This window comes from Ictidomys tridecemlineatus, chromosome 1, assembly GCF_052094955.1.
Source record: "Ictidomys tridecemlineatus isolate mIctTri1 chromosome 1, mIctTri1.hap1, whole genome shotgun sequence".
NCBI lineage: Eukaryota > Metazoa > Chordata > Mammalia > Rodentia > Sciuridae > Ictidomys > Ictidomys tridecemlineatus.
This window is the reverse complement of record NC_135477.1, coordinates 151,257,995-151,370,799: the sequence shown is the minus strand read 5'-3', so window position 1 is coordinate 151,370,799 and position 112,805 is coordinate 151,257,995. Positions and strand designations below refer to the sequence as shown.

Here is a 112,805-nt window from a genome sequence, read left to right as displayed (position 1 = left end):
AGAGGCATGTGGAACTGTGCTCAGTTTGAAGTTTCCTTTAAAAGAAGGTTTTAAATATGATTTAACTTTTTTTTAATGGACATAGGGCTACTTAGCTTTTAAATTTTCTATTTCAGTCAATTTGGAAATTTATGCTATTCGTGCAATTTGTCCATCAAATAGTAGTTTAAATTTATTGGAGGGGGGAGGGGGGATAGTAGAGGATAGGAAAGGTAGCAGAATAAAACAGTTACTAGTATGGCATTATGTAAAAATGTGGATGTGTAACCGATGTGATTCTGCAATCTGTATTTGGGGTAAAAATGAGAGTTCATAATTCACTTGAAACTAATGTTTGAAATATGATATGTCAAGAGCTTTGTAATGTTTTGAACAACCAATTAAAAAAAAAAAAAAAAAAGAAGGTCTCTCTAAGGAGGTGCATTTCACCATGAATCAAATGAAATAAGAGAAAGCAAGAAGACTTTTTTTTTTGGTGTTCTGGGGATTAGAACCCAGGGCCTTGTGCATGTGAGGCAAGCACTCTACCCACTGAGATTAGAAAGAAGACTTCTTAAAAACAGTAAGTGGAGAAGAAAGAAAGAGGCTGCAGAACAGGCCCGGGGGCTTTAAAGGCCATATCAACAAGTCTGCATTTGACTCTATGTGATGAGAAGCCATAGGACAACTTCAGGCAGTGAAATCTCACACTCTGATCACATCTGGACCAGGACGGCGGCAGGCTAAAGATCAGATTTCAGGGAGACCAAAGTGGGGATGAAAATGGAGTTGGGGTGTAAATGACAAGATGCCAGAGATGCCTGATAGGACAGCTGCTCTGCCTGCCTCAGTCCGGGAGAGTGGGAGACAGACAGGGCATAACATCAAGAAAAAGGGGGAAAATAAGGGAAGTGCAGATGTGAAACTTAAAATGATCTGCTAAGTTGGGGCATGGAAAGTTCTGCCGCTCTGAGGGGTTCCGGAAAGATGCTGGAAGAGAACGGAGCCACTCCCTAGGAACACACAGCAATTGAGAGCGCCAGGCCTCCCAGGTCCCCTGGCTCCCTGTCTTGGCTCACTGTGTCCTGTGTCGCTGGGGAGTGGAGATGACCGGTCGAGGTGCAAATCTGCAAAAAGATGACCCAACTTCCACCTGTCTTCTGCCACGCCCACCTGAAATGATGGACTTTTTCCTTTAAGCCACATGGAAATATTTAAAAACTGGATTATGGGTGTGGTGGTACAAATTTACCAAAAGTTACCAAACTATACTCCTGCCTCCATAAAGTTGCTTTAAAAGGAAAAAAAAATTTATTGGAAAAAATTTTTTCATAATATCTCATTTTTCTTTAGAAAATGTATTATTTTTATTGTGAGAAAAACACATGTGGCAGAAAGTTTACTATCTTAACCTTTTTCTTCCCCCCAGTACTGATGATTAAACCGAGGGAGGGGGCTTTTTCATTGAGCTAAATCCCTACCCCTTTTGATCATTTTCTTTTGAAACAGAGGCTCACAACTTGTTGCCTAGGTTGGCCTTGAACTTGTGATCCTTCTGCCTCAGATTTTTGTTTGTTTGTTCTCAGTGCTGATGGGTGAACTGAGGGCCTCAAGCATGCTAGGCAAGCACTCTACCACTGAGCTACACCCCCAGCCCCTGCCTTGGCCATCTTAACCAGTTTTAAGCATACAGTTCAGTGGTATTAAATACTTTCATCATTTTATACAGGCATTACCACTGTTGTGGGAAGCAGACTGGACAAGAAGCAGCAAGAGCACTGGGACAGGAGGAGAATTCCAAAATTTATTTCACACCGGCAGGTCCAGAGGAAAACAATGCCAGATTAGATTCGGAGCCCTGATCCACAGTTTCTCACAACATTTATAGATTACTTGGCATCATCTTAGACCCATCCTATCATTGGGGCTTTTTTCCTCTCTTAAAAAAATTCCTTGGGCTGGGGATGTGGCTCAGGCGGTAGCGCGCTCATCTGGCATGCGTGCGGCCGGGGTTCGATCCTCAGCACCACATACCAACAAAGATGTTGTGTCCGCCGAGAACTCAAAAATAAATATTAAAAATTCTCTCTCTCCTCTCTCACTCTCTCTTTTAAAAAAATTAAATTAAATTAAATTAAAAAATTCCTAATCTACTCAGCTAAAGGCCTTGCACAGGGTCTCCAATATAAAGTATGCTTACAGAAACAGGGAAGGAGAAAGGGCTCAGGCTCTGGGCTGGGGTTGTGGCTCACCTAGCATGGGTGAGGCACTGGGTACCATCCTCAGCACCACATAAAGATAAATGAATAAAGGTATTGTGTCCATCTACAACTAAAACATATTTTTTAAAAAAAGAAAAAAAGAAAGGGCTCTTTTCACAGGCATCTGTTAAATCTCTAGCCCTGAAAGCCTGGCACAGGGGTGTTTGAATATCAAGAGGGAGCAGTCAGACTCCTACAGAAGTTGTTTACAATCCAAAAAGTAAGGACCCTTGGTTAATTAGGCTTCCTAAAGAAAAGCAGAGAGAGGAGAGGGGAACTGACTCTTTCCCCAGGTATTGGTTTCTTAACATAATGCCTGTATGATTTCATTTCACAACCAGGTTTGGTTTTGCCATCACAATCACCATACATTTATTTCTCTTATCAATACTAAGGATTGAACCCAGGGGTACTCTACCATTAAGCTACATTTCTCCAGCCCTTTTTACTTTTTATTTTGAGACAGGGTCTTGCTAAATTGCTCTGGCTGGCCTTGAACTTAGGATCCTCCTGCTTTAACCTCCTGAGTATCTGGGATTCAGGTAAACTCCCCTGTACCTGCTGTCTCTATAATTTTGTTTTTGTTTTTGGTACTGGTGAGACAGGGGCAAAGGACAGATAGTCCATCCAAGCACTAGAGGATCAGAAAGATGAGGGCTAATTATCAAAGAAAAGGAAACAGGTTGCTAACACCTCCAGAGCCCTTCCACCACAACTACCTGGTTGTTAACACCTCTGGGAATAGGGAATGGCTCCTCCCAACACAAGGAGTTGCTAAATGATTACCCCCTTCGATGCTCTTTTGCTACCTTTGCAGGATAGAAAGAGGAGGTGGGGGGCAGGAAATATGGGATTTATAAAAAGGTAAAATAGGGGCTGGGGATGTGGCTCAAGCGGTAGCACGCTCGCCTGGCATGCGTGCGGCCCGGGTTTGATCCTCAGCACCACATACAAACAAAGATGTTGTGTCCGCCAAATACTAAAAAAATAAAAATAAATATTAAACAAAAAGGCAAAATACACCCATTCTGAGGGCATCCAGCTCTGGGCCCCAACTTCTCTAGAAAAGTGGGAGAAGTCGCCTATCTCTGCTCTGTCTCCTTCTTAAAAACTTGCATTCTATATTTGGCTCAGTGTTACTTGGTGTTTAATCTTCAGCACAGGATGGGGGCGCACAGGGGACTGGATCCTGATTTCCAAGACCTGTCTCACTGGGAATTGGACCTAAAGTCTTAACCACTAAGCTACATCTCCAGCCTTGCTTTACATTTTACTTAGAGACAGGGTCTTGCTGAGTTGCTTAGTGCCTACCTTGAAAGGAAAGTGAGGAACCGGGAGACAGGTGAGTGAGAAATGAAAGATGGAGACCAGGTAGAGAATTTATTTGTCAGAGCTGACAAACAAAGGCCATCTCTCCTTAGACAGAGAGAAGAATACAGGCTTGGGCTTCAGGACTTTTATGGGGCAGGTTTAGGGATTAGAGCTGGGCAGGTCCTAATGCTGGGGTGAAGTGTTAGGTTGGTATGAAGAAGTGGTGAGCCTTTCTCAGAAAGGCCCTTGGGCAGGAAAGCAAAATTTTTCTCAGAATGGCAGCTGTCACTTAAGATGTGTGTCCAGATGCTAAGCAAGGACCTTACTCTCCCTAAGTTGCTGAGGCTAGTTTTGAACTTGAAATCCTCCTTCCTCAGCCCCCCAAGCGGCTGTGACTACAGGCGTTGGTGATGGTGCCCCATTGTCTCTATGATTTTGACTAGTCTTAATACCGCATATAAAGAAAATCATACAGTATTTGTCTTTGCATGACTGGCTCATTTCATTTAGCACATAGCAGCCTCAAATTCCAACCATATTAGATGCATATGGTACAATTCCCTTCCTTTTTAAAGCTAAATTCTGTTGTATTTATATATCATATTTTGCTTATCTTATCTGTTGGAGTTGCTTCCACATCTAAGTTATTGTGAAAATGCTTCTCTGAATAGGAGAATAACATCTCTTTTTTTGGGGGGGGGGAGGTAAGGTGTTGGGAATTGAACCCAGGGCCTTGTGCAGGCAAGGCAAACACTCTACCAACTGAGTTATAGCCCTAGCCCAAGAATAACACATCTCTTTTAGACCCTGCTTGCAATTCTTTGGAACTTATACTACGAAATGTAATTCATAGATCATATGGAAATTTTCAAGTTTAAATTTATGTATTTATAGTGCTGGGGATTTAACCCCCAGGATGCTCTACCAATGAGTTACATTCCAAGCTTTTTATTTGTATTTTGAGAGAAGGTCTTCCTAAGTTGATGAAGCTAGCTTTGAACTTGCAACCCTCCTGCCTCAGTCTCCCAAGTATTTGGGATTATAGACATGTGCTATTGTACCCAGTTATATTGCCATCCTAACAATACTAAGTTGTTCAATACTTGACTATGGGATGTCTTTCCATTAATTAGTGTCTTCTCAATTTCTCTCAGCAACAATTTGCTGTTGTTATGGTAGAAGTCTTTCACTTCACTGGTTAACTTAATTCCTATGTACTTTATTCTCTTTTATACTATTTAAATGAAATTGTTTCCTTAATATCTTTTTAAAATATTTATTTATTTTTTTAGTTATCAGCGGACACAACATCTTTGTTTATATGTGGTGCTGAGAATCGAACCCCGGCCGCACGCATGCCAGGCAAGCGAGCTACCGCTTGAGCCATATCCCCAGCCCTCCTTAATTTCTTTGCCCTCCTCCTCCTCCTCCTCCTCCTCCTCCTCCTCCTCCTCCTCCCCCCCTCCCCCTCCTCCTCCTCCTCCTCCCCTCCTCCCCCTCCTCCCCTCCTCCTCCTCCCCCCCCCTCCTCCCCCTCCTCCCCTCCTCCTCCCTCCTCCCCCTCCTCCTCCTCCCCCTCCTCCCCCCTCCCCCTCCTCCTCCCCCCCCTCCTCTCCCCCTCCCCCTCCTCCTCCTCCCCCTCCTCCCCTCCTCCCCTCCTCCTCCCCTCCTCCCCCCTCCCCCCCTCCTCCCCTCCTCCCCCTCCCCCCTCCCCTCCCCCCTCCCCCTCCTCCTCCCCCTCCCCTCCTCCCCCTCCCCCTCCTCCCCCTCCTCCCCCTCCTCCCCTCCCCCTCCCTCCTCCCTCCCTCCCCCTCCTCCTCCTTTTTGGTACTGGGGATTGAACTCAGGGGCACTTGACCACTGAGCGACATCCCCAGTACTGTTTTTGTATTTTTATTTAGAGACAGAGTCCTCTGAGTTGCTTAGCACCTCCCATTTGCTGAGGCTGGCTTTGAACTCCAGATCCTCCTGCCTCAGCCTGCAGAGCTGTTGGGATTACAGGTGTGTACCACCTCCACCTGGCCAAGCTTCTTTATCTTTTTAAAATGCTCATTGTTAGTGTAAAGAAATGCAACTGGTTTTCATGAATTGATTTATATCCTACTATTTTGCTGAATTTTAGTTTTAACATTTTTTTGTAGAATCATAGGATTTTATACACATAAGAGCATATCATCTGTAAACAGATATAATTTTACTTCTTCCTTTTCAATTTAGATGGCTTTTGTTTCTTTTCTTATATAATTCCCTGCCTGGACTTCCAGTACTATGTTGAATAGAAATGGTGAAAGTGGACATGCTTAGCCAGGCATGGTGGCACATGCCTATGAATGCCTATAATCCCAGCAACTCAGCAACTCAGGAGGCTGAGACAGAAGGATTGCAATTTTCAGGCCAATTTCAGCAACCTAGTGAGGGCTTCAGCAATTTAGAAAGACTCAATGTAAAACAACAACAACAATCCATACTTGCCATGTTCCTGATCTTAGAAGAGTTTTCCACCATTGAGTATAATGCTCACTATGGCTTTTTTATTTGTAACTTTTTTTTTTTTTTGTACTGGGAACTGAACCTAGTGTCATTTTCCCACAGAGCTATAACCCTAAGCCTTTTTATTTTTCACTTTGAGACAGGGTTTTGCTAATTTTCTGAAATTGGCCTTGAATTTTCGATCCTCCTACCTCTGCCTCCAGAATCGCTGGGATTACAGGTGTGTGCCACCATGCCAGCTCACAGGTTATATCAAGAATGCCTTTATTCTATTTTTTATGTGGTGCTGAGAATTGAACCCAGTGCCTCACGAATGCCAGGCAAGCACTCTGCCATTGAGCTACAGCCCCAACCCAATAAAATTTTTATTATATATCTTTACAACAAATTAAAAATAATTAATCAATATGATTCACCTTATCAACAAACCAAAAGATAAACATGTATCATCTCAATAACAGAAAAATCGATCTGACTAAATCTAACACGAATTCCTAATAAAAACTCTTAGCAAGAGCCAGCACAGGGGGGCACACCTGCAGTCCCAGCTACTCCGGAAACTGAGACTGGAAGATGTCTTGAGCCCAAGAGCTTTTAGCCAACCTGGGCAACATAGTGAGACCTAGTCTGAAAAGAAGGAAGAAGGAAGGAAGGGAGGGAGGAAGGAAGAAAGGAGGAAGGGGAGAAAGAAAGAACCAACAACAAAATAACTCTAAGCAAACTACAAATCAAAGGGAACTTCCTCAGGGCTGGGGATGTGGCTCAAGCAGTAGAGCGCTTGCCTGGCATGCGTGTGGCCTGGGTTCGATCCTCAGCACCACATACAAAGAGGTTGTGTCCGCCGAAAAATAATAAAATATTAAGATTTAAAAAAAAAAAAGGGAACTTCCTCAAACTAATAAAGAACAACATTAAACTTAACAATAAAAGACAGAATGCTCTTTAAGATCAGGAATAAACTGGGCACAGTGGCGTCTGTAATCCTAGCGCTTTGAGGGCTCAGACAGGAGGACATTGAGTTTATAAACCAGCCTCAGCAATGGTGAGGTGCTAAGCAGGTCAGTGAGACCCTGTCTGTAATGAGAATGTGGTTTAATGGTTGAGTGCCCCTGAGTTCAATCTCTGGTACCCGTCCCCCACCTCCCCAAGCCTTCTGTAAAGGGCTTTAGCAATGTCAAAGCCTCTTTTTAATTCATTATTCAATTTGATCCTCTCCCCAAGTGTGCAAGGGTAGCTATGATTAGGATAGGAACTTTTCATATCCTCTTATTTATTTATACTGAGATTGAACCAGGGATGTTTAACCACTGAGCTATATCCTCAGTCATTTTTATTTTATATTTTGAGACAGGGTCTCACTAAATTGGCGAGGCTAGTCTTGAACTTGCAATCCTCCTGCCCCAGCCTCCCAAGTCACTGGGATTCAAGGCATCATGGGACCCAGCTTCTCTCTGATTTAATCCTTGCCACTGCCCTATGTGATGGGTGTAATATTAGTGTGTTTACAAGCTGAGGGGTGAACAAACGAAGAATTGACAAACTCACATGGTCTATTAATGGTGGTATCAGAGTTTGTACTCAGATCTCCCTGAAGAACTTGAAATATACTTTGTGATCTGTATAAAGCAAACTTGGCTCCAAAACCTAATTTGGAGGTGTTTTTATCCCCCTTGTGGTACTAGGGATTGAATCCAGGGGTGCTCTATCATTGAAATACACTGTGCCCCAAGCCCTTTTATTTTTAGACAGGGTATGTTAAGTTGCTGAGGCTGGTCTCAAACTTGCAATCCTCCTGCCACAGCCTCTAGAGTCTGGGACTACATGTGTGCATCACCAAGCCTAGCTATCCAAACCTAACTTCAAATATTTTCTCAGAAGCCTGAGGATATTTAATGTTATAACAACAAACAACAACAACAAAAAAAAACTGTGGCTGACATCTCATTACTCAGCAATCAAGATGCTGGTATTCACTGACATTCTTTACAGAATTAGGAAAAACAATTATTAAATTTATTTGGACTAATAAGAGACCCAGAATAGCCAGAGCAATACAGAGCAAGAAAAGTAAAGCAGGAGGTATCACAATACCAATCTGAAATTATACTACAGAGCTATAGTAATTAAAACAGCATGATATTAGCTCCAAAATATAAATGAAAACCAATGGAATAGAATTGAAGATACAGATAGAAACCCTCAAGCCTATAGCCCTCTGATATTTGTCAAAGGTGCCAAAAATATATCTTGGAGAAAAGACAGCCTTTTAAACAGAGGGTAGCTATCTGTAGAAGAATGAAATTAGACTTTTATATTTTATTATGCTTGAATTAGGGACCCCCAAAAGACCACCAGAGTCCAAGATCTATGTAAGCAGCAAAGAGGTGTTTATTGCGAGCTATCTTGGTCCTCCTCATGCACACAGCAAATGGTGACGCTGAGAGGCCCCAGCCCAGGGTTTGCAGCAATTTTATACACTCTTTGGGGAAGGCAGGGACTTCACATACATCATGACATCTCTTAGCAAATCATCACACACCGGGAGAAAATCATAAAACAACTCTAAAACATGATTAGCACATTCACTGGCGGGAACAAGTTCAATAAGGCTGATTGGTTACTACAAGAGGGGGATTCGTTTGAACTGATTGGTTTAAGCCAAGAGGGATGTTCATGCTGAACTATGTGGTTTTCCAACACGTTATCAACCACCATAAACTACTGGGAGGGTCATCTGGCATCCCAGGTATTTCCCTATCTCATGCTGATTGGTGGCTGCTAGGGGGCTGCTATGGGTCCCCACCTAGCCCGACTGAGTCAAGGACACCTAGCGCAGCAGATCTCTTCTGTTATTTGTACATAAACAACTCAGCTGGGTGGGTATGTGCCTAGAAGTGTTCTGTGGGTCTTTGCAAGGATAAAGATCACGTCCCCTTCACCCTACACAAAGCTTGAATCAAAATGGATCAGAGACTTAGGAATTAGAACAGAAACATTACAACTGCTAGAAGAAAACCTAGGGTCAACACTCTATCATATAGGTGTTGGCACAGATTGCCTTAAGAAGACCCCAAAAGCACAAGAAGAAAAAAAAAGCCAACAATTAATAAAAGGGTTGCCATTGGACTAAAAAGTTTCTGCACAGCTAAGGAAATAATTACAGTGTGTAGACAGAGCCTACAAAATGGGAGAAAAATCTCACTCCAGTCAGATTGGCAAATATCAAGAATAAAACAACAATAAATTATAGCGAGATTGTGGGGAGAAAGCAACATTTGTATATTGTAGGTGGGACAACCGACTAGTACTAGCACTCTGGAAAGCAGTTTGGAGAGTCCTCAAAAAACTAGGAATGGAATCACCATATGACCCAGCTACCCACTCTTGGATATTTTCCCAAAAGATGTAAAATTGGCATATTACAGTGACACAGCCACATCGTTTATAGCAGCACAATTCACAATAGGTAATTATGAAATCAACCCAGATGCCTGTCACTACATGAATGGATTAACAAATTATAGTATATGTATACAATGGAGTTCTACTTAGCCATGAAAAATGAAATTATGGCATTGCCAGTAAAGAGATGGAAATGGAGAATATCAGGCTAAGTGAAATTAGCCAGACTCAGGAACTCAGCATGGAAGTGGGGTTCCTTGGAGAGTTAGGCCTGCCCAAGAAAGCTGGAGTGGGGCTGCTCTGGAGTTCTACCTGGGGTACCAAATTTGTTCCTTAAACCTCAGTCCTTGTCCCCAATGCCAATCCAATAACAAGACACGGTTTGAGAAAAAGGAAAAAGGTTTATTGCTTTGACAGCAAAGGAGAAGCTCAGGGATTTGCCCATCAAGGGAAGCAGGGGGCTTTTAAAGAGGTGACTCAAAGGTTACATTCCATGTGTTCTGTCCAGAGTTGTATTAATTTGTTAATTTGGGAGATAGTCATTTCTGAGATCTTCTGGAGCCAAACCCAAAGTTTGGATTATTTCCTTCCTATAAGTGTTCAAGGATATATAACTGCCTAGGAGGGGGAAGAAAGGGAATCCTATTTCCCCTGAGATTAGGGAGAGGGAGAGATTAGGGAGGAGCAGGGGAGAGAGGAAGAGAAAGAAAATGTCTTTTAAAAAATAAATGGCGCAGGGTGTGGTGGTACACACCTTGTAATTACAGTGACTCTAGAGGCTGAGGCAGGAGATTGAGAGTTCCAAGACAGCCTCAGCAAAAGCAAGGTGCTGAACAACTCAGTGAGACCCTGTCAGTAAATAAAATACAAAATAGGGCTGGGGATGTGGCTCAGTGGTGCCCCCGAGTTCAGTCCCTGGTACCAAAAAAAAAAAAAAAAAAAAGTCGCAGTGGCAGAGCAGCAATGGCTATGTTCAAACCATAAAGTGGACCACCTTTACAAAACCTGGATTGCCTAGATTATTTTTCAAGGATTTGAAGGCCATTTTTGTCAGAAATACTGAATCTCTACACTGGCTCTCTGGTTGGGCCTGCACAAATGCCATATGGGTGACCTCATTTTCTTTTTTTTCTCTTGTGGTGCTGGCAATTGAACCCAAGGCCTTGTGTATGTGAGGTAAGCACTTTACCAACTATATCTCTAGCCCACCGGTGAACCCTCGATATCTGGAGGCCTATTCCACCTCCAGGTTATGCCAATTCCACCACGTTTTTGAGAGGCACATATTTACAATTGTAAGCCCATCTTTTGGTTAATACCCAGCAGATGACTGTAGCCCATTGAGCAAGGGCTCCATTTTATTGCTGAAATATGATCAAGACTAGAAAGAAAATAAGCAAAATATAAGTTCTTCCATTCTGGGTTTTTTTTCCTTTTCTTTCTTTTTTTTTTTTTTTTGCAAGAGGGATTGAACTCAGGGGAGCTCAACCACTAAACCATATTTCCAGTCCTATTTTTTGTATTTCATTTAGAGACAGGGTCTCAATGAATTGTTTAGCGCCTCACTTTTTGCTGAAGCTGGCTCATGATCCTCCAGTCTCAGCTTCTGGAGTCACTGGGATTACAGGTGTGCGCCACTGTACCCGCAAATCCTTCTATTCTTTAACTTAACTCTTGAGAGAGGTAGTGTTAAGAGGAAAAATTCCCACTGGGCACAATGATATTGGGTTGTAATCACTTCAATTCGGAAGGATGAGATGGGAGGATCACAAGTTCAAGGCCAGCTTCAGTAACTACAGAGTCCTGTCTCAAAATAGAAAATGATGCCTGGCTTGGTGGTGTATGCCTGTAATCCCAGCAATTCAGAGCCTGAGGCAGGAGGATCTCAAGTTCAAAGTGAGGACCTAAGCAACTCAGAGAGACCCTATCCCTAAATAAAATATAAAAATGGGCTCAGTGGTTAAGTGCCCCTATTGCCAACATGTCCAGCCCCACAAATTTATATTTATATTTAATATGGCAGTGGAAAAGTGTGTACCAAACCCAGCTCTTTGCATGAAGTAGCAGTAACGAAAATGGGAGATCTAAGAAGAAGTGTTAGGCTTCTCTTTTTGCAAGGGAAGTAGAGACCCAGAGGTGGGATAAAACAGAAATAGCATATGAAAAGGGTAAGGAAACTTCTCCAAGGGAAATGAATAGAGGCGGTATGTCAGGGCTCTAGGGGAAAATCTTATTCAGTCATTGGTAAGATGGAGACCAAGAGGTTAGCCGAAGGACGCCCAGCATTTGCAAGGTGGTAACTAGAACTTGAACCTAACTCTCCTGAACCAAGTCCTGGGATCCTTCTTGGGCTATAGGGGGCCACTGGTCTAGGCCCTTGGCGCTAAGTGCAGAATGACCTGAGAAAGCCTGAGGCTAAGGTAACTTGGCTACAAGGTTTTGGAAAGCTCCCCCAATATTCGGGAGCACCATCAACAGACAGGAAGCCAGGTCCAAACACTCCTGCCAAATGATGCGGAGATCGCAATTTAAACAAAAAGCTTTCCCACAGCTTCCTGTACGAACGCGGGGGCGGAAACGCCCCACCAGCATTCAGACTTTCGGAGCCTCCCGAGACGATCCGGAACTTTTGAAGAGTCAGGACATGAATCAAGTGTCAACGGCCGACATTTCCCAACGGTCACGATTTGCTGAGAATCCTTCAGGATTATCGGAAGTGATCGGAAGATAGTTAGGGAGCAGTCCAAATCGGCCGAACGCCATTAGGGACCTTCGGTCAAGCCCCTTCGGTTCTCTGCGTTCTACTCAGGAATCTTGGGACTCCCGGCACCGTTTGAGGCTTGAAACCAAAGAGCGACTAGTACCAATAGCCCCTCGGCAGTTTCCGGAATTGTTCGGCATTGACCGGAGAGTAGCGCCCTCTGGTAGTAGGCTGAGGAAAGGCCGTGTGAGCCAGCGCGCGCACACGCAGTTGCGTGCCGGCGACCGTTCAGACCGGAAGTGGTTGCGCCTGAGGTCACTTCCGGCGGGTGACGGTGCGGACGGGTCAGGAGCGTAGAGGCGGCGGCAAAATGGCGGCGCCTGAGGAACGGGATCTAACCCAGGAGCAGACAGAGAAGCTGCTGCAGTTTCAGGTAGCAGCGAGTAGTCGGCGCAGCAGATGTCCCCGCGGGATGGGGAGTGGGCCCCTAGAGGATCGCATAACCCTCCTAACTCAGATTGGGTCCGGGCTCTTTCTCAGACCAGCAGGAGCCCCCCCCCCCATCAGATGCCAACTGTCCGGATTCCCCTAGTCTCCGAGCCTCTGTCGGGTCTCAGCCTTCTAGCAATCTCTGCCAGCCAGGCGCATCTTCTGCGTGCCCCTCTACCCTCAGCGGGTCAGCTTCCCTCGTTTCTCTTTGCGGCGCTAGTCCTCAATCATCCTTGTCAACCTAGTTACCTGTCAGATCATCTCCGCCCAAGGACTCTAGATGTACCCGAAATGCATAATTCCTATCTTAGAGTTGGCGTGAATTCAGGTTTCCGGATCATTTCCACCAGTGTCCCGTACTATTTCCACAAACATTCATCCAGGGCCTCTTTGGTACCGGGTCTTGTGTTGCGGGCTGTGGTGGGGGAGGAAACACCTACACACAGGCCTGGCTCCTGCTCTGTAGTTGTGGGAGGACACCATATACCGAAACAGTATAACATAAATATGATCATCGATGGCTTCTGAGGGGTTTGTTCCACCTCGGCTCATTCCTAGACTCTTGTGCTTGATATACTTGAGGAATCTGCATTTTAGTGAATTTTACGTTAAGAACATTTGGCACTAAGAACTTCGCCTCTCAGCTGGAGAATCTGGTGTAGGAGACCATTAGGGTGGATAACCAGGGTTTTGTTAGCAGTTCTCCTGTCTGCATATTTTAAAAGTGTCTACTCCCTTGAGGATGTTGTGGAGAACAAATGAGTTTATGGATATTAGAAGGGCATTATAAACAGTTAAATGCTCTCAAATAGTATTGCTGCTGTTTATCATTATTTACTTTAGAAAAGAACTTAAGTTAGTATTACATTTATATCCTACTATGAAATGTGCTAACTATTCATTTATTCCTCAGTATTAGGAAAAATCTTAGTGCTCAGGCACTCAGGTAGAATACTATTTACTAAGTATTTACAAAGTTGTAAGCATTTTGCTAAACATTTAACAAAAAATACATTAATCTCATTTAATACTCAGGTTCCAACTGTCACAGTACCTATTTTAAAGATGAAGGACATGAAGCTTTAGAGTAATATGCTTAGCTTACATAGCTAGTATGTGATGGTGTCATATTTAAACTCAGGTCCATCTTTCCAGAGCCTTTCTTGGGCTTTTAACTGCTGTACAACAGGTTGCACTGTATGGAGATGGGAAAGTGTGAAGTGTGTCTATTGTGATGGTTTTAGAGAATTGATGGTGGAAAATGAGACTGAAAAGATAAACTAGAGCCTGATTTTAGAGGCCTTCAAACCTCTACACAGTGGTTTAAACTTTTGAATCTGTAGGCATGGGAAACCATCAAAAGTTTTTTTCAACCAGAGAGTGACAACATTAGATTTCTGTTTGCTTCAGGAATAGTATTCATCACGTACTTAGAATCTCCACAGGGTCACAATTGAAGAGTATGATGCTGCTTGCTAGGAGCTGACTCTCAATTTCTTCATTTGATACATTGAGATTAGTGAAAGTAAAATATTTTGGAAATCTGAAGTTTTTCTCCATTTTATTTTTTTGTGTGACATGTAATTTGATTGGAACTCCCTAAAGTATATTTATCATGTTTCTCAGCCCATCTGATATTTCTAAGATTTTTTTTTGTAGTTCTCCATTGCTTCTGTTTATTTTGGAATCAGTTGAGTATTATTACCTAGTTTAGGTGTTTGTTTTAAGATATTTCAAATGGGAGAGAATAGGGGCGTGTGTTATAAGGAGAACTAATGCAGGGATATGAAAGGAGTCCATTCCCCAAATATCCATATATAGTAACTTCCCTAAGAGCTTTATGCTGTTTGAACACCTAGACAATGACAATATGGACAGAGAGAGAAAAAACTAAGTGAGCTATGCAATTGCCCCTGGAGGAAGAAGTGATCTCTTTTCTGCTTTTACAGGAGTAAAGAAAAATTTCCTTTTAAATGTATAGTGGGGTATGACCCTCATTCTTTCTTTTCCTCTACCACTGAGCTACATCCCCAGCCCTTTTTATTTTTTTATATCAAGATAGGGTCTTGCTAAGTTTCCAGGGCTGGCTTTAAACTTGTGATCCTCCTGCCTCAGCCTCCTGGGTAGTTGGGATTACAGATGTGTACTACTACACCTGGCTGTCCTCATTCTTTTGAATTATAGCAAGTAAAGCCTGAATTGAGCTGTAGAATCAAGTTTATACTCATTTTGAAAATCTTTCAGTGTGCTTCATTAGTTACTTAGCAGGAAAAAAACAAATATATGATGCTTTTTTTGTGTATTTAAAAATTCAAGATGGCTGTGATGGCATACCCTGGTAATCCCAGCAAGTGACTTGGGGAGGATGGGCAGGAAGATCACAAGTTTGAGGCCACCCTCAGCAATATATCGAGACCCTGTCTCAAAATAAAAAGGGTTTAGATGTGGCTCAATTAAATGGCCCTGGGTTCAATCCCTAGTATCAAAAATAAAAATTCATACTCATCTGAGGGTTTTGTTTGTTTGTTTTGAGGCGGGCAATGAATTTGACATTGTGGAGAAATGTGATCTTTGAAACTCTAGGCATATATAATTAGAGCCTTTCAGTTTAGCTTCTGGTGAATTCTGCAATTTCGGGCAAGTTCTCCCTTCATTGAGTCTCTTTCTTCTTCTATAAATTGTTAATACTTTTATCTAGTTTACAGCATTTGATTTCTTTTTTTACTTTAAAAAGCAAACCTATTTTAGCCCGGCGTGGTATCACACGCCTGTAATACCAGTGGTTTGCCTATAATCCCAGAGGCTCGGGAGACTGAGGCAGGAGAATCCCGAGTTCAAAGCCAGCCTCAGCAACAGTGAGGTGCTAAGCAACTCAATGAGGTCCTGTCTCTAAACAAAATACAAAAATAGAGCTGGGGATGTGGCTTAGTGATTGAATGCCCCTGAGTTCAATCCCTGGTACTAAAAAAAAAAAATAATAATGCATGCTTGTAGGTTAGCCACATATACCTATATTAAACAATTAAGTCTCATTCTTCTAGTTTTAATTTGGGGTATGTTGCATGTCTTTGTATACTTTTTTCTAATATATGTGCACATCTATAAATTCTTAATGTAGAATCTCTTACCCTGTCACTGGACTGATGAGTTGAAAAAGACTATCCTCCATTTTCTAATATATTTAAGGGTTTCTGCTCTCATCAGTTGAATTGTACTCTTTTTTTTTTCTTTTTTTAAGGAGAGTGAGCGAGAGAGAGAGAGAGAGAATTTTTTTAATATTTATTTTTTAGTTCTCGGCGGACACAACATCTTTGTATGTGGTGCTGAGGATTGAACCCGGGCCGCACACATGGCAGGCGAGCGCGCTACCGCTTGAGCCACATCCCCAGCCCCTGAATTGTACTCTTGACAGGGAGTCAATTGTGTTTATTCCTAAATTAGTGTGTGCTGGTGTTTGTTGTATAAATTTAAGTAACTATTACATAAACCAATAAAATACCAGTACAATAAAGTACCAGTACATAGTTTATATGAAAACTTTATATGGCTTTAGAAAGGCTGTATAAGGAAAAGTTCCTGAAAAAACTTGTAATTGACTTAGGTGTGGGCAAGATGTCTGTAAATGACTTTTGGAAAAATCATTGAGGTAGGGGCTGGGGATGTGGCTCAAGCGGTAGCACGCTCGCCTGGCATGCTTGTGGCCCAGGTTCGATCCTCAGCACCACATACAAAGATGTTGTGTCCGCCAATAACTAAAAGAAATAAATATATAAAAATTCTCTCCTCTCTCTTTAAAAAAAAAATCATTGAGATAGATAGAAGATTGTGCATGACTGCGTGGCATTTGTTTTAAGGTTGCACTACACTTAAAGAAATCCAATCAGTGTGGTTTTGCTAGAAGGTACAAGGAATGCCAGTGTAGCCATTCCCTGACGAAAAGGGTAGGCCTATTTTTATTTTATTTTTTAAAATATTTTTTAGTTGTTGATGGACTTTATTTTGTTTATTTATATTTGGTGCTGAGAACTGAACCCAGTGCCTCACACATGCTAGGCAAGTGCTCTTCCACTGAGTTTAAACCCCAGCTCTGAAAAGAAAAGGGTAGCTTTTATAAAAGAAAAAAAAAATTGCTGCATAAACATTTGTACTTTATTTTCATCTTAAATAAGAATGTATAGCATATTTTTATTCCTTCCTTTATATGACTTTTCAATCAATTGATTAGTTATAGGTTTCATTCTTATTGGGTAAGAGAAGTTCTGCTCTCATTGTTTTATAGGGATATGATCATATTTGACTTATGAAAGCAGATCATAATAAGTGGCTAGGAAGATTAATTTTGGAATAAGGCTTCCTGGATTTGAATTCTGGATCTCCACTTACTAGTTTTGTGACCTGAGCATATCACTTAACCTCTCTGTGCCTTAATTTTTTCATCCATGGATTAATAATGTATTACCTATTCACAGGGTTGTTTCAGTGTTTAAATGTTACCATATCTAAAGCACTAGGAAATATTAAAAACTTGAATGTTGGGGGCTGGGGATATGGCTCAAGCGGTAGCGCACTCTCCTGGCATGCGTGCGACCTGGGTTCGATCCTCAGTACCACATACAAACAAAGATGTTGCGTCCGCCGAGAACTAAAATAAATATTTAAAAAAAAAAAACTTGAATGTTAAACTTTATTATTACTTTGTAGTTACTTAAAAACATTATGGATATTAATGTTATTTTTGTTATTGTGGTCATACAAATAATACTGCAGTGAATATTCCTGTGAATATGGCTTAGTGAATCCCACTATTATGTATAATCTAATTCACTAAATAAAAACATCCTTGTACATATAGATTTATCCCATTCTCAGTCAACTGTTATTTATTCAGCTACCTACTCTGTGCTAAAGTTCTAGGCACAGAATGCAGTGGTACAGTAAACATATTCTAGGGTGAAGAGACAGGAGAAAAAATAAACAAGTGAAAATGTGTAATATGTTAGATAGTGGTTAGTACTGTGGTGAGAAATAAAGAATTTTGAAGAATGGGTTTAATTTTAAATAGGATGATTACAGGAAGACATAACTAAGAAAGTATCATTTGTGAAGGAAGTATTGGAACAAATCACATAGATAGCTGAGGGAAGAGTATTCTGGATAGAGGAAATAAAGGTGCAGAAGGTCTGAGGCATGGTTTGGTTCTTGGTTTCAAGGAATAGCAGGGAGGCCAGTGTGCCTTGAACCAAGAGAGGAAGGAGGTATATAGCAGGAAAGATGTGATAAGACCAATGCCTTGTAAGCCACTGTAAGGAGTTTTGGGTTTAACTCTGAGATAAGGTGGGTAACCTTGAGAAAGTTTTGAATATGATGATGACAGCATTTGATTTATGATTTAATAGGGCTACTTTGGCTGCTATATTTAGGAGACCCTGAGGTAAGAGAGGAAGTAGAGACCAATTAGGATTTTTTCCCAGTGGTTTCGAAAGGCTTGGGCAAGGGTAAGGAGGTGGTAATGCTGAGTATTTGCTGAATTCTGAGTCTGTTTTTAAGGTAGAGTAGATGGGATTTTCTGAGAGACTGATTGCCTGGTGAGAAAGGAAGTTAGAGGTACCTTTTTTTTTTTTTTTTTTTTTTTTAAAGATTTTTGCTGTGGCTGTGGCTCAGTGGTAGAGCACTTGCCTAGCATGTATGAGGCCCTGGGTTCGATCCTCAGCACCACATATGAATAAACAAAGTGAAAAACCCATTGGCAAAAATTAAAAAAAAAAAAAAGATTTTTGCCCTGAGTAATAGGAAGGGTAGAAGTCATTAACTGAAAGTACAAGAATGCCAGTGAAGCCATGTAAGGGTGAGATCAGGAGTTTAGATTTGTTCTGTGAAGTCTGAGATTTCTATTAGGTATCCAAGTGAAGATGCTTGGTAGGTAGCTGAAGTCTTGTGTTCAAGAGGATAATCTGTAATGAGTGTTATCCATATATAGATAATATTTTAAGCCATGAAACTGCTTGAAGCTGGGCACAGTGGCACAGTCCTGTAATCTCAGCTATTTGGGAGACTGAGGCAAGAGGATTACAAATTCAAGGCCAGCCTGGTTAATTTAGCCAGAGACCTTCTCAAGTGTAGCTTAGTGGTAGAACACTCCAGGGTTCAACCCCTAGTACTTTCCCTCCAAAAAAAAAAAAAAAAAAACAAACATAGAAAAGGTAAGAGGGCTAAGCCCTGAGGTACTTAATCTTTAGCATTTGGAGGATGTCATGAGAACATACAAAGAAGATTTAAGTGGCAAGTGAGATAGGAGGAAAATTAGTGTTATATCCTAGAGTTGTGAAGTACTTGGAAAATGAGAACAGACAGATGTCTCTTATTATCTGAGCAGATTCCAAGAACCCCCGTGATATCCATATCTGAAGATGTTTGAGTCCCTTATATAAAATGGCAGTGTATTTGCTTATAACTTAAGCATATCTTCCCGTATATTTCATAATACCTAATACAATGTAAATGCTATGTAAATAGTTATTATACTGTATTGTTTAAAGAATAATGACCAAAACAAATCTCCACTCTGAGTACAGACACATTTTTCTCCCTGAGTATTTGTGATCTGCTATTGGTTAAATTTATGGATGCAGAAAGCTGAATGTATTAGAACAATTATGCAAATAGTAAAAACACCAGGATACCAGTAGAGTTGGAGAGGATGACAGGCAACTAGGAACTAAAATTTTAAAAGAATTTAAGGCAGTGATTTAGAGTGAGCAGATTTCCCAACAAGAACAGGATATTGATTGGTATAATCTGATGAAACCTTGAGATTTAAAGGTGTTTTGTGATGTTGTTTAAATATTTATTAAGCATTTACTTTGGCCTACATAATTCTAGAGTCATTCTATCAGTGAGTTCTCCTGGTGAATTCTCTCAGTAAACAAATGGAATAGGTTCCGGTTTTGCCAGGTTAACTAGTATCTGTAGGTAACATTCAATGTTAATTATGATCTGAGATTTGACCTGGATTGCATTTCCTCTTTCCTATTTCCTAGCACTACTTTTTTGGCTCTTAAGTGTTAATTTGTTTTTAACATCACATATGGGAAAAGGGCCAGTAGAAATAGCTATGTAGCAGGTTTATTTATTTATTTATTTTTGCAGTGCTGGGAATTGAACTTGACTGTGCTAGGCAGGTGCTTTACGACTGAGCCTTACATGGCAGTTCTAAGAAAGAGAATTCAGCAGAGGAAGACAAAAAGTGTGGTTCTTATTCTAGACATATCACTCCTGGTAACTCTTCGTATCCTTTATGTGAAAGTGGCCACCCCAGAACAGAAATGAACCATGTCCACTGATATGGGGGAGAGAGAATTTCTGGAAAGAGTGTCTTGTAAGAAAAGCAGTTTTTTTTTTTTTTTTTTTGTTTTTAAAGAGAGAGTGAGAGGGGGGGGGCACAGAGAGAGAGAGAGAATTTTAACATTTATTTATTTTTTCTTAATTCTCGGCGGACACAACATCTTTGTTGGTATGTGGTGCTGCTGAGGATCGAACCGGGCCGCACGCATGCTAGGCGAGCGCGCTACCGCTTGAGCCACATCCCCAGCCCAAGAAAAGCAGTTTCATTTTCTTTTCTTTCTTTTTTTATTTGGGGGTGGTGGTGATACTGAAACCAGAAGTGATTGTTTTGTGAAGAGTGCTCAGGCGTTGAGCTCTTCACTGGGCGCTCTACTGTCTCTCTTTTTTTTTTTTAAGGAAGAGAGAGAATTTTTAATATTTATTATTTTTTAGTTTTCGACGGACACAACATCTTTGTATGTGGTGCTGAGGATTAAACCTGGGCCGGCCGCACGCATGCCAGGCGAGCGCGCTACCGTTTGAGCCACATCCCCAGCCCATGAGCCACATCCCCAGCCCACTCTACTATATCTCTGAGTCCTTTTCATTTTTTAATTTAATGTTTTAAAAACAGGTCTCACTAAGTTGCCCAGGCTGGCCGTGTACTTGGTGATCCTCCTACATCCCCAGCCTTTTAAAAATTTTTTATTTGGAGACAAGATCTTGCTAAATTGCGCAGGCTGTTCTCAAATTTTTGATCCTGGCTGGGCCATCTGGGTTGCTGGGATTACAGTGGTGGGCCACCATGAGTGGCTCAGGGTTTCAATTAGACCATAAAGATGGAGAAAATATTTAGAGGCTAAGAATAAAGGGAATATTGCTGATATAGTGGGGGTTTAATTTCTGTAGAATAAAAGTACTAAAAATGGGGGTTTCTGAGTATCTTAGTCCATTTTGTGCTACTGTAATGGAGTGCTCAAAACCCGTTAGTTTATAAAGAAGAGATTTATTTCTTATAGTTCTGGAGGTTAGGAAGTCCAAGGTTGAGGGTCCACATCTGGAGAGGGCCTTGTGACAGAAGGTGACAGGGTAAGAGAACATGAGAAGGAAGACTGACTCATGCTTGTATCAAGATCCCTTTCAGAGATGATGACATTAATCCCTGTCCTCATGACCTAAACACCTTTTAAAGGTCCTACTTCCTAGCACTATTGTGTTGGGGATTAAATTTCCAACACTTGAACTTTGGGAGGCACATTGAAACCATAGCACTAGTTAAACAAATATACTTGTTAAATTTTAAAAGTGACTACTAGACTATTTTTGAGAAGGATTTTGGCAGCTCATTTCTACCAAGATCATTAATAGGATGCCTTTTCCCATACTTGTGCTAGTCTTTAATTAATCTGATGGAATGAAAAAAAGAATCTTATTTTAATTTGCATTTCTGGAAGCAGTGGTGGTGGCAGCAGGCGCCAAGGAGGCTGTGGTATTTGATTTTGTTTTAAACAGCAAATGCTGGTCTCCTTGCCCTCCCGTTTTGTGGCATTGAGGATTTGAACCCAGAGGCACTCAGGCGCTCTACCACTGGGTGCTTTACTATATCTCTAAGCTCTTTTCATTTTTTAATTTAATGTTTTGTTTTTTTAAAACAATATTTTTTTTTAGATAGAGAATTTTTTAATATTTATTTTTTAGTTTTCGGCAGACACAACATCTTTGTTTGCATATGGTGCTGAGGATCGAACCCGGGCCACACGCATGCCAGACGAGTGCGCTACCGCTTGAGCCACATCTCCAGCCCTAATTTAATGTTTTAAAAACAGGTCTCACTAAGTTGCCCAGGCTGGCCTTGTACTTGGTGATCCTTCTGCTTCAGCCTCTCTAGTAGCTGCGATTACAGGAGTGTGCCACAATATCTGGCTGTTTGATGTTTTTATAGCACTTCTTTCTTGGCTATTAGGTTTTCTGTTTCACGGGTTTGCTTCCACTTAATGGGGCTATACAAATACATTTTTCCCTTTGGAATTTTATTTTTTTAAAATATTTTTATTAGTTATTGATGGGCCTTTACTTATTTATTTATTTTTATGTGGTGAGGAATCGAACCCAGTGTCTCACACATGCTGTGCAAGTGCTCTACCACTGAGCCACAACCCCGGCCCTCCCTTTGGAGTTTTATATAGTTCAATTTTAATTTCATTTTTATTTCTAAAATTGTATTTATTTTTGTAGTATTGAGGGTTGAACCCAGGGACACTTTACCACTGACCTACATCCCCAAACCCCCTGTTTTTTTTTTTTTTTCCTCTCATTTTGAGATAGGGTCTTGCAAAATTGCCAAGACTGGCTTCAAACTTGCAATCTCCCTTCCTCAGTGTCCCAAGAAGCCAGGCATATGCCATCATGCTCAGCTATGTAGTATTATTTTTTAAAATTGGATCTTTAATCCCCGTAGCATTTAATTTTTTTGTGTGTGATATCTGATAAAAAACCAATTTCACTTTTTTTCCAGGAAAAACTATAGGTTTACACTGATTTTGAGTAGCCCTCTATGTTGTTTCACTAACTGGTCTGGTATTTATTGAATAACCTTAGATTTAGACTAAATTTTAATGTCTGATAGAATAGGACTTTCACTAATCTTTGTTTTTTTTTCTTCCTGAAAAATTATTTGTAATTCTTACAAGGGCTTTCATTTGCATTTAAAAATCACTCTTTTAGTCATTCTCAGTGGTGCACATCTGTAATCCTAGCAACTGGGGAAGCTGTGGCAGGAGGATAAAATTTGAGGTCAGCCACAACTTCACAAAACCCTGTCTCAAAATAAAAAATTAAAAAGAAATGGGGATGTATCACACTGATAAAAGCACCCTTGGGTTCAGGCCCTAGTACAAAAATATAAAAAATCATTTATGCAGTTTTGAGATTATTGGAATTGCAAAATGAAAATATGTCCACACAAAAAAATCTGTACACATGGTGGTGCTGAGGATTGAACCCAGCACCTTGCATATGCTAGGTGAGTGCTCTACTGCTGAGCCTGAGCCCCAGCCCCAGCCCCAGCCCCAGCCCTTCACTTTCTTGAGGGTATGCTTTTAAGCTTTAAATTATGGAGCACAGTTTGTCTGTTGCTTGTATGTTTGGTGTCATACCTAAGAAATCATGTCCTAAATCTAAGATCACAAATCTTTATGCCTATGCTTTCTTTTTAAAATTCTTTTTTTTTTAATATTTTTTAGTTATACATGGTCACAATATCTTTATTTTGTTTATTTATTTTTACGTGGTGCTGAGGATTTGAACTCAGTGCCTCACATGTGAGAGGCAAGCTCTCTGCCACTGAGCCACAACCCTAGCCCTTAAAATTCTTTTAGTTGTTGATGGATCTTTATTTTATTCATTTACTTATATGCGGTGTTGAGAATTGAACCCAGTGCCTCACAAATTCGAGGCAAGTGCTCTACCCCTGAGCCCTAACCCCAGCCCTATCTATGCTTTCTTTTAAGAAATCTGCATCTTTAGCTCTTTTATTTAGGTCTGTGATCCTTTTATAGTAAGCAGTTGTGAGTTAGGGGTCTGATTTATTTTGCATGTGGATATTCATTTTTTCTAGCACTTAGTTGAAAAGATTATTCTGTCTACATTGAATGACTTTGGAATTTTTCTCAAAAATGAGTTGACAATAACTGAGGGTTTGTTTCTGACTCTTGTTAATATCTCACTGACATGTGTCAGTAATTATGCCAGAACCACATCCCACTGTCTTCACTATTGCACCTGTGTAGTAAGCTTGAAATCAGGAATTGTGAATCTTCCAACTTTTCTCTTTTTCAAATTGTTTGGCTGTTCTGAGTCCATTGTATTTCCAAATGAATGTTAGGATTGTCAGATCAAGTGAGGCAGGCAGCCACCAAAGGAGGCAGATTTTAAAAAGGCCGCTGAAGGAGGCTTTATTGAGATACCACTTACAGGAGGAGCTCGATCAGACCCACAGAGTGGACAGGAGAAGGGTCTGAGGAGAAACCACGTGGAAGCTCGACTGGACTGGACTTTTATGGGGCTTACAGCAGGAAGGGAAGGGCTTGGGACAGGAAAAGGTGTTCTTAGGATCCGTTGTCCCGTTGGAGTTGGTCAGGGGAGTTGGCTGAACTGGATTGGCCAGGGGGTCAGTCTTTGTTTTCCTTCTGTGTGTTTGTGTGTCTGTGTGTGTGCTGCTGGGGATTGATCCCAGGGGCATTCTACTACTGAGCTATATTCCTAGCCCTTTTTAGATTTTTATTTTGAGACAGAGTTTTGCTAAACTGTCCAGGTTGGCCTCATATTTGTATCCATACACTACTGGGTCTGCCTATCTGTTCTTTTTCTGTTATTCTTATTTCTTTATCTTATTCTGATTTGTAGTTTTCAAGTCTTACTCTTCTTTTGTTAAATGTATTCCTGAGGGCTGGGAATGTGGCTCAAGTGGTAGCACGCTTGCTTGGCATGCGTGCGGCTGGGGTCCGCTCCTCAGCACAACATGCAAACAAAGATGTTGTGTCCGCCGAAAACTAAAAAATAAATATTAAAAACCCTCCCCCCTCTCTCTTTTTTTTTAAAGAGAGAGAGAGAGAATTTTATTTATTTTTTAGTTTTTTCGGCGGACACAACATCTTTGTTTGTATGTGGTGCTGAGGATTGAACCCGGGCCGTACGCTTGCCAGGCGAGTGCGCTACCGCTTGAGCCATATCTCCAACCCTCCCCCTCTCTCTCTCTTAAAAAAAAAAAAATGTATTCCTGAAAGTTTTATTCTTTTTGATGGTATTGTGAATGTAATTGTTTTCTTAATTTTATTTTCAAATTGTTCATTGCTAGAAAATGAGATTTCTGTTTGTTTGTTTTCGGCAGTCCTGAGGATTGAACCCAGGGCCTTCTGTATGCTAGACAAGCACTCTACCAACTGAGCTACATTCCCAGCCCCTATAACTGGGTTTTGCTAGGCATGGTGGTGCACGCCTATAATCCCAGCAGCTCCAGAGGTTGAGGCAGGAGAATCTCCAGTTCAAAGCCAGCCTCAGTAATGGTGAGGCATTAAGCAACTCCGTGAGATCCTGTTTCTAAATAAAATACAGTGGGGATGTGACTCAGTGGTTAAGTTAAATTCCTCTGAGTTCAATCCCTGGTAACCCCCTGCCAAAAAAAAGAAAAAAGAAATGTAATTGGATTTTGTATATTGGTCTTATACCCTGCAACCTTGCTGAGTTCTTTTGTTCTAATAGTTTCAGGGAAATTCTATACAAAAGGAACAGTCCTGAGCTTCAATTATACACACATTTTTTTTTACACACACACACACACACACACACATATGTGTATGATATATATATATTTTAAAAATTTCTTCTTCAGTGTTGAGAATCCACCCCAGGGCCTTGTGCATGCTAGGCAAGTGCTGAAATACTGAAGTACATCCCCACTTCCTGTTCTCTAATATTTGTCTTCGTTTTTCTGGGGACCATTCAATAGAGGATGAAATTGAGAATTTGTGCAAAAATATCCCCCCCACACACTTTTTGTAATGGGGATTGAATATAGGGACATTTTACCATTGTGCTGCATTCCTGGCCTTAAACTTTCAGTCCTCCTGCCTCAGCCTTCCTTTGTCACTGGGATTACAAGTGTGTACCAGTGCACCTGGTAATATTGTCATTTATTTATTTATTTTTTGTAGTTGTAGATGAACAGCATGTCTTTATTTTATTTGGTTGTTTTTTTGTGGTGCTGAGGATTGAACCCAGTGCCTCATACATGCTAGGCAAATGCTCTACCACTGAGCCACAACCCCAGTCCGCAATATTGTCCTTTTTAAGTGTGTTAAGATAGGAAACACTTATTGTCAGGTACAGTGGCACATGTGTATAATCCCGATACTAGGTAGGAGGATCACAAGTTTGAGTGAGACCCTATCTTAAAATAAAAAGGGCTAGGGGCTGGAGTTGTGGCTCAGTGGTAGACCGTTTGCCTTATACCACATATAGATAAATAAAGGTATTATGTTCATCTACAACTAAAAAATAAATAAATAAAAATAAAGAAGAGTTAAAAAAAAAAAAAGGGCTGGGGATGTAGCTAATTGGTGAAGCATTCCTGGGTTTCATCCCCAATACCAGAAACAAACTAAACCACGTATCATGTAGCCAGATATACACTTGAAAGACTGCAAGTCCTTTTCACAGGGACCTAAAGATTTTTTATATATGAAAGATTTATCTGATATTTTTTACATATACAAAATTAAACCTGTCATTTGAGCATTAAAAGTGCTTTAACTTTATAAATTTTTTTCTACTTAAAAATTCAGATATTAGGTGCTGAGAATGTAGCTCAGTGGTAGAGTAATGTGTCTAGCATGTCCAAGGCAGCCTTTGATCACCACCACCACTACCATTACACATACATATGTACACACACACATCAGATAGAGCTTCACACATTCTCACAAGTTTAATATTAATGAATTATGTTTCATTAGCTTTTACCTCACGACATTACCTTCTTAGTGACTCATAGGTGACTCAGATGATATTTCAACCTCTCATTTTAATAGGTGAGAAATCAGCTGGCATAGGAATAATGGGAAGCATAATGTGACAAGAGCATAAAATGAAATCAGAGTACTCCAAGTTCAATACAACTTGCTTCCCATTTACCAATGGGAATGTTCATGGCGTTAGTTCATTCTTTAAGTAGTAAGTTTCTTTTTTTGGTAAAAACAACAAAAATAGTACTTAATGTCCAAGGGTTATTGGAATTAGATAGTGTATATTAACTGTGCAGCACAATTCCTGATACATAATCATTACTCAGTAAATGTAAGTTACTGTTGTTTTAGAATCCCAGTCATCTTACTCTTGGTATATAGTTATTCTCTGTTCCAAGTATAACAGTCCACCTGTATAAAATCTGTGCATTTTGACAAGTGCTAATTGAGTGAATAACCAAGTGTTTTCTTTGAATAAAATTTTTTACTTAATTGGTATTACCTTCTGAGAGTTACAGATGAATTTGTTTTTTAAAAACTATCTAAAAACTTTATTTTTTAGATAGTTTTAGGTTTACAGCAAAGTTGAGTGGAAAGAGATCCCATATACTCTTTCTTACCACACAGACAATATTCACATTCTGCATCACAGTGAAAATTTGGTACAGTTGCTGAATTTTTACTCACATATTACGAAGTCAAACGCCATAGTTGACATTAGTGTCTTGGTGTTGTATATTCTGTGGTTTTACAAAAATATGTAATGACACTTATCCACCATTACAATATCATATAGAATAGATTCATTTCCCTAAAAATCCTCTAGTCTCTGTGTATTTATTCCTCTTCCCTAGCTCTTGGCAACCACAAAACTTTTTACTGTTCCTTAATTTTGCCTTTTCCAGAATATCTTATAGTTATTACACAGTATGTATCCTTTTCAGTTTGGCTTCTTTCACTTGGTGATATGTATTTAAGTCCTCTTTTATGACCTGATAGTATTGAATAGTATGCTGTTATCTGGAAATACTGTAGGTATTACTCACTCACTGAAGGACATCTTGTTTGCTTCTAAACTTTGGCATTTATGAATAAAATTGCTATAAACACCTAATACAGGTTTTTGCATGGATGTGTTTTTTACTCATTTAGATAAATACTTAGGATGTGGCATACTGAATTGTATGATAAGACTAATTAGTTTTGTAAGAAACTGTCAGCTGTCCCAAAGTACCTATACAGTTTTGTATTCCTACCAGTGGTGAATGGTATTTCCTTTTGTTTCACTTTTTTTTTTTTTTTAATCAGCATTTGGTGATGTAACTGTTTGGGTTTTAGCCATTCTAATAAGTGTATAATGGTGTCTAATAATTTTAATTTGGCAGTTCTCTAATGACATGATGTTGGATGTCTCTTAGTGTTTACTTGTCATCTGTAGGTCTTTCTTGGTGAAGTATTCATTCAGATCTTTTTTTTTTTTTTAATTTCAGAGTACTTATTGTGTGAATGGCTAATCATCGAAATTCTCTTTATTTTTTAAATTGAGTTATTTTCTTTTTTTCAATTTTTTTTTTTTTAGTTATAGATGGACATGATACCTACCTACCTACCTTCCTTCCTTCCTTCCTTTCTTTCTTTTATTTAATTTTTATGTGGTGCTGAGGATCAAACCCAGTGCCTCAGATGTGCTAGGCAAACATTCTACCACTGAGCCACAACCCCAGCCCCTGAGTTGTTCATTTCTTAATGTGAGTTTTAAGAGTTCTTTTCCCAGTCCATGGCTTGACTTTTCATTTTCTTGACATCTTTTCTTTCTTTCTTTTTTTTAAATTTATTTTTTAGTTAAAGATAGACACAATATCTTTTATTTTATTTTTATGTGGTGCTGAGGATTTAACCCATTGCCTCACACATACTAGGTGAGTGCTCTACCTCTGAGCCACAACCCCAGGCCCTTGACATTGTCTTTTCAAAAAGCAGTTTTTAATTTAATTTATTTTGTAATAATGATAATAATAATTGTCATTATTGTGGCACAGCAGATTAAACCCAGGGTTGCTCTACCACTGACCTATATCCCCAATCCTTTTTATTTTGTTTTTTGAGACAGGATCTCCCTTAGTTGCCCAGGCTGGCCTCAAACTTTTAATTCCCCCTACCTCAGCCTCCAGAGTCACTGGAATTATAGGCATGTGCCACATACCTGACTGTTTTTTCACACAGCTGGTATATAGGCAGTGGTTTCCTATAATCTTGATATAATCACTTACTAGTTCCAGGAGTTATTTTGTCAGTTCTTTCATATTTTTTTTATATAGATGATCATCTCATCTGCAAAGAATTTATTTCTTCTTTCTTGATCTATATGCTTATATATATATTATATATATATATACACTATATGTGTGTGTGTGTATTTAGTTGTAGATGGACACAATATCTTTATTTTTATGTGGTGCTGAGAATTGAACTCAGTGCCTTACGCACTCCAGGTGAGCACTCTACCACTGAGCCATAGCCCCAATCCCTGTATATGCTTTTTATTCCTTCTCTTATCTTATTGTATTAATTAGGACTTCTAGTACAATCTTTTTTGTTTGTTTCAGTTTTTTTATGTGGACACAATATTTTATCTTTATGTGGTGCTGATGATCAAACCTAGTGCCTCATGCATGCTAGGCAAACACTCTACTGCTTGAGCCACAACCCAAGTCCCCTCTACTATAATCTTGAAAAGCAATGGTAGGAGGGACACACCCTTACCTTGTTTCTGATCTTAGAGGGGAAGCTTGTTGTAATCCTCCTGCCTCAGCCTCCCAAGTCACAGATATTACAGGTGTGTGTCACCGTAGCCAGCACCTTCTGTATTTATTAATAGGGATTTCTCTGTAAAGAGAAATATTCTCTCACCTGTTATAATAAATTATCGTATACTGTAGACATGATAATGTTGATTCTTTTTAGTTATTTACTCTTTTTTAAATACCTGACTGTTTTTTCACACAGCTGGTATATAGGCTTTTTTTTTTATTATTGGTTGTTCACAACATTACAAAGCTCTTGACATATCATATTTCATACATTAGATTGAAGAGGGTTATGAACTCCCAATTTTACCCCAAATGCAGATTGCAGAATCACGTCGGTTATACATCCACAATTTTACATAATGCCCAATTAGTAATTGTTGTATTCTGCTACCTTTCCTATCCCCTACTATCCCCCCTCCCCTCCCCTCCCCTCCCTTCTTCTCTCTCTACCCCATCTACTGTAATTCATTACTCTCCTTGTTTATTTTCCCATTCCCCTCACAACCTCTTATATGTAATTTTGTATAGCAATGAGGGTCTCCCTTCATTTCCATGCAATTTCCCTTTTCTCTCCCTTTCCCTCCCATCTCATGACTCTGTTAAATGTTAGTCTTTTCTTCCTGCTCTAGGTATATAGGCTTTTCCTAGCATTCTCTAATCGTGACTACTTAGACTTTTCAAAATTTGAATATTGCAATGAGCTCATGAATTTAAACATAGTTAATATTTTATAATTCATTATGTTTATATTAATTGGGGCACAGATTTTGCCATGTTTGATAACTGAAAATATTTTGAAAGGCTCCTAAGGACTGTTTTTTTAAAAAAGTCAATTGTTACCCATTTTTTTGTGTGTGAAATCCAAAAAGCTCTTTCTTTAAATGTGTAAAAAAGTCTTATATGATTGCTCTAAAGAACTTTTGTTGGGCTGGGGATGTGGCTCAAGCGGTAGCACGCTGGCCTGGCATGCGTGCGGCCCAGGTTCGATCCTCAGCACCACATACAAACAAAGATGTTGTGTCAGCCGAAAACTAAAAAATAAAATATATTAAAAAAAAAAAAAAAAAAGAACTTTTGTCATGTTATCATGGTCCTGGTCATCTTTGGTAGCTTTTTAGCTTTTTCATACAACTAGGTGCTTTTTTTTTTTTTTTTTTTTTTTTTTAAGAGAGAGTGAGAGAGAGAATTTTTTTTTTAATGTTTATTTTTTAGTTTTCGGCGGACACAACATCTTTGTTTGTATGTGGTGCTGAGGATCGAACCCGGGCCGCACGCATGCCAGGCGAGCGTGCTACCGCTTGAGCCACATCCCCAGCCCCAAAAAGGTGCTTTCTTAGATCCAGAATCAACCATATCTCTAAGGAACCTGAGGAAGGATATTTAGAAACCACAGTATGGAAACTGAATGCTTGTTGCCACTGGATTGGTCTAGAATTAATTAATGTCGATTTGGAAATAAAACCATCTACATAGACATATATTTGTGTTTACTTTCATGATATAATAATTTAGTATTCCATTTCAAATTTAAGACTACCAATCCTGATTCTGCATTACACCTATGTCTGTCTACTTTTTTATGTCTCCAAATCTGTTTTTTTTTTTATATTGGGGATTGAACCCAGGGGCACTGGACCACTGAGCCATATCCCCTGCCCTGTTTTATATTTTATTTAGAGACAGGGTCTCACTGAGTTGCTTAGTGCCTCACTGTTGCTGAAGCTAGCTTTGAATTTGCTATTCTCCTGCCTTGGCCTCCCCAGCCACTGGGATTACAGGCTTGCGCCACCAAGCCCAGCTCAGATTTGTTTTTTAATAAGATAACAAATGTAGCCAGGCAATCCCAGTGGCTTGGGAGGTTGAGACAGGGGAATCTTGAGATCAAAGCCAGCTTCAGCAACTGTGAAGCGCTAATTAACTTAGTGAGACCCTGTCTCTGATAAAATACAAAAAAGAGGGCTGGGGATGTGGCTCAGTGGTCGAGTACCTCTGAGTTCAATCCCCAGTACCAAAAAAAAAAAAAAAAAAAAAGACAACTAAATCTTTTGCTTTAGCACATAAGTAACACATAACTGTCTCAAAATAGCAATATCCATACTACTAACAATATGATTATTTAAATAAGTTAAGCTTTTCCCTTTTTCTTTGGCAGTAGGGTCTTAGGCGGGTTAGGCAGACAATCTATCACTGAGCTGTATCCCCAGCCCCTGAGCCTTTTATTTTGAAGGGTGTATAATATATTTACTATGTTTTAGAGTAATTTCGATTATTATTTCTCTGTGTCTGTATCTGCAAGTAAAATACTTTTAGCTTGTCAAGCCATGTAAGAGGTATAGAGAAACTTAAAATACATATTACTGAGTGAAAGAAGCCGGTTAGAAAAGTCTGATTCCCAACTGTGACATTCTGGAAAAGGCAGAACTGTAGAGAATGTAAAGATCAATGGATGATGCCAGGAATGGAGGTCAGGGAGCGGGAAAAATAGGTGAAGCAAAGAAGATTTTTAGGCAGAGCTATGCCCTATAACTCTTTATGATACTGCACCTGGCATTGTACATTTAGCAAAACCCATAAGAGTGAACCCTAATGTAAACCATGGACCTTAGTTAACAATGATGTGCAGCCATAACAAATGTATACCACCAATACAACATATTAATAATTGGGGGAAATGGGGAAAGGGGTGGGGGAAGGCCTATTGAGAACTCTGTATTTTCTGTTAAAATTTTCTGTAAACCTAGAACTGTGCTAAGAAATAAAATCTATTAAGTAAAAAAATAAATCTTTTCTTCCATTGTTCTGAGATGCTTACCATATCAATATTAGATTTCAATCCATAGTTAGGACTGTTTCTAGATTTTCTTTTCTGTACCATTAGTCTTTGCATATATATGGCAACAATACTCTTTTGAATTAGGGATTGAATCTAGTGGCACTCTACCACTGAGCAACATTCCAGCACTCTTTATTTTTTATTTTGAAAAAGGGTCTTGCCCAGGCTAACTTTGCATTTATGGTCTTTCTGCCTCAGCCTCCCAAGTAGCTGTGATTAGAGCATGTGCCTCATGCCTGCCACAATATTACTTTTTTTTGTTTGTTTGGTTGTGCTGAGTACTGAATCCAGGGCCTTGTGCATGTGAAGCAAGCACTCTACCAACTGAGCTACATCCCCAGCCCTCAACATTACTCTTAATTATAGAGGCTTGTAATATATTTCAATCCAGAAGGTTGTTACCCACCCCCCTTTGCCCCATTGCTCTTTGTTTTTACAGTCCTCCTGGATTTTTTTTTGGTGGGGGGGCACCAGGTATTGAACCCAGGGGCGCTTTACCACTGAATCACATACCCAGCCCTTTTCATATTTTATTTTGAGACAGGGTCTTGCTAAGTTGCTTAGGACCTCACCAAATTGCTGAGGCTGGCTTTGAACTTGGATCTTCCTGCCTTAGCCTCCCTAGCTGCTGGTATTACAGGCATGTACCAATGCGCTCATCTTATAATCAACTTTTTTAAACTGTAATTTTATTGTATTTGTAAACTAACTTCAGGAGCTGGATTGACATTTTTGAATTGTTGAATCTTCCTATTCAAGAATATGGTTACATTCTGGGAATTTTTGATTCAGTAGTGCTAGCTGTCCCCCCATCTTTATTTTATACAAACATTTATGATCAAATTGGTTTAAGATTAGTGTTATTTCTTTAGGATGGGCTGGACATCAATGATTATGTCCTCTTCTAAGTATTTTAAGGAGTATTTCTGTACATAAAACATTAGTATAATTTCAGGTTTCTCTGAGTGGAGTATTCCCTGTACTATACATATTCTTTTAGATGTAGGTCTTTTTTTTTTTGTAATTTTTTTTTAGTTGTGGATGGACACACAATATCTTTATTTTTATGTGGTGCTGAGGATTGAACCTAGTGCCTCACATATGTGAGGCAAATGTTTTACTACTGAGCTACAGCCCCAACCCAGAAGTAGATCTTCTAAGGTAGTTCTTAATAAAGATTTATTTAATTTTGTCAGTTTTCTTTTCTGCCATCTGAGCATCATTGTGTACATTCAAGAACTCTAGTTGTGGTTTCCTCAGCATTATATTTTTGCTTAAAATGAGAAGCAAAAATGAAGTAGTACAGTTTATAAAATTAAAAATTGGTAACTGCTTTTGCTTGTGTGTACATTAAAAATATTAAAAACACTCCCTCCACCCCACCAGAGACTGAACCTAGGGGGTATTTAATCACTGAGCTTCAACTCCAGCCTTTTTTGTTTTGAGATAGGGTCTCACTGAGTTGTTTAGAGACTCACTGAGTTGCTGAGGCTGGCTTTGAACTTATGATCCTCCTGCCACAGTCTCCCAAGCAGCTAGGATTACAGGCATTTGGCACCATGCCCAGTTTAAAAATACTATCTTTAATAAGAGTTCCAGAAATGATAAATAGCAGAAATCCCCATAGACACTTTAAGGGCCTGTGGGCTTTGGGCTTCCCCACTAATAAAATTTTGAAAAATTTCTCACAGTCCTGGAATATATATGGAAAGTTTTGTTTCTTTTTTTAACACAGTACTAGGGATGAAACCCAGTGGTGCTTTACCACTGAACTAAATCCCAGCCCCTTTATTTTTGTTTTTTGTTTTGAGACAGGGTTTCAACTTCTGACCCTCCCTCCAGCTTCAGTCTCCTAAGTAGCTGGGATTACAGGTGTGGGTTACTACTACACCCCCATGAGAAAAGTTTTTATGCTAAATATCAGGCCACACTCACCCCCACCCCCTGCTTGGTACTAGGCATTTAATCCAGACATGCTTTACCACTTAGCTACATTTCCATTACTTATTTTTATTTTGAGACAGTGTTCCATTGAGTTACTTAGTGCCTCACTAAATTGTTGAGGCTGGCCTTGAACTTGTTGATCCTCTTGCTTCAACCTCCTGAGTTGCTGGGATTACAGTTATATACCACTACATTTTATTAACAAATGTCTTTTTTTTTTTTTTAAAGAGAGAGTGAGAGAGGAGAGAGAGAGAGAGAGAATTTTTAATGTTTTATTGTTTAGTTCTCGGCGGACACAACATCTTTGTTGGTATGTGGTGCTGAGGATCGAACCCGGGCCGCACGCATGTCAGGCTAGCGCGCTACCGCTTGAGCCACATCCCCAGCCCTTAACATATGTCTTTTTAATATGTCCTTCATCTTCCTTCCTCCCTCCCTCCCTCCCTCCCTCCCTCCCCCTCTCTCTCTCTCTCTCTCTCTCTCTCTCTCTCTCTCTCTCTCTCTCTCTCTCTTCTCTCTTTTCTTTCTTTCTTTGGTGGAGATTGAAACCAAGGCCTTGTGCATGTGAGGCAAGCACTCTACCAACTGAGCTATATCCCCAGTCCCTTCATGTTTCTTAGTAATAATAATAGCTAACCTCTGTCAAGACTGTATTCTTCATTTTTACAACGCAAACATTTAAGTACTTTTTGTTTACACTTTACCAATGAGGAAAGTAAACACAAGATTCTAAGGTTACCAAAGTAGTTAATGTAGAAATAGAAAGCAGGATTTTTTTTTTTCTTTCTCTCTTTTGGGAATTGAATCCAGGGGTGCTCTACCACTGAGCTACATCCCCAGTCCTTATTTTTATTTTGAGACAGGGTTTCGCTAAGTTGCCTGGGCTAGCCTCAAACCTTCGGGCCTCCTGCCTCAGCCTCCTGAGTACCTGGATTACAGGCATGTGTCACCTGGCTCAGCTGAAAAGGAAAGATTATTGAAGACCGTGTCCTTCTACCTTTCCAGCAAAGGTCAACCACTTATTCCATGTATTCTTAATTGTTCAGATAAAAGATATTATGGATTTCTTGGAAATTATTCATTCATGTGGGTTTTGTGTATGTTTGTGGTATATGTATGTATGTATATTTTATTCTGTTTTAAGGTGTTGGGGATTGAACCTAGGGCCTCACATATGCTAGGCAAAGTACTCTCGCATTGAGTGACACATCCCCAGCCCTTGTGTAGATTCCCCCTGCCCCATTTTACTTATTCAGTCTTTTTTTTCCCCCTTAGGCAGTTTTTAATGTAGATTTATATGTTTGCCTATAAAACATCTCCACATACATAATGTAATTTGGTTTAACTAAGTTATCAAATATTTAAGATTCTAGTATGTGCGTATGGTTATCTCCTGATTCACACAGGACATTTAGTTGACATCTTGTGATGATCTAAATCAGTGATTTCCACTTTGATTCTAAGTGAAAACTTGTTGAGCGATGTCAATAGAGTTCCTAAAAAGATCTTTCCTATGTAAGGTGTGAGGTTAAATTTATTTTTCAAAGAAGGACCTTTTAAAGCTTTTAAAAAGATTATATTGCAGATTTCCAAAAGGGGAAATTGTTGTACAACATTTTCTAGTCTTATTTGACCCCAAAGCCCTTTGGTTATAGAGCAAAACTATTTTAACATGTGTTGATTCTAGGCATAAAGGAGAACAACTTTAAGTACATCTTTGAGCTTTTATTCAGCTCCAGAAAAGGACATTAAAGAAATTTAATTTTTTGCGGAAATGTAGCTCAGTGATAGAGTGCTTACCTGTCATATATGAAACCATGGGTTCAAACACCAGTATTCTCCCTCCACCCTGCCCACCCCCCCCCAAAAAAAAATCAAGAAACTGACGTTTTCTAAATTGAAAATTTGTTGTTTTCAAACATGAACTTATCAAATAATAATTGGAGGTATCATGGCACAAGAGAGGACTCAGACTTTGGAGGTAGTTTTCTAGGTTTCAGTCTCAACTTCACTACTTATCACTATCTATGTATTCTTAGAAAAGGTTCATAGCTTTTTGAATTCTTGGCTTTCTCAGTGCTAAAAAAAGGGTTTTGATGTTTATAAAATTTATTACATAGTAATAGGTGCTTGTATAGCAATAATAAGCACCTATTACTATGTCATTATACATAGTGGGAGTTGCCGCTAATTAATTTGGGAAACCAGTAATTTAATGTGAATAATAAAGATCTGTATATAAGAATTTTAGTTACAGCCAAGCACATGGTGCACACCTGTAATCCCAGAGATTTGGGAGGCTGAGGCAGGAGAATTGAAAATTCAAAGCCAGCCTCAATAACTTTGTGAGGCCCTAGTCAACTTAGTGAGACCCTGTCTCAAAATTAAAAATTAAAAAGGGCTGGGGATTTAGATTAGTGGGAAAGTACTCAAGGGGATAATCTCTAGTATAAATAAATAAATATATATACACACACACACACACACACACACACACATATATATATATATATATATATTTCATTATTTATTTATTCATTCATTTATCAGGGCTCAGCTGTGGTTACTTTTAGCATGGACTTTTTCTGTTTCTCCTGCCATGCATGGTGGTGCATGCCTATAATCCCAGCTACTCATGAGGCTAAGGCAGGAGGATTGCAACCTTGAGGCCAGTGTAGCCAATTTAGGAAGACCCATCTCAAAAATAAACAGGGCTGTGGATGTAACTCAGGGGTAAAGCACTCCTGGATTCAGTTCCTAGTACCACATAAGGCATAGTGCCTGTTACATAAAGCAAAGCCAAATTGTCTACATGGTAGAAAGGGAAAAACAAAGATGCCCTGGTTTTGCCAAGTTTCTCTCTGGGCATAGTTGAAAACAAAGCTTAAAATGTGCATCCTCAACAAGCTAGACCTAGCAAGCCAATTGGAATTTGGAGGACTTACATCTCAACTGAGATTTCCACACCACCCCCCTTCAGTTTTGTTTTTGTATAAACAGTTGAGATATGAAAAGAGAAACACTTCTTGGGAAAGTTATTATGCCCTAGTTACCCAATGCCTGTCAAAACACTTGATTAAGACATCCTGTTAGATAGGGTGTGGTGGCATACTCTTGTAATTCCAGCAGTTTGGGAAGCAGAGGTGGGAGACTAGCAAGTTAAAAACCAGCCTCAGCAATTTAGTGAGTCTAAGCAACTTGGAGAGACCCTGTCTCAAAATAAAAGGGGCTGGTTAAATGCCTCTGGATTTGATCCCTGGTAGAAACAAAACAAAACAAAACATGGTGATTATACACATACCACCTAATGTGACCATCCTTGGATCATAGTTTGGCAAGAGATAGCTCAGGGATTACAGTGTTTCAAAATTGGTTGCCAGGTGATTGATGTCCTCTTATCTTTTGACTTGAGAGAGGAGATAGTTAAGACCAAGACTAGATGGTATAGGCTAGGGTTATAGAATAGTTCAGAACCCTTTCCCAGTTTTGCCTATGGATTGGGGTTGTTTTCGTTTTTATTTTTTCCCCAAGGTAAATACTGCCCTTCTGCCTATAATGCTATTATCAGTTATACTTTTATATAAATTACTGTGTCTAAATGCATTATTCTCCCAAATCCTTAGGAGGTCAGTTCATTGAAGGGTAGTTACCTCTGAGGGGATATGAAAGGGGGAAAAGATGGAGCAAAGGATATTTCTCAGACATTTGGATGAACTGCCCAGTGGGGGATGTATGGCAGCAGTTGGTGACATTTGACACTTTTCCCTAAGAAATTAGAGGGAGAAAGAGATTCCAAAGTTAAGCTCTATTTCCTATTACATCTGTTCTGTCCAGTGCTGTTTGTACCTTAGATATCAGTAGATCTGAATGTAAATCACATCTATTCTGAAGAGCAAAGCAGTAGGAAAAATTGGAGATTTGACCAACTTATAGTGAGGACCAATCCACTCTTTTTTTTTTAATTAATTTCTTTTTCACTTGTTTATTTATTGATTGATTGATTGATTGTGGTGCTGAGGATCAATCCCAGGGTCTTGCACATGTAAGGCGAGCGCTCTAACATTGAACCACAACCCCAGCCCCAAGGATCAATCTTTTAAAAAAATATATTTTTCGTTGTAGATGGACAACAATACCTTTATTTTGTTTATTTAGTGTTTTTTTTTTTTTTTTTTTTTTTTAATGTGGTTCTGGGGATCAAACCCAGTGCCTCATGCCTGGTAGGCAAGTGTTCTACCATTGATCCACAACTCCAGCCCATGAACACCAATTTTATACCCAAACGGGTGTGGGATGTTTACATATTCTTTTTTAAAAGATTCATTATTCTCAATTTGTAATGGACACAACAACAATATTTGTCTCACGGATAGTTGAGAAAAATATTGTGAACGTAGGAATAAATTAGTAATAATAGTAAGAAGAATAATGTTTAAGAAAATATAGAAAAGTAGCCAGGTGTGATGGCTCATGCCTGTAATCCCAGCAACCTGGGAGGCTTAGGCAGGAAGGTCTCAAATTTGAGGCCGCCTTTAGCAAGACACAGTCTCAAAAAAAGAAAGAAAGAACTGGGGATATAACATCCTTGGGTTCAGTAACAAAAAAAGAAATGAGAAAGGTAAAGTTTCGAAACAAGTTATTTGGGTGATAGAGAATTTATTTAGTTACTCAAACATTTCCTGTTGCAAGGCATTATGTTAGGTTTTGGGAATATAAAGATAAATAAGTTTTTTTCCTAAGGGAAAAAAAATTGCAGGGCTAGGGTTTAGCTCAGTGTTAGAGTACATGCCTAGCACATGCAAAGCCCTGGGTTTAATCTCCAGCACCCCCCAAAAAATTACTTTTTAAAAGAGAATTACCTATTGGACTCTAAAGAAAGTACTTTGGGAGGAGCTTGAAATCTGTGACCAAGGTAATTAAGTGTGTAATGTTCCCTCCTCTGTTTTATTTCTCTTCCAGAAATGCTAATAGCCAAACTTTGTTATTGCTGAGGCAAGAATTGGTAGCAGAGATAATGGAATTATCTCCTGCCAAAACTACAGTGGACTTTCTTTCTGAACAAAGTTGGCATTGCAAAACTCTTGTACTGAAATGAGAATGGATATTGTGCTGGAGACACAATAAGGTTTTAACTCAAATTAAAACCAGCCCTATCCAGTGTAAATTGGAATAGTTTTTTCACATGCATTAAAAATACCTGAGTGTTGTAGTGTACATGTGTAATCCCAGTGACTTGGGAGACTGAGGCAGGGGGATCCCAAGTTTGAGCCAGTCTGGGTAACTTAGCAAGACCTTGTCTCAAAGTAAAAAATGCTGGAGATATAGCTAAGATATAGTAAGAGTGCCTCTGAGTTCCATCCCCAGAACTATAGATATATAAATAATTATGGCCTAGAAAGGAGCAAATATCTTTAACCAGTTTCCCCCAATAATTAAAAAAAAAATGAATATGGAGAAGAGGTTGAGTCAAAATCCTAAATCCTTATTTTGGAGCGTGGGGAACTGGAAGGAAATATACTAAAGTGTAAACCATTGAATTACTGTATTATTAGTGGTTGGGACTACTTTCTTAGTATTTAAATAACTTTATCTTTGTGTGAGGGGGGCATGGAGGTACTAGGAACTGAACTCAAGGGTGCCTTACCACTGAGCAACATCCCCAATCCTTTTTATTTCTTATTTTGAGATGGGGTCTCATTAAGTTGCCCAGCCTGGCCTTGAACTTGGGATCCTCCTGCCTTATCCTCCTGAGTTGCTGGGATTACAGATGTTGGCCATCCTGCCAGGCTTCCTACCTATCAAGAATTTATAAACAGTTTTATTTTACCATAAATGTTTCTAACAAAGATGAATAAAATTGTCCTAACAGTTTTCCATTTTGTTTTTTTGCTGATATTTTGCTCTTTTTCATGCCCTGTGTAATTAATTTTTCATGTGCAACCAGAATAGCATTTTAAATAGTGTACATATGATTATGCCACTTCCATTGAATTTGAAATTATGGCTTTGGATTTAGTGATTCTCATCCCTAGTTGCATATTAGAATTACCTGGAAATTCCAGACCCCTACAGAAAAAAATTACCTAGGCTAGGAAGTCTTCAGAGAATTTGAATAAACTGCTTAGGGTCTTTTTTTTTTTTTTTTTGATAGGATATTTAAAAAATCTACTCAAGTGCTTCTGATATGCGGGCAAGATTGAGAACGCTTCCCTTAGATGAATGATCTCTCCTCTGTCTACTTCTCAGACCTTATCTGCCAACTTCCCACGCTTGTTCAGCCTCACAGGTTTCCTCCTCTCAAAAGTTATGTTGTCTGTCTTTCCCTCCCGTTCACCCTTCCTCCCTCCCTTCCTTTTTTTGCATTGCTGGATATTGAACTCTGGGCACCATACATGCTAGGCAAGCACTTTCACCCTCCATTCTTTTTTTTTTTTTTTTGTACTAGGAATTGAATCCAGGGGCATTTATCCATTGAGCCACATTCCAACCCTTTATTATTATTATTATTTTCATATTACCTTTATTCTATTTATTTATTTTTATATGTTGCTGAGGATTGAACATAGGGCTGCACACGTGCTAGGCAAGTGCTCTACCATTGAGCTACAGCCCCAGCCCACACCCTTTTTCTTTTTCTTTTTTGGTACCAGGGATTGAACCCAGGGGTGCTTAATCATTGAACCACATCCCCTCCCCTTTTTACTTTTTGAGACAGGTTCTCATTAAGTTGCTTAGGGCCTCCATAAATAAACTGAAGCTGGCTTTAAACTTACATTCTCCTGCCTCAGCCTCCTGAGCTGCTAGGATTATAGGTGTATGCCAGAGTACCTGGCTTATTTTTTTATTTTGAAACAAGATTTCCCTCAATTTCTCAAGCTGGCTTCAAACTTGAGATCCTCCTATTTCATTCAGCCTTCTGTGTTTGGTTTTTACCTAATGTCCTTTTTTGTTTCAGGATTCCATCTAAATTACCACATTATATTCAGTAGTCACATCTTAAGCTCCTCTTGGTTATGACAGTTTTTAGGACTTTCTTTGATTTTGATAACCTTGACAATTTTCAGGAATACATGTCAGGTTGTTGTATGTCCTCTGGTTGACATTTGGCTAAAGTTATATATTTTGGGGAGGAAGACCACAGGGGTAAAACACTGTTTTTATTACATCATATTTAGAGTACATAGTATTCAACAAAATTTAACACTGTTGATTATTTACCTGAGTGATGTAGTGCTTATCAGTTTATCCACTGTAAAGTCAATATTCCCTAATCCGTTTTCCACACTGTATTTTTTGGAAAAAAGTCACTACATGTTGGGAAAGACTAGGAAGTTATGCTTTAGTTTGAAGGTAAAGTATCTACCTAAGTTATTTGAAATTCTTCTGTACAGGATATTTGTCTCTTCTCCTCCATTTATTTATTCAATCATGTATCTGTGCCAGACATGTTTATTTTGTACTTTGATTTAGATTTAGGTGGACACAATATCTTTATTTTATTTTTATGTGGTGCTGAGGATTGAACCCAGTGCTTCATGCATGCTAAGTGAGCACTGTACCCCTGAGTCATGACCCCAGCCCCTGTGGGGTCTTTTTCAATTGACTACTGTATCCCTTTGACATAGACATTATAGTTTTTTTTGTTTTATTTTTTGAGTACTTCCTTAATTCTCATCATTATAATTTTCTCCACCTTCATTTACATATTTGCTACAGTTCTTTAGTTAGCCTTTTCTGCAAGGAACCCTATTTCCTTTTATTGGAGAATGGTATTAGAAAATCAGATCTGGGGGCTGGGGCTGTAGCTCAGTGGCAGAGTGCTTGCCTTGCACATGTGAGGTGCTGGATTCGATCCTTAGCACCACATAAATATAAAACAAATAAAGAAAAAAACTACATAAAAAATAAGATCTGGGTATAAGTTGTGTACATAGGGCCTCAAAGCTGACAGCAAGGAGGCTAAAGTGAGTTTTTCTATATGTAACCATGTGCATCTGTATTAAGCTAAGCATGAGCCAGGTATGGTGGTACACATGTAATCCCAGCAATTCAGGAGGCTGAGGCAGAATGATCTCAAATTCATGGTCAGCCTCAGCAACTTAGTGAATACTTGGATTTATTTATTTAGTTAGTTAGTTGTAGATGGACCCAATATCTTTATTTATTTTTATGCGGTGTGAGGATGGAACTCAGACCCTCACATGTGCTAGGCAAACAAGTGCTCTACCACTGAGCTACAGCCCAGCCCTGAATACTTGAATTTAAATAAAAATAAAAAGGGCTGGGAATATCTAGATAAGTGGTAAAGTGCCCCTGGTTCAAAACCCAGTAGCAAAAAAGAAAAGCTCAACATGAATTGGTACAGATGTCTGTATTATCACATAGATCATTCCAGCTTTCTCTCTTTGGTTTTTTCTCTCTCTGTAAGCTCACTCTTCAACAGTGAAAAATCTGGCTCCCACAATCTATCATATATTTATTTATTTGTTAAGTTTCAATGTACATATATAGATTCAGCAGCTTCAGATTAATACAGAGTCCTATAGAAGACTCTTAGTGCTTATTTGTAGTACCTGTTGCCTTTTGTCTTAGATTCCAGTCATTTCCAAAGTTACTTAGGTCAGCACCTTTTCTACACCTGCTTCAGTGAGGTTGTTTAATTTATTTGAAGTACAATTAGATTATTTCATCACAGTTTGTACTCCATCCAGAAATCACCTGGCATCCTATATGATTTCTTTAATTTGCATACATTAAGATTCACGCTATGAAGTTAGTTAAGTTTTGATAAATACAAAATGTCACACATCTATTTGTCTTAGAATTTTTACATTTGTTGTCCTCTTGCCTGGAATAGTCTTCCCACATATTGCCCCATGGTTACCCCCTTATCTTTCATTCCCTTCTGTGCTCCATGGGGAGGCCTTCCTTGGGCATTCAACCTAAAGGACTCTCTGAACAAAATGAAAAATTGTATTCATTTAATTTCTCCTCTCTCTCTTTTTCTCTGTATTGTTTGGTCAATCTCCCTCTACTAAGATACAAATTTAGTGAGAGCAGGGACTTTTCTGTTTCCTGAATATTTAAAATACTGGGACAGTAAAAATATCTTGATGTATGAATGAATAATCCTGTCCTAGGTGTGTCTAGTCTTATTCCTAGTCAAGGTTTCATGATTAATAGTATCTGAAAGCAGATTTATTCAATTCAGCTTCCTGATTAACTGCCTCACTACTTACAAAAGGGATTTGCTTGCAGATTAGATTATTTCAGTATATTGAAAATGTGCAATTACTTTATTCTCTCCTACATGTTGATAACCCCCCCCCTTTTTTTTTTAAAGAGAGAGAGAGAGAGATTTTTTTAATATTTATTTTTTAGTTCTCGGCAGACACAACATCTTTGTTTGTATGAGGTGCTGAGGATCGAACCCGGGCCGCACGCATGCCAAGGAGAGTGCGCTACCGCTTGAGCCACATCCCCAGCCCCATTGATAACCCTTTTTAAAAAATATGTTTTAATAAGAGACTTAAAATCTTTGTTCCAGGGTTGAGATGTATCTCAGGGATAGAGTGTTTGTCGAGATCAAGGCCCTGAGTTCAATCCATGGTACTTCAAAAACAAATGTCTTTGCTCATACTTGGAATTGCATATTAATAACCATTGACTTCCTAGTCCTGCTGTAATTAGAATCAGTTGAGGAATTAAAAAAAAAAAAAAAGGTTAGCTGAGGGACAAAGTACTATTTCCTGACTAGGAAGATTCTACAGTTTTGTATTTTTAACATGTAGTCTGGCATCTAATTAATTGAACATTTGGTGTTTCAGAATCCCACTGGGGGTACTGGGGTTATGGCTCAGTGATAGAGCACTTGCCCAGCATGTGTGAGGCACTGGGTTCTTTCCTCAGCACCATATAAAAATAAATAAATAAAGGTATTGTGTCCATCTACAACTAAAAAAAAAAGAAAAAATAATAAATCCCACTGGGACTGAGGGTAGTTCAGTAGTAGAGCCCTTGCCTACATTCATGAGGCCCTAAAATCCATCCCCAGCACTTAAAAAAAAAAATTCAGTATATGGTTATACAGTGAGATTTTATGATAATTTCTAGAAGAATTCAGTTTATTACTACTATTGAAACGTACACACAAAATCTTTTTAATTTGCACTAACTTTCTGAAACTGTTTAAGCTCTTTCTATGGGCTAGGTGCTAGGGAATATCATAAGTGAATCATGGACACTGCTTTCAAGGAACCTGTTCCCTTTGAGAAGGCAGTAGCATGGATGTAAATAATTATAGTAGAAAATAGAAAACAATTTTGGTATTTTAGGTAGGGAGTGGTCCTTCAGACTCCTGTGAGAAGGTAAAATTAGTTTCATTTCTTTTTTTTTTTAAATATTTTTTAAGTTGTTATTGGACCCAATACCTTTATTTTATTTATTTTTATGTGGTGCTGAGCGCCTTGCAAGTGCTAGCAAGTGCTTTACTGCTGAGCTACAACCCCAGCCCGTGGAGTTTCATTCCTTTTTGTTGTTGTTGTTGCACTGGGGATTGAACCCAGGAGTACAGTACCTCTGAATTATATCTCCAACCCTTTTTATTTTATTTTTGAGATAAAGGTTTCGCTGAGTTGTTCAGGCTGACCTCAAACTTGTGATTTTCCTGTCTCAGCCTCTTGAGACACAGGAATTACAGACATGAGTCACTGCACCCAGCTATAGTCTAATTCTTAAAGAGAATACACAGTGAGAGAGAGGACATGGAAGTCCTTTATATGGACTGTAATGTAGGAAATTGAAAAGTAAGGAGGGCCTGTCACAAGCCAGAAAGAAGATCATTGACAAAATGGAAAAAGGCCTGGAATGGTCAGGAGATAAAATCCAGATTGTCAGAGCTATTGAAGCCATCATTTTTTTTTTTTTAAAGAGAGAGGTGAGAGAGAGAGAGAGACAGAGAGAATTTTTAAAATTTATTTTTTAGTTTTCGGCTGACACAACATCTTTGTTTGTATGTGGTGCTGAGGATCGAACGCCAGGCGAGCGTGCTACCACTTGAGCCACATCCCAGCCCGAAGCCATCATTTCTTAACAGAGTTGTATAGCTATTATACTTTTTAAATTTTAGTATTGGAGTTTTTAATAGTAATTCAAACATTAAACATTTTTAATTAGAAAGTTTATTTATCACTTGTGAATTTAAAAAACAAACAATTATAGCAAGGCATGGTGGTGCATGTCTGTAATCCCAGCAACTCAGGAGGGTAAGGCAAGAGGATCGCAAGTTCAGTGGCAACCTAGACAATTTAGCAAACCCCCATCTCAAAAAATAAAAGGGGCTGGGGATGTGGCAGAGGATCCCTGGGTCAATACCCAACACCAAATAAATAAATAAGTCCTGAAAAATCCAAGCTTTAGTGTTTTTATTTTTTTCAAGCTCTGTAAAGGATATCGAGTCCAAATTAAACCCCTCATGCTGTAAATAAAGGAAAATAAATTCCAGAATGTTTTAAAATATGTCTGTCCATGAATATGGAGAGCAAAATCAAGCAAGAACTTGAGTCTTATGACTAGTTAATCTATGTCAACGTATTCTTGTCAGGTTAAGATCGCTCTTTGTCCTGATGATTGTCAGTTATCAAGAGAAGTTTCATGAGGATATAGACTTTACCTCATTTCTCTAGCCCTTAGACATTATATACTTGCTATACAGAATAGGCACACAGTAGGCATTTGTTGAATGAAAAGGTGAATGGATGGAAAGATAAGACGCCTATAGTGATCCTTGAAGGAAGGCTAGGGTTTAGCTCACTGGATATCATATGTGCAATGAACTGTTAGATTTAATAGGTATTGGGCATCTGAAGGGAAACTTTTTGGATGGGGGGCAGCACTAGAGATTGAACCCAGGGCCTTGTGCATGCTAGGAAAGCACCCTACCACTGAGCTGCACCCCCCGCCCCCTCAAGGCAATTATTGAGGTAAATAACCTAGAAAGCCAGATTGGGTTCACATTATAGAAACACTTAAATCCGGGCTAAGGATTTTGGAATTATTACTTTCATTTAAATAACAAAAATAACTTGAAATTATTTCAACTGACTATTCAAAGGTTTTGAACAGAGGAGTAATGCACACAAACACACTAAATATACAGGAATAAGAATCAAAAGGAAAGAGAGAAATTATTGACAGTTGATTTGAGGTGTTATGAAAGGTTAATTAAAGATTCTGGCTGTGAAAATGGAAATGTTACAGATGTAAGATAAATGGAAAATGGAACTGTCAAAACTTGTTTACTGATGAAGTGTGGCAAGGTGAGGTTGAGGTTTCGAGATTTTTTTTTCTTTTTCATTTTTTGTGATAATGGGGATTGGATTGAACTCAGGGCCTCCTGTATGTTAATCAAGTGCTTTACCACTGAGGTCTATCCCCATCCCCTTTTATTTTATTTGGAGACAAGATCTTCCTGAATTGCCTAAGCTATTCAAAACTTTTTATCCTCCTACTTCAGTTTCTGTAATGCTGGGATTGTAATTGTGTGCCACCACACCCAGCCAGATGTCTTCTGTCTAGATGTTTTTGTGGTATCACTAACAGATACAGTAATTTTAAAGGGTGGATTTGAGTGAGGTACTGGTGCCTTGTCTTGGTGGATGTGGTGAGTGGGCTACTGGAAGTGTGTTGCTAAGAATCAGAAGAAATAGTGGGCCCAGAGATTATACTAGCAGTTCTACATAGAAAGGATGCTTGAAGGTTGGGGATTGAATAAGATTGCCAAAGAGAGAGACAAAAACCAAGGATACATTCTTAGGAAATTACATTTAGAGGGATAAGAATAAGAGGAACCAGAGAAGGAGTTTTGGTCAGGGTCTAGTTGAAACTTTAGAATAGTCTGAGGAGAGTGGGGGAAAACATCTGAATTACAGATTCTTTTTCATAAAAAGCATTATATAGTTCATATTGAAGCTATTTATAAAGTGATATAAATTAAGGAAAGGCATTGCTTTTTGTAGGAAAACTGCATTGTATCATTATATATTAAAATCAGAATAGTTTTTTCCTTTAGAAAATATTTGGTAGACCCAGAGGTTGACGAAATATTTAAAATTTTAACTTGGATTTGAGTGAGAAAATTTGATTTTAATCACTAGTTCTCTTTAATTGAAAGCCTTGAAGTTTTAGAAATTCTGTGTCTAGAATAGTTAATTTTTTTTTGGCGGGGGGGGGGGTACTGGGAATTGAACCCAGGGATGCTTAACCCACTGAGCCACATCCCCAGACTTTTTTTTTTTTTTTTTTTTTTTTAAGAGCCAGAGATTCACTGATTTACTTAGGGCCTCGCAGAGTTGCGAAGGCTGGCTTTGAATTTGTGATCCTTCTGTTTTATCCTCCCAAGTCCTTGGGATTGCACATGTACACCACTGTGCCTGCCTAGATAAATTTTTAATCAAAGTTTTACCATGCTTTAAACATCTACCTTAAGCATTTAGTGCATTTTCCTATCATCATTCAATAAGGATTCCTTGGGGTAAAAGTGCTCCAAACAAAAAAGTAAGTACTATTGATTTTTTCTTAAGTAACTTATATCTTTCTTTTTAGGATCTGACTGGCATAGAATCTATGGATCAATGTCGCCATACTTTGGAACAGCATAACTGGAACATAGAGGTATAATAGGATTTGTTCTAAGCTTATTCCATTTGTTGCCCTGGTCTGACAAAGAATCAACAATATGTGTTTTTCCATGGCAGGAACCTTTCCCCGAAATTAAAGGTGTGGGAAATGGAGAAAGCCTGTCAAAAATGTATGAGATCATAAATGGTGAAGAAATCCCATAGTCTTATTCCCTTCTTAGTTTTTCTTAATAGCTGTTTGAGAAAACTATTAGATTTTTATATTTGGTGTTTAACCAGATACTTTAATGTGAACCTTCTTATTACATATTTTGTAGCTTATTCTTTTGGGTTTTCTAGGTGATCATGTCATTTGCAGCTCAGTGATTTTTTTTTTCATTACTTGCATCTTTTGTTTCTTTTATTTGATTATGAATTGGCTAGAACTTTAGAATATTGTCCAAATCATCAATGGTAGTAGCAAACATCTGTTCTGTCATGTTTCTGATATTGTATTATCAGTTGTTGCTTTGAGTTAGATTCATCAGAACGTAAACTTTATGAGAGCAGAGGATTTTTGTTTGTTTGTTTTTTCTAGGTTTTTTTTTGTGTGTGTGTGTGTGTGTAGTGTTAGGGATTGAACCCAGGGCCTAGTGCATGCAAGGCAAGCACTCTACCAACTGAGCCCAATGTCCCCAGCCCTCTTATAGTTTTACTAACTGCTTTGTTCCCAGCATATAACACTGAGCTTGGCACATCATGGACTCTCAATAAATATCTGTTGACTAAATCCATTCTTAGAATATTAATGCTACAGGGCATTAATACTATAGACTTATTAATATTATAGACTCATGCCTGTTATCCCAGCAACTCGAGAGGCTAAGACAGGAGGATCAAAAGTTGAAGGCCAGCTGTGGCAAGTTAGTTAGACCTGTCTCAAAATAAAAATTTTAAAAGGGCTGGGCATGCAGCTCCATGTTAGGGTACCTCTGCACTGAAAAGGAAAAGCCATGTACATGTTACACACCCACATAGGCAAAAGGTTTCAAAAAGCATAAAGAAGAAATCTATCACCTATAAACCACTTTATGTATAGATATTGTTATATTTTAGTGTATTTTCTTTCTGACTCCATTGAAATGACTATGGATTTTTTAAAAATAGACTATTTTTAAAATATATTTTAGTTGTCAATGCACCTTTTATTTTATTTGTTTATATGTGGTGCTGAGAATCGAACCCAGTGCTTCACCCATGCTAGGCAAGTGCTCTACCAATGATCCACAACTCTAGCCCTTTGAAATGACTATATGGATTTATATATAATTTTTTGAGATAGGATTGTGCAGTATTTGCAGTTTTTTTCACTTCAATCTATTTTAGTAGCTTGTAAAATTAATAGACAAAATATATAAAAATAATTTTAGTTTTTCAAAAGTTCAAAGAAAGCCTAAGATAAAGTATCAAAGAAATTCCATTAATATCACTTTCCTACCAGTTTCTTAGTCCTGCTTTCCTGACACTGCCATGGTAACTGTCTTCCCCCATCCCCACCCTTTGTATTGGAGAGCACTTTAACCCATGGGCACTTTGCCACTGAACCATATCCCCAACCCTTTTTATTTTTTATTTTGAGACAGGGTTTCATCAAGTTTCCTAAGCTGACATTGACTCAAAAACCTCCTACCTCAGCCTCCTCAGTCAGAGGGATTACTGGTGTGTGCCACCATACCCAGCTAACAATTTCTTTTGATTCTGTCCAGACATTATTAATGCCCATCTAAAAATATATTTTTTGAGAATTTTTTTTTAATATTTATTTATTTTTTAGTTTTCGGCAAACACAACATCTTTATTTGTATGTGGTGCTGAGGATCGAACCCAGGCCGCACGCATGCTAGGCAAGCGCGCTACCACTTGAGCCACATTCCCAGCCCCTAAAAGTATTTTTGTTATATATTTCCTATATAGATCAGACCTTTTTCCCAAGTGAACTGGAGTTTTAGTTTATAGATACTAATGAAGTTTATTAATTTATTTTTAAGATAGTTCATTATATGTTGGACTGGGGGTACATAGTTTTGCCTAGTATGCATGAGGCCCTGATTTTGATTCCCAGTACCACAAAAACAATAACAACGAAAACTCTATTAAAATTATTTTGCTGGGCGCAGTGGCGCATGTGCGCTTATAATCCCAGTGGCTCAGGAGGCTAAGACAGGAGGATCGTGGGTTCAAAGCCAGCCTCAGCAATGATGAGGTGTAAGCAACTGAGTGAGACCCTGTTTCTAAATAAAATACAAAATAGGGCTGGGGACGTGGCTTAGGGGTAGAGTGCCTCCCCAGTACAAAAAAAAAAAAAAAAAAAAACACTTTTTTATAAAAGATAACTATGTTTAACTGAGTGCTGTGGAGCACACCAGTAATTCCAGCAATTTGAGAATGAGCAGGAAGTTTGCAAATTGGAGGCCAGATTCAGCAACTTAGCAAGACCCTGTCTCAAAATAATAAATAAGTTTGAGGATGTAGTTCAGTGGTAAAGTTCCCTTAGGTTTCATCTCATATTCACAGACTTGTACAGTTACCTTCACAATCAATTTTAAAACATTTTCAGAAAAATATTTTAGATCATTTAGAAGATTACCCCAAAAAAGAAACCCCATACTCTTTAGCTATTACTTTCTGCCCATCCACCCCTAACTAGTCTACTTTCTGTGTATAGATTTCTTTTTTCTAAACTTTCATATGAATAGAATCAGAGCATGTGGTCTCTTGGGACTGACTTATATCAAGGTTCATCTTGTAGCTTATGTCAGTACTCATTCCTTTTTATGGTCAAAAAATATTCCCAATGGGCTGGGGGTGTAACTTTGCTGGAGTGCTTGTCTAGCATACACAAGACCCTGGGTTTAATCCTTAGTACCACCAAAAAAAAAAAAAAAAATTCCTTTGTGTAGATATATTACCTCTTAGTCCAGTCATCCACTACAACAAAATATCATAACCAGGAGGGCTTATAAACAAAAGAAATTTATGTCTTATACTGGAAAAATGAAGGCATTAACTGTCTAGTAAGAATCCATTTTCTGGTTCACATGTGACACTTTCTTACTGTAGTTTCACATGGTGGAAGGGGTAGGCAGCTGTCTAGGGCTTCTTTTAAAAGTCACTAATCCTGGGCTGGGGATATAGCTCAGTTGGTAGAGTGCTTGCCTCACATGCACAAGGTCCTGGATTCAGTCCCCAGCACCACCAAAAAAAAAAAAAAAAGTCACTAATCTTAATCATGAGTCCTACCACACTGGTTGTTAGGTTTTGATATAGGAAAATTGGGGAGGGTGGTTTACAAAAATGAAGACCATAGCACCACAATATTTTCATTCATCATTTGATTGATATTTGGGTTTTTCCATTTTTGGCTGTTAATAATGTTGCAGTGAATTAGTATGCAAGTTTTTGTGTGAATGTATATTTTTAGTTTTCTTGAGTATATACTTAGAAGTAGAATTTGTTGGGCCATATGGTAACTATTGAAGACCTGCTAGACTGTTTTCAAAATGTACCATTTTAATTTCCAACAATAATGTATGAATGTCCCAATTTATCCATAGCCTTACCAATACTTGTTAGCATCTTTTTAGCCATTCTAAGGGGTATGAGATAGTATTTTATTGTGTTGTTTTTTAAAAAAATATTTTTTTTTAGTTGTCAATGGACCTTTTTTTTTTTTATTTGTTCATATGCAGTGCTGAGAATTGAACCCAGTGCCTCACACATTGTAAGCAAGGGCTCTATCACCAAGCTACAACTCTAGCCCTCAGTGTGGTTTTGATTTGCATTTTCCTAATGACTGAAATGATGTCGAGTATCTTTTTTTTTTTTTTAATAATTTATTTTGGAATGTAACATGAGTTGCCCCTTTCTTTTCTTTTTTTTTTTTTTTTTTTTTTTTTTTTTTTTTTGGTATGAGGATTGAACTCAGGGGCCCTCAACCACTGAGCCACATTCCCAGTCCTATTTTGTATTTTATTCAGAGACAGGGTTTCAGGGAGTTGCTTAGTACCTCACTGTTGCTGAGGCTAGCTTTGAACTCCTGTCTAGCCTCCTGTGTGATCCTCCTGTCTAGCCTCCCAAACTGCTGAGATTACAGGCGTACCCTACCATCCCTGACAGTATTGAGTATCTTTATGTTCTTGTTAGCCATTTATAAATCTGCAAAAATATCTTTGCTTATTTTTAAACTAGATTGTTTGTCTTTGTTGTTGAGTTTTAAGAATTCTCTATATTCTGGATACTTGATCCTTGTCAGACATGATTTGTAAATATTTTCTCCAATTTTTTAAGTTTGTTTTTTATTTTCTGGAGAGTGTCTTTAGATGTATAAAAGTTTTTCATTTTGATAAAGAGATGCTTTTCTACTTTTTTCCTTTGTTGCTTATGCTTTTGGTGTCAAATCTAAGATAACATGGCCTAATCCATGTTCATTGTTTTCTTTAACGGGGCTGGGATGTAGTTCAGCGGCAAAGTACTTGCTTAACGTGTGAGGCACTGGGTTCAATTCAGCACCACATAAAAATAAATAAATAGAAACGCATTCTGTCTATCTATAACTAAAAAAAATTTTTTTTTTTTAATTTAAAATTTCAGGGCTCAGGTTGTGGCTCAGTGGTAGAGCACTTGCCTAGCTTGTGTGAGACCCTGGGTTTGATCCTTAGCACTATATAAAGAAATAAATAAAGGTTTTGTGTCCATCTACTACTAAAAAATATTTTTTAAAAAAATTTAAATTTGGGGCTGGGGATGTGGCTCAAGCGGTAGCGCTATCAGCCTGGCATGCATGCGGCCTGGGTTCGATCCTCAGCACCACATATAAACAAAGATGTTGTGTCCACCAAAAACTAAAAAAAGAATAAATGTTTAAAAAAAATTTAAATTTCAACCAGGCACAGTGGCACACACCTTTAATTCCAGCTACTCAGGATGCCAAGGCAGGAGAATTGCAAATTCAAGGCCAGTCTGGGCAACTTAGTGAGACCCTGTCTCAGAACAAAAAATAGAATGGACTGGAAGTGCACCTTGGTGGCAGAGAATGCTTGGTGAGCCCTAGCACCACAAAAATAAAAAATGTGGAAAAAAATTTCAAAATTTTAATTCTTATACTTAGGTCTTAATGTGTTTTGAATTAAATTTTGTGCATAGTTTAGGTTTAGGGGTTCAATTTCTTTTGCATGTGGCTAAGTAGTTAAACCAGCCCCATCTGCTTAAAGAGTATTTTTTTCCCCACTGAATTGTAAAACTAGGAGAATGTCTGAAATTAGCCAAACCACACAGTTTAAAACCGGCTATCAAGTTTAGAGGATACATGGCCTTCCAAGGCCTTCCTCCCCATTCTGACACCAACTGCAAGTTCAAAGTATTTCAGAAATCATCCTGGGGTTTGATAATTTACTAAAACTCATGTAAGTTGTTACACTCGTTGTTTCAGTTTATTAAAGGGAACTGATACAAATTAAAATCAGCTAAAGAGACACAAAGGGCAGAGTCTCAAAGGGTTCCAAATGTAAAACTTGCATACTCCTCTCTTATGGAATCAGGATGCATTACCATCCTGGCACAGGTATTTTGCAATATACCTGAAGTTTTGTCAACTTGTTGTGGTCTGGTATGTTGAGGGTTTTTTGGGGGGTGGCTTCATCACAAAGGCATAATTGATTTAATTACTTACGTGGTTGAACTCAGTCTCCAATTGACTAATAACCAAGTTACTCAAAGGCCCCACCCTAAGTCACATGGTTTTTCTTTCTGGCGTGGCCAATCTTTACCCCAAGACTTTTTTACTACTCTGGGATAGCCCCCTTTTCAAGGGCAGAATTGAGATGAGAATGAGTTTTTAAAATTACCTTCATTTTGCACATAAGGAATCTGAGGCTTATAAATTGAGTGCCTTTTCTGAATGATGAAGCTAGGGTGCAGACCTATGCCAAAGTCCTACAATCAGATGCCACTCATCAGAACTGCTCCATTGCACAACTCCAGGGGCTCTATACACTGTGTTGTTCCCTGTTGATGGCTTTTTTTGGGATTGTACAGTGAAGCACCTTGTATCCCAGCTCCTTTGAATAATATATACCATCTGACTAAAAGCATTATACTTGCTGCATTGATATAGCTTTCAGACAAGTTCTCTGTTTTGTTTTGTTGTTTGTTTGTTTGTTTTTGTTGTTGTTTTTTAATCAGGTTTGAAAATATACTACTCAGATCACCTTTGTGTAATGATCACCCTGTTTTAAAACACCCAATGGTTGCCTCATCTCTTCTGGGTTGATGTGAACATCATTGAAACTCTTGCTGTTCTGTTTTCCTTCTCAGGCTGCTGTACAAGACAGGCTGAATGAGCAAGAGGGTGTACCCAGTGTTTTCAACCCACCTCCATCCCGACCCCTACAGGTTAATACTGCTGACCACAGGATCTACAGCTATGTTGTCTCAAGACCACAACCAAGGGCAAGTTACTTTGTAGTTGGCATTTCCCCCTTTGTGATTTTATAAATTCATTCCCTTGATTGTTTTGATCTCTGTTTGGTAGGAGTGAAAGAAATATTCAGAATGTGAACATGTTAGCTAGACCTGGGGCCCTTGGTAGATTTAGTGAAATATAATTTTATTTGATTTTTAAATAAATTAATTAACATAGAAATTATGATTTTTTTGTTCTTTGCCAGTTATTTGGAGTGTTTTCTGTGCCTCGTTTTGAATATCTGAATGGTTCATTTACATGTGTAAAATTGTTTACTACACATTTAATAGATCACCCACTTTTAAATTAGAATCTCTTGACCAAGTTCTTTGTTGCTTTAGTTAATTTCAGCTACTTTTGAGAAAGTGTTTGGAATCCATTGAAGTCCTCTACCACATCTTCAAAGTTAATATTGAAGGGTTAATAAGCAAAGAGGAGTTTCACTTAAGTTTGACAGGCATTTAAGAGCTCCAGTAACCTGGTATTTTTTTGGGGGTGGGGCATCTAGAGGTGGATTCCCATTTCAAATTTTAATTTCTCAACACTCTAGTTAGGGAGGTCATATAATATTTATTTATTGATAATGAACTCCATAGAACTTCTTGGAATTTCTCTTCCTTGAGATTACATCCACTTCTTATACATGCATTCAGAATCCCAAGAAAGCATCCCCTTTAACCTTGGAGCTGTAGACTTTACTCTGTCATCATACTTTTGTGGAGTACTTGATATTTTTTAATATGTTTTTGGTTTTTGGTACTAGAGATTAAACCCAGGGGTGCTTTACCACTGAGCTACATCCATCCCCCGTCCTTCTTATTTTTTACTTAAGTTTCCCAGGCTGGCCTTGAACTTGGGATCCTCCTTCCTCAGCTGGGATTACAGGTGTGTGCCACTATACCCAGCAGAATACTTGATGTTTTAAAATTAGAGTTTAGGCAGGAGGATCATGAGTTCAAGGCCAGTCTGGGCAACATAGCAGAACTCTGTCTAAATAGATAAATACAGTCAGTACTGTTTAAGTACAGTAGTTCATCATTATCCTGAAGGATACATTTCAAGACCTCTAGTAGATTCTACTGTCTAAAACTACCAATGGTACCAAACCTTGAACATCTTCCATCTTTTTTTCAGGGGGAGCTCCTGGGGATTGAACCCAGGGGTACTCTACCACTGAGCTACACATAGTCCTTTATTTTTATTTTGAGACAGGGTCTCGCTAAATTTCTGAAACTGGCCTCAAACTTGATGATCCTCTTGCCTTAGCCTCCCTGGTTGTTGTCTTTTCCATCTTACCTAAGCACCTATCACATACTATGGATGTAACTTTCTCTTTTTTCTTCTTTTTTTTTTTTTTTTGGTGGTACTGGGGATTAGACTTGGGGCCTCACACATGCTAGGCAACTGCTGTACTCCTTGCAGCAGTAAATTTTGCAGTTTGTGGTAAAACAGCAAAACTAGCATGGATTTTTTTTTTCTTTCACAATTTCATGAATAAAGATTTGTTCTTACCATATATCTTAGCAACCTCAGCATAGAATATTTTTCTCTTTCTTATTTATGCCTTTTCACTTAAAGGAAACACCTTCTAATTTTTTTTGACATATCCAGATTGGCAACATCACTAATAATTTGCTTTGGGGCTATTATCAAGTAAAGTAGGGGCTACTTTAACACAAGCACTGCATTACCTTGACAGTTAATCTGATGATTAAGATGGCCACTCATTGACTAATGGGTAGATATAATATACAGTACACTGAACAAAGGGGCAATTCATATCCTGGGTGGGATGGAGTAGGGTAGAGTGAGATTTTTATCACAATAAGAACAGCATGCTCTTATGAATTCTTTATTTCTGAATTTTCCATTTAATATCTTCAAATCTTGGTTGACTATATAGGTAACTGAAACTGCAAAAAGTAAAACTGTGGATAAAGAGGAGGGCAGCTACCATACTTGTTTTAAGGTATTCTGAGGTAGAAGAGTATAGATTCCTAAAGAATTATATAACTCATAGAGTAGTTCTGTGTATGCCCAGTGTTTCTCTATCTTGCTTTAGGCTTACTAGGTATTTGAGACCCTAATGTCAACTGTGGGGCTCCAGAGTTCCCTGGCTGTCTCAGATTAGCACAATATGATATCTGAGCAGTGCTTTGTAATCTACAGAACCCTGTATGTTTACTAGTTAATAATAACAACAGTAATAATCATATTAATATTTAGTATTAATACTAAGCCTATCAGCCATATGAGGATTTGTTATTGTGGTAAAATACTTATCATTTACATACAAATGTCCAAGTAGATCTTTCTATATCTACATACTATATATATATATATAAAGAAAGAAAAGAATGAGTATTATTATTTGGAGAGGCAAACTTATGGTTGAATTTGATAGCCAGTGGAAGTAGCTGCAGGAAAAGTGTTAAAGAAGATTTAAGACAAAGTCAGGTTAAAAAAAAAAAGGAAAAACAATAGTATTAAATGGAATGAGATCAAAGGCCAGAGCATTTGAGAAGGACAAGGTTTTTTAAAAAAAAAGTTAGGTAGCCCAGCATGTGGCATATAAATGCCAGCTACTTGGAGGGCTGAGGCAGGATGATCACAAGTTTAAGACCAGGGGCTGGGGATGTGGCTCAAGCGGTAGAGCGCTCGCCTGGCATGCGTGTGGCCTGGGTTTGATCCTCAGCACCACATACAAACAAAGATGTTGTGTCCGCCGAGAACTAAAAAATAAATATTAAAAAATTCTCTCTCTCTCTCCCCCACTCTCTTTAAAAAAAAAAAAAAAAAAAAAAAAAACAAGTTTAAGACCAGCCTGGGCTCTCATTAAGTTTAATGACACTGACTCAAAAAGAAAATTTAAAAAGAGCTGGCGACACAGCTCTTTGTAAATAGTGCTTGCCTAGCATGCACAAGGCCTTGGCTTTAATCCCTAGTACCCTGCACATGCATGCATGCCCCCCAAACCCCCTGCCACAGACACACACACACACAAACACACAAGGAGAAGGTGATGAGGAAGAGGGGAAGAGGAGTATCATAGTGGGGGAAATCACATGAAAGGATAAAAAAGTGCAAAAATTTGAGCTACCTATTTGTAAGTTATTAGAGATTGGAAGAATAGTCTCTAACTTTGTTTTTGGAATTTCAGGGGCTGCTTGGATGGGGTTATTACTTGATAATGCTTCCATTCCGGTTTACCTATTATACGATACTTGATATATTTAGGTATGTACCTCTATATTTATATATTAATAACAACTGTGTAGACCTTGGGACTGAAGCTTAGATGAGCATAAATTTTATGCTTTTATTAATTTTGACTTGTCAGATGGTTATCAGATTGAATATTCTTCCTGAACCTTTACTATAGTTTAAAATATTTTAAATTGTTCAAGCATAGTTGCAGATGTTATATAATGGAATTGTCTTGTCTGTTTGCAAGAATCAATCTGCCTACATTTATTGGTCACCCCTTTCTCCCTCCACCATGTTTGTCACTTCTACATTTCCTAGTTAATCCCCACATCCTTTACTTTCTAACCACCATTATCTCCTAACTTCACACTCCTTGGAACTTTTATCCTAAACTGCTTCTCCATCTGACTACTCATAATCTCAACAAATTCTCTTGTCTGAGGTCACCTACTTTGCCCTGGATTCCTCCTACAGTAGTGGCATCTCTCTAGACACTCTGTCATGTACATTTCCCTCTACCCTGACAATCTCTAGGATGCTGACACTGGATCCCTTTTGCATATACACTCACTTGCTTCATAACTTCACCTTCTAGCTTCCTTCATGTTACAATCAAAGAGCTCATTGTTGGAGGCTACAGAGGGTCCAAGGTTAGGAAATGCTGAGTGGAGCCTGACTTTCAGATTTGGTGTATCTGTCTAGAGCCACACCTAAGCTATATGGGAAACGAACATGTTTTGGATATTCAGTGCAGTAGGTGGAGCTAGAAATGTGACCTGTGCTTTGCATACAGTATAACCTTTACCTTCCTCCAAATATGGGGTTGGCTTTACTCTGCACTAAGGAGCAGAAGCTGGAAGTGATGGGCTAGAAGTTAGGACCTAGCAGCTACAGAAATTTAAGGATCAGATAATACCTTGGCCTCTTGGTGTTTTATGAGACTGTCTGCTTAATGGCTTCCTTGCTTTAGCAAAGTTCTTAATGGCCACTAATTACCTCCTTGGTACTTTTTCATCCTTGTAGGAATGGGCACATTTAAAACCTTTAGAATCATAATGAAGACTCTGTCCTAAATTGTGTTGGCTGTAGGAATGTGTTGTGATGAGAAATAAAAAAGTTAAAATCTTTATCCATTTCTCAAATTTTGAATGCTTAAAAAGATAACCTTAAAGTATTTCAGAGAATGTAGACAATATCAATTTTATGCAACATTTCTAATGACTCTCTTACATACACAACTTATTACATTTTGTGTTTCTTATTTTCTGTGGAATGTTTGTGTCAATGAATTTGGTTTGGTTACTCAGAAAAATATCTAGTGTAATTATATACACATGGGGGATTTGTTGAGGGGTGAAGGAATCGGCTTAGAATTTGATAAAGAAGATGTCATAGTTTAGTCACCTTTTCTGTGCTGAAAGTTCAAGTAAATGACTATTGTTTGCTTTCTTTGGGAAAATATGCATGGCATGTGTTACTAATTTTAATGCAGCTGTATCATCTAGGCAACTTGTTTATGTTGTGTAGCACATTGGCCCCTGCCCCATTGCCTTCTATGGAAGCTTGAAGCATAAAGAAATGGTGCTATACAAATAGAATGGCTCTTTAGGAATAGATGTGTGTTTCCATCAGGTAATGCATCCTTAACTTTACAGTAGCTACCCATACTATAAATCTGTCAGTATATCGTGGATTATTTTAAAAAATCTTCCTTCATGGACACATCAACCACAAATTATCAAGCCAAATTTACTTGCCCCTTTGAAGAGCAAGTAAATCACAAAAAGTTCAGGATTGAAGTCTCAGTCCATAATTTGAATTGCTTTGGAGTTTGAACAAAAATCCAAAATACCAGGAGAACAGAAACAAGAGAGAGGGGCAAATAGGACAAATAGAAAGAGGTGTCTGTTCTAGATTAGCACTGTCTAGTAGAACTTTCTGTGATGAAGGAATCATTCTATCTCTGCACTGTTCAGTATGGAAGCTAATGACCACATGGCTGTTAAGCACTTGAAATGTGGCATGTCTGACTGAGGCATTGAATTTTTAATTGTTTTGACTTAATAACATTTAAATTTAGGATAGCCATAGTGGCTAATGGTCAGTGCTACTCTATTAAACAGTATCTGGGAGCATGGCCTGACCCCTAGTCTTTTTTACCATAGTATCTTCCTTTTCCACCCCTTCTGGTTCTCAATTTTTCTGCAGAAAGCACTCCAGTCATTTGTTTAGGCCAATGTTGGTATTTATAATCCTAGTAGTTTGCATTCTTCTTGAACAGGCCATGGAACAACACTTGCAGCTTTATGGCTTTTGAGCCAGATTCTACTCCCAGGTTTGATGATCCACTTAGACCATTCACCTCCCTTTGCTGCCATGCCTCTGGCTCTGTTGTAGGAAACTGTACAAACCGGCCCACTCCATATGCACTACAGTAACCTGGATTCATGTGATTATTTATTCCTTCTTCCCCAGGTTTGCTCTTCGTTTTATACGGCCTGACCCTCGCAGCCGGGTCACTGACCCCGTTGGGGACATTGTTTCATTTATGCACTCTTTTGAAGAGAAATATGGGAGGGCACACCCTGTCTTCTACCAGGGAACGTACAGCCAGGTCAGTGCCACAAACCATGTAGATGCCAACTTACTGATATGATTCTGTCCTCAAAGGAAAGCATAGCCCAGCACTGATCATGTCTTTTACTCTAAAATCTTAAATAGCTCTTCACTGCTTACAGGGAAAGAAAACAACAACAACAATAACAAAAAAAAAACTGTACCTTTTAGCTGGGCCCTCTTTGATCTAATTCCAATGTTCTTTTGAGGTCTTTTTGCATAACTTATTTCCCTATATCCTACGTTCTGGCCAAACCCTTCCCTCAACACATTCTATACTTTCCTACCTCTGTGCCTTTGCTTTTGCTATTCCCTCCACATGGAATGCCTTCCTCACATTTTGGCTAATTGAAATCTTGCCCATCTTCAACCAGCTCATGTCATTCCCCTTTCTAACCATTCTAATTATTGTGTTCTGTCCTGCTCTACCTTATAGTCTAAAATATTAATTTCTCCTTTTGTTCTCCCCCTGCCCTTTTAAAATTTATAGCATTTTCCACTTCCTCCTTATAATTATTTGAGTTCATTTCTTATATCCTTTACCAGACTGTACATGGCTTGAATGCAAAGGCTAAATCTTTTTTGACCCCTTACAGAATTGAATAAAGTTATAAGTCTTAGATTCAGAGTAGCTCATCTCATTTATCCTAAGCCACATAAACCTCTGACTATCACCTCCTAGGGGAGGAAAACTTTGGAGTTCTCTGGGTGTTAGGTATTTCTCTAGTTGGTCAGAGAAAAAGAGAATTAAGACTGTGGATATTGGCAAAAGGGTAGTTTTATTCTGCAGCCTTTAGAATTCCTGAATCTATCTAGAGAAAGAGAAAACTGCTTATCCTTGCTTCTGCTTTGATTTTTCCCACATCTGCTTTTTCTCACAGTTATTCTCCTTGCTGGCTGCTACCACTGCAACCAACCAGCAGCAAACATCTACTAATGGCATTAAGGCCCTGTGCTGAATGCTGGAGACACAGGGATGAAAAAGATGGGCACCTCTCATGTACCCTCTTTGCTGTGATTCTAGGGGTAGACCACCACTGGCCATTCAGAAAATAATTAAAGTAAATGGTGCTCAGAAGTAAACACATGCAAAAATATAAACAAGACTCTTGGACACTAGCCTTAACTTTGAGAATCTTTTAAATCCTGTGCTCCTTGGAATGACTTTGGGTCCCATAATCCTTCATTCCTGCTTGTTATGTGGCCTATGATCAGGGTCATCTTCGCAGGTTTTTTTTTTTTTTTCCAAGGATGTTATTTATAGCTGTGAAGTGACAGTTCTCACCTCCCTTTTCACCTGGTCAAATTCTCCTTTTTTTTCTTTAGACTGTGGAACAGCTGGCTTTTCTGTGATTTGTAGGGAACCTTTGTATGTCAGCTTGTCTACTTTCATGTGCTTGATACAATTTAAATCCTAACAACTCTAAAACCTTTTTATTAAAGCTTATTAGTATGGACTTTTTATGGGGAGAAAAATACCAGGGGTGCAAAGGTAGGAGCCCAGGATCTTTTTAGGTTTCTTGCTCACATTTTTTCCTTATTTTTCTTTTTTTCATATGTTTGTAGTGTATATGTTAGGACCCTTAGCCTCAGTAAAAGGTCAGGGCACTGTTTTTATAATAATTAGTGATCTTCTTTTTCTTATAGGCACTTAATGATGCCAAGCGGGAGCTTCGTTTTCTTTTGGTTTATCTTCATGGAGATGACCACCAGGACTCTGATGAGTTCTGTCGGTAAGTTAATTAATTGTTTTCTTTCTCTTTTCTGACCTTTCTGCTGACAGTTTATAGTCAACAAATTGTTCTTACTTCTTTTCATCCTTTTCCACAGCAATACTCTCTGTGCACCTGAAGTTATTTCACTAATAAATACGAGAATGCTGTTCTGGGCATGTTCTACAAACAAGCCTGAGGGATATAGGGGTAAGTTGTGTTTCTTTTGCCTTATTGAGATTATTGGGGGTATCTTTGCCAAGGTCTTGAAAGACACACCATGTCATTTGTAACATGACTGTTCTGTGGTAGACACTGTACTAGATGTGGTTTTTATATTATGTTATTTAATCTTCTTAGCAATCATGAGAGGATTGTATTACTTCTACTTTGTGGCTTAGGAAACGGTCTCAGAGAGTTTAAGCCACAGGCTTGAGATCACATAGTTAATAAGTTTTGGAGCAAGATCAGGTCTGACAGACTTTCATTCTTTACAGTTAATCATTGCCAGAGACTTTTATTTTTAAAAATGAGCCTTAGCTAGCAATTTGCACTTTAATCTCAATGGTATTTTTATTGAAGAATTTATTCTCCTCATCAGCAATTTTAACAGAGCTTCTTGCATAGTGAGTTAGCTGTTTGAGTACCCTGAGTGCTGATATGGACTTAGGAAGCTCTGGTCTTTGCTGACTCTTAATTGGAGATAAATATTTTTAGAAGTCATTAGAAGATATGAAGACAAAAAATAAATAAAGAAAGAAAGAAAGAAGATATGAAGACATCCAGTGAAGAAAAAGGCATTGTTCTGTAGCTCCTTGTCTCCAGCAGCCCTGAGTGTGTGATAGCATGTCAGGCATTATGCTGATCTTAAGAACCAAAGATGCAGCAGGTGTTTTCTTTGCATCCTGGAATCTGAATCTTTTTACTCCCTAATTATGTCTTAAACATCTGATATGTTCCTGCAGCATACATTTTGCCATTCTAACATGGCTTTGTGAGGCTGGTAGTGGAGATGAAGAGAAGAAACTAAGGATACCTTTTATAGAGATTTATAAAATCCCTTCTTATAAGGAAAATGGAACTCCATTATGGTCAAATTTTGGTTATTTGGAGACCATCTTTCTTTCTCCTTTGGAGCAGAACAGGTAGCCTTTTTAGACCAAGGGAAAGTAATAAGGAAGGAAATTAAGCAAGAAAAAGAAAAGATAGAAGATGATGTTGGGAATCATCGCCAGTAGCATCAGGCTAGGTGAGACTTGTAAACTTGTCCCCTTTTAGGCTTGACCCCTAGAGTGAACTATGCTAAACAGTACAAAGATTTTTTTTATAGATCCTTTTCCTATCATTAGGAAGATATTGTCTTTGAAGTCTGCAATATACTAACCACACCCCTGGAAAGCCTGTCCTATTCTAATTAAGCACCTAGGTGTGGGGATTCAAAAATATAACAAAGAGAGCTGGGCGAGGTGGCATAAACCTATAATCCCAGCAGCTCAGAGGCTGAGGCAGGAGGATCACAAGTTCAAAGCCAGCCTCAGCAAAAGTGAGGCCCTAAGCAACTTAGTGAGACCCTGTCTCAAAATACAAAAATAGGGCTGGGGATGTGGCTCAGTGGTCAACTACCCCAGAGTTCCATCCTGGTAACCTCCCTGCCCCCCACCCCTAAAGAGAAAAGATTAAGAATCTAGGAAGGGAGCTGGGCATGGTTGTGATCCCAGTGCCTTGGGAGGCTGAGGCAGGAGGACCTCAAATTCAAAACCAGCCTCAGCAAAAGTGAGGTGCTAATCAACTCAGTGAGATCCTGTCTCTAAATACAAAATAATAGGGCCGGGGATGTGGCTCAGTAGTTAAGTGCCCCTGAGTTCAATCCCTGATATTAAAAAACAAACAAACAAAAAATGTCTAGGAAGGGAAAAGAGAAGCAGAGATGAATGTTATTTCCCATTTATCTCAACTGGGATTAAAGCAGTTTTCTCTCTCCCTTTATGGAAAATTTGAGAGTTGATTTGTTTTATCCCCAAGTTCTGCCCTTAATGTCTTGGATGTTTCTGTCAGTCTCACAGGCTTTACGAGAGAATACCTATCCATTCCTGGCCATGATTATGTTGAAGGATCGGAGAATGACTGTGGTAGGACGGTTAGAGGGCCTCATTCAACCTGATGACCTCATTAACCAGCTAACGTTTATTATGGATGCAAACCAGACATACCTGGTGTCAGAACGCTTAGAAAGGTATGAGAGACTTTCTGAAAGGAAGAGATCAGTTTGTGTATCTGGAGGGCTGACCTGGGACTCCACAAACCCTTTTTCCCTTCTCTTAAGCAATTTTAATAGTGCTTCCTAATTGGGGTCAAGATGTTTGCATGTTTTGACCTGAATTACTCTACATCATTTCATCTGTTCTTAGAGGTATAAATCAAAATATAGGGTTTTATCCTCAGGAATGAGTATTGTGAGCCGGGCATGGTGGCACTTACTTGTAATCCCAGCAATTCAGGAGGCTGAGGCAGGATTGCAAGTTTGAGGCCAGCCTGGGCAACTTAGACCCTGATAAAATAAATTGAAAAGTGCTGGGAATATAGTTCAATGGTACTGTGTCCCTGGATACAGTCCCCAGTACTGGAAGGAAAAAAAAAGGGAAGAAAGTATAAAACAAGAATGTGTATTTATTCAACCATTTTGATTGGCAAAATATTTGTGCTATGTGAAAAAATAGGAAATACACCAAATTGTTGTGTTATTTTATGTTTTTAGTGGAATTCATTTTTGGTCATGGGGGTGGTGTGATAGGGGTTGTTATTGTGGTTAGTAGAATTCTGAATAATGTTTCCACCTTTTCAAATCTTTTATGATGTATATATGAGCCAAGTGCTATGTATACAATAGTGCAGTAATTTAGAAGGGTATTTATAAAATACAGTATTGATGATTATTTCAAAATAATAATAATAATGTTATGATAAAGGATAAGCTTTTATTTTAAAAGTTAAAAATTGAGAGGGAAGCTTGTAATTTCTTTTCCTGCCAACTTATACTGAGGAAAGAGATGGCTCTTTCAGATTCTGCCATTCTCTGCTTTTAAAATCCTTCAGAGGATCAACATTTTCACCCTGTTCCAAATTTTCAACATAAAAATTCACAGAGGTCTGGGGATATGACTCAGTACTGCATGAAACTCTGGGTTTAATCCTGAATGCCACACACAAAAAGAGGGGCGGGGAGGGGGGAATGTAATCACAGAGCTATGTGAAATTGCTGTTTTCCTTTTTATACTTTTGATCTGTTCATAGGGAAGAAAGGAACCAGACCCAGGTGTTGAGACAACAGCAGGATGAGGCCTATTTGGCCTCTCTCAGGGCTGACCAGGAGAAAGAAAGGAAGAAAAGGGAGGAACGGGAGCGGAAGCGGCTGAAGGAGGAGGAGGTGCAACAGCAGAAGCTGGCAGAAGAGAGAAGGCGACAGGTGATGGAGCATGCCTCTGTTCTCTCTGATTCCCAAACTACTGAGATTGCTTAAGTGTGAAAGGAACCTGGTGTTGACACACACCAGCAATTCCAGCTACTTGGGAAGCTGAGGCAGAGGATGTTAAGTTCAAGGCCAGCCTGGAGAACTTAGAGAAATTAAAAAAAAAAAAAAAAGTGGAAAAAAAATGTGAAAAAGAAAACATGAAAGGAAAAATTATGTGGTAATTATGGGTGATTTATAATTTTTTGACCTTATTCATTCTTAGTACTAGTGTAAGCTGATAACACATTTCAGTAATGTACTTGTTATAGCCAGGGTCTTTTAGCCATTACCCTTTTCCTCAAATAGTCTAATACCTGAACATGGTCAGTAAATAACATATGTGATGCAATAGTTGTTTCTTATCTCTTGCCAGGGGTTTTTCTGAGAGTAATTAGTTATTAGTTTTTCTTCTGAGTGCATAATAAACCTACATGATCCTGTTTCTGTAGTTGAGCTGTATTCACCTTTGCTTTTGTCTCTACAGAACTTACAGGAGGAAAAGGAAAGGAAGTTGGAGTGCCTGCCTCCTGAGCCTTCCCCAGATGACCCTGAAAGTGTCAAGATAATTTTCAAATTACCCAATGATTCTCGAGTAGAGAGACGATTCCACTTTTCACAGTCTCTAACAGTAAGCATCACTTAAGTGGGTTGAAGTGTTTCTGACATCTGGGCCATAGGTCTAGAAGCTTTTATAGCCTTAATTCCTTTTTTTTTTTTAAAGAGAGTGAGAGAGGAGAGAGAGAATTTTTTTTAATATTTATTTTTTTGTTCTCGGCGGACACAACATCTTTGTTGGTATGTGGTGCTGAGGATCGAACCCGGGCCGCATGCATGCCAGGCGAGCACGCTACCGCTTGAGCCACATCCCCAGCCCTAGCCTTAATTCCTTATTTGTTTTTGTTCTATTTTGTTTTATTTGTTTCTGTGTTTTGCAGTGCTGGGAATTGAACCCAGGGCTTTGTACTTGCTAGGCAAGCACTCTACCATTGAGCCTCTACATAGCCTTCTGAGAGTGTTATTAGTATATCTTCAGCTCTGATGAACAGGGAAAGAAACAAGAGAAGGGGTGTGACATCAGAAAACACCAGGAAGATTTCTTCTTTTCTGGCTATCAGCTCAAAGCATTTTTTTTTTTTTTTAATCTTTAAAAATCAAACCCAGTGTCTCACGCTTTCGAGACAAGCATTCTACCACTGAGCTACAACCCCAGCCTGAACTCAAAGCTTTTTTTTTTTTTTTAAAGTTTTCTTTCATTATAATGTTTGAACTCTGCTAAAAAAAAAAAAAAAGAAGGCCATGTTCTTCCATGTCTTTGAGGCTCTTCCAGGTTCTCTTTTGGTATTGATTTCAGAACTCCTGGTTGTTTATAGAAAGCTTTGTCTTCAGTGACCTAAGAATCACTGAATTACATATCTGAATATAAGTAGTTCAGGTGCCTTTATCTCTCCCTTTATGCCCTTCTTATCATATAAGAAGCCCCACTTCCTGAAGCTCCTTATTTATTTGAATCCATATTTGTTATTGTTATTTCCATAGGTAAGTAGTTAAAAGCAGAGACTCTTAGAGTCTCACAGAATGAGAACCAAACTGTCATATTACCAGAGTTTCTAGATACATTTCTTTAGTTTCGATACATATCTAGCCTAAATTTCTTCATTGGTAAAATTGGTATAGTAATATTACTAAGTTGCTTGCTCAAGTTACATGTTTACGTGGACATGTAGATTTTAGCTTGTATTACTAAGTTTCACAGTTTGTACATCTGAGCTCTATGGAATTTCTAGCCCCAAAGCTCAGATAAAACTGTATATAAAATAACCACAATTTACTCTTCTGAGAGTTTTAGAGAAAAAAATCTATTAAAATTGTGGAACATGGGCTGTGCTTTTGTAGCTCAGTGGTAGAGCACTTGCCTAACACATGTGAGGCACTGGGTTCAATCCTCAGCATCACATAAAAGTAAATAAATAAAATAAAGGTATTGTGTCTGTATACAACTAAAATTATTATTATTTTTTAAATTGTGGAATGTGGGCTGGGGATATAGCTCAGTTGGTAGAGTGCTTGCCTCGCATGCACAAGGTCCTGGGTTCAATCTCCAGCACTCCCCACCCCCACCCCCAAAAAAATTGTGGAACAGAATAAGAATAGGCCTGTGATTAAAGGGGAACCAATTATTTCTTTTTTCCATATTTTTTTTATTGCTGCATTATAGTTGTACATAGTGGTGGAATTTGTTGTTACATATTCATACATGCACATAATATAATTTGGCCAATATCAGTCTTCAGTATTTCCTTTGGGAGCTCTTTTCAACTAAAGTCTTATAAATAGGTTTCTCCCTAAAAGATGTTTCTTTAAAAAGACCACCCTGCTGGGCCTGATGTGCACATCTGTAATCCCTGTGACTCGGGAGGCTGAGTAAAGCCGGAGAATCATAGGTTTGAAGCCAGCCTCAGCAACTTAGCAAATCCCTAAGCAGTTAATATTGAGATTCTGTCCCCAAATAAAAAAATAATAGGATATAATTTAGTGGTAAAACATCCTGGGTTCAATCCTCAGTACCAAAAAGAAAAAGAACATCATAACCAGCTGAGGCTGAAAGAAATGTTTGGTTTTAAATTGGGCTTGCAGAGGGAGAAAGAAAGTGTAAAGGAGGAGAAGTGCAGTGCTGATTCTGGCCTGGAATTTAACATTCACAGACATAACAACATATAACCAGATAATGATTTAGAGTGTTTCAGTGCTTTTTAGATCTTGTGTCATTTTCCTATCAGCTCGGATCTCCACATATAATATCAGGGAATGACACATTTGCACATGATGCTCAGCTCTTGATAGTGGTAAAATGCTAAAATGAAAAAGGATAAAAACTCTAAATTCCATGAGTGGGCAGAAAAGTGGCATCTGGCTTTCTCTTAAATGTGTATAAAAGAGATCCAATTTATACTCAGCCACACACTCATCTTTCTGTCCATTATAAACTAAAAAGGACATAATGTGGTGACATGATTATTGGTGATGTCAGCTCTTTTCATTGGTAAGTGAAAACATGCCAGTTTTATAAGAATATTGGATAGTCTCAAGCAATAATTGATATACAAAGTATTATTTCAGGGTTGGGGATGTGGCTCACTGGTAGAGCATTCGCTTAGCATGCATGGGGCCCTGGGTTCCGTCCCCAGCACCAGGAAAAAAATATATATATATTATTTTACCCTCAGATGAAACCTGTTTTGGATTCATACCAAGAATACTTGATGTAAATCTAACTGATGCATCTTAAGAAAATGAGAGTTAGTATTAATGGAGATTGCAAAGAATCAGAAAATGCTTGAAGTTGATGGACTAAAATATGACAAGTTTATAAAGTCATTAGATAAGGGAGAAATAGATTTAATCCATAAATTCTAAAAATGTAGCTTCTTAAAATTCTCTGAAGAATTGAAGACAAAGGAGAGAAAGACTACTTCATGCAGAAGGGAATAAGCCAAGAAAATTCATTGTTCTGAGAGGTAGAACAAAAAGAAAATATATTCTTTTTTTTTTTAATATTTATTTTTTAGTTGTAGTTGGACACAACACTTTTATTTCACTTGTTTATTTTTATTTTTTTAAAGAGAGAGAGAGAATTTTAATATTTGTTTTTTTTAGTTATTGGCGGACACAACATCTTTGTTTGTATGTGGTGCTGAGGATTGAACCCAGGCCGCACGCATGCCAGGCAAGCACGCTACCACTTGAGCCACATCCCCAGCTCCCACTTGTTTATTTTGGTATGTGGTGCTGAAAATCAAACCCAGGGTCTTGCAAGTGCAAGACAGTGCTCTACTGCTGAGCCACAACCCCACCCCCGGAGAAAATATATTCATACAAAACAAAAGGAAGGATAATTTGAATGATGTGTTCCTCCTTTTGAGGGTTGACCTGAAACAAAGTAACACAATTCACAACACAGAGTCTTTGATAGAAATAGAAGCATGATGGAGACAACCTGTTCTTATTGTGGGCATTAAAAGATAGAAATAACCATGGCCTATATACAAGCATATTGTTCACACTTTAAGTTTTAGCAGTCTGAGTTCTGCTAACTGCCCACTTTGCACTAAATGTTTACCTGTAGCTTCTCAGAGCCAGAACAGGGTGAGGAATCCCTTCCCACAGAGGGAAGTCCATGTAAGAGTGTCACATTTCCCCCAGGGCCTTACACATGCTAGGCAGATGCTACACTGTTGAGCTATATCCCCAGCCCTTTTACTTTTCTTTTTTAAGTCTTTTTTTTTTTAAATATTTTATAGTTGCCAGTGGATTTTTTTATTTGATTAATTCATTTATATGTAGTGCCAAGGATCAAACCCAGGGCCTCACATATGCCAGGCAAGTGCTCTACCATTGAGCCACAACTTCAGCCCCCCAGCCCTTTTTAAATTTTATTTTTGAGGCAGGGTCTCAATAAGTTGCCCCAGTTGGCCTCTTTCTACCCTCTTACGTCAGCTTCTTTAAGAATATAAAATCTTTTTCTTATTTATTTATTTATTTATTGGTGGGCACAGTACCTTTTATTTATTTTATGTGGTGCTTAGGATCAAATCCAGTGCCTCACATGTGCTAGGCAAACACTCTACCACTTAGCCACAACCCCAGCCCAAATGTCAAATCTTGATCAGGTTAAAGAGTGTGTTTACATGAATGGCAACTCAAATCTGAGTCCAGATAGCTCAGGTTGGTATCTAAAAATCTGAACATAATAAGAATATACATAGAAAGTCATAGATTTACAGATTTAAAGTTTTGGTTTTATACACACATGTACTAAATGTGGGAGTTTGTATATATGTTTATCCATACATACATAGGCATATTCTCCATAGTGAGTACCTAGAAACAGCACCTCCCATTCAAAATAAGCATACTCAGCACCAAGATCTTGGCTTTTGAATACCATTGTCCATTAAGAAAACAGGGCTGGAGATGACGTTCTGTTGTAGAGCACTTGCCTAGCATGCATGAGGTCCTGGACTCACTCAGTCTCTAGCACCACAAAGAAGAACTAGATCTCTCTGGAGGACATGCCTGATTCCAGGACTTGGACAAGGAATATAAAAGATTATCCTAGAACATCTTGATCCTGCAAGCAAGGAATTGTTCAGAAATTGATGACATGTTAGACACTGAAGGCAGTCATTCATGGTGACTATATCTGGAGTAGTTTGAACATTAAAATAATGATTGTAACATTATATCTTATTGAGTAAAATAAGAAGACAGAAATTTGTATTGCTACAAATAAATGTAAATGTTTAAGGAAAGAATATCTTCATAGTTTCAGAGTGTTTGATAGAAATAGAAATATATCCTATCCCCAAAATATATCCTAACTGAAGAAAAAGCATAACTTCACTGGAGAGACCTGGCAGACACCAACTGAAACAGATAATCAAAATGAACATCATAGATAATGGAACAAATTTAAAATGTGCTCCAGTCGAATAGGGTACATTGAATAGAGTGTAGCATCATTTCCGAAATACTCCTATCAAGGATGCACAACCTGAATTTGATTATAAATAAATATCAGACAAACTGAAAGACATTCTGAAAAATATTTGACCATACTTTATATACAAATTGAATGATTTCTTCTGAACTAAAGGAGATTTAAGAGTCATGACAAATGTAACAGTTCTAAACTAGATCATTTTTGCTAGAAAAGACAATTGGCAAAACTTAAGTGGGGCCCAAATAATGTAATATAGTCCAACCCTCCCTATCTGTGAGTTTTGTATCTATGGATTCAAACAACACAGATCAAAAATGTAATGTCATTATTTATTCTCTAAACAATACAGAAGATAAACAACATATAGCATTTACATTGTTAGATATGATAAGCAATCCAGAAATGAGTTAAGGTTATTCATTTTATATAAGGGACTTGAGCATCTGGGGATTTTGGTATCCACAATGGGGTCCTGGAACCAATCTCCCATGAATACTGAGGGATATATTATATTATGGTAATAATTTGTCAATTAGATTTCCTGATTTTTTTTTATACCTTTGTTTTGTCTATATTTATGTGGTGCCGGGGATCGAACTCAGTGCCTCATGCATGCTAGGCAAGCACTGTACCCACTGAGCCACAACCTTGGCCCCTAGATTTCCTGATTTTGAAGGCAGTATTGTCATCATGTAGAAGGTTGTCCTGTTTGTAAAACATACATACCTTCAAGAATTTTGGGGTGATGAGACATCAGGTTGGCAGCTCACTCAGACCTGGTTCAAAGAAAAAAAAAAATTCTATATCCTACACATCCAGATTTTTTGTAACTTTGTGATTATTATTATTTTTTTTTAACAGATGAATCAATTCAGAGTAGGACTAATATTGATCTTGGGTGATTTCTTTTTAAAGGACTACCCCACATATTTGTTCTGGTAAATGGGAACACCTGAAAATTCTAGTGTAATATGACTGCTTCATGTCCCATAATCATCTTAGGAAGAGTTGGGTGACATTTGACTTTATAGTGGTGCATGCATCTCTTTTTCTCACTATCATTCTTTTTCTATATGACTTCTGCAGGTAATCCACGACTTCTTATTCTCCTTGAAGGAAAGCCCTGAAAAGTTTCAGATTGAAGCCAATTTTCCCAGGCGGGTACTGCCCTGTGTTCCTTCAGAGGAATGGCCCACCCCTCCTACACTGCAGGAGGCGGGACTCAGCCATACAGAAGTTCTCTTTGTTCAGGACCTAACAGACGAATGACACTTTTTCTTCCTCTCCCCCTCCTACCCTAATCCCTAAAAGAAATGGAGAAAACAAAAAAAGAGAGTAATTCATATTATTATTATTATAATACAATATTTTTTTTAAAAGACTGCTGCATCCTAAGGAAGGATCAGAAACCATGCTGCCTGCAAGAGTCACAACCTGTGTGTGTGCACAAGGTTAGCAGTGAACGTACCCACTTGGCAAACTCACCCATCCCTATGGCCTCCGTACCATGCATCTTCCAAGTGAATGGCGACTCTTCACCTCCAACCCGTCCATTGTCGCAACTGGGGAAGGGGACATTCCCACTAGTTTCCATTCATTCTTGCTTTTATGGAAAATAAAAGTGAAAAACCTCTATCAACCAGCTACAGCAGCATCTCCTGAGGACTTGCTTCTTCCACCTCTGGAGAAGAGAGGGAAGAGAAAGCACAGAACAGAGATGTTCCTTGAACTGCCACAGTTTATGTATAACTTTGTTTCTCTTGCTTTGTAATGACCAAAGGATTGAGGCTGACATAGGTGTATTTCTTTTCCTTAACATTGTTTGATAAAGAACCAATTCTTAAACATGAGTTTATGCCCTGGGCTCCTTTAGCCCATAATAGTGTAATAAAGGTGCCCCGGGCTGGTTTGTGCTTATTTCTGCTATTGCCCCTCTCATGTTCCCAGAGAGGTCCCATTTTGGTCCAACTCTTGCCGTCCTTTCTTACCACCTAACCACCCCACTTGGAGGAATAGAGGAATCTGTAGCCCCACAAAGGCCGTATATGTACAGATTACACCCATGTGTGTGGTGAACGTTCACCTTTACATACAACTGCAGCTTTGCCTTGGATCTGTACCAGGTGGTGGTGAAGGATCCGAACCAAAGGATAGCAGCTCTTCATTCCTCTTCTGACATTGCATGCTGCTTCTCCCAGCTTTTCTGAATTGCCAAGCGTGGTGCCTTCCCAAGGACTGACATGGCCTGCTGTGGAGCCAGCAGAACCACATGAGAGTGCCCTGCCTGTCAGTGGAAGTGTGTTTTAAGTATGGAACCAGAGGAGAGGTCCTGAAGAGAAACAACACTGGACTCCCAGCCTTCGTAAGCTGTTGAAAGGCACAGATCACTTTCTGATGTAGCTACCAGCTAGAGGCAGTGGTATCCTCTCCCTCTATTGCTGTATTGAAGTAATAGTTCCCCCCGACCCACCTCTGGATGTCTTGTCTGTGGTTGAGTTTATGATAATGGGTACATGGGTCAGGCTGTGTATTAACATGCTATTGTTCAATAGCTTGATGGGTGCAGGCTTATACATAGAAGCCTTCCGAAGTCCTATGGTTGCTAGCATGATATGAAGGGCAGGGCTTCAGGTCAGGTTTAAAGTACGACTTGATAGATAGGTTTTAGTTAATCAACAGAGAAAGCCTTTGGAGACGACATATCTACCTAAGGACCACTTTCTTTACTAGTAGTAATAGGCTTACTGTTCTCTCAGCCCTCTGCAGGTTTGTTGAAGTAAACACCATGGGACTGAGGGAGGTACCTCATCCATAATACCTGGGTAGTGTGAGAATTTTCCAGTGACCTTGATACAGGAATCTAGAACACCATCTGTAGGGAAAGTAGTTCTGTTCCTACCTGCCTATCATCCTTCCACTTGGTTTCCTGCTGTCCCAGAGCCAGATGGGTGGAAAACTACCCCCTCACAAATTCTCAAAATGTATCTGGAGTGGACATCAGATGAATGATGTTCTCCACTCAACCTTGGATGAAGTGTGCTCATTGACAACCATGCAAAGAGGAATTTCTCCACTCAAGAGCCTCCCTCTCTGTTTGAAATTCACAGCTGTTTCCCTGGCAGCACATGGGAGGGTGTGAAGGACCTTCATTAGGCTGGGTGTACAATGTAAGTATTTTGCCCACATCTCCTTGGGAAAGTTATTTTTTTCTCCAGTCTCATTCTAAAATGTGCACTTTATGCCTCTTGCCTTTCTTTGACAACTGTTTAGTAAAGGAGGTCAGATGCCAGAAAATTAAGACAAGGTCCCTCTATCAATACAACTCTTGGGACAGCCTGCCAATTTACTGTAGGTTTCAAGAAGCTTCAGCAGAAGCACATGCCCGTATCTAGTCCCTTTTAGACCCTGTGCCTGCCTCCTTGCTGCCCCTACTACTGCCGCCTGGATGTCATTTCCTTTCCTTGTAGGTGAAATATGGGCTGCACATTTTATCACTTAATGCCTGTACAATCTGTTACTCCCGAGGACCTCCGGGAGCTTGATGGGACCTGCAAGGGAAAAAAGGCTGAGGTGCTGGTGAGCTACAAGCATTTGCTCATTTCCATATCACTTCTGGGATATTTCAAATGGCAAGTCATCAACTGAAGTAAACACTTGTTTGAAGTTTTGTTCTTCACTCTCAAAACTGAAGTTGTAGATACAGCTGAATAACCATGGAACACGATCAAGCAAAGACACCTATTGGGGTCATTGAATTTTTGCAGCCTGGTGGAATCCTTCTGGTCTTTTCTTCCACTTGTGCAGAATTTCCTGCAGCAAATATTTCTCCTTGCTTGCCTCTACCATGAGATTTGGAGAAGGAATGGCAGAAGGAGACTGTCTCTTTAAAAAAATAAAAAAGAACCTGGAATCAACTAAGCAGTCACTATGAAAATTGTTAACCGTGCCAAGGCCAAGGAAAGAGTTTCAGAAAATGAAGAGTGGTAACTCCCAGAATACAAAGTCAGGGGAGTATTATCACCTGGTGCTTGAACAAGGAGCTCCACCTTACAACTTTTTTTTTTTTTTTTTTTAAGGATTTGTAAGGAACGCAGCAATGGGAAATCCATCCACAAAGGATGCAGTGCCCCAACTTGTACTGCAGCTGAATAGTTACGCGATAATTTCCTGAAGAAATCTAGTGTACTTTAAATTTTTTTCATAAAAGTTTACATTGTATTGTAGGTTAACATTAAATGTTTTATAACAAAAATTTCACAACTGACTATGGGTCTTTCTGTCCAGTAGAGGTGTGACATTTTTTTCTATATGTGAGGGAAAGGTTGAAAAACATTTTGGAGTAAATGGGATATCGCATTGTCAAGAAGCAAGGAAGAGGGCTGGGGATGTGGCTCAAGCGGTAGTGCGCTCGCCTGGCATGCGTGAAGCCTGGGTTCGATCCTCAGCACCACATACCAATAAAGATGTTGTGTCCGCCGAGAACTGAAAAATAAATATTAAAAAAAAAAAAAAAGATTGAAGTCTAAAAAAAAAAAAAAAGAAGCAAGGAAGAAGCCGGTGCAGCACACCTGTGATCCCAGTGGCTTGGCTAAGGCAAGAGAATCACAAGTTCAAGGCTAGCCTCAGCAACTTGGCAAAACTCTGTGTCAGCATAAAAATAAAAAGGGCTGGGGTTGTAACTCAGTAGTAAGTTTCCTCTAGGATCAATCCTCAATAACAATTTTTTTAAAAATCAGAAATAAGGAGTTAAAATAGATCTATATTGGGCTGGGGATGTGGCTCAAGTGGTAGCGCACTCGCCTGGCATGCGTGGGGCTCTGGGTTCGATCCTCAGCACCACATAAAAATAAAGATGTTGTGTCCACCGAAAACTGAAAAATAAATTTAAAAAATAGATCTATATTGTATCCCTGTGAGAAATAGCAATTTAGGCAATATGGTAGTGTAAAAAGCAGGCAGATCTGGTGGTATCAAATTTTGGTTTTCATTTATCAGCTTTGACCTCAGGTGAGTTCTTAGCTCCCATAAGCTTTAGTTTCCTTAGTCATAAATGAAACTTGCAATCTTCTTCAGGATAGATTTGAAGAACAAATTAGCCAAAAATGGTGAGGCACACTGGTAATCCCAGCCTCTCAGGAGGCTGAGGCAGGAGGTTTGCAGGTTCAAAGCCAGCCTCAGCAACTTAGACCTTGTCTTCAGAAATAAAAAGGGCTGGGTGTAGCTTGGTGGTAAAGTGCCCCTGGATTCAATCTTCAGTAACCCCCGCCTCCAAAAAAAGAGAACAAATCAGTGTGAAGCACCTTACATAGTTTAGATGCCATCATTTGTTCCCCCTTTCCTGTAAGGATATATTTTGAAGGAATATTTTCTTGCAGAAATAACTTATTTCGGGGCTGGGGTTGTGGCTCAGTGGTAGAGTGCTTGTCTAGCATGTGTGAAGCACTGGGTTTGATTCTCAGCACCATATATAAATAAATGTCCAGTGAACTAAAAAATATTTTTTAAAAAAACTCCCTTTCATAGGGAGTTTATTCAATTTTTTTATTCCTTTTTCTTTTGGTGAGGAGTGGTAACCCTCACTGGGGATTTAACTAAGGCCTCACCCGTGCTAAGCAAGTTCTCTACCACTGAACTACATCCCCAGCCCTTTTCTATGTTTTATTTAGAGACAGGGTCTTCTTGAGTTGCTGAGTACCTCACTGAACTGCGAGGCTGCCTTAGAACTCGTGATCCTCCTGCCTCAGCCCCCCGAGTTGCTGGGATTTCAGGTGTCCAGCGCCAGCTCTGTTTTTGTTTCTCCTGGTAAAACAATGATGAGAGAAAAGAGTAACTCCATTCCAACAGATTCTGGGCTATTGGAATTCCTCTCCTAGAGTATTTTCCCCGTTTTCATTTAAGCTTCAACCTTTCTCTACATCTGTCTTCACCTATCTTTTCCTGTGCTAAGAACTCATGCCTGTAAATTACAGATTTGTATGTGTGTACATATGATACTACCTCTAAGCTACATCCCCAGCCCTTTGTTATTTTTTAGGCAGGCTCTCACAAGCTGCCCAGGCTAGTTTCAAACCTGCAGTACTCCTGCCTTCTCCTCCGTAGTTGCTAAGATTACAGGTATGAATCATCACAGCTGGCTGAATTATGGATTCTTGTTACCTTCAAGGTCTGCCTGCTTGCTTATCCAAAGAGGTGGAGTTGGGGCGCTCCATCTTCTTAATTTAAACCAGAACATCTGCTCTAGTCTAGGTCTGCAAGATTCTTTTCACCTAAGGTCAGAAGCCACTAAATTAATGTTTCACAATTCACTGTGAAGCTTGTGTATAAAAATTGCCATGGATCAACAAAAGGAGAATTCAAACTGATGCCATGATTTTGGCCACATCAGTTCTCATTCTAAAGGTATCAGCAGCTGTAAACAGGACCAATTTAAGTCAATTTCATTGCAGGATGCAGGCATACAGTAGGCATTTGGTAAATATTGCCTCCTATTCCTGTTCGTAGAAGTTTGTAGTTTACTCACACAAGATTTACCTGAGATGAATAAAGGAGAAAGAAGGAGGGGGGTGAGGTTTAGGCTTTGTTTATTGGCAACTCATGCAAGATGACTTTTCTTGACACTTCTCTGGCATTGCAGTTGGAACTCCACATGTTCTGATGGAGCTCCAAGCCCTCTCAGTCCCTTCTTTATGCCTATGAGCTCAGCTACCATGCTTCCTGAGCCTTAGAGCCCTAGTCCCTCCCATCTATCCCTCTTTGTAACTCTCAGAAGGATGACCCAAAACTCCAAGGTTTCTTACCTGTAAATAAAACCTAGTTTTCCCTTGAAGTCTCTGCTTGCTTATAAACAAAACAAAACAAAAAAACTGTTAATGGAGGTTACATTTCCCCATTTCTTGGCCGACAGGTAATAAGGTCTCTATTTCTGTTGCCAACTTGAAGCATAGTTCTAAAAGACACTGCTGAAGCACATGCCATCTACTTATATTTTTACCTCCACTAGCACTAGAGGACTTCCAATTCTACATATGTGGATTCCTTAAAATTCTGTTCCTAAAGGTCAGCTGAGCATGGTGGGAAGAGGCTTTGGAGTCAAATCTGGATTTGAAATTATTCTGCTGCTTGCTAAGTATGCTCTAAGGCAAATTATTGACCTCAGAACCTGTTTCCTCATCTATAAATATAATAGTACATCCTTGCAAAGTGGAGGTGCTGTTTAAATGAGTCAGTGTGTGCAAACTGTCTGGCATTGGGTGGATGATGCTCTGTAAATACAGTGTTCCTCTTTCCTGTCTTTCTCTTAGAGTGCCATTTTGCACTTGTAACTGCTTCACTTTCAAGGACTAATGCCAATCCCTCTGACCACCTTTATATTTTCAGCTCCCACTGTCCCTGACCTGCCCTCAAAACCTGTTTTTCCTCTCCACTCATATCATTTCCCCTATTTTCTTGTCTTCATTTTTTTTTCCAATACAAGCCAGTCTGACTTACAATTCCCAAAGTCATGCAACCATTTGTTTTTCCTCCTTGTATGCTCCTTAAGATGGGTGTAAGTGCCCCTTCCTTTAATCCAGCTCCCATGCCTGCCTTTCTGCTGCAAAGGAACTATCTCGAATCCAAGTCTAACCACATCACACCAATCTAAGCCCGTTACTACCACAGCCTGCTGCCAGAAAGAAGTTTAGTTCTTGCCACAGAACTTTGTTATCTTCCTTTTTCACCTCAAAATTGTTTTGTAATGTCACCTGCTTCCTCTTTCTCTTCTGTCTAATGGGTGTATTTTTAAAATGAGATGTAATTTACATACAGTAAAATGCCCAAATCTTAAATCTACAGCTTGTTAAAAATTAACTATGTATCCACCAAAATAAGCTGCAGAATACTCAGGATTGGGGATGTAGTCCAGTTGTATAGTTCTTGCCTAGCACATGCAAGTCCCTGTGTTCAATTCCTAGTACACCAAAAAAAAAAAAAGATGCAAAATATTCTTACCACTCTGGAAAATTCCCCTTTGTGTCTTTGCAGTTGATAGCCCCTTTAGAGCTGATGACTATTCTGAATTCTTTCACCATAGTTTTACCTGTTCTTGAAATCTGCCTCTATGGGTAAGGGGAAGATTTTATAAATTGTTTTCCTGATTAAGATTTAATTATTTTTCATGGTAAGAAAATTTAGAAGCTGGGCACAGTGGCTCATGCATGTCTGAAATCTCAGCAACTGAGAGGCTGAGGCAGAGGGATCACAAATTCAAGGCCAGTCTTGCAATTTAGTGAGGCTTTAAGCAATTTAGAAAGAATTTGTCTTAATTCTTTCTAAATTAAGAAAAATGTGGCTCAGTGGTTATGTGACTCTGAGTTCAATCCCTGATACAAAAATAAATTATAAAAATTTAGGAAGTGTAAAGAATCAAAAAAGACAACAAAGATGATTTTGTAATAATAGGTGGCAGAGAGACATGAGTGGTAGGAATATGAAGTTGGGTGTTGGTTTTGTGAACCAGGCCTACTGTGCCTCGTATAAAGCTTTCTTTTAAAGGGCAATTTGCCTGAGGCTGCTCTGGCCCTGCCTGGCTCCAATCTATGGGATTCTGGATTCTCCTATTAGGAGAAATGCAGGCCCGAAGACTCTTCCCTGAAGATAGAAAGAGCAAGGGTTGCCCTGAAGGGGAACTTTTATTACTTTACACAGATCAGATTCCAAGAGTAGGGAAGACAGGATAATTAGAAACAAAGTCCCCAACCATAAAATATGTAAAAACTAGTTACAATTAGGACTGGTCAGTGCAGACCAAAGTGACCCAGAGTTGCCTTGGATCTTTAGCATTCCATTATAATAGGAAAATATTTCCTTCATGGAGTAAGACCATGAGCAGATGGAACTTGATTTGAGGCAATCCAACTATCAGTCAAACATCATCAAGAAGTGGGCCTGTGGAGGAGTCTAGACATTTCCCTGTAACCCCCAATAAAACAGGGCTGGAGGAACATACTGTTACTCTCCTGAGAGGATCCATTCTCTCCCTTTCTCCTTTAAGAGTGTTCCTTTTTCCCTTTTCCAATTCCATCTAATAAACCCATGCCTTCTACTCTAAGTGACTCATTTGAAATCCTTCCAAAGAACTGGTGACTGAGAACCTCTGTGGATAGCCTTTCTCTGCAATCATACCACACTGTCCCGAGATGTCCAGTATTAATATTCTAATGTATATCTTCCTGGACTTTTCATTGCACATAAAAACTTTTTTTCTATAGAAACAAGTACTGTATTATTTCAGTTGCACACATTTTTTGGTGTGTGTGGCATACTAGGGAGAAAACTACTACAGAGCTACATCCTCTGCCTCTTTTTATTTTAATATTTTAATTTTACTTTTTTTGGTACTGAGGATTGAACCCAGGGGTGCTTAACTTACTGAGCCACTTCCCAGCCCTTTTTTATTTTTATGTTGAGTCAGGGTTTCACTGAGTTGTTTAGGGCCTTGCTAAATTGCTAAGACTGGCTTTGAACTTGTGATCCTTTTGCCTCTGGCCTCCACCACAGCTGGCATGAAGCTTATTTTCTCAGGAGGGAAAAAAAAAGAATCCAGAGGCTGGAGGCTGGCCTAGCATACATGAGGTCCTGGATTTGATCCTCAGCCCTACTGAGGGTAAAAATCCTGGAAGTGAAATTTCTGAGTCAAGAGAGAGAGAAAAATTTTTACTCTTTAAAAAATGTTTGTGTTATCTCCAAATTGTAATCCATAAAAGTTATTTATATTTCTACCTGCAGTGTATAAATGTGTGCTTAGTCTCCCATCTGTCTCCATCATCTCCAGAACCTTTACTAACTATTCTCTTTTGAATAAGCAGCTATCTGATACAGAATAAATGTCCCCTTGTGCGCTAATCCACAAATCAAAGATCAAATTATGTGAACTAAAGTTAAGGAATTCACACTTTGTTCTGAGGGCCAGTGAAGCGCATTAAGCATGATAGAGCATCAGATTTGGGTTGAGGCCACGTGTGGTGGTACTTGCTTATAATCCCAGCAACTCAAAAAGCTGAGACAAGAGAATTGCAAGTTGGAGGCCAGCCTCAGCAACCTAGTGAGAACCTGTCTTGAAATAAAAAAATAGGATTGGTGGCACATCTCTGTAATCCCAGTGACTCAGGAGGCTGAAGCAGGAGGATCACAAATTCAAGACCAGCCTTAGCAATTTAGTGAGACCTTGTGTCAAAATTAAGACTAGGGAAGATAGGATAATTATAAAGAACTGGAGATGTGGCTCAGTGGTTAAAACTCCACTGGGTTCAATATCCAGTACTAAAAAAAATGAAGAAATAAATAAAAAATAAGAAGGTATGTTGGGATATAGCTCAGTGTCAGAGTGCTCATGTGTTCAATCTTCTACAGTACAACAAGGAGAGAGGGGGAGAGAGATTAATGGAGGCACACACATCAGGTTTGAGCTGGATATAATCAGAATCCCCTGATTGTTCCTAGACACACTGTGCACTTTCTTGCCTATAGCTGGATAACTATTCTCTTTGATCTCTTGATATCAAGAGAAACAACCTAGGCCTGGGGATATGGCTCCGTTGGTAGAGTGCTTGCCTTGCATGTACAAGGCCCTGGGTTTGATCCCCAGCACCACAAAAAACAAACAAAAAGAAAAGATATGCTGTCAATCTCTCCAACTCCTCTAATTGCCAACAAGGGAAGTGCCTAGACCACATGACCCTGGTATTTCCAGAATCATATTTATAAAACTGGCTTAAGCCAAACATGGTGGCAAGTGCCTATAATCCCAGTGACTGGGGAAGCTGAAGCAAACTCAAGGCCAGCCTCAGCAACTTGGTGAAAACTTGTCTCAAACTAAAAAATAAAAAGGGCTGGGGAGGTAGCTCAGTGGTTAAGCACTCCTGGGTTCAATCCCCAGTACCTTCCCCCTCCAAAATACCTGGTTTAACTTTGGATTCAGTGTAACTCAGATACTAGCAAAAAAGAATATTATGAATCATAATTAGCATGGTATGCTAATACGAACACAAACTCTGCACATACTTGGATTAACACCTACAACTGTTACTTTTGGTCCCTATATCAGAGGTTTTTATTTGTAAGTGACAGGCAAGAAAGCTAATTTAAGGGGGGAAAATTGTTGGAAGAGTTGGGTGGGTTCCAGAATTTAAAACCAGAGCTCAAAAAGCATAGGTTGAGCCTAGTTGTGGGACAGAGGAACAAATAAAGGACAATATTGTCAGAATCCACCTTTGGGATGAAGAAGCATAACCAGTAAGCAGGTGAACTCCATAGGATGAGGCAGAGCCTTGTAAAAAAAAAAATGCAGAAAATATACAGAAGAAAATAATCATTGCTCACATTTCCACCATCCAAAATGATTAACATTAATACTTAGGTATATCTATTGGGCTTTTTTCTGTGGATACATTTTGGATAAAAAGTCAGGGAAGCCAGATGAGGTTGCAAATGCCTGTAATTCCAGCGGCTCTAGAGGCTAAGGCAGGAGAACCGCAAGTTTAGCAAGTTTAAAGGCAGCCTCAGCAACAGCAGGGCGCCAAGCAACTCAGTGAGATCCTGTCTCTAAATAAAGTACAAAATATGGGGCTGGGGTTGTGGTTCAGTGGTAGAACACTTGCCTAGCATGAGTGAGGCACTGGGTTTGATCCCCAGCACCACATAAAAACAAATAAAGGTATTGCGTCCACCTACAACTAAAAAAAAAAATTTAAATACAAAATAGAGCTGGGGATGTGGCTCAGTGGTCGAGTGCCCCTGAGTTCAATCCCCAGTACCAAAAAAAAAAAAAAAAGTCACAGAAAATGTTTATACATATGCTAAAATACATCTACTATACTCAGGAGATTTGGCTAACTTGAGATGAGCTGGACTCCGATGCTGGCCTCGAAGGCAGACCTGGCATTGTGAGTCCTCTGTTGCTCTGAGCCTCTTTCCCAGAGGCCCTTTTCAATAGAAACAGCACAAAAGACAGGGACTTGTCCCAGCTTGTCAGAACTACAGAGGACAGTGAACAAGGAGTTATCATTATACCAAAAATAAAAATAAAATAATAATAATAAAAAAGGACAGATCACACCCTATCTCACTAACCTGGGCCACTAGAAAAGAAAGAGTGGGGCCTGTGTCAAGTCACCAGGACTGGGGTCAACCTCTACATACTTTCTCCCCCAGCAGCCACCCACTTGTTTGCTTATTCAGTCATCTATTCAGAAAATACTGATGCCTATGATGTTCTTGCCCTTTTCTAGGGTCTGGGAACATGTGCATGTGACGACCCTCAGTCTAGTGAAGCAGAGAGATGGGGAACAGCAGGAGCGATTGTGACAGATGATACACGAAGAACCCTCTGACAGCTTGTGGAAGCCCCAGTGGAAGCCAGCAGGCTGGAAGCGAGGGCTCAGGTTGGACTTGGACGGTGCCTTTGGTCTGGGCTGTGGAAAAGGAACCTGCTTGCTGGGGGAGGGAGAGGGCAGAACATCTGAGACAATGGGCTGAAGTGTGTGGCATGGGGGTGGGGCACACACATCTGGGTCTGAAACCCAACTCTTGGTTTTGTGGCCTTGAACAAGTCATCCTTCCTCTCTGAGCCTATTTCCTGTGGGTACTAAGAAGGAAGGTGAGTTTCACAGTCAAGAAAACAGGATCCTATGAGAGATAATGAGGCAGCACTGTAGTCACTCATAGATATGAGTGGTCTTCAAGCAGAGGAAAGAGCACAGGGGCTGGGCGGGGGCCGCAGGTGGGCTGGGGAAAACCTAAGCATCTGGTGGGAAGGAGGAAGGAGAGGTAGGAGTGGACAAAGAGTGGACAAAGGAGGCTGGTCCTCCCACAGCCTCTATCTTTTCCCTCAAAGAAAGTGGAGCAGACAGAGGGGAGAGGAAGGAACAAACAAGGAAATCTATTTCCTTGACATCCTTTACTTTCCTCTGAAATGACAAAGGTTTACATTTGGGGCTGACTTTAATCTCTCCATTCAAAAAAAGAAAAAGTAAAAACTAACAAAGTTTCTGTTTCAGCTGATCTCCTCAAAACCCCTCCAGGGTACAGGGGCTTTCACATCCTCCTATGGTGGGAAGCTGTAGGTGGCTGGTTGGGGAGGGCACACCTGAAGTCTGGAGAAGGTGAGGAGAACTGACTCAAGCAAGCGATCTCAGAGGTTCTGAGGCCAACCAAACCCAGTGGCCTCTCTGTTCACGCTTTCAAAAGTGGATTCTTGGGCAGGGTAAGTAGCTCAGGGGTAGAGCACTAGCAAGGATGCAGGCCCAGGATTCTATTCCCACCACTACAGAGGGGGATGGAGAGAGAGAGAGGAGTGGGGACTGAAAAGCTGAGCTGATTTTTCCATTATGAAGCTGGGCTTAAACCCAGGCTTTTCTGAGTCTCAATCCTCCCAAAGGAAACTCAAAATTATTTATCTACCCAGGATATTTAGGAGCAAATGAAAACATTATGGTTTTTTTTTTTTTTTTTTTTTGAAATTTTTTTTTTTTTTTTTTTTTAGAGAGAGTGAGAGAGGAGAGAGAGAGAGAGAGAGAGAGAGAGAGAGAATTTTTTTAATATTTATTTTTCAGTTCTCGGCGGACACAACATTTTTGTTGATATGTGGTGCTGAGGATTGAACCCGGGTCGCACGCATGCCAGGCGAGCGCGCTACCGCTTGAGCCACATCCCCAGCCCAACATTATGGTTTATAAGGCCCCTAGGACCTGATTCACCCTTGAAAACTTCACTATATTCCCACTCAAGTGCATCCTTGCCTCTGGGCCTTTGCACATTCTGTTCCTTCTCTTTGGAGGGCTCTTGTCCTTACTGACTCTTTTCATCATTTAGGTCTTACTAATTTCAATGTCACCTCCTCTGAGAGGTCACCCCTGTGTCAGGATGCCCCTGCCCTAGGTCCTCTGACTCACCACTTTTTCCTCATGGCCCTTATTTGTTTATTGGTGCTGGGGATTGGACCCTGGGCCTTGTACATGCTAGGCCAGCACTCTACTACTGAGCCACATCCCCAGCCCCCTTATTATAATTTGAAATGGTTGTTTATTTGTAGATATTCACCTCTCCTATGAATGCCGAAATCAGGAACTTTTTCAGGTTCACTATGGGATTCCTGATATCCTGATGTCTAGAACAGAGTGCCTGGGTTGGCTCAGGGCAGAAGCCTCAGTCAGTTTTGCTCAATGAATTTATTTGGCACAGATGACCTGCCAAGCACCATACTAGGCCCTGTGGAGACAGTGACAATTAAATAGCCCTTATAGAGTGTCTAGGTTTTTATATCCTCCTCAGGATTGATTTCCTGTCAATTAACAAGCAGAACTCAAAGGACACAAAGGCCAAAAGTGATGAGAAAGTATTCAACTCTCCACCCCTCTGAAGGCCGCAGTGCTAAGTGTATGTTAGTTTTATAAAAAAACTACCAGACCATATTCTAGAGTGACTTTATATTCCCATAAATAATATATGAAATCCAGTTTCTCTACATTCTCACTTGAATTGACTTTTTTTTTTTTTTTTTTTGGTAATACCAGGGATTGAACCCAGAGGTCCTCTAACACTGAGCTACATCCCCAGTTCCCCCTGCCTTTTTTTTTAAGAGACATGGTCTTGCTAAATTGCTGAGGCTGGCCTGGAAATTTTGATCCTCCTGTCTCAGCCTCCCAAATAGGTGGGATTACAGGTGTTCACCACCACACCTGGTTTACAGTCAATATTTTTAGTTGTTATTAATAGGTATGTAATATCTCATTGTGGTTTAATTTGCATTTTCCTAGTGACTAACAGTGTCAAACATCTTTTCATAAGCATGTGAATATCCCCTTTGATAAGATTCATGTTGATGTTTTGTTTTGGGTTTTGAGAGTTCTCTATATATATGAGATACAAGTCCTTTGTCAGATATATATTTTGCAAATTAAAAGTTTTTAATTTTGATGAAGTTAATTTTTTTCTTTTATGGATCATTTTTGATATTGTATCTAAGAATTATTCATTTAGCTCCAGGCAGGTCCTGAAAATTTTTACCTGTTATTTAATTCTATTTTGTGTTAATTTCTGTACAAATTATGAGATTTTTGGAAAAGACTATCCATCAGATGATTAAAAATCAGTTGTGGGCTGGGGTTGTGGCTAAGTGGTAGAGCGCTTGCCTAGCATGTGTGAGGCCCTGGGTTCGATCCTTAGCACTACATAAAAATAAACAAATAAAGGTGTGTGTCCCTCTACAACTAAATTTTTTTTTTTTAAAGAAAGAGAGAGAGAGAGAATTTTTTAAAAAATATTTATTGTTTAGTTTTTGGCGGACACAACATCTTTGTTTGTATGTGGTGCTGAGGATCAACACATGCCAGGCGAGCGCGCTACCGATTGAGCCACATCCCCAGCCCACAACCAAAAAAAATTAAGAAAAAAAATCAGTTGTACTTGCATAGGTGGAGTATGTTAGTTTTATAATAAGAAACTACCAGGCCACATTCCACATTCTGGGCTCTTTATTCTGTTCCTTTGGTTTCTTTGTCTTTCCCATCTTTAATACATTGTCTTGATTTATTTAGCTATACACTAAGTCTATTTTTCTTTTTCTTTTTGTGCCAGGGATTGAACTCAGGAACACTTCACCACTGAGGCTGGCTTTGAACTTGCAATCCTCCTGATTCCCTGGAATTTTGATAGAAATTACAGATCAATTTGGGAAGAAATGATCTCTTTACTATATTTGTTATTAATAGGTATAATACCTCATTGAGGTTTAATTTGCATTTTCCTATTCCAATCCAAGAACATGTGGTTTACACTTTAGTTCTGACTTCTTTCATCAGTATTTTGAAGATTTCAGCATACAAATCTTGTATATTTTGCTAGATTCATACCTATGTATTTTATTTTTCTTTTGATTAGAAATGGTGGGGTGTTTTCGCATTCAATTTTCACATTTTCATTGCAAGCCATAGAAACACATTTTTTTTGGTACCAGGGATTGAACTCAGGGGGACTGGACCACTGAGCCACATCCCTAGCCCTATTTTGTATTTTATTTAGAGACAGGGTCTCACTGAGCTGTTCAGCACCTTGCCATTGCTGAAGCTGGCTTTAAAGTCATGATCCTCTGGTTTCAGCCTCCTGAGCTGCTGGGATTACAGGCGTGCCTGGATGAAACACATTTTTTGTTTTATTTGAGACATTGTTTTGATGTTTTCCCAGGCTCCCAAGAGATCCTCCTGCCTCAGCTTCCAGAGTAGCTGGGACTTCAGGTGCATGCCACCAGGATCGGTTCACTTAATTTTGTGTTGATCTTATATATTTTGATCTGCTGAATTTAGTTTTGATGGTTTTCTGAAAGATTCTTAATTTTCTACAGACTTCCATGTCAGCTGCCAACTGGGACAATTTTATTTCTTCCTTTCCAATCTGTATGACTAACTTTATTTCCTTTTTTAAAAAATATCTTTATTTTATTTATTTATTTTTATGTGGTGCTGAGGATCAAACCCAGGGCTCGAACATGCTAGGCGAGTGCTTTGCCACTGAGCCACAACCTCAGCCCACTTTATTTCCTTTTTCTTGCTGAATTACATTGGCTGGGACTTTCAGTATGGTGTCGAATAGGACAAGTGAGATGGGCTTCCTTGCCTTGTCCTAATAAGAGCGGAATGTTTTACTATTAAGCATGAAGTAAGTTGCAGAGACTTTTGTTGATGTCCTTTAGGATGATGAGGATGTTACACTCTTCCGGTCAGCTGAGTTTTTATCATGGATAAATAAAAAATTCCTTATTTATCATTTGATTTGATCCTGTGATTTTTTTTTTCTTTAGGTTTTCTGAAATAGTGAAAAAAGCTTAGAGACTCCTCCTACTTTACAATTTTCTCAGACTTCTAGGGTCCTGGTAACTTAGTTGCTACTACTGGTCTAACTTGCTAAGTCCCAGAGTGCTCCAGGGAATGTAATTCGAGCCCTACTCATGACCAAACACACCAATATAGGAAATGTGGACCCTAGCATCCACTCTTGGAGATTTAGAGTCATACTGGTTCAGAGAAACCCTGATACTCTTTTACTGCCTTCAACATGGAATTGACCAAGCTTATCTGACCAGAGGCGCCTTACGTATTTTTCTGCTTTTATTATACATAAACCATTATTGCTACCACTGGACTTTTTCTAAAACATACTTAGGTAACAACTCAAATGATCTTGTCCCCTAACTTGCAGGTAATCTAAGCAGCTCTGACTAAGGCTCCAGTTAGTAGCATCAGACATAAGATCTCAGCCTACTGCTCCTCTAAACCATGTTGGATCATGTTGTTAGACATGCTAATAAATCAGCCACCATTCCTGCAGCACCAGACATCATTCTGGATAAGAGGAAGGTAAATTCATTGCCTATCAGGCACTTGAGGTGTCTCGGGCACTTCCTCCCCACTGAGCCTAGGTTTGAGGAGTAAAATTTCCTGTGGCTTCACTGGGGCCTGTGAATGGGCAGCATGTAACAGTTCTATCAATCTCGCCATTACGGCTCCCTCTCACAGTGAATGGGTCAGGTTTGGGAACACATCCAAAACTGGTCTAAAAGGACTTGAGTCCAGAAATTCTGTGGGAACTTGATGATGCCCATGTCGGAAGATGAAAGAGACCTTTTCCCCTCAGGACAGGCCTGAGCAGCTGTAACAGAAGACCCATCTTCGAATTCATTTATATTTTATTTGTTGTGGTGCTGGGGATCAAATGCAGGGCATGGCACAGGCTAGTCAAGCACTCTACAACTGCTGTCTAACCCTAGCCCACTACCTCAGAATTTTAAGTTGGAGCCACTAACGAGAATTTTCCCCTACCCCGCTCAAATTAGGTAGAAGGAATCCTGTCACTTGCCAACAGAATCTCACCTAATTCACATTTGAGACAGGTGCCCAGGAAAAGTAATCACTAAATTGACTTGGCAGGCCACTCTTGATGAGGTGCTGCTGACTACCCTAAAGTTCCACAGCAGAAAACAACCTGTTCTACACCCCCAGATCATCTTTGTCCCCCGCATCCACGCCCTCAGCTTGACATCATCCGCCACTTCTCACCAAAGAACACAGGCAGCCAAAGGCAGCTTGGTCGATACTTGGTATACATCATACATTTATTAGTGAATATCCCTCTGAAATCAGCAACAATATTAAAAAAAATAATGATTGCACTACTTGGTCAAGCAGAACTAGCAACTTTCATTTTAAAAAAAGTACAAATCTGTTAAAAATTTCAATCAGTATACACATATATATAATACAACATACTAGTTATGTTAAATGCTACAAACCAATGTGAATCCAATGGAATGGAAAAAACCACACATTTAAGCTTTAAGAACCATTTTTTTTCTCTATATATTAGCATTTTCTCAAATACATACATGGGAAAAATGAGGTAACTGTAAAATGTGCAAGGAACAGGGCCCCCCAAATTACATATATTTATATATATATGTTACTATATATATAAAACCTTTCTAACACAGAACACAGGCGCTGGGCCCAGCCAGGGCTGGGGGAAGGTGCCCACTGTCATGCCTAGGCCAGAAGTTGGTAAATAAAAGAGTAAACAATGACAAGCCCCCACCACAGGAAATCATTGGTAACATGGCATCTATAGCAAGGTCGGCAAATCACAAACATCCTAAATAATTGTTTCATAAATCTTTTTTTATGATGATTTAAAAAAAAATGTTGTTTCCCCCCCAGTAGCTGCTGTTGGAATCATTGCTGCAGCCAACACACAATCCGTGAGCCTGTTTCCGCCTGCCCCAGGAATGGTAAGGGTTTGGAAACCTTTTGTTGGGGTGGGAAGGGAGGGGGGTTTTGGAAAGGGTGGTTCTTTGTGTAAAACACGTGGGTTTTTCAACACTGCTATAAATATAGAAACGTCACCTGGAGTTATATACAGTAAGACTTTGGGTTCTCCATGGGGGTAGGACCAGGCTGACGGGTCCCGTGGCAGGCTGGGGCAGGTGGGAGGCAGGGAGCCAGGGCAGCTGCGGGGAGAACGAGGGTGGTTGGAGCATCCCTGAGGCAGCAGGCGCCAAGGGCTGCCTGCTAGGATGTGCCGGCCCCACACGCAGTTCGTTCAGGGCAGCAACCCCAGCTGAGGGTAAGAGAGGAAAGAACAGGATCAGAGAAGGAGGGTGGGGAGCTCAGCCAGACCCTACAGGGGCCTCCTCCAGACCTTGGAGGGCAGGGATCAGGCTGGGAGGGGTCCCCTGGAGGTGGAGGTCCACACCCTCCCTGGTCCCCATCCTCCTGGGATTCCTTGAAGGAGACTCACCCAGGCAGGTGGGAGACGGGCCCTGGCTGGAGAGGGAGAAATGCCCTGAAAAGCGTACGGTCCCAGTAGGCTCTAGGGACGTGTGCAGTACAGTGCATGGCAGTTATCAGCTGAGCACAGACCCCCCCCCAACCCTGCCCCATGACTGCCAGCCGCCCAGCCCAGCCCCAGCCGCACACATGCATGCAGGCTAGGCGGCACCACTCGACCCTTCTCTGCCCCCTGGGCATTAGGTCCTGGTTGGTCCCCATACCCCACCCCCGACCATTAAACCAAAAGGAAAAAAAATGTCTTAAATATCCACACCCCCAAATCCTACACGCATTTTTGGGCCAAATGAATAAACAAAAACTGCTGCTCCTCACATTCATGCAAAACAACAGGGGAGAAGATTGGGCATGGATCTGACCCCGTAGCTGGTGGAGGGGCAGCCACCAGGAGCACAGGGACCCTGCCCAGTGTGGCCCAGGTCCTCTCAGGATATATGTGTCCCAACTTGGGCCTGTCTCCCATTTGCTCAGGAGGGCTGTCTGGGCTGTCCTCCAGCCTGGAGATGGGGCTGGAATATCACTGCGCCTGTGGCGAGGGTCCTTGAGACACACAGATACACCCTGCAGAGCAACCTGTGCAGAGCTGGCTGCCCAAGTCAAGCAGGGGGACTCAGTTCCAGGTCCTAGGAAATAGTCTCACACCACCGTCTGTCCACATGCCTGGCAGTGCCCCTGGGCAGAGAGCACACCACTCAGCGCAAGAGACAAGATGACCCAGGACGGCGAGCCCGTTGCCCATCCTGGGGCCAAGGATCTCTACCAGCCGTAAGAGGGGAGCAGACCCCTGGCTCTCAGTGCCAGCAGGAAAAAGAAGGACCCAAAGGTGAACAGAAGGGAGACTGAGCTGGGGATACCCAGGCAGCTCCTTGGCGGGCAGACAGGCAGGCAGATCGGGGAAGTAGTCTTTGGAGCTTGGCAAATGCAGGGGCTTATTGCAGGGGCTTCTCACAGGGAGGACCCTGGCACCAGCTCTGGAGATGCAGGTGGGAACGAAGGGGCAGGCCTGGGCCATTCCCTCCCCGTCCTCCCTGGGTCCCCCCGAGTTTCCAGAGCTTCGGGCAGGGTTCTCGTGGGCAGCTGTGGGGCTTCACTCAGCCTCCCTGGGCACCTCGGAGGCATCAGCTCGGCAAATGGGACATGTCCGGTTAGCCTAGGGGAGCAGCAGCAAGTCAGGATTTACTCTCACTTGTCCTCCGTCCCACCCCTTTATGTTCCGCTGCCTGGTGAGGACTTGGTCCCCGGAGCCAGAACTTCTGGACAAGAAGAGAAGTTCTCCAGGCTTGCCCTGCCCCTCACCATGGGAGGAATACCTGGGGCCACCGTACCTTCAACCACTTGTCGACACACTTGGTGTGGAACTCATGGTTGCAGGGGAGGACTCGGAGTAGCTGCCGCGCCTCAAAGTCACTGAAGCAGACCACACACCTGGAGAGGAGCACAGTGTCACTAAGCTGCACAATGATGGCTGAGGGAAGGCTCATCAGAGTATAACTCTCCTTGAAAGGACTCTCATTGCAGCCCAGTTGGTTCAGGGGCAAGAGATGGTGGCATGGCACTCACAGTGTCTGCTCTGACTGATGGCTGTCTGGGTTAAAGCGGTAAGATGGGAGCTGCTCTATGTCTGCTTTGGTGAGGCCTCTGGGCTTGGCATCTCCCAGCCGCTCGGCCAGGTTCAGAAGGGCCTAGATAAAGGCAGAAGGGGAGGGTCAATAGCACTCAGGGCTGGAGGTCTCCCAAACCCCACCTCCCAGCAATGGGAAGCCATGGAACCTCATAGTTCTCCATTTCCACATCATCCACATCCAGATCCAGGCTGATGGTGGGCCCCATCGCTGTTGGTGACATTGGCAGCATCGAGCTAGAAAAGGAAGGTATGGGGTCCCAAAGTCAAGGTTAACATGGGGTGGGGGCGGGAAAAGCATAGAACTGCTCCTCTAACTCTTCCATGAAAAGTCCACAGCTCTGCACAGTTTACAACAGGGACCCTGGTTCTTGTTCTAGGATGGGAACTCAACAAAGCGTTGTGTGGATGTGGCTTGCTGGGGATACTAGATGGCTTTGGAGGACGTAAGGTCTCCAGGACAATGGGGTATCACAGCTCTGGGGCAGACGTGCTGGTACTTACAGGAAGTAGGGCAGGAAGCTTGGGTAATAAGGTGGTGGTGGCGGTGGCGGTGGTGGTGGGGGCAGTGGCTGTTGCAGGCGGTATCTCTGGGTGCTCAGTCTTCGTGGCACCATGTGGGAATATGACTGCAAGAGGAGGGCCGGACATAGGTCAGCCTGCAGGCCTGCTTCCTGAATGCCCCAGAGCCCGGCTGGGAGGTGGGGCTGGCACTTACCATCCCAAAAGACAGCTCCTGGTGCAGTGGATCATGGGGCAGGTAGTGTAGGGGTACCGAGGGAGATAAGGCTGGGCCTGGGGCAGAGGTGGAATAAGTGAAGCCACCCAAGGGGTGCTGTTCCCCCCGAAGGTCCACATCATTATCGAGCCGCTGCAAGGGCTAGAAGTGGTAGGGGTGGTAAGTCATAGAAGTGATAAAAGAAATGCCCGACCCTCCCCTCCACTCTCCCCCTTTAGCACAGACCCAACCCCAAGACTCACATGCCCAACCCTCCCCTCTACTCTCCCCCTCGAGCACAGACACAACACCAAGACTCACCATACGGGGGTGCTGGGTCTGCAGTGATACAAACTGCCCAAGAGGCGCCATGTGGGCGGGCTGGGGTGGAGGGGCTGGCGGTGGCGGGTGCAGGATGTAGTGGTCACTGGAGATGAGGTGGGGGTAGGTCTGGTAGGGCACAGGGAGCTGTTGCATGGTGCACGCCTGGATCAGCTGCTGAGAGAGGGGTAAGGGGAGGGGGAAGCTGGAGAAGGTTCTGGGCTAGGCCTTAATTTGTGATGAGGGCCACAGGCTATTCCATCCAGCTAAAGATCCTCATTATAATACAAACCCAGTAGCCTCAGTGGATCTAGAAGTCCCATCTCTGTCTTAGGCTCCCAGGAGGACATAGTATTTTAAAGACCCACAGCCTTCACTCTAGCACCTCTGCCAATGTAAGACACTGGGTACAGGGAAGTCCCTGAACCTGAAACACTCTATCACTACATGTGAACATGCTTTGATACATCTTTACAGGACTATGGACTGGAACCGTGACAGCCTGGGGGAACACCGGAAGCTCAGCTCAGTTCGGGTTGCTGCGTAGCTGTCCTGGGGAAGATAGCTGCTTGAAACCGGGGCGAGGGTAGGAGAAGAAAGCACCCACTCACCGGGGGTGGGAGGCAGCAGAGGGGGTAGTGCTGCCCACTGAACATCACGGAGCATGCTGGGAGCTGCTGGGCACTGCAGCCAGGGATGTGTTGGCTTGTAGGCAAGGGGAAGCCTTGGGTGGTCACTGTGGTGACTGTGTAGGACAGAGGGACAGGTCCCTGGTGCACCTGTGAATTGAGAGAGAGCCAGGGAACTGTAGGGAGGCCCCACCACTCAGATTACCCTCAGGAGAAAAAGTCCTGCCAGGCTCAACTCCCAGGTTCCTGTCCCTTCTCAGCTAGGGACCTACCTAATTTCAGACCAGACTATTCCCTGGCCCAGGGACCCCAGGGAAGGACCTCTAGGAATTCAGGAAGGGTACCTATCTCTTTCAGTCATTCACTCTGTGGCCCCAGGGAAAGCCCTGCCTTTGTTTGGGCCTCAGTTTACCTACCTGTAAAACAAGGCTAATAATGTCTCCCACAACCATGTAATGAGTTAAGCAAGATGAAATCAGGGTTTTGTAGCCTTTGCTTAAGACTGGTTTGTCAAAGGCTGGGGGAGTGGGCAAGTGTTGTGCCTACCTGTTCGTGGAGATCAACCATGAACGGGCTCTGCTGGGTGGCTGGGTGCAGCATTCGGGGGCTCCCGCCGGCAGGAGCCGAGGCTCGGTGCTCCTCTAAGGGGAGGTGTGGTGGTCGGGGCAGCGGCTGCTGGGAGGGTAAGCGCTCATCCTGGGCAGGTGGGCTGGCCAGGGGGCCCTCGTGGCTGGGGCTGCACCACAGAGAGGAGGCCCCATAGGACTGAAGGGGTGCCACTCATTCACAGAGCAGGGAGAGAAGCCAGGGTTGTACACCCACTGGGGAGGGAAGATAGCTTGGGACCCGGGCCCCACCCTTCTGGAACCCCAGGCCCTAGTCAAGCTGGCTACCTCAATACCAGGCCTGGGAGATTCTCTTACCTTCCCCAGAGCTGGCCTGGAGTGCTGCTAGGTCCTGCAGAGAATCGCCGCTGACCCACAGGGATAGAGGGTGGCCACCTAGTCACTGCCAGAGCCCATGGTCGCATCAGGGGAACAGTGGGTTGGAGGGGCTAGGCCAGGGCTCACAACCCTAGGAGGCAAAGACACTGAGGTGTGGATAAGTCTAGTCACTAGCCCCATTACAGGCTGGGGAGACTCAATCGAATCCCTGCAATATGACTGCAGGGGCCAGTGATGTTCATTTGCTCCTGGGCTCCATGTGCACCCACAGAGTGGCCTGCTTTGGACCCTGGGTCCAGGGATGACAGATTACGGACAGGCTCTGCCTGTAAGGAAGTAGGCCTCAGCTTCAGCTCTGTGAAATGGCATCAAGTCCCCTCAGAGTTCTGGCTAACACATGTTGGGACCAGCTGGTTCCAGCAAGGATCCTACTGGACAGGGCTCCTGGGTACTGACCCCTGGTATGAGGACTTGGGCAGGGACCTTCCTTTTCCTTTTGCCATGGGCTGCAGCTTGTCCTCCAAACACCCTCCCTTCCATTTGGCTGGCTCAGAAGGGATCCCAAAGAGGCCTGGAACCCAGTTCTCCTCCCACTATCACCAGGTAAGAGGTTCCAACCTGTTTTCTGCCATTGGGGGTTTTCAGCTCAAGGCAAAGCAGTGTTTTCTTTCCTTGACCAGTTCCGACAGTGCCCACCCCAGTGTGACTTAATCTATCTACTCTTCAAGAAAGGTATTGTTAGAGCATTTGGCAGAGGAGAAAAACAAAGGATCAGCAAGAGGAAAGGACTGGCCCTAGACCCCACAGTAAGCATTAAAGCTAGGACAGGGGCCACTACAAGCCTGTTCCTGCATCTGAGTGGTTACTGATAGCTTACTGGGTCTGGCATAGGTCCTTGTTCTGGGAAAAGTGAGGGGTCCTAACACAGCCCTCGAAGTGGAATGTGGGGCCTACTAAGGAAAAAAGGGAAGCAAGACCCTGAGAGAGGAAGTTGAGAAAGAGTGGGTGGGGCAGAACCTCCTCCCCAGAGTCAGAGAGGGAGCCCAGGTGGGGGAAGCTGAGGGACTTGGCTCAATCCCAGGCTTCCATTCATTAACTTCATAAGTTGGGATAAGGCCCTGGCAGGGAAAGCTCTAGAACCTGTCAGGTCCTGCAAAGTTGAAGGGTACATCAAACAGGGCCAGCCCTTTGCTGTTTCTGCCATAGGGAAACCCCCTCTACAACTTCTCCATTTAACAATTTTCCAATGCATCCTTGATACCCAACTTGAAATGTCACCTCCTTATTGACACAGCCAGGGAGCTGGTGTTAACTGTCAGTTCAACATCTTGTTTCTTCCTGCCAATAGCTACAAGAACCATTTCCTCAGTGCTGGGCTCTACAAGCTTGGGCCCTAATTCTGAAAAAGAGCCTTCCTAGGAATTATTACCTCCACTTCACCGACAGTGCCTGGCTGAAGCCACACAGGCAGAAGGTATATAGGTTGGAATTCACATTTCTCCCCTAACTCAAGAGCTATGGCACTCAGAGGAGGGTATGGACAGGGTGCAGTGACCACTCTGTGTCTAGCACAGGGCAGGTGTTATAAATGTGCACTGAAGAAAGTCAAACACACAGGTCCAAGGCCACATAGTCTGGGAGTGATGATGTTAGTGCCAGTGATTAAAAACCAGGAGATTACAAAAACAACCTCTTAGGGGAGGGGAGAAAAGTGAGAAATCCGGTCCCACTGGGTCTTATTTCTGTACACTTTCCTCATGTGCTCTCCAAGCCACTCTAGCCCATTTTCTGCCTGCCCACCATAGACGACAGTGTTTGTGAACTCTGGGCATGGGCACATCCTTACCACACATGTATATACATAGCCCTCCTATTTCCTGCTATCCATCTACCAAGCAAACAAGAGCCAAGGGAGACACAGATAACTGAAGCAACAAACTCTTGGCCCATTCTAGACCCGCTTTGGAGGTTCAGGGAACATGAGCACCTACATTTTATCAAATTCCCTAGCAATTTCTATGGCATAGTCAGGTTTGGAACTTCTGCTCTAGCTGATTCCAGAGATCTAGGGAGCCACAGTTCTGCCAATGAGAAATAATAACAATAAGAACTATAACATTTCTCATGTGCCAATTTGATGAGTCCCCATACAACCTTTGGAGGTAAGGACACTGAGGCATGACCCAGTTTGACCATAAAGCACCCATGTTTAGCCATCAATTCAATAGCGGCCAGTGGCCTCAACTGCTCATGGGTGCTAATCCCACAGAGACCAGTCTGTGGGAATCTGCTCCATGGCCAGACCTCCTACAAAGGCACCTAGTCCTCAGGAAAGGTAAGTAAGGAGCTGAGAAACCAGACCAGCAGACAGACAGCGTCAGCCATCACAGCCCCATACCTAACACCCCCAGCTTCTTGCTGGAGTCTTGGTTTAAGACTTTAGGTACATGGCTTCCCCTTTTCTGAGCTTTAGCTTTCTTATCTTTAAAAGGGGAACAACCCACTAACTGCCTTCCAAGGCTCCTCAAGGACTGCAGTATAAGTGATTTGTAAAGTTTGAAGTCAGTTTGGGTGTGAATGATCATTATCAGAAAATTCCCAAATCCCAAGCAGAAAGAGGGCACTACTTTAAGCACAAGCAACACAGGCAGCAAAGGGGACACACCCACTGCACAGTTGACAAAACTGAGGCCCAGAGAAAGGAAGAAACTTGATATAGGCCACAAAACCCGAGGAACACAATTGGTCCTCACTGACTCTCCCAATTCCTTTCTCTCACTGGCATCGATAGCCCAAGGAAGAACCACCTAATCCAACTCTGTTCCAAGCCATAAAAGAGGCTGAGAAAGCACTGTCTTTCAAGCACCTGTGAGTAGCATCGTTGTGGAGAGAAACCAGTGAGGCCGAGTTGGAGGTAGCAACTTGCTCAAGGTCAAACAGCAAGGGTGGCCAGCTTAACTGCTCTGCCTTTCCACACTAACGCTCTACTTTCAAAAACGTTAGTGTAAATGGATTGACTGTCCCCTTTCTAAATCCAACCTTGCTAGAAGCAGGTATCTTACTTTGCACTGACACTCCCACATCCACCCTCTTCCCTGTCAGCCAACTCCCTCAGTCCATGGCCCCATGCAGATACCCTGACCCTTGCTTAAGGAGCCCAAGCCTTTTGGGCCTGGGGTCTGCTTGCAGGAAAGACACCCTTTTGCAGATGAGCAAATCAGACCCTAGGAGCACGAGTAAACTCAGGCAGGAACAGAAGAAGCCCCTACCCTACTTTCCTGCCCCACCCCCACCCCAAAGAGGAGCTCTCCAACGTGTGGTGCCTGGAGGCGGTTGAAGGCGGGACCACCACACGCGGGGCCATAAGTCTTTGGCTAGTTCATACTCTCTGGGTGACCTTGGTCAAGGAAATCCCTTAGCTTCTGAAAGTCTCAGAAGCCCCAACTGTAAATGGGGTAGAAATCTCCCTTCCCCGGAATGCCACCCAAAGGCCGCAGGGGACAAGAAACCTGGAGGTCATATTAGAAGGAGGAGGAAAGCCCGGGTCCCTAAGGGGCATGCTCCTCTCCATATCCGGCCAGGCGCAAGTCGTGGGGCTCCAGGAACCTTCCACAGCCATCCCTGGGGATGGGGTAGAGATCTGAGACTCGGATACCTGCCCCGAGCGGGGCCTCCCGCGTCCCTTTCCAATTCCTTTGTGCCACGCTCAGAGGGACAGTAGGGGCGGGAGGCCAGACTGCAGCGCCGGGGCCGGAGCGCTGTGACTTTAAGAGCCGAGGATCCTGGACCATGTGCTCGGCGTGAGACAAAAGCAACAACAAAGGAAGTGGCGGCCGCAGGGGGAGGGGGCGGCTCCTTCCTCTCCAACCGCAGCGCTCTACCTCTGGAGAGGGGAGACCCGGCCCGGCCTTGGAGGGCGCAGGGGGGCTTCCCTGATCTCAGGGGTCTCGCTGCTCCCAGTTCCTACCGCCCATGATTAACCCCTGCAGAGCCAGCTGGATCACTAACCCCATTCCCCCGGGAAAGAAACTGAGTTTCAGGGGTGCGGGAATCCGGAGTTATGGGCCTTGGCCCTGACTCACCTTCGGCCGCCCGGCCACACGGTGACTCCTTTGTTCGCGATCTAGAAAGGCTAGGCCGGGCAGGGGGGCGGGGGGGGCTGCCTGGACCCTTTAAGAGTCCCCGCCCTGCGGAACAATGTGCTCCCCTCCCCACCCCCCAGTCCGGGGGCAGCCCGGCTCCTTCCGGGGCCCTCTCTTTGTTGTCCGCTCGGCGGCGTCCGCCTCGCGAGGCCCACGCGCGGTCAGTCTTTCTTGGCCCAGGCCCTAGGGGAGCCGAGGGACGCGCAGGACGCAGTTGGTTTGCGCGGCTGCCGGCAGCTGGCCCTTTAAGAACTGGCCGCGGCGGCAGCGGAATGTAACAAACCCCACATTTGATTCACAACATTCGAAGCGGCGGGGTCGCGCGCTGGGTGGGAGGGGGGCTCGCGGGGGCGCGCCGGGAGATTTAGGCAAACAGTAGCCGGCTGCAAGCCTGCGGCGGTCCCGCCCCACGCCAGGGGCTCCGCCCCACGGCAGCCCAGAGAGCCAATCACTCATCGCAGCCTGGCACGTGACGGGCAGACCGCCATCTTGAAAGACAAGATTTTTTTTTTTAATCTCTTATTCGCTTCCACCTTCGCACTTAAAGCGACCGCAGCAGCCACTGTTAAAGACAAGGGGCGGGGCAACAGAGCCTGATAAAAAGCTTAAGACCTCGGGGTGCACAAGACTGATGAGCAGCAATTCAAACATGCTATGCAAACTCGCTAACTACTCGCGCTTCTGAGGCTTAGTTTCCCTGCGGGAGAAATGAGTCCCGCCAGCAGAGCCGCGGCCCGGACTTACTGTGTCATGGTCACCTCCTTGGGGACCAAGTGCCGCTTCGGACACTGAAGTGCAATGGGGCTGATCTCCAATGGGACAGGGACAGCCGGATCGAGTACTTAGGATGGTTTCAACAGCCCCGGGCCAGCAACCTTCCCAGAATGACGTCACCTCCAAGAGCTGCAGCACCGCGATGACATCATGATCCGGTCGCCCCACATCTCCTTGTTTATACTGTGCGGCCCCTTTAATATAGTGGGACGGCCTAGATTGCCCAGCAGACCAATAAGGGGCGATCCATGCAAACGAGCTAACGTCTACCAGGTGGGGAGATTGGTCCTGCGCGCGTTGACGTCACAGAGATAATTAGCCACCCCGCCCCCAACGTGACCAGGGGAAAGGGGCAGGGAACAGATTGTAGTTTAAGATTAAACTTGAGTCACCAGACACTAGTTACTTTTGGCTGGGCGAGGAAGTTTTGTGTCACGCTTCCATACTTAAGTTTTCTATCCCTCCCAGCAACTATAAAAAGAGAGATTATGACAGTCATCCCATTTTACAGATGAGGAAAATGAAGATTAAGAAATACCTAACCTGGGTTGAGGATGCCCTAGCCTAGCATGTACCAGGCCCTGGGTTTGATCCCCAGCACCTTGGGGTGGGGGTGCATGCGCACGCGCCTTCACTCGCCCCACATCACAGAACTGGTAAGTGTGGGGGACAGGCATTTGAACCAAAGCCAAGCCTTGTTATCCTTTGCCTGGATGCCTCCCCAGAGAGACATCATACAAAATGTAGCGTAACACATCAATTATATAAACAAACAAAAATCAGTAATATGCTAGAGCTGTCCCAGAGCTGGGGACAAGCCTAATAAAGACTGGTGAGTGCAACCATACAACTAATAACTGAACCCCTGTACAGCTACAGGGATATTTCCATGGGGCTACTTCCAGGACAGCTCGAAACAAAGTGTGAGTGCAAAGTTTATGATTTATTAAATCTGTGTGATGGACTACAGGGTGGGGCTCATTTTTATGCTGCTTGGGTATTTTGTAACCCCAAATTTGTTTTTGTTTGTTTGTTTTTGTGGTACTAGGAATTGAACCCAGGCCCTTGCACATGCTAGGCAAGTACTCTACCACTGAGCCAGCCATAATCTTAAATTTTAAAATAAAAATTGAATCCAAAATGCTGAACAGGATGTAACGGTACTATCAATATCTTTAATTGGATATATACATCTGCATAGAATATTTCTGAAAGGATATCCAGGAAACTGATTAACAGTTGTCCTCAAGGAGAACTGAATCAGGAGGATAGACTTTTTTTGTATATTAACATATACATTTGTTCATTTAAAAAATTAAATAAGTATAAGCTACTGGGAAATTTAATAAAAACTACTATATAAGAGTATGTTTTAAGTTTTTTAAGCAATAAAAGCTTTTGTTTTCTCGAAATCAGAAATCACTTTTCAGTAGAGGTGTCCATTGGAAGAATCCAGAAAGAAGTTTGGGGAACAGACTTGCTTATCACATGTCAAGTAGCCCAATAACAAATCAGTATTACTGTGGATGCACATCCTAAAGATGGTACCCAGCAGGGTATTTGCAGATCTCTAAGCAACAGAAGATCCAAGTTCTTGATACAGTGCTACAGATGTAACCTGGAATGCTGTATTTGTCCAGCACTCGACCATTACACACACCCCAGCTCACACGATGATCTCTTCAGTTGGCTCCCTATCATCAATTCTTCCTTCACCGCCCATATAATCTTAACCTTTTAATTTCCCCCTCATATAAAAGCAGTTGGAAAACCCTCCCCACATTTAAAGGTGTCTACATCTGTAAGAGCATCCCTTGCTTCAACAGGGGCAGACTTCCTACTGCGAACGACACAATGTTAAGTCTTTGGGGTGTACTTAACAAATTTTCGCTGTCCAAACCTTTTGGGTTCACCTCTCCTCAACTCTCTCCCACACCATGGCGGTGCTCCCTCTAGCCTTCCCTACCTGTCTTGGATGCCCTCTGAATCCCTACCAATTCATTCCTCTTTTTTTGCCCTTTGAAGCTCTGCTCTCGTCTCACCTCTTTCAGGAAGCTGCTTGTGATATCTCCAGCTTGTACTGAACTCCTCCATCTATGCACACAGGGCTAGTACCCTGACCTTCCCCTCATGCCATTTAATTTGCACATGGCCCTGTCACAATCACTGCATGTCTTAATAATCCTCTTGCTGGCTGAGAGGATTCAGCCCTTTTAAGTGTGCCAACAGTCGGCCTTTGCTGGAAGTTAGGCAGCACAGGGGTGACTCAATCTCATTTTACAGGTGAATATTTGAGACTCACAAAGGCAAAGTGACTTTGCCAAAAAACCCACACAATACCTTAACCACTTCTCACCCTCAGAAAGGGACTTTCCAGCCATGAACCAACCTCTGACTGTGCCATAATTTTTGTCTAATATATCCTCAACTCCCCCTACTCACCTGTGGCAAAATCCTGCTCAAGCTTTGGGGACAGCTCAAAGACTACCTCTTCAGAGCCTTCCCTAACCTGCTGGCTTGTTCTGGCTTCCTCCCAGCAGAATTGTCACACTGTATCACAATAACAGAAGCCTATTCCCAGCAGGGTCCAGACACCAGTTCAGGGCCTGGCTCATACCAGGTGATGGATGCTCAAAGCAAAGGCTCTGTACTTCCCCTCATCATTGACCAGGAAACTCCTCCCCATCATCTCTCCAGCACAACTCTCTCTCTCTTTTTTTTTTAACATTTATTTTTTAGTTGTAGGTGGACACAATATTTTATTTGTATGTGGTGCTGGGAATCAAATCCAGTGCCTCACGCATGCTAGGTGAGTGCTCTACTTCCGAACCAAAACCCCAGCCCCTGTACAACTCTTTTATTTATCCCCTGTGTCTAGGCATGACCAGGAAGTCCTCAGTAAATTCCCAGAGTCCTTTGGAGATCAACTAAGGTCAGAGGTCAATAAGATATCTTTTCTGGGCACAAGGAAAGCCAGTCTGCAGCAAAGTAAAAAGGGGACATAAATTTATCAGATATCCTAAATTTTCAATACAAGGCAGAAATTCAAACTTTTCTTCAAAATCCTATACTTTGGAACTACAATGTGAGGATGTGGCCTACAACTCCCTATGTAGTGATATGTGCCTCTTTCTCGTCACACTTGCCCCCTTGAAGGCAAGTGCTATTTACTCTCATATTACTAATAAAAGTGGTTCAGAGACAGGAACTCACTGCCCCAGAAAGGTGGCCAGTGGGCTCCAGAAACCAAAGGTGGGGATAGCTTGCTGAGTATTTTCTGGAAAGATGCAGGTGCAATGTGGGATTGATCATCTGACAGTGAACTAAATGCTCTGTGCCAATGTTTGTCCCATTTTACAGATGAAGAAACTTAAGTGAGAGGTGATGAGTCACCATGTTACACAGCCATTAAGAGGCAACCCTAACCCAAGGCCTTGTGCATTCGAGGCAAGCGCTCTACCAACTGAGCTATATCCCCAGCCCTTAGGATCACATTCTTGAAGTTTGGTTCAGGCAAAGCAAATGCCAACAAAGGCCCCCATAATTACTCAACTTGCTCAATAATCAAAAGCAAGAGGAGGGGCCTTGTGGCTCAGTGGTAGAGTGCTTACCTAGCATGTGTGAGGTGTGAGACACTGAGTTTGATCCCCAGCACCATATAAAAAATAAAAACAAATACAATAAAGGTATTGTGTCTATCTACAACTTAAAAAAAAAAAAAAGAAAAAAAAAGCAAGAGTAGACCACAGAGGTTCAGGGACTAGTGGGTGGCTCCAAATCACACAGAGCAGATGAGAGCCAGAGGGGCTCAAATCCTAATGCTTTCAAGTATAAAGCACTTGATGCTACTACATTCCAGCTTCCTCCTCCAGAACTCCTTTGCAGCTGGGAGGGGCTTGGGCAGGTTGAGGCTGGAAGAGGAGGGTGTGGTCATCACTTCCTGCTGGGGCCCTGCCCAGCCAGGGTTTCCACCTACTCAGAGCCTGGACAGCAGGCTGCCTTCCTCCTTCCCTCAGGGTCACAGAGCACTCCACTCTTCTTGCATGGATCCTCAAATCCTCCTCCAAAGAGGCAGGGTACAGTAACCTTCCCAGGATAGAGCTGGCAGGAGATAAAGACTGATGTACCACCTCAGGGGAAAGCAGAGCCTGGTAGAGCCAGTTTAGGACTCAGACCTCCCAGATAACACAGAGTATCAGACTTAAGCCTAGAGACTCAAATACCTGGGAGCGAATTGACAGGTTCCCTGACAAATCCTCTCTCTTAAGAGCAGGACTGAATGTATCTGAGGCCTTAAGTTTTGGCTTCCTTAAAAAGAACAAATTTGTGCAGATGCATCAGTGGGGCAAGGGTGCTGGGTGTCTTGTAGAGATGTCAGGGTATGAGGTTCATGTCTGCAGCATTCTGGCTCCAGTTTTGAGACCCTAGGTAATTTATTTGCCTTCTCTAAATCTTGGTTTCTCATCTCTAAGATTGGGCAATAATGATAGTTCTAATGACAGTGACATTTACTGAGCACAAAGGATCAACCCAGCACTGTTGTTCATCTCCTTTAGGTTTTCTAAGATGTTAGGACTACACTAATGGTTAAATGAAGGAACTGCTCTGTCTTAAGAGCTCTGTGACCTTGAAGAAGTCATGAACCTCTGTGAGGCTGTTTAATCCAGGTGTAAAACAGGGATGAGAGTACTGATCTCAGTGTGTTGTGCATTTTGTGAGACACTTGCTTAACTTTCTGGTTCCGGATCTGCATTTGGATGTGTGAGCTTGGTGTGTGTGTGCGTGTGTGTGTAGGGGGACTCTCTCTTCTGACTCACCCCAGTCCCTGTAACTCTCATCACTGGAGCTGTCAACGTCCACAAAAGGATTAGGAACCACGACCCACTGTTCACAGATGATAACCTGCGTCTGCAGGAGTACAGTGTCTGGCAGACTCGGGAGATGAGTTCAACCGATTGCCCCATTTTTCCTCCACATTAAATATCCCCTTTCACCTCTTCTCCTTTCCGGCTCCCGGCACCAGCTCGAATAGAGCTTAGTGGCTTTCAAACAACAGAAGCTGGGTGGTTTTGGAAAAGACACTGATCCTCTCTTGCCCCCCTCGGAATTCCAGCTTTCTGAATGCAGTAAGGACCGCTGGAGGTCTGTTCCCTGGTCCGGCAGCCGCCACAGGGCAGGGCCCGGGTCATTCTGGTTATTCCAGTGGCTAGCACAAAGGGAGTCAGTAAAAATGTTTGGGACCGGCATAACGAGGCCTTAGGACTGCAGCGCCTCTTAGGCTCCCGGATGCCTGGATCTCAGCTGAAGCTGGACCCACCTGGGGGGCTGTGATCAGGGCAGGCGCGAGGCGCAGGGCTCAGTGGGACTTGTAGTTGCCCGGGCATCCCCGAGCTGAGGCACTTCGATAGCTGACCGGCGGAAGAGAGCGCCACACTGGCACCCAGATGCACAACAGCTAGTTCTGGCTGTGAGCATACGCAGAGGCCTCGTTGGAACCCCAGCGTTAACTCTGCCAGCCCGCGGCCGCCCCCTACCGCTGCGTCCTCGTTGACCCTGCGCCTGGGGCGCTCGGCGCAGGGTCGCGGCCGGGCGTTACCTGGGGCGGTGGTGGGGCTGCTCCCCGACCCCGCGACAGCTCGTCGCTCCCGCTGCAGCCCAGGGTCTCGGTCGGGCGGCGGCCCGGACGCCGCGCCTGCCGCGGGCCCCCCCTCTGGGCTCGCACTGTGGAACCGTCCGCGGACTTCACCACCCGGGCGCGCGCGGGGGAATCCACGCTAGCTTTGGCCCTCCCACCCAGGCTCCCGAGCAAATGGAACCGGCTGGACCGCACCAAGCGAGGGGGTGGTGGCCGGCGGGAGAAGGCGGGCGGTTTTCGGCCACGCCCACTCACGTTAGGCGGCAAAGTGTGCGCAAGAGCAAAGCGCCCACTTACCACCTCTGTGACCTTGGAAGAAGACTGTGTCCGTTTTCTCGTGGGTGAAATAAGGAATACTACGACTCCGTGGCCTTTCAAAGAGTCTTTGCTTCCCGGAAAGTTTGTGCCCCTTCCCCAGCCTCGGAATGGAGCAGGGGGCGCTGGTAGACCTACAAAGAACGGGCTCAATAGATCTTGGTTCCTCCTTTGGGCCATTTTCTGGACCTCTGTTTTCTCGTCTGCGAGATGGAGCGATGACGCTTTATTCAGGAGAAAGTTGGGAGACTCCGGTGACAAGAAAACAAGGCTATTGGCCAAGGGATTGCAGCTCTGTTCCCACGTTCCCTGTATACCTAACACTACATAAGACTGGACTAGAGCTTGACAGACCTGGGAGCCCCAGCCCCAGAGGGAGCAGGTTAATAGATACTACAGCTCCCAGAGGGTGACGCGCTCCCAGGTCTCCGGGGACCTGTAGGCCACGCCTCCCGGGGGCTCCCCGCGGGGCGTCCCGGTTTTCTTAGGCCAAGACTCCTATGCTGATGTTGGTTAGGCACACTCGAGACTTAGGTTTTTTTTTTTTTTTTTTTAATTTCCATCAAAATGTATACTTTCTTTTTATTTATTTATTTTATTATTTTTTAAAATGTGTCATTTTAAAAAAATATTCTTTAGTTGTCATTGGGTCTTTATTTCACTTATTTATATGTGGTGCTGAGAATTGAACCCAATGCCTCACACGTGCTAGACAAGCGCTCTACTACTGAGCCAAACCCCAGCCCCTCTTTTTATTTTTTTATTTATTCTAATTTGTTATACATGATGGCAGAATGTAATTCATTTCGTATTACACATGTAGAGCACAACGAGGTTAGTTTTTAAAGATTCCTTTTGTGGTAGAAGAGCAACCTGCAAAGAGCACTTTAAAGGGAATGTGTGCCTTGGAAGTGGGCTCAAGGGTCTGGGGTTCCAGGACAGGGAGAGAGATGGTCTCGTGTATCCAAAGTTCTTTCTGGGGTGGGAGGCAGTGAATGAATCTGAGACAACAAGGAGGGCTGTTCCTGGGCTGGTCTATTAATTGTAAACAACAACGAGTTAACTTTGTACCCTTTAGAGAGTGTAGCATCGAGGGATGACTGGGACATTGAGGAAAGATTGAATGGATATACACTAAGCAGCCATCTTCAGGCTTTGAAGGTGACCTGTGACCTCTAGGTTGGGGATTAGGGGATGCCTTCATGTTGCATATGAAGAAGTGGCCGCTAAGAGAGAATAACTAGCCAGTGTGCTTCAGCCAGTCAGGGACAAGCTAGCACTTGGTTTGGACTTGATCAATTTCTGAGCACATAAGGGGTGCACTTAGCAAAGATAATCAATGACGTTTTTATGACCAACTTTTTGAAAAAGCACCCACTTAAAACAGTGGTTATGAAGGAACCCTAATGTGTATCTAAATTGTTACCTCATGTGCACATCAGTATTACTTTTTTTTTTTAATTTTGTTTTTTAATTTTTTATTTTTTTTATTGGTTGTTCACAACATTACAAAGCTCTTGACATATCATATTTCATACATTAGATTGAAGTGGGTTATGAACTCCCAATTTTACCCCAAATGCAGATTGCAGAATCACGTCTGTTACACATCCACAATTTTACATAATGCCCAATTAGTAATTGTTGTATTCTGCTACCCATCAGTATTACTTATCCTGTGCTGGATGCTTTCATGCATTAAATGATTGATCCTTAAAAATAATTCTATGTTGGGCTGGGGATGTGGCTCTAGCAGTAGCACTCGCCTGGCATGCGTGCCGCCCGGGTTCGATCCTCAGCACCACATACAAAGATGTTGTGTCCGCCAAGAACTAAAAAATAAATATTAAAAAAAATAATTCTGTGAATTGGAGTCTGCCCTTATACCCATTTTACAGATAAGGATATTAAGGTTCAGAGTGATGAAGTACCTTGCCCAAGGCTTCAGATGGTAAATTTGGGAGAAGACATGAGGATCCTGGTCATCCTGGGCTCTTTATCTTTTGCTCCCTGAAAGTAAGTGAACCTGCACATGTTACTCAGACCTGGCTCATCACAGCCTAGAACACAGTGAGCTTCCCAGGCTGCCTTGTGGTAGGTGAAAGGGTGTCCCTTAAGATGGGCAGGATCACATTTGGCTCATCTAGGTGCTGTCCAAAGGTCTGGGTAGGCCAGGGTACATCTAACAGCCAGAACAGTGACTCAGAACTGATGGCCCCAGTCATCACAGCATGGAAGGAAGGCAGAGGGTTGTGTCTGGGGTCTGCAGAGAGACCAGCCTTATTTCTGTGATCTGAAATAGTGCTGGAGCTTGGAATCTGGAGCCTTGGGTGAGGTCACCTGCCTCTCCTTCTACATATCAAGCCACCAGTGACAATTAGTGCCTACTTTCTTCAGAGGAGAAATCCAGGGGCAAGAATGGTTGTGCAGATATGTATTAGTGTCCTGGTTCTGCTGCCTACTGACAGTCTGGCCTCAGATGGTGACCTAACCTGCCTGGGCTTTTATTTTCCCCATCTGTAATAGGGAAAAAATCATCCTTGAAGTTTTGGGGAGGACTAAATAAGATAATATTTTCATTTGTTTTTTTGGGTACTGGGGATTGAACTCAGGGGCATTTGACCACTCAGCCCCAGCCCCAGCCCTATTTTGTATTTTATTTAGAGATAGAGTCTCACCGAGTTGCTTAGCGCCTTGCTTTTACTGAGACTGGCTTTGAACTTGCAATCCTCCTGCTTCAGCCTCCTGAGCCACTGGAATTACAGGTGTGCATCACCATGCCTGGCTAAGATAATATTTGTAATGACAACGCAACCACCACCACAACAAAAATTAACATTTACTGGGATTTCACTCTGTGCAGGCACCCAGCCTAGGGCTATTTTTTTTTGTGTGTGTGTGGTGCTGGGGATTGAACCCAGGATCTTGTGCATGTGAGGCAATCACTCTATCAACTGAGCTATATCCTCAGCCAAGCCTAGAGTTTTAAATATGTGACTTCATTTCATCTTCACCACTTCCTTCCAAGGAAGGTGTCATACATTACTCACAATTTACAGATGAGGAAATCGAGGCTCTGAGGTATTATGTAGCTTGCCTCTCCCCAAGTTGAACCCAGGAGTCTCACCGTGATCTGTTCTCTTAACTGCTTTTCTGTGCCAGTCATGTCAAGTGCTGTCCAACTGTTCACAGCATCCTTTCTGTCACGTTCCTGGTGACAAAAACACTAAGGGTCACTCCACAGGAACTGGACTGCATGAAATAACCACACAAGAGACAGAGATGCCTTTTTCTTTAGGGGGTCCTGTGGTGGCTCCTCTGACCTTAAGAGGTCACAGAAAGAGAGAGAGCACGTACTGACCCTTTTATTGAGGAGAAGCCATTCAAATGAGGCAAGGGATCAGTTTTCAGGGGGTTGAATCTAGCTTCTTGATGTCGGCTGTCAGCAGGTTGACTGACATCTTGGAAGCCCACACCCAAAGGCAGAGCAAGAGAAGGGGACACACAAAAGGCATTTCCATGGAATATTCTATCCCAAACAGGGCAAAGGGTAAAATCACAAAGGAACAGATGAACACAGCTCAACCCATGGGCTGCAGGAAGGCACACCTGCGCATGAAGACACATTCTGCTACTTCGAGGATGGGGCAGCCATCTAGGCTGTGTGAATGTGGCCAGATCACGACAATAGAGCCTCTACTGATCACAGGAAGGAAAATGCTGGTCACTCAGCGCAATGGCCCCCTATACCTTTCCTCAGAAATGCCTCTTGGGGGGCTGGGGATGTGGCTCAAGCGGTAGCGCACTCGCCTAGCATGCGTGCGGCCTGGGTTCGATCCTCAGCACCACATACAAACGAAGATGTTGTGTCCGCCAAGAACTAAGAAAAAAAATAAATAAATGTTAAAATTCTCTCTCTCTCTGTCCCTCTCTCTCTCTTAAAAAAAAAAAAAAAAAAAAAAAAAAAAGAAATGCCTCTTGGAAGAGGAAACACCTCTTAGTTATCACAACTTGTAATTGCAGTGTAGCTCCCAGATCCTGGGTGTAGACTTGTAGTTTTTTGTTACCAGGGATTGTACTCCAGTGCACTTAACCACTGAGCCACATCCCCAGCTCTATTTTGTATTTTATTTAGAGACAGGGTGTCACTGAGTTGCTTAGCACTTTGCTTTTGCTTAGACTGGCTTTGAACTCGTGATCCTCCTGCCTCAGCCTCCTGAACCACTGGGATTACAGGCATGGGCCACAGCACCTGGCCTAGACTTGTGGTTTTAAACAGATGGATGCTGGACTCAGTGGATCATGTTTCCCTTTTTGCCTTCCTGCTGAAAAGCTCAGAACCTGATTCATGGTCCACCTCTTTTACCCACAATTTTACCCACAAATATTCTGTGGACTCCATTCAAGCTTAGATTCTCCTTGTTTTCTCATGTATCTTCCTTTTATCCAGATTTCTTTGCCTTTTTTTTCTTTTAAAGAAATTTTTTTCAATATTTATTTTTTAGTTTTCGGCGGACACAACATCTTTGTTTGTATGTGGTGCTGAGGATCGAACCCGGGCCGCACGCATGCCAGGCGAGCGCGCTACCACTTGAGCCATATCCCCAGTCCCTTCTTTGCCTTTTTAAAAAATATTATTTTTCAGCTCTAGGTGGACACAATACCTTTATTTATTACTTTTTCTGTCGTGCTGGGGATCAAACTCAGTGCCTCACACATCCTAGGAAGCGCTCTACCACTGAGCCACAATTCCAGCCCCAGATTTCTTTGCCTTTTAAAGCTTGTTGTAGCATATATATTGGGAATCTGTTTTAAATTTGAGGAGCTGGGGAATAAATTATCCTGTTAAAATTTCTGGCTATAGTAACTAACTGATATGTATCCATTGAATATGAATCAGATATGGCTCCTGCTCATGAGGAACAGGCCACTCTATGAGGATGACAAGATGGAGGGCATATGCCTTAAGAAAGTTGTGAATTCAATGCTGGGGAAGCCCAGATGAGGGTGTGTGGGAAGATCCCATGACTGGAGTGGTGTCTTAGTTACCTGATTTAATTTTCACAAGATTCCATGCAGAAGGTAATATTTTCTTTGAGTTATAAATAAGAATGTCTGGGGCTGGGGTTGTGGCTCAGAGGTAGAGCGCTTGCCTCTCATGCGTGAGCCAATGGGTCTTGGGAAACTAATATGACTCCATTTTTAAAAATAAATAAATAACAGCAGTTTCTACCTCAAGGCCTGTCCTAAGGAAGGGGGCATGACCCTTGTTCTTGGAAAAACCCACAGAGCACTCCTAAACACATACCCACCCTGCTGAGTTGTTTGTCTGTAAATAACAGGAGAGGTCTGAGGCACCAGGTATCCCTGACTCAGTTAGGCTAGGTGAGGACCCATAGCAACCCCCCTAGCAACCTCCAATCAGCATGAGACAGGGAAAATACCTGGAATGCCAGATGACCCCCAAGTAGTTTATGGTGGTTGATAACAAATTGGGAAACCATGTAGTTTAGCACGTACACCCCTCATGGCCTAAACCAATCAGTTCAAAAGAATCCCCTTCTTGTACTAAACAATCACCCCAACCCAACTTGTTCCCACCAGTGAATGTGCTAATCAATGTTAAGAGTTGTTGTTTGATTTTCTCGTGGTATGGAATGATTTGCTGTGTGATATAGTGACGCATAGAGTATACCCCCAAAACCTATGAAAATCACTGAATAAGGGACCGGGACTCACTCCCTGGGACCACTGCGTTGGGAACGGTTGTGAGTCCAGGCTCGAGCTTGCAATAAAGACTCTTGTGTGATGCATCAGATTCGGCTCCTGGAGGTCTATTGGGGTACCACGAATCTGGCATAACAGTCTGATCCTCAGCAATAAATAAATAAATAAATAAATAAATAAATAAATAAATGTACTGTGTCAATCTACAACTAAAAACTAAATGTTTAACAAAACAAAACCTGAGGGTGTCTGATATCATGATACAAGGAGGAGCAGAGACTCCAAGAGGCTTACTAACTGGGAAGTGGTCAAGCCACATTCAGACTCTGCCTCTCTTGTTCACCTGTCTATGCTCTTTCTTTGCATCTGGGTGGGGTGATGAAGAAAGGGGACTTCCATCTTGAAGGGGATGTAGTCAGATTGGAAACCAACTTGACAAGCTCTAGCAGAAAAGGCAATGTTTTGGTTCAGTAACTGAAAAATCTGGTGATGGATGGGTTCAACAGGCTGCGTCAGGGGCTCACACAGTCACAAGGAATCTGTGTGTTTCTGTTTCTTAGCTCCGCTTTACTCAGATTATGTCTCAGACTTTGCCTTCCAAATGGTAAGATAGCATTTGGAAGCCCCAGAGTCACTTTCTTACAACTCAGACATCCCAACTGGGAGGAAGTTCTTGCTCTCGACCATTCCAACAAAAATCCTTTACTTGAGACCCATTCATTCTTATTGGCCCAACTTTGGTCACCTGCCCAGACCAGGAGACACTGTGACTTGACTGGCTCGGCCTCATTTATGCCCAGCATGGAGCAGAGGAGAGTGGTGCATGGAGTTTCCCCAAATAAAAACTAGGGTGCTGTTGCCAGGAGAAAGACTACTGGGCAATGGGAATATCAGGTGCCCACTGCTAGGGAACAGGGGAGACAAGGAAAGAAGTGTGCAGAGGAATCCCTCCTCTAAAGGAGCAAGAGGGAGGGTCCAGGTGAGTGAGCAAGGACACAGTGGCCACTCCCCTGCCCTTTCCATTTGTGGAGCCCCGAGGCTCTAGTCAGAATGTGCTGCCGGTTCAGTTATTTGCTCTTGAGGGGACATTGGCATGGTCACTTCCTCTCTCTGAACCTCAGGTTCCTCCTCTGGGGAATGGGCATGATGGGTCTCTAACTCTCCTAGGTGATGTCAGGCATCATTGAGAACATGATGTAAAGCACACAGTAGGTTCTCAGTAAATGCTGCTTCCAACTCCCTTTGAAAGGCAAAACATCAGCCTTCACCAGAACTTCTCTGGATCATGAAATGCCAATTCCCAGGATTTGATCCCTTCTGGAAGAGCCGGGGTTCGCTGTGCTTGCTCGTCTACCCTACAGGCTCCCAGCAGGTGCCAGAGGAACTGGGTGCAGACAGCATGGTTCAGAAGAGGGTACTGTCTTCCCCAGCTAGAAAGAGGTGGGACACAAGGCTGGTGATCTTGTACTTGGGCCCCTCTTTTCTAGTGTTCACATGGGATGGTTGGGCCTTGAGGTTGGCTGAGAAGGGGCTGGGGGCTTGGTCCCTGATGGGAAGCCATTGGCATTGAGACAGCTTTAGCCAGCCTGGGGTGGGTGAAACTCCTGGAGAAGGGTGGTTGCTCTTTGAGGGCCTCAGTGGAGAGAATAAATAGCAATGAAGGAGGGGCAGTTTCAGGGTGCCTCGCTCCCCTGCATAAATCTCTTGGGCTGTCCTGGAGTCTCCATGTTTGATTGTCAAACCATTTTACTAGTCTCCTCTCCTGTCCTAACCCTGCCTTCTCCACAAGTCCCTGTCCCTGGAGACTCTTGTAGCAAGGAGGGTCTTGACATCCCCCACTCCATTACCCTCTCCATCTCCCGCCTACTAC

General features: G+C 41.5%; 2 protein-coding genes and 1 non-coding gene across 10 annotated transcripts; 2 read left to right on the top strand and 1 right to left on the bottom strand.

Moving 5' to 3' along the window:
• Positions 1–12,418: 12,418 nt before the first annotated feature.
• Positions 12,419–72,656, top strand: Faf2 (Fas associated factor family member 2). Of its 3 annotated transcripts, none has more exons than XM_013361902.4 (12): positions 12,469–12,576; positions 34,924–35,070; positions 47,663–47,731; positions 54,049–54,183; positions 57,357–57,433; positions 59,879–60,017; positions 61,667–61,752; positions 61,850–61,941; positions 63,787–63,964; positions 65,023–65,194; positions 65,724–65,867; positions 71,826–72,656. In XM_013361902.4, the coding sequence occupies exons 3-12, from the start codon at positions 47,684–47,686 to the stop codon at positions 72,006–72,008; spliced, it is 1,254 nt and encodes a 417-aa protein (XP_013217356.1). In that variant the 5' UTR covers positions 12,469–12,576; positions 34,924–35,070; positions 47,663–47,683; the 3' UTR covers positions 72,009–72,656. The 3 variants fall into 3 exon arrangements, with proteins under 3 accessions (XP_005333201.1, XP_013217356.1, XP_013217357.1); XM_013361903.4 differs by lacking the exon at positions 34,924–35,070 and adding an exon at positions 40,212–40,346 and having other exon boundaries at positions 12,484–12,576; XM_005333144.5 differs by lacking the exon at positions 34,924–35,070 and having other exon boundaries at positions 12,419–12,576.
• Trnaa-agc (transfer RNA alanine (anticodon AGC)) lies at positions 18,278–18,350 on the top strand. Its single transcript has one exon. It is a non-coding gene; the product is annotated as a tRNA-Ala (tRNA).
• A 16,196-nt stretch (positions 72,657–88,852) lies between the features above and the next one.
• Rnf44 (ring finger protein 44) lies at positions 88,853–105,048 on the bottom strand. 6 transcript variants are annotated; one of them, XM_005333146.5, is made up of 11 exons: positions 104,855–105,048; positions 94,322–94,472; positions 93,945–94,134; positions 93,381–93,548; positions 92,770–92,946; positions 92,449–92,610; positions 92,235–92,359; positions 91,880–91,967; positions 91,670–91,791; positions 91,435–91,534; positions 88,853–91,259 (listed from the first exon to the last, which is right to left on the bottom strand). In XM_005333146.5, exons 2-11 carry the CDS (start codon positions 94,426–94,428, stop codon positions 91,197–91,199), a joined length of 1,302 nt encoding a protein of 433 aa, XP_005333203.2. In that variant the 5' UTR covers positions 94,429–94,472; positions 104,855–105,048; the 3' UTR covers positions 88,853–91,196. The 6 variants fall into 6 exon arrangements, with proteins under 6 accessions (XP_005333203.2, XP_077905687.1, XP_077905682.1 ...); XM_078049561.1 differs by having other exon boundaries at positions 92,770–92,943; positions 104,855–105,047; XM_078049556.1 differs by lacking the exon at positions 104,855–105,048 and adding an exon at positions 99,229–99,607 and having other exon boundaries at positions 94,322–94,488.
• Between the last annotated feature and the right edge of the window lie 7,757 nt (positions 105,049–112,805).

Excerpts from the sequence above, each read along its gene's own strand:
- Faf2 (XM_005333144.5), top strand. The coding sequence starts at position 12,514 with ATGGCGGCGCCTGAGGAACGGGATCTAACCCAGGAGCAGACAGAGAAG. Across the intron at positions 57,434-59,878 it reads ACGATACTTGATATATTTAG|GTTTGCTCTTCGTTTTATAC; the intron begins GTATGTACCTCT and ends CTTCTTCCCCAG. Across the intron at positions 60,018-61,666 it reads ACCAGGGAACGTACAGCCAG|GCACTTAATGATGCCAAGCG; the intron begins GTCAGTGCCACA and ends TTTTTCTTATAG.
- Rnf44 (XM_005333146.5), bottom strand. The coding sequence starts at position 94,428 with ATGCGACCATGGGCTCTGGCAGTGACTAGGTGGCCACCCTCTATCCCT. Across the intron at positions 92,947-93,380 it reads TCTGCTGCCTCCCACCCCCG|CAGCTGATCCAGGCGTGCAC; the intron begins GTGAGTGGGTGC and ends CCCCTCTCTCAG. Across the intron at positions 91,792-91,879 it reads TGGAAATGGAGAACTATGAG|GCCCTTCTGAACCTGGCCGA; the intron begins GTTCCATGGCTT and ends GCCTTTATCTAG.